At 41.2% G+C, this 144,179-nt stretch overlaps 5 protein-coding genes across 9 annotated transcripts; 2 read left to right on the plus strand and 3 right to left on the minus strand.

Moving 5' to 3' along the window:
* Positions 1 to 4,673: 4,673 nt before the first annotated feature.
* Positions 4,674 to 90,865, minus strand: LOC141005757 (mediator of RNA polymerase II transcription subunit 13-like). Of its 4 annotated transcripts, none has more exons than XM_073477763.1 (31): positions 90,442 to 90,865; positions 70,712 to 70,949; positions 37,814 to 37,898; positions 34,242 to 34,325; positions 23,335 to 23,480; positions 21,797 to 22,003; positions 20,708 to 20,872; positions 20,431 to 20,587; positions 20,225 to 20,329; positions 18,971 to 19,627; positions 18,375 to 18,588; positions 17,341 to 17,419; positions 17,101 to 17,222; positions 16,792 to 16,888; positions 16,437 to 16,654; positions 14,312 to 14,490; positions 13,070 to 13,998; positions 12,599 to 12,778; positions 12,279 to 12,508; positions 11,974 to 12,172; positions 11,465 to 11,753; positions 11,117 to 11,369; positions 10,845 to 11,033; positions 10,538 to 10,761; positions 10,286 to 10,428; positions 9,523 to 9,681; positions 8,726 to 8,890; positions 8,286 to 8,449; positions 7,165 to 7,329; positions 6,845 to 6,954; positions 4,674 to 6,506 (listed from the first exon to the last, which is right to left on the minus strand). In XM_073477763.1, the coding sequence occupies exons 1-31, from the start codon at positions 90,511 to 90,513 to the stop codon at positions 6,374 to 6,376; spliced, it is 6,357 nt and encodes a 2,118-aa protein (XP_073333864.1). In that variant the 5' UTR covers positions 90,514 to 90,865; the 3' UTR covers positions 4,674 to 6,373. The 4 variants fall into 4 exon arrangements, with proteins under 4 accessions (XP_073333864.1, XP_073333866.1, XP_073333865.1 ...); XM_073477765.1 differs by having other exon boundaries at positions 16,792 to 16,870; positions 17,341 to 17,422; XM_073477764.1 differs by having other exon boundaries at positions 16,437 to 16,651; positions 17,341 to 17,422.
* A 17,137-nt stretch (positions 90,866 to 108,002) lies between these two features.
* mtfp1 (mitochondrial fission process 1) lies at positions 108,003 to 117,425 on the minus strand. Its single transcript, XM_073478212.1, has 4 exons — positions 117,292 to 117,425; positions 112,978 to 113,105; positions 112,324 to 112,556; positions 108,003 to 111,117 (listed from the first exon to the last, which is right to left on the minus strand). Exons 1-4 carry the CDS (start codon positions 117,359 to 117,361, stop codon positions 111,051 to 111,053), a joined length of 498 nt encoding a protein of 165 aa, XP_073334313.1. The 5' UTR covers positions 117,362 to 117,425; the 3' UTR covers positions 108,003 to 111,050.
* Positions 116,915 to 126,036, plus strand: lman2la (lectin, mannose-binding 2-like a). 2 transcript variants are annotated; one of them, XM_073478211.1, is made up of 10 exons: positions 116,915 to 116,998; positions 119,295 to 119,377; positions 119,751 to 119,869; positions 120,850 to 120,967; positions 121,055 to 121,137; positions 121,285 to 121,317; positions 121,766 to 121,927; positions 122,524 to 122,638; positions 124,254 to 124,376; positions 124,499 to 126,036. In XM_073478211.1, the coding sequence occupies exons 2-10, from the start codon at positions 119,329 to 119,331 to the stop codon at positions 124,642 to 124,644; spliced, it is 948 nt and encodes a 315-aa protein (XP_073334312.1). In that variant the 5' UTR covers positions 116,915 to 116,998; positions 119,295 to 119,328; the 3' UTR covers positions 124,645 to 126,036. The 2 variants fall into 2 exon arrangements, with proteins under 2 accessions (XP_073334312.1, XP_073334311.1); XM_073478210.1 differs by lacking the exon at positions 116,915 to 116,998 and having other exon boundaries at positions 119,177 to 119,377.
* A 947-nt stretch (positions 126,037 to 126,983) lies between these two features.
* On the minus strand, positions 126,984 to 136,936 carry wbp1 (WW domain binding protein 1). The gene is made up of 4 exons (XM_073477736.1): positions 136,726 to 136,936; positions 135,817 to 135,919; positions 134,474 to 134,641; positions 126,984 to 132,821 (listed from the first exon to the last, which is right to left on the minus strand). Exons 1-4 carry the CDS (start codon positions 136,786 to 136,788, stop codon positions 132,274 to 132,276), a joined length of 882 nt encoding a protein of 293 aa, XP_073333837.1. The 5' UTR covers positions 136,789 to 136,936; the 3' UTR covers positions 126,984 to 132,273.
* A 1,622-nt stretch (positions 136,937 to 138,558) lies between these two features.
* Positions 138,559 to 140,991, plus strand: LOC141006269 (ADP-ribosylation factor-like protein 3). Its single transcript, XM_073478421.1, has 7 exons — positions 138,559 to 138,601; positions 138,697 to 138,761; positions 138,855 to 138,998; positions 139,088 to 139,204; positions 139,281 to 139,331; positions 139,552 to 139,737; positions 140,814 to 140,991. Exons 1-7 carry the CDS (start codon positions 138,559 to 138,561, stop codon positions 140,859 to 140,861), a joined length of 654 nt encoding a protein of 217 aa, XP_073334522.1. The 3' UTR covers positions 140,862 to 140,991.
* Positions 140,992 to 144,179: the final 3,188 nt, after the last annotated feature.

Below are 144,179 nucleotides of genomic sequence, written 5' to 3' on the forward strand. Positions count from 1 at the left end.
TTTGCTCCCAACTCACTCCTTCCCCCACACAACACTGTAAACATCTTTTGTTTTCTTTTGATAGAGAGACCCCTTGTGGTAGATACTGTGCGTTCTAAGCAGGAGCTATCAATGCTTTAACCTCCCAAACTCATGGCTCTCACAGTGGCTGGTGATGACCCTGACCTGTACCACCCACAGCTCTCACAGAGCCCTGAACCCTTGCTGACCTGGCTGGCATATCAGGGGTCAGACAGACATAGGACCCACCACGTTGTCCACACCCCCTCGTATGACCACTCGCTAGAGGCTGACATGACAGACAACAGACAGACAGCAAGGTTTCCAAAGACTGTGTGTGTGCTGTGTGTCTGCCTCTCTCTTTAAAGTTCAGAAAATCAGCAGTGTTAGCACCATCTACAAAGCAGTGTGAAGCTACAGCCCCCAGCTGCCTCCACTTCAGAGGGAGAGGGCATGTCAAAACAGCACATGGCTCTGCCCTGCCACAGTCACGTCTGTGAGTGGAGCACTCTCACAGGTCATCTGGAGTGACAGAATGGCTGCGGCCCTGATCCTCCAAACACCTCTGCTCTGTTTGTGCTGCTTTCTGTGTCCCAGGACACGGGATGGTCAGTTCTGTGAGGATCTGCATTCACAGTAATGTTCCAGTTACAGTCCAGCATTGTTTCCATGTAGTGCGACTGTTTTGAATTAATGTTGTGTATTTTAGTGTATCTGTTACTAATACTGTTATAGAAGATTTTAAACTTTAAGGGTCCTATTTGTAAGAAAAGTTGATTTTTGAGTCTCATCCCCAACTTGTCAAATACTGGCGTCCGACCCTGAGCATGCACTGAAGTTAGCATGCTAACCAGCTATCTTCGGCCCATCCTGGTCCAAAACTCCTGAGCTAGCAGTGTAAACACCAACACTTAACTGGTTCTCCAGACTCCCAGTCCAAAAGTGGCAGTAGTTGCATGGCTAACTGAGCTAAATAGCTAAGTGACAGCAGTTAGCAGTTACTTTAGTGATATACTGCCCCCCATTTGTATTCAGCAAAAAGTCGACAGTTGGTCAGTTCTTACATATTGTACCTTAAATTCATTGTCCTAGAGGGGCAATTGTCCCTGCAGCCTAAACATAGAACACACAGAGACTTAAGCACACAAACAAAGGTACATAAAACATGTAGTATTGAGTATTATATTATAGTATTATATAAATAATTATTCACCCTATCTACTATAGTGATATAATGTACCTTTATTACTCTAAATGAATGCTGTTGGCTTGGCATCATGTTTAAAATATAAATATAATAATAATACATTTCCATGTCAATATTCAGTTAAAAGATGGCATTTTTACATTCTGTTTCATGACAACAATAAGGCAGATTTTTAGTGTCAAGTTGACCTTTTCTCTCTCATAAGAGGGCTTTTATGAACAACCTTGCCGTCGCATGTGCTGCACTGTCGGCAGAGAAGCGAAATAAGATGTCATTGACTTCTAATTGTGTTTCCGCTAATGCTATGTCAAGCCAGGGCCTGGCCTTCTTTGTCCAGTCTGTAGGCCATTTGGCTGCAGCAATGCACTTGGAAAGCAAGATAACAGGTGAATGGCCATGGTCTAATAGGCCATCTGTGGAAAACACATCGCAGTCAATTAAGAGTCCACTCCCTCCAGTTGTGACGGCCATTAGACAGCCCCACCACGACAAGTGACTCTTCAGTGGCTTTTTACTCTTCAGCTACTCGCTCCTTTTCATTCATCGTGTCCTCGAGCTGCCCAGTCCCTCAAAGACTGACTTTGTGTCTAGTTTTGTTGTCCACTCAGCTTTTCTAGGTTTCTATTAAAATGCAGTTTTCCACTCAAGGATTTTATGTGACCCTGATGGTCAAAAGGAACCTCATTCACTACCTCTTTTTTCTCCCGTCCTCAAATATTCTCTCCCTACTACATCACACAAAAGCAGCAGAGCTCTTACCTCCCTTCAAGAGGACGGCCTTTAGAATCATTACATACACACAATGAGCTAACTTAAAAGTCCATAACATTTGTTTGACAAATGCATTTACTATTTTCCATATCTAGTCCTTCACAGTGACACACACACACACACAGATACAAACCTACATTGCCAACAGTGGACTCTCGCTCTGCACCAACCAAGTGTGGACCTCTGTTTCAAGTCATTGTGACAAAAACAAAAATAGAACATTTACTTTTAAGATCTTTTCCCATAATATTACTGCAAATGTTTTAACTTTTTTTTTTTGAACAAATTGCCGAGAGAGGACTTGCATCTTTGAGTGATTTCTACCTATCAAAGAAGGGACTTGCATATACTACATCTTTCACCTAATGAGAGTTTATTTACTGCTATACAAACACACACACGCAAACACATGTTTGTGCAACTATCTTTCTTTTTTTTTTTACTTCCATTCATTTGTACAGCCTAACCCACAGTTCATAACCATAACCATAACCAATTTAGCTTAACCCTAACCTTCACCTAACCTCAATTCATACCTTATCCATGAACTTAACCAGGACCTCAGAAATCAAGTTTTGCCACATTACAACCGGTCTTTGGTCCCTATGAGGACTATTGGTCCCGACATGGTCATTGTTATGCCAGAAACGGTCCCCAATATGTAACAAAAACACATACACACTAACAGGCAGTTGACCCTACTATGTTTGGTACTGCCCCTCATTTTGGACTAATATCATTATTATGCAACAGCTGAGACAGAAAGCACACTAGAGTTTAACAAAACATCAGACATGCCGCTGTGACCTGGAGCATTCAGCAGCCTTCACTGTTGGTGTTGATCAGTACTTGACTGATGTGGCACTCCTTGTTTGGTGGATTATTGCAATTTCCTTACCCAGTTCATGTTTTTGTGTCTGTTTACAAAGGTAAGTGCAGAGGAAGCGCTTGTCTAATGCGATACAAGTTTATTTACTTTGTGCCTTTTTGCCTCTAAGAGAATTTAATCAGCTCTTACTGTATGTTCGCACGAGTGAGCAGAACAGAGGTTATAAAACTAGACTGTCTTGTTGAACAGGAAGGACAACAGCTGGGTGATAGTCACTCGACAGTATCATTCATTATTTTCATTCGCTTCAGTGAACTCATCAGTAAATATTGCTCCTCTTCAAAGGTCAGGATATCGTCTCATCTCCACATGCAGCCGTGTTCACAATGGCAGAAGTAATGCTTATTGTTAGATGTAATCTGTTTTTAATGCTGTAATGTGGAGGGCAGATGTTGGAAAACAATGATTCACACCTCTTGACAGCTAGCCGTCATAAAGTCCTCCTCTTCACACACCTTGTTGTATGGTACTGTTCCAATTATGATTGCTCCTACTGCATACTGTCTTCACACCATTTAATGTTTGAACTGTCCTGCTCCGGCATTTACTGTTACGACAAATAATAATTTGTTTTGAATGACATTTTAACCTGAACATTAACTAGTAGCTATCAAATGCATGTAGTGCAGTAAAAAATATATTTGCATCTGGTAAGTAGACATGTAAGTAATAAGACAAAAACATAATTTTACATTCCACTGATTCACCAAAAGAGATAAGGTGCCAGTAGCATAAACTTAGTTTAAGACTAGTCTTTACACTGGTCTTAAATTGTGAGTTTAGACTAATGAAGCCTTACTGTTGCATAAATACTAAGACTAACTTAATTTGAGGTACAACAGTTGGCCACCTCTGCCCCCGGCTGAGCTTTGTTGCTATGGCAACCATCTGTAAGAATGTTAGTTAGAAGACATCAAGACTCAGGTATATTTATTCTGAGGCTTATGTTACAGTGTTTGTTGACGTATACATTGCCAGGAGCTTCCTCTAAGGCTGTGTCATTTAATCATTAGCTAGCTAGCTACTGACTCAACATTAGAATAACTTAACAAAACCACTGTCACAAAGTAAAACTCATATTTATTCTATTGCAAATTTCTGTCTTTGCATTTTGTACCATGTTTTTTTATACCTGTATAACACATAAAAACTTTGAGTATTTTTATTGCTATCATATTACATTGAATTGACCTTTTACAATATTTAAAAAAAATGTTTTTACTAGATGCATTTTAGTATTTTTACTATATTCTATTTCTATTCAGTTATACTTCTATTTAATTATAGTGACTTATTTTTTATTTAATGCAGATGTTGTGACTAGATGTATTTTTTATTATCTTTTTTTAGATTTGTCACATCTTTTTTTAGATTTCTTATATGTATTGTATATAACATATTTTATTATATCATAGAGTACTGACTTTACACAGTAAACACACTTTACAGTATTTACTGTGAATATTATAATAATAAAGTTTGGTTTTTAATAAGCTGATGAGTATATTAACATACCTATCTACCCTCAGGAATGTTTTTATGAAAAAATATCAACTTTAGTTGCACAAAGGAAAAGATTGTATTGATGCTTAATACTTGTTTGAGTGAACTTGAGTTTATGCCTAGAATTACCATAACGAGGCAAGATAACCAGCTGGTTGACTGACAACAACAACAACAACAACAACAAAATACTGAGCTGCTAAATGTGGATTGAGAAACACAATTTTAGCGATTAACATTTATTTGCAAATGTAATACTTAGTGTGACTGTGACTGGGTTAAAAGAGAACACTGAACACAACATCATTTTCAAGAGTTTTAATAATTTACTAAAAAAGAGTGTAAAAGTAACAGATCTCTCCCACTAAAGTGGATCTGTTCGATATTCAAAGTGATGATAGATGTAACAAATCGTTGCAAACTTGCCCTTGTCTGTACATTTGTGTACACTTAACTTGGCAATTTAACCTCTTGGCTGTAATTAAATGAGTTTTGCACTGTATACTGTATATCAAAAAAGCTCACAGCAAAAAAATACTTTGATATGAATCACTTGAAAGTAAACCAACCAGCATGAAATGTACAGCTTTAAGAAATTCCAAAAAACACGGCTGAAAAGTGTATATACAAACATGCTAGGAATCTAACAAAGAGCAGACTGATGAAGCTGAAGAGACAGGCCTTTCTGATGGTTTGCTTGACATCATTTAGGAGAGCCAATGAAATAAAGCATTATTCTTAAATATTTAATAACCTTGCAATGTTCAAATACCATCGTCTTCTATTGCCTATTTCAAGTTTTTTTAGCAGAAGAGGAACACTTTATAAATATAGAGTATACTGTATCTCCTGCATCAATTAGTTTAATTTAAACTCATTAAATAAAAAGGTAAAATGTTCAGTATCTGTAGAAAATAAAAGACAAACAAAATCCATTTTCTTTGATAAATGTTCATACTGTGTCCACTTGTAAAGAGATGGCTGCGTCCATCACCCTTATCATTAAGTGCCTGCTTGGAAGAGGTAATATATATTTATGTATATACATATATATATCAAATTCTATGACATGATATAATTTGTATAAATATGGCATCTTAACAATTGCATTAAAATGACAATTTTTATATCAGATCCCAAGACGATTAACAGTCGATTGGGTAAAAAGGCCTTGTTTAAGTTTTTCATTTTCCTTTTTAAATATTAAAAATAAGTCTCAATTCTTTGCAAATGTATGTCTTACATTATAAACAACAATTCTGTCTTAACTGGTCAAATATTTTCCATTGTGTTCATATCTACAACACTTTGGAAGGTGAGGAAAAAGTGCCTTTATCAAATGCTCCCCCTTTCGAGTATATGAGAATGTTCGCCCCTTTCAGAGTAAAGTTAAAAGTTTCAGCAACCCGCCTGCAAGTCCCAAGAAGCTCAACAGTGCAGTTCTGTACAAAAATGTAAAAGCATCATCGATGTAACAAAGCCATGTGTTTGTGTTGTCATGCCATTTTGCTGGTTGTACAATATGGAGTTATGAGGCCCTGCACAGAAGTCCCTTTTCACAGGTGAAGATTCATACAGAGCTCCTCTGTAAATGTCATCCAAGGATGCTTCAAATGCCAGTAGTCCAGGTGGGACATAATGCTATTTAGATCAGGAGAAAGTGTGATATGTCAGTAAAATGGGCAGATCCATCTGTTTCCCCCCTCAGACAGCACCACAACTGGCACGGAGCAAGTTCTAAAGGTACAAACTGTACTGGATTTGCAGGGTGTCTCACTTAACAAGTGAAATTGTTCAGAGCGATTCACTCTTCTTATTCATTACATTCCAGGCATGGGAGAGTCTGACTTGCTGCGTCCTTTATTTGGCCATTAAATCCATGTCTACCAGATTCAACAGAAGAGCTCTGGTGCTCTCTGGTGCCCAGAAGGAGGAAGCGTAGGCACGGAGGAAATGAAGGTAACCATCAGTCCCTTTAGAGTTGTCCTTTTAGTCTCACACAGCTAAAGCATGTTCAGGATGGCATTGTACATTTGGATCAGTATGGCCAAGTGGACAGGCAGGCAGGACTGGCGGTCTTGGGTGGCAGGGGTGCACGTCAGCCAGGAGAGGGCGTTGTACTGCTCCAATACAAACCTGCATTTGAAAAATATACAATTTTAGTTATCACAATTTGTTGGGAATTCTGACTTAATTGCTTATAACACATAGACTTGTCCTCTGAAAACAGTGCAAACACGAGAAAAATAGTATTTGGCAACAATGAGATAATGAATTTAACTTAATGAAAATGTATCACTTACTTACAAAGACTATATATTTTAAAGACATAGATCTGTATCAGCTACTTGGTGACAGACTTTGAAGGCTTCAGCCTGTTTTTGTACTCACCCCCCAGTATCTGCTTTCACTAGCAGCTCTATAGAGCAGATGATAAAGAAATCTAAAGGGGACAACATGTGTTTTGTATTTACCTGAGCACATCAGAGGTGGTCTTTGAGTCTAAGGGGTGAGGGGTCCTCTTAGTCTTGTCTGACACCAGCTCATCTGACTGGGCTATAGAGATATGGTGGTGGAGGGAGGCCTGGAGGAAAGACAGAAAAATAGCACGAGTCAAATGTTGAAGCGTGCTCACTTTAATGTTCAATCACATCATTAAAAGTGTTTCAGCACACATCAGCTGATCAGTATCACTTTTCATCATAGTCAAATAAAATTTGCTTTTCTGGCATTCTCTTTATCTCTCCCACCCACACATACACACAATACACACATGCATCATTTTTTTTAATACCTTGAGGAAGAGTGGACACTGGCTCTCAGCCTGCGGGCAGGAGGCCCAGAACCAGTGAGGAAGTCCATTTGCCTGTGCCGTGGAGACGTAGTAGCCCAGAGCCAGCGGCTGCTGCTTCAGCTCTTCTGGTGGACTGTCCCTGGACAGCAAGCGCTCTCCCTGGCTCTGTACACACAGGACACGGCCAGCAATTAAATACGATGCTTTCTTCTGATACCACTTATTCATCCATCCAGATCTTACAATTCAGAACCTTTGCACTGGCATGTGATGGTTGTCGTCCATTAAAAAGAGTATGTAAATATGTCATTTTAACAGTAAGGCATGAATGAATGAAAACAGTTCTGACAAAATGGTTCAAAAGTAAATATTTTATATAATATGTGTATGTAATACTGCAAGTATTCTCCTGCCAAAAACGATATTATTATTTGGTTTCTCATGTTCTGAGCTGTGTTTGAACCAAGAAGTACTTTATGTCAAGTCAACTATGTTTAGGTGATCCATCAAAAGGTACGTAGTATACTGTAGTATAGCACAGTATAGCTCCAGGAACCTCACTTGATGAGGAAAAATACTGTTACAACCACCAATTTCTCTGTCTTTTATTGGGCAATTTTTTCTTTTCCTGCTCCAACGTTTTGCAAAAGAACAACATCAACGTTTATATTTTCCCTACAGGCCAACAAAGTAATAACATATACAACCTATGGAGTTAATATGGGTATACACAACAGTTGCTTTAATCTCTAGCTTGCTGTGTTCAGCCACACCTTGTCTTGGTTGTTCCCACACTTTACTGAATGTCAGCACTGAATGACATTACTATGCTATAGGTTGTCAACATGTCTCTTCTTCTGTGCCTCCGAGACAAATTCCTATGCATCTATCATTCTTGGCAAAAAATTCTGATTGTTGTTTGATTATATGAAGTGTTTAGCGTCAGCAAAGAGTTCAGAAAAGGAGCTTGCATGCCTCAAAGGGCAAAATCATATCTGAACCTGTCGAGATATGCACTTTAGTTCCAGCAAAACATGTCTGTAATGTCCATTGCAATAAAAAAATCTAATATAAAATAGTGTTTGTGTCATTGTTTTTCTTTCCACTAATCTCTGACACACCTTGGTGTGCTGGAAATGTGATCCCATTCCCATCCCGGACGGAGAGCCAGGCGAGGGCACAGGAGAGGTGTTAGGGGAAGGGTGGAGGTTCCCTGTGATCAGCATCATGTCGTGGCCAATGTCGTTCTCCAATTCATCAGGAAAGGGCAGATCAAACATGTCATCTGAGGGAAGAGAGAGATGAGAACAATGTCAGCACAGCCCCCCAAAATTTAAACTTTGCTGATTAAGATTCCTACAAAAGCATCCACATCTGGAAATTCATATGTTTTTGTACAAGCCAATTGTGACTGTGACATGGAGAGAGATGCTTAAGCACAAAGACGCCACCTGTTGGTACAAAATAATACATCCACACAAATGTTTTGTTCTGTCTGTGTCTCAACACATAGTAAGTAATATTGTAACTATAGAATTAATGTTATGGTGCAGATCCTCACCATTATTGTCCTCAGTGGGGTAGGAGCTGGGTGCCAGCTGGGTGGTGGCAGAAGTTGGGAAGACTAGGATGTGTGTGCAGGAGGCATCCTGAGGTGTGTTCAGCTGGGAGGTCTGCAAGTTCAGAGCAGTGCTGCGGCCGAACACCGAGCCCATGGTCACTGCATCTGGAAACACACATAGAGAAGCATAGCAAATGCTAATTTATACCAAGTCTTGCAAAAATAAGTCTTTAAATTAGCTAATGGTTATAAATATATAATTATATATAATTATAAATGGTCCACATATGTGTAACACCGTAATGTCACATTACTGTACTTTTTTTAAAGGTGCTTGTTCTTTCTTATCTGCACAATTACGCAGCATGTTTTCTGCCACAATCTGTGTTTTCATTTGAACACTGTGTCACTCATAGTCATTTTTGTCAAGGAGAAACTACTGAACAATACAATGCTCCAGTGTACTATACTATATGATCTTACTGTATTATCACCAGTGTTGTGAAAAGTACCTAAAAGGCATACTTGAGTAAAAGTAAACTGACTCTGATGCAGCATGCAATCTTCAAGTAACTAGAAACTAAACTAATCAAATAAATGTAGTGGAGTGAAAAGTACAATATTGTGGAAGTGTAAAGAAACAGAAAATGGAAATACTCAAGTAAAGTACACAAACCTCAAAATTGTACTGTACAGCACGTGAGTACATGTACTTGTACACGTTACCTTTCATCACTGATTATCACCAGAACTATGAATTGTGTCACAGCCATATACAAAGTGAAATGGCTACTAACCAGGCATGACCACCAGGGAGCCCTGTGGCTCCATGGCCACCAGGCAGGCGCTGAGGATAGAGGGGGAGTCAGCAGCTGAGATCCCACAGATGCGACAAGCCTCCTTCAGCTGGCGTCCTATTGAATGGAGGGAATGCTCCCCGAGGAGTGAGCTCCAGTCTAGTCGAGAGAGGCAGCAGCAGCAGGGAGAGAGAGAGAAAGATAAAAGCAGAAAGGGAGAGAAATATGAAAAATCTTCAACTGATTCATTCTTCAATTCATTCACATATCTCAGTCCTTCAGGGACAGTAAACAAGATCTATACAAATAAAATGAGGAATCTAAAATAAGGATAGAACATGAGTGATATAACATAACTGTTCAATGCCAAGGCAGTCAAAGAAGAAATGAAATAATCAAAGAGCTATTTCATACTGAATGAATGGCCCTTCTCTCTGCTTTGTATTTTTTTTAAAGCTACAAATAGTGTCTGAGTAAATAAAGATACAAAAGAGTACCAAGTCTCTAGCAACTTTATTTTATACGGAAATCACAACATCCTTGAAAGGTTAGATGTATAGGAAGTAAAGGACAAGAAGAACACATACTACAATGTACAGACGTCTCCTGATGAACATTCACTTATCTATATTTTTCAGTGTTTGCACCAGAGGAAACGTAATGTTTTATCCACATTAGAGTGAAACAAACAAATTGATATACTGTACTGTAGATTTCCTCAGTGAGTTTTATTTTTTCGAGATAAGCCAGGTTTGTCACTCACCTTTTAGCTCCCCGTGCCCAAGTCTCCCCAATCGACCAATCACAATCCTCCATGGCATTGAGGTCATCTGGATGAGGCCAATACACCATTCCCACAGCTTCTGCAGTCCCATTTTCCTGGCTGAAACTTTGGGCCTCCGTGCTCTGAAGCGAAAAGGAAATCAATGAAACACATAGAGATCATCACCTCATGCAACATACATTTTTTCCAAGTGTAACGATTAGAAGGGACAAAAAAGCAACGTTTCCACACCTGCTGGGTACATCAATGTTGATGATGCAGGTCTCCAGGAGCTCCCCCTGCTGGTCGGTGCAGGACACCAGGATCCAGCGCTGGTCATGTGATAGACAGTATCCAACATAGAGCACGTTGTATTTGGGAGGGATCTCAGCCCATATCTCCCCTTGTTCTGGCTGCTTGGGACGGGTCGGACCGAGGATGAAGGGGGGAGAGTACAGCTGCAGGGGGCTTGGATGCTGGAGGAGGAGAGAAACGTGAATGAATACAGGCATGAGCGAGTATATTACAGTCACTTCAGCCTTTTAATTTTCATGCTTACCTCTGGACTCTTCAGTACAGAATTGACAGTGGACACTGGTCCAAAGCCCGTCAGGGACTTGATGTGTGTTTGCTGGGGCAGCAGACGCCTGCACTGGGAGTAACAGGAAAAGGCCAGGGAGCGCAGGTGTTGCAGGTACAGATGACTCTCTCCACTGGCTGGCTGGAGAAGCGACTGGCATGGCACCACCTGAGTGAGACAGAAAGAAATGATGATCACAAGAGGGAATTCTGTTTAATTCTGTCTGATGTAAATATGAGTTATCTTCCTACCTGTAGCACCAGCGCAGGTCTCATCGTCTCAGGCAAAGTCTGCAGCATCTCTGTGTAGCAACGCAGAAGCCCTAGTAGCCAAATGCTACCCGCCTCCACCTCATCGGTCTCGTCTTCCTCTCCCCCATCATTTCTAACTCCACTTGAGCTCAGAAAAGCATCCACGATGTAAATAACAATAGCCGGTGGGTTGGTGTGGCTGTCTGTTGAGTCCGCCACAGTGGGGATACCGATTCTAGACTGCTCAGCCGTGCTGAAAGAGAGCAAGAGAGTTAAGAAGTTGTACTTTAATTCTACTTATGTGTGGAACAAAATTTAAGATGACTTCCCGAATAATTTGGGTCTTACAGTTCAGGGTTTTCTGCTGGTGTGTTGGCTAATGGTGTGGCACCGGAGGGCCCTTTAGAATCGCTGGCTGCTCCTTGGGTTGTCTCGCCCGTCTGGTTTGAGGTTGCTCCACTCGGGTCGGGAGCATTGCCTGAACCAGCGGCCCCTGGAGCTTGTTCACCGTCAGGGCCCCAAGCTTGAGGCTGCCCAGAGGAGGCAGGTTGGGCTGAGGATGTGGGGTTTATGGGAGGCTGGACTTTGGGAGGCAACAGAAGACTGCTGTCCAAAGGCAGGGCTGACAGCTGGGGACCTGCATTTTAAAAGAATTTACATATAGAATTAGGGCTGCAAGGATTAGTGAATTAATTGATGAGTCAATCGAAATAAAATTAAACTGGCAATAGACAATTCTTTTTAGGCAGGTTTATCGATAATTAAAATAATCATTAGTTGCAGCAATACACTGCAATAGAAGTGCCTGGACGATATTTTAGTCATTAGATTCGATACGATTGTTCAAATGCTCTCACCGACTTGCTGTTTGCAGGTATAAGCGTAAAGTTTAAGTTTGCTGAGGTTGTCAGTGTGTTGCTGACCAGCCCAGGGTCCAGTCAACCACTGGTCAACGTCCAGCTCCTCCAGCTTTTCCGGCTCCACGTCTTCCCCCACTCGTACGAGCCCATCTCTGGACACCTTCGCCAGCGGACGGTGCTTCCCAAGGCGGCACGTCTGGAAGCATAGTCAGGGCTACTGTTCATTCTCTCATGAGAAACACCTACGTTGCAACATGTGCTGAAATTATACCACGCATCGGATAAGAAATTCAATCTCCTACCTCGTAAACGGCGCTGAGCTCCTGGAAGAAGGCCCGGGCTGCAGCCAGCAGAGAGGGGCTATTAGGACACAGCACCAAATACGCCACATCCCGCTGTCCACCATAAGGCTCCAGTAGCAACTTCTCCCAGAAAGGTAACGCCAACGGGGACAATGCCAAAAAGTCCCTCTCACGGTCATAACCCAGTAACACTGTAGGGATGGGTAACGGCTCTGGTGACTCCTCCGAACCTTTGACAGAAAGAAACAGAAACATTTTTTAAGACTATGAATTTCTCTGTGCATTCTACACTTTCACCTCAGTGATTAGTAGTGACTCACCGTAGGAGCCTCTTCCAGCCATCTTATGGAACTGCTGCCAGGTGAGCGGACCCTGAACATGCTGGATGTTCTCCCACGTCCGTCCTGTTCTCTTCTTCTGGATGGCATCCTGCAGGAAAGGCTGCAGAGACAGCAGCATGCGAACCATGTCCTGGGACGACAACATGCTCATGTCCACCACTGACACACACACACACACACAAAACACACACAAAAAGGATACATGAACAGTTGCACACATGTTAACGTGATTCTATACACGAAAGAAACAAATAAACACACATGAGAGACATCAATGTATAGTTAAGATAACACAAAATAATCATCCATAATAATCCTCAACAAAAATCTTTCTGAACTGTAAATAAGAATTTTATAGAAGGGAGTTGTTTTCCACTATTACTGAGAAAATGACAATACTAAAAAACTTAATATCTAGTGCATTAAACATAGTCAAATCATTCTTCTTACCATTTGTGTGAGGCCAGGAGTGAAGAGCGGTACTTCTGACAACAGCTGGATCTACTTTCCCTCCTGTGGGGTTATCCACATACTGCAGCCCCTGCTCCAAGGCATTGTAACACTCCACACAGGCATCGCTCCCATCCGCCCACTGCTTTTCAGACATCCAGCTTTGGAGCAGCGCCCCCTTGCGGCCGTGACAGGAACAGCTGAGAGGGAGATGAAGCGACGCCAGGGAAGAAATGGGCTGGGAACACTGCTCCTGCAGGAGGATCATGGCCGAGGGAGTGGCAGGGGCTGCGTCCTGCGGTCGTTTGGCCCTGGGGTCCCCCATAGCTGGGTCCCGCCGGCAAAGAGCCAGCCTCCTCTCGGCCGCCCGGCCTACCTCAGAGGTCCGACCAAAAATATCCAGCTCATCCTCCAAGAAGAGGCCTGTGCCATGGGCCAGCAGCCTGTTCACAATGGCGCTGAAGCCACACATACAGCGGTACTGATCTTCACAAGTGGAATCAGGGATATACACCCCGACATCAGCTCCTTTGACATTCATATTACAGGCACAGATACAGCAGCTGTCAAAGTTGCGATCCTTGAAGACGTTGAGGACGGAGTCTGAGAGCAGGAGGATAGCATACAGGCTGTGGGCCTCAGGCAGGGAGGGGCCCGGCCGAGCTAGGGGCTCTACAGAGCTTAGAGGCAGGCTGGTGGAGGGCGTGGAGACAGGCGAGCTGAACTCGGTACCATCCTGCTTCACAGAACCCTGCCCTGAGCCCGCAGCGTTGATACCCCGTGGTGTTCGAGGGGTTCGTGGAGTGGGCACAGAGAAGCGGGGAGTGGCAGGAGAGGGGAGGATGCCAACAGTGGTGCTCACGGAGGCAGTGGTGGCGCTCATCTGGCCGTACTCCTGGTCCGTGAGTGTGTTGACACTGGGGACGTTTCTGGAAAACAAAAACTTACAGTCAAACATGGATAGATAAATAGGATTGCTCTCACTGTTTGGGTAGAAGCTCTTAAAGGCCACGCTGCTCCTCAAACCGAAACAGAACAAAATCCTTTCCAACCAGCAGACATCAGCATCCTGCCATACTGCACTATTTCTAACGAGGCTAAGAAGTCATCCTCAAATATTCATCTTTCAGCAACCACATACTCCAAACTCAACATTTTTAAAGCTCGAATAAAAGCTTTAAAAATAACAGCATGATAAAGTTTTATGGATGTCACAGAAGCTGGTCGTAGCTGCCTACTCACGTGTATCCGTCTCTGATGAAAGCGTTATTCTGGGCGTGCATGACCACTGGGAAATGCTCCATTTTGGGCAGGAGGGCCCAGGATGGACGATAGTAGCACTGCTCAGGAATCTTGAGTGGTGGAAGACTCTGGCTGGGCAGGCAGGACAGCGGAGCAAACATGGAGGAGCCTAACTGTGGCTGGATAGAGAAGACATCATGGAAAAAGATTATCATTTAGTATCACTGACACATATTTTATTGCTCTGAGTGGTAAAAGTGTATTAGGCCAGTCAATTATATGGTGATCATTTTCGAAGTGACTGACAAGAATTAAGTTGCTCAAGTTAGCAGGGTACATATTAAGCTTAAGCAAACAAGGAATTTGGGGATAGTAGTAGCCATAATATTAGGTGCGCCTCAAAGTACCAGCTAACAGCCCTCCTGCTTCTAAAATTGTAAGCACTCTGTTGGGTTCATTATAAGGTTGACAATATTCTATATTTTTACCTCCGCCAAGGAGGTTATGTTTTCACCCGTGTCCTTTTGTTGGTTGGTTTGTGAGCAGGACTTCACAAAAACTACTGAACAGATTTCCCTGAAACTTAGATGGAGGATGGATCTCAGCCTAGAATAGCATAAAGGGACAGATCCAGGAATTTAGCAAGATCGGGCGTTTTTCTACATTTTCATTCATTTCTCAGGGAGTAAAGCATGGACTTGATGAAAAAAATCAGGTGTATTTAGGTGGCTGGCATTTATTTGTGAGTACAATTTGATGTGGATCAGCCATTATAGTTTTAAGTAAATATTTCTCAAACAGAGGCTAACAACAGCAGGGCGGTATGTGTGGGATTGACTCAAAATAAACAAGAGAGCCCATGTTCTTTGTAATGAATACTTCACCCATTGCAACAATGTGGCTGATTGACGTATTTTTAGTCGTTTTTGGACAACAATGGAGGTCTATGGCACAAAGAAGTAAGCAAATCAGGCTTTGGCTACACAGCCCAGTACTTGGCAGCAGTAAAAAGTCCCTGTGTTCTCTGCTCAAATTTTGTTCCAAAGAGACATTCAATACACATGATCATTAACATGTTTTTTAACCATCAAAATATCACAAGAGACAGTAAGATCTACAGTACAACAACATTTTTAGTTTCCATTTGTGGTGATGGTGTATCAACTCCAGCCTCTCCACTTCCTATTGACAGGTCATCATGAGGGCTGTTACTAACAGTTATTTTCATTGTTGAATAATTGGTCAATTATTCTAATATTTCTTTATTATTCTTTTATTATGGATTAGTTGTTTGGTCTTTGAAATGTCAGAAAATGGTGAAAAATGTCAATTGGTGAACAACCCACAGATATTCAAGAAAATGTTCACATTTAAGAATCTGAAAGAATTTTGAATTCAGACTGATTAATTGATTATCAGAATAGTTGCCAGTTGATTTAGTAGTTGACAACAAATCGATTGATCGATTAATTGCTGCAGCTCTTGTAATCTCAATGAAATCTCTCCGGAATACCTCCTCTGCATACTCGTTTAAAAAACACATTGGCTACCACTGAATACACGTTGATTATACACCACGTCACACACAGTAAATGATAGAGCCTGTAGTACAATACAATGAAAAACTATTCCATTTGCAGCTAACACTCAGTTGTCATTAATTTGTTTAGATCCAATCAATTCTGAAGCCAAATCGAACTTTTTAATCCTGTATGCGTGTTTAACATATCGAGCTGCACTAACCATACTTGTTTTTTGGCGGAGCTTGTTGCTCGTGTCAACAAGCAGATGTATCTAACGGTGGCCACTAAGTACATTCTACTTTAATTAGCACTTCCCAGCACACAGAGCCTGCAGTCAGTACAGATGTCTGACTTAAAGCACAGAGATAGCTAATTAGCGAGCTACAGGTAAGAGTGAAACAATTCCAACATAATATGCGAGCCGGACCAGCTGCTCAGGCGCCAGTCAACAAGTATTGACTTCCCCTTCATGAGAGTTTTAAAGGGATTGACGTCATTTATTAAAGTAATTAACCAGTCCTGATTCCCGTATTTAAGTGTAATTTTCTCAAAGCACAAAGCTAAATCTGCTGCGACATGTGCTGTAGACCACCTCTGCTCACCTTGATATCGTCCTGCCGGGGGCTGACCATGCCCTCCTCGATCTCCATCCTGTACTCAGTGTGGTGAATGGAGGCTAAAGGTGGCAGGTGGTCGATCGCTCCGCTGGGCGCAGGGGGCTCTTGGCTCGGAGTGTCACGATACGTCATGATGGGAGAGAAGGCCGGGTGCTGCTCTAAAGAAGGCGGTGTGGGAAACATGCGTTGGAGGTCTGCTACTGCTGAAAGGAGACAGAGATGGAGGAGGAGATGGAGAGAGGGAAAAATGTAGTTTACACAGGTGTAAGGGGATAACACAAATCAGTGCAACAACTAAAAAATGATGCTACATAGAAAGATTAAAGAACTAAATACTCACTTGATGGATAAGGTACTGCAACTCTCCCTTCTTTCCCCGGAGGGCGATCTTCTGTCGATACTGCAAGCTTGGTGGAGTGCTGGTTGGGGTAAACAGTCTACAAATTATTACACATAAGATTAGCGGATCAGTTTTGTTTAATGCAACAATTTCTGAAACATAAAGGATAATTAAAGACACTAATACCTAAAATATCAGTGTCTGTGTTTCCACTAAATCTTTAAAATTAAAAATTGTTAATTTTCTCTCCTGCCGATTACAAAATACTCTATACTATAATACTATAGTACGTAAACCACGATGCCTCACCCCCAACTCTTCCTCATCTTCATCAAATATGTTGTCCAGATCAGAGATGTTGACCACTAGATCTTTTTCTCGGGTCAGAGAAGGATTGGCTTTGGCAGCTCCGTCATCCTGACCTGATTCATCTAAAACATCAAACACACAAACAACTTCAGAACCGTGGCTCCAAATGACCCATGAATGCTTGCACTCAGTACACTGTAAGACATGCATTTGATGTCGATGGCAGCGATTATGTCCCACCTGATTTTGGAGCCGAGTTAAAAATGGACATGGCATCCTTCCCATCAGGCAGTGCTCCATTGCTGGTGATTTCTTCTCCCTGCTGGATGAATTAGAAGAAAATAAGAATATTCTCAGTTGTAATTCCAGTCTAACGTTGACAAGATAAAACATAAGGACCCCCCTATTGGAACAAAGATTAAATGAAAAGATGTCTACATTTATTTCCCTGCTGAAAGGTCAGTCTTTATAAAAGATGTCCTTGTAAATGGTCACATTCATGTTTTTTGGATTTATTTATTAGAATGGCCAGGATAACTTACAATTTAACTTATAAATAGTTATCAACAACAATTTTCAATAACTTGATAATGTTTTGCACTACAGCAGATGGCAAACTTGAACACCATCATACTACAGGTCAAAGCAGCCACATCAACTACAGTCACCAACAGCAAGGAGATGAAGAGGGAGAGAATTTCTCCAGGCTCCCTTATAAAATCACTTTTGTAAGATTGTTATTGAGTTTGGAGAAACTTTATAAACTTGAAACGCTGTCTAAGACAAATTCCAAATTTGGCACATTTAGTTGTTTCTTTCTTTGTGTAAAAAAAACGCTGTGCCCGTTTGTCCCAGTGATGTTCATGTTTATTTGCGTATACAGCGGGAAGTGAGATGCGATCACAAGTGGTTACTTGAGATGAAAGTCGAGACTAATTTGCAAGATGACGAGCTGTCCCCGTGTTATCAGATTACCAAATACGTATGTTAATGCCAGGGCCTCGTAGTTTACATTGACGCAGCACAGCGAGGATACAGACGTTCGGATATAACTCAGATCTCCCTGTTTGTCAATGTTAACAGAGACTCCAGTCTGAAGTATAGTTCAAAGTACACTTGATTGATAAACCGCAGAATTGTTGAGCACCTTCAGGCTTATCATTACTATTTTTTGGGCCACTTGGAGGCAGCATAAAGAAGCTGTGAGCACAATGTGCCATGTTTTCACCATTTTAGTTGATATGAGTGTTGTCATACTGTGTTTGTTGTCCTACCTTGACCTTCTTGGTGGGTTCTCGCCCTTGACCCTTTAACCTCTTGGAGGTGGAGAAAGTGTACTCGATGTCTCCTTCCTTAAAGTCGTAGGGATCGTCCCCGGGCTCCCGCAGTGCCTCCACCCCTGGCTGCTGGAACAGGCCCAAGGTGTGGATGTGGTCCCTCACCCTCTCCTCGGAGATTTTAAATCTCTTGAGAGTCTGTGTGTAGAGTCTGGAGGAGAAAAAGAGACGAAGGCAATAAAAAAAATAAGCAGTAGTAGTTTGCTGTTTCTGTCTTGCTCGCTTTCTTGTTTGACCTCGTATCTAATCTCATATCTCAAACTAACTCAGATGCTTTCAGCTCCAGTGGTACCCCAGTTTTTATTGTTGATTTTTCATATCTAGTATATTCTTTGCTACTCGAGATTCAAGATTCACTTTATTGTCCCACATTGTAGGATATTTGGACTGGCCTTCCAACTTGCAGCACCTATAAAAAACATTTCTGATACTTAAACGTACATAAAAGACAGGGAAGGACAGCTACAGTACAGGGAACAAGACCCATATCTCAGAACATAGTAGTAAAAACATATAGTAAAAGTAAAAGAGACCTCTTTAGTGGAGCTCCCTCAGCGGCTGTCTCTGTCTTCACTTCCTCTAATTTATCAGAGGGGAGTTCAGGGGGTCTGCAGTCAGTCTTATCAGTCCTGGGAGTCCTGAAGCCTCTCCACCAGCCAGCTCCATTCTCCCTCTGCCTCAGGAGAGCTGTATACACAGCCGTCTCGCTGGCAATCATCCCCATCCCCGAAGCCCCATCCGGACAGACAGGCATGTCCATGGGCCCATCCAGGGCCTCTGGGTCCTGCACTCGGGGGTGTGGGCTGAGTGTGGGCGGGAGTGGAGACATTGGCGAGTGGAGAAGGGACTCGGGGGCTTTCCTGCCGTTGGAGAGCGGTTTGGGATACTTGCAGCTTGGCATAGCAGCCAGAGGCTCCAAGGGTGGCTCCAGCGCCACAAGACCCCCGAGCTGAGGCCCTCCCGGTGAGTCCTGTTCCAGAGGGGTTTCCTGTGTGACAGACAGGCGGTGGTGGAAGGGGATGGTGGCTGGCCTCTTGGACTGTTTGTCAGCCTTTTCTGTCTTGTCACTGGTCTTGTGTTTGGGCAGGGAGGGAGGGTATAATGACGGGCCAGAGGACTGAGTGGGGTTGGCACTAGCCTGAGGGTTGGCAGTGGACGCGGCGGTCAGATTCAGCTTCTGCTGCTTCAACCTGCAATACAGTCAAGTATGTTTAGAAAGCAAACACAACCTAACAATACAGAGAGGTTTATTTCATGAAACAATAATGAGAATCTCCCCACTTATATTTTTATTTTATTTCCTTTCTTTTTGAGAATTTCAGAAACTCAGGTCCTGTTCTTTGTTCTCATCACAACAAAAGCCCTTTTATAAAGCTGTAATGTATTATTCTGAAGACGAAAACTCCCCGAACAAAGTCTCCATTGGAGTGGGAAAAAGGCTTTTAAAGGTAAACAATACAGGTGAAAATTGTAAATTATTATTATTATTTGAAATTCATTTATTATTTTGTATTTCTTTTATTATTTTAAATTATTCTATTATTATTTAACTAATTAAACTTCCCCAGGTGATTACTTACATTAAGATTATTTTTTGCATCACAACTGTTCTGAAACTGTATGTTTACATATGCAAATGATTATCATATTTTATACATAAAGCAGATCTAAGGATGATGTTTGAACAAACACCTCTGTAAAAACCTTGGGAATATAGATAGGAATAAAAAAAAAAACAACAACTATTATTGCTGATATTGAACAGCTTGCAAGCAGCCCGGTGGTACCTGGAGCAGCTGCAGGACACTCTCGCTCCCAGATCGTTGAAGTCCCATGTGGTTCCTCCATTTGGCACTTCCTTCTTAGGCGTCACGTCAGTTGGCTGATTTGATCTGCGGGGAGCAAACAGATCCATGAGGGCACCAGCTCAACTGCATCACTGCTCTTCAATACTAATCACGCCAAGTGAACTCAAAGCGACGGTTCAACTTACGCGTACTGAGGCTGGTTGAGATAGCACTCCCTCCAGGCCTGATGGACCACCTGACAGGTTAGCTTCTTCCCAGAATGCTTCGGGCTGATGCTGGCGACGCCCATGCTGCTGTCCGGTGTGGGGACACTGGAGGCGGAGGTCACAAAGCCGCTGTCCGCTGAAAGATGAGGAAATTATAATTAGAGATTATCAATATGTTACCAGAGTTTAAATTAAATGTAAACATTAGTTCTTTGCCTTCTGTGTACATCAGATGGAATAAGCGAGTATTTGTTACCTGAGCAGGGCTGCTGTGGCGACGTGGGCGGTGTGAGCGGCACGCTGCAGTGGTTCGTCTCCCTGCTGAGGCCCTGAGCGGCAGGAACAGGTGGAGGCTGCTCCACTGGTAGGTCCCCCTGGGCAATCAGCACCAAAGCAGCTGGATAGGTCATCCTTACCCCACCTAAGAAGACAAAAAAAAGGGCATTAATAAATGTTTTGAAACAGCAGGAGGGACAGCTGCTCTTTCTTAACTGCACGGTTCATTGGAAACGGTCAAAACAAGCACCACTTGGAGAATATATGTTGCAGACATTTATGACATTTGGCAACAACCACAGTAGGCACTGTATGTATTATGTGCAATCCTCCCTATCCATGTGATCCAATGGTTTTGCTCACTGCTCATACAAAACATATCTCAGATCCCTTCCCACTCGCTTTTTTCACTATCATTTCAGGCAGCAAAGACGAGACAGACGTTCCTTTCTAGATGTAGAAGCCACTGGTATCCATGTGAGTTTTGATTATAATCAGGTCAAACCAACGCTGTGGGATCTGATTAGACAAAGCTATTAGAATAACTCCCCGGGGTTATTTTTTTACCTCCACTTCCCTATCATTTCTTTCTCTCTTTTGACTGCTCTCCAGCCATTTCCCCTTTTCCAATGTGAGATGTGCTACGAGGAGACAAAGTACCATTCAATAGCACTAGAAGCGCTGATGTGGCCACATACAGTATGTTTCATCAGTTGTCACTTATTTAAAAATTGTTTATTTACTTCCACATGTTTTGCAGTAGTGCTATCAAGGACTGTTACACTGTAGTATGATCAATGTTCTTATCTATCCTATGGTTCTAACTCTTTTCTGTTTTAGATTTTCTTTTTTTTCCCTTCAAACCGTTGTTATGTTGTGTGTTGTGTTTGTTTGCTTGTTTGTTTTCGGAGTGTTTGTACTGAAACCCCGTGTAATTGCTGTTCTCATCCTGAAAAGACACAAAAGTCTTAATACTGGATAGGCTACATTTAATTCCATGAAGCTGTAAATAATGCAACTGGGGACGCAGTTCGCTTAAATCCAACAGACATGTTGACTCTTTCCGTACCTACGATGACCTCCACCGCCACGTGACCGTTGCGATCGTAGCCCTGGCTCGCTTCTTCTTTTTCCTTCTCCCCGCCTCCCTCTTTCTGCTGGAGTACCATGGGGTAGAAGTAGCTCCACTCCTCCATCAGCTTCCGTGCAGCCGGGTCGCTCATCTTGTAGGCCTGACCTGTTAGAGTGCCGCTCAGACCGTACGGACTCAGGACCACTGCAGACGGACAAAAACAGACATTGCATTATATTGCAGAGTGAAGATACACACTGAGGAGGTGAGTTTGCAGAAGGTTCCCCATAATTCTGCCCATGATAACCACATCTCATTTAATCATATGATGTATATATGTATTATTTCTGTAACACTAAATGTAACTAAATTATCTAAATTATTATTTAACTTATTTATGCAACTGTATATATGTCTACTCTACTATATCTAAGAGGCAAATAATTCACTTGTCACTTCACTACATTTGTCTGACAGCTTTAGCTACTACTTACTTTTCAGCTTACGATTTTTCATACACTCCCTGTCCAGTGAAAGCCATGTGTCTCATGAGAGCAATAAACCATAAATGTTGGAAATTTGAATTTAAGAAATTGTGGGGGCTGGCCAAAGATACAGCTATTTGGGGGGGAGCTGTTTGAAGGATCATGCAGCATATCCTTGGACAGCAGATCCCAATGACATGCATATCCCTTTATTTGGGTGATTTACCAGAAGGTACAGCAGGAAATGATAGATACCTCCTGAAAATATTGACTGTAGCAACAAAGCAATCACTTGTAGATGGTGACAGGGCGTCCTGCCTAGAGTGGATAATTGGCTTGAAATCATCAAAAAGACTGATTTTTCTATTAAGTAAGAAAAATGACCTCTGCATTGCAAGATGGAAAAAATGGATACATTATTTGTTGAAATGAAACACATGGCTGGTGGCTTATCCCTTGTCAGCCTCACTGCTTAAAATATAATTTACATCCTTCCTACTGCACGCTCCACTGATCATGGAAACATTATGAAGACCTGTATAAAGACACCCCGTCCACAGAATATAATACAAAATGTTTGCCGCCTGGAAGTTGTGGCTGTCACAGTGGCTGGCAATGATGTTGTGTGCTGCTTTTTATTGTTTGTTTTTTTCTTTCCGCGCCAAAAGGATCCAATAAAATGGGAGTGTAAAAAAAAGGAAAGCCGCAAAGCTTGAGAGATATGATGCATTGATGTAGATCAAACTACCCAACAGTATATTAAAATGAGCTCAACCTTAAATATCTACTGCAGTAAAATACAACATACACATTGATGCAGCAGTGATATTAATCCAAAAACATGTTTTATAGTAGTAAAACACAGACAGATCATTTTACTGCACTGTGAGTACTTTTACTTTTGACACTTTAAGTACATTTTTCTAATAATACTTTTGAATCCAGGACTTTTACCCACTACTTCCTCAGTACATGCTTCCTGAACATCATTTTTGTTTTTCTTCTGTGTACATGAGCCATAAACAACCAACACTGGCTTTGTGGTCTTACCTTGCACTGGTGTGATGGAGGTCTGCGCGAGGCGGATGTGGTGTTCTGTGATGTGGTATGCAGGCTGGTGCTGGGCGATCTCCACACTCGTGCACACGTTGCTCTCCCCGTGGAGGAAGAAGGAGAAGGAGCATGATAGGTGTTCACTGGGGGACAGAGGACAGAAAGAAGCAGTGAGAAGCAGTACAGCACAGGAACATGCTGTTGTTATTTCTTTTGTGTGTGTGTCTCAGCTACAGGAACAGCTCTCTTTGTCCGATTTAATTACACGTACCTTCACAACTGTTAACGCAATTAAACTGAGATTAGAATGAAATAAAATCAGATTTAATAATGTTAAACCTGAGATCAAATAAACCCATAAATCACAGCTGCTGAAAAACAAATGTACAGTATGAATATGCCGCTCATGACGGATGACGACAGCTTTTCTCCAAACTGCAATTTAGCGTACACGCTGTCTTTGTGAAAGCCTCGCTCAGCCCTTCCTTCATTGATCATCTTCATTGTCTCCCACATCGGCTCCTTATTGCAGGTATAAATCCTCATTTGCTTATGACTGATTGTGGTGACTACATGTTTACATATGCAGCGCTCGCTTTATTACACAGCCCAGGCATAGTTCATCACACATTGCTCTTTTTTTAATCACAGAGGAGTAATTGTTGGGGCCTTATTGCAATCTATATACCAGTGGGCGGGCTGGACATCATTAACTACCACTACGGCTTCACTGATGTATATTTTTAATCTATAAAGCTCCTTACTACCTTGGTTTGTATATATCAGACTGACAATAAAGTCAGCAGGTACTGTAATCTCCTTGTGATTACCCTGCTGCCTATGCAATATCTCCTTTGCCCTGAGGGAGCCGGATCTCCATTTGAGCTGTAATGGATCATCAAATTCAATAAAATGGCCAGTTCCACAGTCACTCATGGGCAGAGCTAAGCACAGTCTTGAGGGAGGCAAATATGTCGTGGCGTTGACCGTGACAGCCTCCAGATGGCGCTGAGTGCACCCAAAGAGAGAAGAGGCCAAATTCTCTGCTTCATAAAAAAATGCACATTCTCTCAAAACAGGTGGTTCGGACACAGGTCTGCACCACACAGGAGGAAGAGAAGAGCTAAAGCAGCGCGTTCACACGCATGCTTTCAATGTCACTGCCCTCCAACCTTGTCCTCAGTGCATCATTACACCATATGAAGAGCTATATATAGCTGCATGGGGAAGCTCGGTGGAACAGCTGCAAGTCAAGAGGAGCAAACGCAGCTAACTGCCACGCACATACGCACCAACCGTCATAATTTACATTCAGGATGTTTAGTCAGTCTATTGAAAAGCATAAAAGATCCAATTATCCTCTATGCCAGCACTGAGTCGACATAACTTAAAGGGTAACTCCACCAGTTTTACACATTAAATATGTTTACAGGTCTTAGGGAGTACTACTGCATATGTGACAAAGTAGGATAAAGCATTTTGTGGCTCCAGAGGAAGCTGAGTGTAATCTGATTACTTGCCTCTAGTGACGTCACACTGAAAAAACTGATTCTGACCACTTGTTTAAGAGATCTTAATGTGAATAATTAAAATCTGCTTTTTTTTTGTATCTGAAAAAGGAGCTGCTCTTTTTTTAAAACAAGTTATTTCACTCAATTAAAAGAAATTAGAAAAAAATACATACAAATAATAGTCTCTGTCATTGGCTGTTTATTAAATACAACAGACTTCCCAGCATGCATTGTTCGACAGTTAAACTGTCATTAAACTCTTCTTTGGAAGACAGCTAGCTTTATTTGTAGTGTTGAATTAAACCATTACATTGATGTTAATATACACAATAATACACAATAATTTTAGTACAATGAACATTAAAAAGTAAGTAGAAAGTAGAGTACTTTCTACTCAAAAAATAATTACCCTGCGATTATTAGTGCACTCAACTTAAAAAATAAAACATCGGTCAACTTAATAAATATGTCTAGTGTTAGATAAATGTATTTTGTGCAACCACTTTACATTAAAAAAGAAAGTCAACACAGCATTTTTTCAGTGCACACAAAGGAGTTGCCTTGTGGGTAATGTAGGCACCAGGTATTAAAAAGGAAAAATAAGGCATGGAATAAAAAGGTGGCATCTCTGGTTCTGCTGTATCAGTTATGGTCATTTGTTTTTAAACTGTGCATAATGAGTCCAACAGTGTTACAGATGTGCAATGCAAAACTCGGCACCTACATTACCCACAATGCAACTTAGCCACTGAGTGACATCACTGGAGGCAATTTCTCAGATTACATCCAGCTTCCTCTGCAGCCATAAAAGGCTTTATACTACTTTTTTCACTTTTGCAGTAGTACTCTCCAAGACCTTTGAACACACTTTAATTTACGTTAAGTTACCCTTTAATTTACTTTTACATATAGACACGACTAAGAGGTTTTAAGGCAAAGACAGACTGGCTAATTGTTTGACTGACTGATTAGCTGTATGTATTTCACCATGTTACATTTTCACATCACAGCCCTGCACGGATTAAATAAGGCTGTGAAATGAAGCAGTCATCAGAATTTATTTCCCTCTTGTGTTAATAATTCTGTTTATATTGTTATTGTATAGTTTTATGAGATGTGTGTATACTGATTGGAGCTGATGTGTGTACAAAAAACATGGCTCCCTTTAGACCCCTCGTAAAAACGGCAGCTATGGCCAAACGGCTGCTGGGAATCATCACTTTTTTTTTTCTCGTATCATTGTCTCTCTTTTTCTATCCAACAGAATTAGTGGTTGGATACTTTTGAGATTTCAGCTGAAATTATTGTGTGCTGATAAAAAAAAATGGCTCACCTTTGTGCTCTCAATTAATCCTTTACTGTGATTACAAAGCAAAACCCCAAAAAACGCTAGTGAGCGATCTAAGCCGTTTAATAATGTGTAGAGAGGGAGAATTCAGCTGGGTAAACAAGAATAAATGATAAACATACAAGCAATCAGTCTAACCAGTAAGTAATTTGCGACAATTATGACCTAAGAGCTATTATAACTGCAATAAAGTGCAATTAAATGCAAGCTAGGGAAAAGCAGAACTACAAAAAGAGCATCAAACTGGAGGCTGACGCAGCTGGGAGATTGATGCTCCCTGTCCTTTTACAAAGGGCATTTTTCTGCACAGTAAGCGGGTGTGAGTGTGTGGACACACTGGGCTCATCGCATCCTCGGGGACAGTTGTGCAGTCGGCAAGCGCGTGCATACATGCGTGCGTGTGTGTGTGTGCGTGTGTGTGTGTATGAGAGAGAGAGAGAGAGAGAGAGCAGTGGACAGAGATGTGAGGCAGCTGTGTGTGCTGGGCTGTATGAGTACAGGTATTAATAAATGAAGAGGAGTGATGGCTGAGACTCGCCTCAGGGCTGACAGTACTGGAGAGAGAGAGAGAGAGAGAGAAGACGGAGGGGGGGTGGGGGGGAGTTGAGAGAAAGAAGAGTGAGAGGAGGAAGGAAGGAGGAAGAGCAGAGGAGAAGGAGATGGAGACAGAGTGAGCACTGGAGGTGGAAAAATGAAGGAGATGCATGAGACGAAAAGGGAGAATAGGGGGATAGAGAGGAGATCAGGAGGACGAGGAAAGAAAGGATACAGTGTAAAATGAGGAGTGAGAGCAAGACGAGTGAGAGAGGAAGAGGAGGAGGTGAATAATTCAGTGCCACGCACTGCAATTGCTGCACACATATCGATGAGATCAGAGTTTTAATGGGTGGCTACTGAGCACAATTTTATGGTGAAATCAATCAGGGAGGGTAGAGCCGAAGAACACACAGAAACGTCACTGTACGTGTGTGTGTGTGTGTGTGTGTCCATTTCATTTGGCTTTATATGCAGCTGAAGCTTACACGACAGCATTAACAGCGCAAATTCACGCTATCACATGTGTAAAAACGCATATATACGGTAGGCTGTACGCGCATGTTTGAGTGCCACTGAGTAAAAGAGATTCCTGTGACAACATGTGTCTTTTCACCCCATCACGACGCCACCAGCCAGCCAGGCAGCCAGCAGGGGAGCTGGTTAATGTCCGACATGCATCATGGACTTGACACACAAGCATCTGTGTGTACGATCACATGCACATAAAATAACAACGGTTATCTTGATTGTCGGCACGCTCTCATGTCTAACCCAGTGGGGAAAAAAATAAAACAAGATTAGATGAGAGGAGAAAGAAAGCGAAACACAAAGCGTCTGTTTCCTCTGTTATAAGCATCAAAGGGATGCCTGTGTTTTGATATCATTAGCTACAATCATATACACCAAGCAGGCGTGATAACATTTTCTTAGATTCTCTCAAATCTGAGGGATTAATCTTGTTAATCTGTACCTTAAATTCTCTCTCTGCCACCACGGCAGCACTATTATGAGTTATCTCCATCCTTCTGGCTGCCTAACCCTTCCTACACGATCTCAACACATCCCTTGGAAACAGTACACACTGCTCTGCTGCTCTGGGTGCATGTGGACCGACGTCAAGGAGGATGTTTACCCTCTTGTAAGCTCTTATGAGCAGCATGTACACACACGCTCTATAAGTCCTTCCACTGCACTGGCACAGCAAGTTTATGCCACACAAACAAATCCAGCCAAACCACCGAACATGCATAATACTCTCAGGCTTATGCAGGTGTGTGCATATGTTCCTGCATGCACACACAAGTATTAACACGGGCATAAGGGGGGGATGTAGTCAGCTTGATGTATTATTCAGTGGCCCCAAGTGGGAGGCTTTAGCCAGTGTTGCTATCACAATGTTTGTGCTCAAACACTGCTCCAACAATTAATATGGACTCACGATGAAAAAGGTGTCATGCTGAAGGACATCAGTCGCTACACTTTCTATGAGCACGAGAAGCTTGGAAAATATTTCAGTCTATTGCAACTTGAAGTTCAGAGAGTGACTGTGAACACACTCTGGAAATAAGTTCAATGTAAAGGGTCATATTTAATGCAAAGCTTTTTTTTCATGTTGAGTCAATATCAGGAGACAGAATAATCAAGTTGAAATGATAACTTTTATGCATAATACATCAATAATTAACACTTGAAACACACAAGTTTATGTCGAAGTTCCCCTTAACTTAAGATGTATTGGCTGAATTAATTTAATTCAATTCAATCAGACTTTATTTAAATAACTCACATTTACTCAACATGATAGAAAAACTTTGCTTTAAATGTGACACTTCTCATTGAACTTATTTAATGTCATTAGATGAAAAAATCACATATAATTAAAGTACTTAAAGGTAATGTAAGGAGTTTTTGACCAATAGTAGCACTATAGAGTAATGTTTTTCTGATCAAGTCCCTTTTTTGTGCATGTTGGTGAATACGTGGTTGATGAAAGACGCGTTCTTGCCACATGTTTTTAAGTCTAGAGGACCACAAAATGTGTTTTTGCAAGTAACGCTGAATGTGATCATGACTTTTCACAAAAAAAACTACAAGGGCACCTTTAAAGTCAGCTTTATAGGTATAATTATCTTTTTTCTAGTGTACTCTGTCAGCAGGGTATTCCCACACAAATGTTGCCAAGTGGAAAAGCTTGAGTCACTAACTTCGCTAAGAAAATCAGTGTGAGCTTCTACAGGCTTTTAAACTCGTATCTGTGGTCCTAATTAAAAAAAGAGGAAAAGGATCTGTTGGTAGGCTGTAGCTGTAATGTATCACCATCCTTGCTATTGATCTATGTGGGGTTGTTTTCTTCTTTCTCTTAGTGATTTTACCTGGTAATATTAGAAATCAAGGCGAATAGTGCATCATGTTTTTGTCTCTAGGGAGGCCCAAGACACACGAAGAACAACATGTTTCAAAGGACTAAATGCAAGTACTTCAGCAATACAAATAATTGCCAAGGATGCTTATGGATGAAAGAGAGGCACTTATTATCTTAAAACGGAAATAAATGGCTTTAATAACTCCGTCAATAGTGGAAAAAAACATGACAACACATCAGATACTGTTTCATGTAGCACATAATATTTTTACGTCTCTCAGTATATGTAGTCAATCATTAAGCCATTACATGGACAGAGGCTGCTGTATTTAAATACTGTGGATACAGTGGCTTCACACTAAAAGTCCTGTTATGACTGATAGAGTTACGTACATACAATTTACGGTAATAGTAACATTCATCAATGATTTCAAAAGTGGTGCTTTTATTGTTATTTTTTCCTACTCACATATTTTCAGTGTCATTTACGTAATTGTAATTTTGAGCTGGATCCTTTGAAAAAAAAATAAATAATTCAAGTTCTATTTTCAATACATTTACTATTTATTACTGAGTTTTTACAAGCCAATTACCAATTTCTGGCATGCCTGAATCTTAATGTAGGTCCAATTGAGCTTTATTCAAGTCTGCAGAAGAAGTTGATTGCAATGAATGGGTCGTCTTCTCCAGTAACAAATATTTACTGGATGAAGTACTGGAAAACACAGTGAAAACACTACGTACACTCATAAATAACTTCATTCATCGTCATCGAAAAAACCCTGTTTCTAAAACCTTGAGTTCCAAATCTCAAACTTTTAACTTTTATTCAAGCCTTTTTCGCAACTGGTCTTTGTAAACCAGTTGGTATTTAAGTCAGTCCACCATTCATTCAGCCAGTAACTCATTTAATCTTATCTATCTGTCTGCCAGTCAGTCAATATTTTCCTTGTCAGTCACTTACTAGTGAAATCATCAGCTGGCCTCAAAGTTAACCAGAGGATTATCAAATCCCTGATTTATTTAAAGGTTAAAGGTCATAATTTTTTGTTATCATTTTAAATCTATCCAACTATTAATGCATTAGCATTTGAATAAAGATGAAGAACAAAGGCTACATGAAGTAAAAGCATGTGACTTTCTTTCTCTTGCTAATTGCAACTGGGAGTTCAACATTTTTTTTTAAGCCCCTTAAAGCAAATTTAACCAAACATACCAATATGAGCAAAATTAGGTCAGAAGATTTCTTTCATATTAGGGAGCACTCCTTCCTCCCCTGCATATATCCATTTGTTACGTTATTTTAATTATGAAAACAAATAAAAATAAACATCAGTAGATTTATCGCACAATGCAGTAAAATGTGGAGGTTAGAGGAAATGCTTGTCGTATTTGTTTGTTTGCTGTTTTTTTTTTAATTTCTGGAGATTCTGTGACCTTGTGATGTGGCCTAACACCAAATGTTTGTTGCCTAGGAGATGGCTAATATCTCAATGTCATTGGTCCCCGAGGAGAGGAGAGGAGAGGAGAGGAGAAGTCAGGTGAGGATTTCTGCCATTTTTAAATAGCAGCTTAAACAGACAGTGCAACTTGTGTTGTGTTTCATGGGGAAGTACCAGAGGACAGCTCTGTTACACTGTAAAATAAGAACATTAGCTATGCATGAGTATATGGTCATTAATGCGAGTGAAAGCACCTAGATTAGCAAATATACTGTGTGCTGCTGTACTTGGCATGCACCAAATTGACTGATCTAATGAGGGAGACAGACTCTAATACATCCATTGAGCCGTCTATAGTGATGATTAATTTACGACCCCCCACCTTCTCTGATCCCCACCTCCCCACCACACACACCGAGCCTCCTCCCTGCTCTTCCTTCTCCCTCACACACACTCTCTCTCGCACGCTCCCCTCAGCGTCTGATGCAATCCGTTACCAACCGAGAGTGCTTTCCTCCCATTCAGACACAAAGAGAGCATGAGTGTTGTGCTGAGAGAGGAGTTGGGGGGTGGCGGGCGGAGGGTGGTGTGGCAGAGGAGGGTGTCCTGGATGTGCCAATCCTCGCCGTGCCCCCGGGGACACATACGGGATAAACACCAGATAAGCCTGACAAAGGCGGCAGCGCCAAGGCACAGGAGTTGGCACGGGTATGGGGGCATGGCATGGATATTAGCTCCGAAGCGCCCCCTGTTGGGGATAAATGGCACAGTGTGGGAGTGAAGAAGAGACAAAGGAGCCTGGTTACAGCTGAGGCAGGAGGTCAGCGTATGCCTAACTGAGCAATGTTCCCTCATGGCATGAAAACACTGACGGAAAGGGATCTGCAGGGGTTCTTACAGCTCGCACTGTCAAGTGTGGGGCAACACTGCTATTCTGGGAACAAGGGAAAGTGTGTGTGTGTGGGCATTTAGGACAGTGTGTGTGCTGGGAGCAAGCAGTGGAGACATGTGGAACGAGAGAAAAAACGTCATGGCTCATTAACACCATGTGATACATGCAACAGCCGCATGAAATCCAGTGCAGACATCTACATGAGATTTGTATTTGTTTTGCGTCTGCGTGTTTAAGAATGTCTCTTCTTCCTTCTCTCTGTCTCTCCTTCCAGGATGTTCAATAATTCACAGACAGTGTGAGTCGGGATTGGCTCAGCAGGGGGCGTACCAGCTGACAATATATTCATACAGAGCTGTCAAAATGAAGAGGAATGTAGATCCTGTAAATCTCTGCACTCACTCAAACTCCGAGTGTCATGTCAGAGAAACTCAACGTATATCTGTGTACACACTGTACAGTACGTACACACACCCAAACACACACTCAGGACCCAGTGTCTTCACACCTTCCTACCTCCCACACAATTGTTATTAACCGATCGTTCAGTGACTCGCACCATTTTGTTACTTGTTCAATGTTTTCTTCTTTTTTTTTTCTCTTTAAAGCGAAGTCTTAGCCTTTTTTAATTGGATAATTAATGAACAATAGTCACTTGTCAAACAGGAGAATGCGCCAAAGAAATGCAACCTCAGAAAAGTAAAAGACATCCATGGTAATTATAAGTGGGGTCATGGAAGATGGGGGCTAAAAATGGGAGGATAAAGTGCTCGTATGTTGACAAGACAATTAAACACACCAGAAACACTAGACTTTAAAACTTGCTAAATTGCATATTCCAATGATTAGCACTGAAATGTCATGTCATGTCAATCTATCACCTGTGGGTGATATGTCAGAAGTGTTGTCTTTTCCTGGTTTTAAAGGCTGCATTATAGTAAAGTGATGTCTTTTTTTATTTGTATTTTAACTTACCAGACTGTTCTACTTGTTCTAATACTTGTCTTTACCCAGTTCATCATTATATTCACATTACAAATGATTATTTATGATAAATCTCATTGTGTCAATATTAGTCAAAGTACCAACAGTCATCCCTACAATATTGTGGCAACATCGATATCGAGGTATTTGGTAATTTTATTGCCCGGTCTGAGCATTTATGGAGCGCTTTTGAGGAAATTGTATAATATCCGGATATATACAGTACATTGTGTAGCGCTATATAACCTAAAAACATCGCAATATTATTTTAAAGGCCACATCGGCCTCCCTTACTTCCTTGTCGAATGTTGCTTTAAAAAACAAGCGTCCATTACTGATGTTAACAACGACGGTTAACTGTTGTGTCTAAGATGTTACACAGCCACCCGCTACTGTAATATCCAGCGGCATTAAGTAACATTGAACAAATTGTCCACAGGCAACCAACGAGACTGGGGAGGTCTGATTTTTAAATAATTAATACATGCTAATTGCTACAAATTGTTATATAGAGCTCCTTTAAACTTGTGTTGAAACAACAGGGAAATTAGGAACAACCCTAGTTCACAGGACATGTATACACTCCAGTTTGACTAAGCTAATTTGCAAGCTACTAAAGAAAACGTGTTTACTATTGGAGGGATTGAACAACTCTAACCTACTTTAACCTAATTACAAAAATCTCCCAAAAGTGTTCATCTGGGTTGAGATCTGAAGGCCATAACACATGATTCACATCCTTCCCTCTCACATCAAACCATTCAGTGACCAGCTTGTGTCTCTGTATGGAAGCATCTGAATTCATTATGTTTCTACACTCCTTTTTTTCAGGTGTATTTACTTTAATCTATCACCTGTGGGTGGTAAGCTTTACCTTGAGGGTGCTTCTAGGTACAAAAAGTTCCTCAAAACACTATATATGCAGCACCAGTGACAAACGCTCTTTAAATGTCACACTGTGCGCCTCACGGAAGGACTTCCACCTGCTGCTCTAAAGTGCCTGAGTTTGCTACAGCACACTGCACTTGTGTCAGCAACTTTCCAGTGCAAAGAGTTTCCTGTGCGTCTGTTTAATTTGCACCACCGTTTGAATGACAATGCAATTTACGGCTTTCCAGTTCAAGAACTACAGAGTAAATATGAATAGAAGGAAGATTTCTGTGCTTGCTGCCTCAAAGCAAGATTTCTAAAAATGAGCCATTTGACAGCTAAGTGGTTTCCAAGGAGCCGTTTACTTGGATACTTAGCATTTGAGCACGGCTATGTTTGAGATGTAAGGAATGTTGCATCGTCACCAGCAGGAGAAGCTGGAGTGGGCAGACCGAGAGCTTGCGAGAGGGAACTACAATGGCTGAAGCAACAAGTTGAGCTACTGTCATCACACCCACCCCTCTTTTTACTCTGTTTCAGTCTGTCTCCCACATTGCCTGCACACTCACACAGCGTGACACTGACACACACACACACATACACACAAAATACCAGCCTCCCCTTGCCCAGAGAGAGCTGCGAGAGCTCGACTCAGCTCGGCTCTCACCTCTCACCGCCATTCACAGCCCCGGTTTTTTTAATAGTCTCACACCACGAGCCAGCCGCTGGAACATCAAGGAGAGGGGGCTCGACAAATACTGAATCACATAAAAGCCATTCACACTGGCCGGCTGTGTCACACTCGCAGGCACATGATCACACACATGGACTTCTGTGGTGTGTATTTCTCACTGCCTAACATATGTGAAACCTGCTGAGAAAGCCCGATGACAGTAGCTCAATGAAGCATGTGTGTGTGTGTGTGTGTGTGTGTGTGTGTGATGAAAGTTCTGCTTACCTGTTGGCCAAAGACTTTTCTTCCAGTTCATGTGGCTTGAAGAACCACTTCCCAATCCTCACAAACCCTTTATCCATCAAACATCTGCAGCAGCAAGGAGAAGAAGAAGGAGAAGGAGAAAGAAAGTCAGTCATTACACGTCTTTGTCAACATCTTCTCTCTCATTATATACAAGACAATGATTGAACGTGTTTGAAAGACGTGTTTTCTTTTTTGAAAAACAAAAAAATTGCACCATTTATCATAGCCAGAAACCAAAAAAGTAGAAAATGTTGTCGAATTTTTGTATTTCGGAGAGTCCTTTAACCAAATCCTGTAAAAAACCATAAAATTCTACGCACATCGGCGCATCAGGGAAGCTTTGAATCACCATAGCCGCTATATAATCAGACACGATGTAATTCAAAGTGCTTTACAAAGACATAGAAATGCAATAAAAATAAGACATTAAACAAGAAACTGTTAAAATTGCATTTAAGAGACGATACAAACAAAAAGCAGAAATAAATGGTTACAGATAAAAATGCTTTCAAAGAGAGGAGAGTGTAGAAAACGAAAATAAAAGCATATGATACGTGACATGGCGATTTTTGAGGCCGTAGCTTTTGGTGGTGATGTGTAGGATTATATCACACAGCTGTCTATTTCTCAATTTAAGACCTAAGTTACGAAATGTTTTGCTTATATGGGCAGAAGCTGTTCTATGTGTTTGTGTAATATGCAGCGTAAGTTGTGTAAGTTCAATCACTGGAGCAGAATTAACACACAGGAGCTGCAAACATTTTACGTATCACAGCTGCAGTAGGGGCCGTCCCTCTGCTCCTGCAGACATGTGGAGTTTATGACAGGTGCACAGGAAAAGGAAAGGTAATCTTCTTGCTAATCTGCTTTCCCCTAAGTGGTGTGCCCTCTTACACATAGCTTTCCAAAAACCTTTCCTTTCATCACATCAAAATCTGATCACATCAAACAGTTCGGTCGTCATGCTCCATATTTGGCTGTCCCACCATCTGTGCACGTCTTCGCCTCGTTTCGGCCTCCTTTCACAGACAAAACTCAGCGCTCTCGCAACTTTGACTCGTCTCTGTGAGCAGGTGCCAGTGAATTCCCTGCTGGACCCTCTGACCCAGGTCAAGGAATTACAAAATTATTTTATGGCCCTCTCTCAACGCAGCCAGGCTGAGCTACTCAAAGCTTTTCAGCCTCCAGCTCTACCATCTTTGGTGCATTCTTTATTATCATGTTTGGTTATCTGACCGAGGCTGCTTATTGAACATAAGAGCTCACTATTTCTTGGAAACAAGAACTTTTACAAAAACATCAACGAACAAATTGTATTTAATGTGGATGAGCCGTATTGTAGCCAATACGCAAACTGCTTAAAAAGGTCAGTAATGGCCCCAATACGAGTTCAGTGAATTAGATCAGTGCACGGTCACTACATGGGAGCCCTATCAAAGAATACATTGTGAGGGAGTCACTACATTACAGGCACGGAGCAACAAGCTGTGAGTGGATGCTGAAAAAAACCTGCAGGTCCTTCAACAGTTGAATTGTTGATTGACTGATACAACCGACTTTTCTATTGTTATAATGTAATATTCTTCTACCACCACAACTTTGGCTCTTAAAGGCCAATTTTGCTTCTTCTACCAGATGTGTTATGTTGCTTTTTAGCCACATAGGGTATCAAAACAAGCTGCAAACACAACATTTACATATTACCACTGTACAAAGTTTGTTTGGACACACATGTTAGCATGTTACATATCCAGAAGACACACGGCATTATTTGCATCCAGCTAGAGTTTCCTCTCCTTTTAGATTTGCTTTGGTTTCCACTGACTAAGGCTTTGAGGATAAATGTATGCCTATAGAAAACACTGCTGCAGTGGGCTCCTGTTAGTCAAACCTTAGCCCGAGTGTCAGACGGCCCACCTGCACAGTCTGGTAACTCTGAGACTTCAACCAACCACAAAACTCCTCATCTGCTTATTCCAGTTTTATTCTGAGAAATGTTAAAATTAATTACCTATACGACAGAGCTCTCCTAGCTTACAAGCCTTAATTGGTATCATGAGGAAATCTTGACTCTAGACCTTGGACTTCTTAACATTTGTGTTTTTTTTTCTTTGTGCTTCATTTATTTAAATATTTATAACTGCTCTATTTTCAATTGTTTGATGGAGACTTGATTAATTCAAATTGAATCGTAAATAATGACAACAATAATAACAGTCAGTGACAGAGGTCAATTTCATCTGTTCGATATGAAAGCGAGAGTGGAAGTGATCCCCCCCGTGTTGAAATAGTGAGCTATAAAAGGAGTTAGCTTCAAGGTAATAGGAAGGTTAATTCAGCCTGCCCCCTATGATGATCACTGATGCTTAACTTAATAGAGAGCAAATATGTGCTGCTTCATTTAACAGATGGCTCTGACTCAGAAAGGAGAGCTTTGGGTACTTGAGCAAGTGATTCAGCGCTCAGATTATAATTTCATTAAGGTGAAGCTGCTGCAAGAAATCTAACGATGTCTATTGAGGCGATATGAAGTTTGTTGTTTGTTTGGTGGATTTGGGGATTTTTAAGAAAATGCCATTCTTGGTCAATTAAGTGCCTGAATATACATTCAGAGTGCTTATTCTAAGTACTGATGACTTTCTACACACAATATTCAGGCTCTCTAAATCAAACACGCATCAGAAGTACACAATATACTTCCAGTTATTGTGATTTGATTTCTATTTCGCATGTATAATTACTTTATAAACACTACAGTACTATATAAAAATGTACTAAATAGTTTATACCACTCTATTATGCAGACAAAAGGGTATTCTTTAAGATTAAGTTGAATATTTGTCAATAACTTCTGCTATTAACACAACTTTATTATTACAACTGTACTTTACTATATTGTTTTTCATTATCTGTTTACAGACACAAGAGGAGTCAGTTACATTAATACACCTCTATGTGCTTACAACTACATTATAGTGTGTTATAAAGCCTTTACTATAGTGTATGTTTACATGCTGCTTTTAAATAAATGGGTTAAACTAAAGTGTAGAGTGAAAACAGTGTGTGAAGTTAAATTAATATAATATATTATAATGATTAAAACAATAAAAAATAGAACCCGATTCGATTTTTGGGGCCGATGCTGATACAGATATTGGCAGCAAAAAATTCCAATGTGGATATATCAGCCGGTATTGATATATTTTATATAGGCAGGGTATTTTACAGTTTAACTATAAACTATATCGTCTAAAATGACATCAGAGCAAACAGTAAACGTCACTGGAGATTTAAACTACCCCCCGAGCATCTTTTTTCTGAAATATAATCCATTAAAATAATTACAGGCGCAGATCGGACAACATATGCGCCAATACCAATATATCTGTAGTATGCCAATATTTATGTTTATTTGAAAATGACTTTTAAGTAGCGCAAATCATGCAAAAACCATAAAAGTTGTTCACGTCACTAAATGTGCAAACGAAGTAACTTTGTGTGTATGCCTCTACTGGAGGAACAGTTAGTAGTTAGTGCTTCTGATGATTTACCTTTCCAGCAGGTTGTGTATGGCCTTAAACAGGAGGGTCCTGCACTCGTAGGACAGCCCGCACTCCCACAGCCCCTCCTCAGCCACTGAAAGAGAGGGAAAATAATCATCAAATGATACGTCTCAACATTTTTATTATCTCTCGGTAATAAAAAAAGAAATAGCGATGATATTTTCCGTGACAGCGAAACATCTGCACACACCAGCTTGAGGACAATAAACAACACATTTAACTACATGTGTTCGTGGCTCGCTCTGTCAAAACATGCTGCATGTGCTGATGAGAAAACCTGTACATCATATCAGAAATTACACAGAAGATCTGTTTACATGCGTGTGTGTGTGTGTGTGTGTGTGTGTGTGTGTGTGTGTGTGTGTGCAGAGGGTGCTTGGCTGTACAGCTGTCAGGTTGGCTGCAGCGACAGCCCAGTCAAACCCCATGCAGTTGTCAACCTCAGTTAGGCGGAGAGTGAGAGTGTGGCTGTATCTGCGCAGGCGGACGCACACATGCTTGCGTGCTCAGGTTCGTACATGCACACCGAGGATAAAAACTCAACCCGTTTTTCTGCCTGTGAAATTCAAGCAGCCGAGGACAAACGTGGTCAAATCGGCTGCACTCTGCCTCTGACATGTCAGCAGCAGCTTCACATGTGTCAAATGTGATTTCTTTAACCCCCCGCGACCCTTCACCAGCACCAACCCCCATCGATGTCCTCCCAAAATAAGAACACACACACACACACACACACACACACACACACACACACAGGGGCCAGTTAACAGTGTTTCTCTTTGTTCTTTGCCATATACCTGCAGGGCTCCTGGAAGAACTGGAGGCTTGTGGGTGGGTGTTGTGTTTGCTTATAGGGTGGTGGCAAACAAACCAAGCATCACAGAAATACACAAGAAAAAAGGAATGAGAGACAGAGGCAGATCGCCTGGGGGATGGGTGGCACAAACCCCAGTGGAGGTTTTCTCTTTCCTCCTCTTACTCCTCGTCCTTTCTCCTCCCTGGTTTCCTCCTTTCTCTGTCTCTGTTTTGCTTTGTTGATATTTCCCTCCTCATTTTTTTCCCTCCTCTTCTTCTTCTTCTTCTTCTTCTTCATACCACAGTGAATGAAATTTCCTTACTCGCCAGAATTACCCTGTAACCATGGAAACGCTGGCGGTGAGAACATGGCGCCCTGGCATTCAATTTCAACACAGGTCCCTCCCGCCCCTCACCCTCCTCCTTCTCCTCCTTCCTCTGTTCTATTGCTTCCAACACCCCTCCACCACCACCACCACCACCTCCACCTCCTCCTCCTCCTCCCCCCCTTCCCTCATTTACTCCTGCTTCAGGGCTCAGACAGGAAGCTCGCTCTAGCCAGCTCCTCTACAGAGGAGGGAGATAGAGCGAGCACCACGAGCAGAATGCCAAGTCTCCAGCAAATCCAGCTCATTAGCTCTCACTGTCTCTACATCTCCCCCTCTCTCTCTCACTTCTTACTGCTTTCCCCACCCAGTCCGCCACGACCCATCTTCATTTACTCCAGTCATGACCAGCTCAACCGCAGGCTCTTGACCCCTATTAGTCCAAAACTGTGAATCCCCCATCCTCCCGACATTCCCGCCCAAAAAGCGGACAGCACACGCCCCAGAGACAGGGACTTAAAGGAAACTTTTCTACATGTGTTCTCCTAATTCATGCATCGGCATTTGTAGCCGCTAAAAGAGAACAACTACAGCTGCAGCAATCGATCATTTGAAGGTCATATTGATAATATTTGTATGCAAACAAGTCATTCTTCAAAAAATACTACATCTAGATTATTAGATTTGTGAATGAATCATTTTAAAATGTTTGTAAGGTTTGTAAAATGTAGGAATAGCTGAGTTCTACAGTAGACAAAGCGCCCTGCATGCTGTACTGCCCTTGTGTGAGCTTGCTAGCGTCAGTAACAACAATGTTGGCTAGCATTAGCAACCTTAACGTTTGCCGGCTAGGATCAGCAATATTAGCTAGCTAGCATTAGCAGCGTTAGCTCACTGGTAGGCTAACAGCTATGCGGCCAGCACACTTTACAGCCCTAATGTGAGCTAGCTAGCATCTTGGTACCTAGCATGAACAGCGTTAATGTTTGCTAGCTAGCATTCGCAACGTTAGCTCGCACTAGCAACAGGAGCTTGTGCAGAAACTGGCAACCACTTAAAGGGGCAGATGATTCGAACAACAGGGATGTTGTGATGTGAATGTAAAGGAAGGGGGGAGATGGAATGACACATTTAGTGGCTTGAGTCATTTTTTAAGGAAAAAAGTCAAAAATCTCTGATTCCAGCTTCTTAAATGTGAATTTTTCTAGTTTCTTCACTGCTCTCTGACAGTATATTAAATATCTTTGGTCTGTGGACACATTTCAGGTTGTCATCTTGGGCTTTGGGAAACAATGATCGACATTTTTCACCATTTTCAGATTTTTTTTACAGACAAAACAACTAATGGATGAGTAGAGACAATAATTAAAAGATTAATAGACAATGACAATAATCATTAGACGCCTGGGAAACATGCGATCCACATTAGACGCTCCTGTTTATATTGTAGCTGTCGGCGAGCCAGCTCACTGCACCATATCAACACATGGTGTAACAAATCACTCGTACAAGCATGCAAGGTCAGGCATCCACACAGGCATGCACGCACAACCACACACAAGCATTATAAATATAGAAAATGGAGTGTGAAATAAACAATGATCTGATACATTAAAGCAGCGGTGTCCCGTAGGGGTGTGTGTGACGTGCACACTCTGGGAAAATGACACGAAACTCTCATTTCCCCAACAGTCAGTCAGTGAGCAGCATGTTTTGAGTTTTTACTGCCTGTTAATCAGAGGAGGAACACAAATGGCCCAAGGGAGAAGTGCACTGTAGACACTAAATGCACAGCTAAGTGCAATAGGGCTTTAAAGCATCACGATCCGTCATCTATCACAGCCTGAGATACAGGGAAGTGCATCGTGCCTGAAAGATCTTAAAGGAGCTGGATGTAATCAGCCTCGATTGGATTAAACTGAAAGCTCATCTTTTTTTCACTGATTTCTTTCCGATAACTGGCCAGATTTCTTTTTTTTTTTTTCTTTTTTTTTTAAAAGAAGCAGATCCTTTTTTAAAAAAAGGATTTCAAGTCCCCCACAGAGCAAAGAGTCATGTTTGTTTCCAAGAATAGAAATGAAGGAAAAAATGGGAGAAGGCACAAATGGGCTGAGTGATTACGCACCAGACTCGTGTTAACAGTCAGGCTCGGGCTGCAACTAACGATTATTTTCATTGTTGATTAACCTGTCAACTGTTTTTCATCTATAAAATGACAGAAAATGGTGAAAAATCAGTGATCGGTGTTTCCTGAAGTCCCAGATGACGTCCACGTGTGTCTTATCTTGTTCACAACCCAAAGATATTCAGTTTACTGTCACCGAGGAATAAAAAAACCCAGAAAATATTCACATGTAAGAAGCTGGAATTTTGACTTCTTGTCTTTACTGGTGCAATATGTAGGAACAAACAGGGGGCTGCATATCAGCAAGGTAGCTCCTAATTGGTGCTAACTAGAGCTAGTTAGCTCTGTTAATCATTAATCTAGTGGTCTGGACTGGGAGCTCGGAGCACCAGGGGAGTGTTGGGCTTGGGCTAGCTGTTAGCATGCTAACAACAGCAGATATCTCTGCACCACGATACCTAGAAGTCTTTGAACTGATGTCAAAACTGTTATTTCTTCACTCGTTGTTGATCATTTTAGTTAATTTTTGCTATGTTTTGAACTCAAACTCTCACACATTGCCCCTTTAAAAAATGACTCCAACCAATTATATGATATGATAAACAATAATATTTGGCCATTAATGTCATAGTTGACAACTAAACGATGAATTGTTGCAGCGCTGAGTTAAGCAACGGTTTGCTTGTATTACTGCGTATTGTCACCAGCGCAAACACTGATGTATGTACCGACTGTTTAATGAGCTAATTAAACAGTAAAATGTCCAATATTTTCACGATTTGACGTTTTTATTGTGAACACTGAATGGGGGAACGATCCTGAAATAAAATGCCACATAAAAATGTCTGAGAAGGATTTGGCAAAAAATATACATATCGTAGTTTTTTCCAAACACTCAGGAAACAGTGTGTGTGCGTGCCTCAGCACACATGCGAGCTCTGGGCCCGACTCTGCGTACGGTGAGGTAACGTCCTCACGGATGCATGTTTAAATCACACAACCTTCCTCCCCCCGCCCCCGCCCCGTGCCACGATGCTCTTAACTGCCGCGCCACTCCAAACACAAACAAGCAGTGATGGAACTGGGTCGCCACAACCACTCTCTATATCTCCACCTCCTCTTCTCTATCTAACCCCATCTCTCTCCTTTTCCCCCCAGTGTGTTCAACCCTCTCTCATCTTTACATCGACTCCTCTCCCCTCGCTTTCCACCTGGCTGTGTTGGTGTCACGCCACTAGAGGGAGTGACCCCTCACCACTAACAACACTGCGCTAACACACCACAAAGATGGTATTGATCTGAGGGGGGGGGAGACGGCGGGAGTCGGGGTGTGACAACACTCTGTCTCGCACACGATGACCCCTCTCCACACGTTTCCTTCCTCCCCTCTCTCTCTCATTCACTCATTTGTCCCGGATCAATAGCAGCAGCAGCCTTGGCGTCCACTGGTGTCTCTGCAGTGTGCAGGCTATGTGCTCTCACGGGTGTGTGTGTGTGTGTGGGGGAGACATTGTGTGTAAACCCACTGCCACTTTACTAATTAGCTGCCCTGCTGCATGTCTGAGCAGAGGTTGGTCTCTGATTGCTGTGTGTGTGTGTGTGTGTGTGTGTGTGTGTGTGTGTGTGTGTGTGTGTGTGTGTGGGTATGTGGTGCCTGTGGTGCTTGTGCATGGCAATATGCCGTAGTGTGCTTGTGTGTTTTAACTAATAAGAGAGAGAGTGAAAGATTATAAGGCTGCGCAGATGGACCGAAAGGGAAACAGAGACACACAGGGACAGAGGGATGATGATAATGATGATGATTTTAATAAGCCGTGCTAACCAATGAGTCAACTAAGTCTTAATAACAGATTACACGGGACTGGTGGAGCACACGTGTACATCGAGGATTGAGCGATTGTTGCCGATATTCAGCATTTTTCCGATCATCGTGTCAGTTTCAGATTGCTGACAAAGTCAATCAGTTTAAAAAATGTGCCACTTTGGCTCTGATTCAGCATCCTCTCTCACTCAGTGTCCCGCCCACAACACTATCTGTTTGGTTACATGTCGCAACTGATAGCCTAGCAACGCTGAATAACCTGAACCTGGAAAGTAACAAGTAACTCAAGTTATCAAGTACATGTTCCCCAATGCTGAGGCCCGCTTGGGAGCCATCTTAATGTCTCCCACTGCACTGTCAAAAACCGTGAACCCTATCTTCAGCATTTAACTCCATTAAAAAGCCTCGACACGTAACACTTGAACCTGAACCCCCCCAACACATCACACACGACCAGGTTGATAGTGTTACGTAAGGGCCGTGAGAGAAACTTGTTACACGTCTGCAAAATGGGTTAGTGTCCTGTGGTGACACTTCCTTACAGGCAAACTGACACAAGTGTAAGTGGTTTCTCAACACACTGAGGGGCCGGCTGAAGTTTAAAGATGTCACCAGAGAAAATTAAAAAGGCCATAAAAGCTGACTGTTTAACAAAAAAACAGAGAGCAGGACACATCAGCTCAGAGTAAAGTCATTGTTAAGTCATCAAAATGGATTCATTTTGCTATCAGACTCTGCAGGACTTATTGATTGGTGCATGCAGACAGTCTTTTGTCCCATTTGAAAGCAGCGGTTTACTCTTTCCGCTGTTATTAATAAGCTATTCAGATTTTTTTTTGCATCTCTTCACTCAGTTGAATTCTCTGCATGTACTGTGACGACAGGTATTTGTGGGATATGAGCAAAGCGGCCAGTTTCCCATTTAATACTCACATGGACATCAGAAGAACGATAAGACCGGTGTGCAGGGACATGTAAGAAGCCCAGAGGGGATTACTTATAGCCTTTACCCATACCGTAATAGCGGTTCACTGTCTTTGTGCTGGCTGTTAATATGGCAGTAACATGCTGTATTACCCTGGCACTGAGCCACAGTTAATGCAGCTCGGTCAGCTGCGCTACACGACCCTCAATATAACACAGAAAGTGGATATAACAAAAAAAAATCAACACCAGCATCTACAGACCAGTCAGTCTCCTAAATCCAGGGGTCTGTATTTAATGAAAAGGCTTCATGTCGATGGAGTCTCATCATCAGTCTTTCTCTGTTGCTATCTTAGTTGATATTGTTCATATCTCTCCTTATCTGTTCCTACAATTACATTAGATTACCATCAAGTATTAACGAGGCTTAAGACACATATTTCCATTGTGCTCCGCTAAGCTGTGTTGTGAACAGATGACATTCAGGGGCTGTTACTAGGATTGTTCTGATACCAATACCAGTATCAGTTATGCCTCAGATACCACCTAAAATGCTGGAATCTAGGAATCGATCCGATACCAAATCATTTATTTATTAGAAACAGGACCCTGCTACTTCCCAGCAGCGTTCTGTACACCTGTATGCACCTTAACAGATTTTTTGCCGAACAGGTCGGCAAGCAGCTTGTGTAACTTCAAGCACATCTATAACACAACGTCCACCAACCACCTAAAGAGTTTTTTCTCGCAATGTTAAAGAAAGTGAGAAAAAATCATCACTTTAGTTGGACCTGCACCAAAAGTTAATGGGGTCTATTTTGGGCCGAGAACCATCCTCCATCCAAGTTTCATGGAAATCCGTTCAGTAGTTTTTGTGTAATCCGGCTCACAAACCAACCCACCAAGCAACCGACACATGGACACAGGTGAAAACATGATGTCCTTGGCGGTGGTAATAACAATAATAATATTTATTTTTTACACACTGGGATCAGATTTCAAAGTTCAGTTATCAGAATTAGCATTGGTACGGAGATCATGGTTTAGTACATCTCTTCCTATCATTGTCTACAAACGGACCATTTGGCTAATAGCCTGACACACTGACAGACACCTGCAGAAGCTGCTACAACAACAGCCAATCCTGGTCTGAGTGTGCGCCCTGACCGGCGCTCTACACAGCTGATTAGCTCCATCATCTCATGGTTAAACTTCCAATATTGTTTGTAGTGTAACAACTCTGGGGGTGAAGCAAGGCCACATTGCTCAATAATTGCTACCATAACTCAGTACCATCTGTGTTGAAAAACAAGCTCGTTCGTCATCAGACATACATTTCATCAATTAGCCGCATTAAATCTTCAAAGATTATAAAATCAAAGTGGCTTTTACGTACAGCTGTCCCATTCGTTTAACTCTGACAATTTCTCTTTCGCATCAATTTGAAACAGTGTGACTGTCTTATGTAACAGCAGTGAGTTTCTCAGCTTGGTAACAGTAACTAGCTCTTTTCTTGAGCCCACTCTTTCTGGGTGTAGCTTGAGAAATCAGCCAAATCAGCTGCTGTAGAAATACTGCATGTACACCAGTTTGTTTCGATGCAAATGGTTGAAAGCCAAAGCTCTGCGGACCTCAGTGGTGTGTTTTTACTCTTGTTTTCGTTCTGTTTTCAGTCACATGAGCATCGAGCTGGCTGATGGGAAGGATCAGGCGAGGTCAATTAAACATCAAGTGGCATCTGACACTGGTAGCATAAGGACACGGCATCTGACTGTGCCTTTTATCCAGTGGTATTTAAATAATGAGCATTTGTACACAGTGTTTAAATCATGCATACTGATGTGCATGCTTATAATACTCAGGTCAACCATGTCTGCATTCAGTCTCCACTGCCACACTGCTTTACACATACAAATGTAAATAGAGTCTCTCTGCTTTCAGCCCAGTGCCAGACTGAAATGTTGCCGATTAATCTTACTGCAAACCACTAATACATTCACAAGTGCCATACGTACCATAGTGACGTTTCTATGTGTCACACCACGTTCACATGTTTATGACCTGACTTTCATATCAGGAGGTGGAGTTACAGATACGCAAGAGGCCGGGACAACATCCAGCCCTGTTTGTAACAGAAACCAGATATTTTTGATGAGACGTAGTGACATCTCCAGTTGTGTTTGTGTCGACCAAACAGGTATTTTAAACCAGAACATGATGTTTTCCACACCTAAACCTAACTAGACCATAAGAGCAGTGTTATTACAACATAAAAGCGATTGAATTAACCCTAAAGAAAGCTAAAGAAAAAGTTGCACCATAAAGAAAAAGAAAGGAATCTAAAAGACAACAACCGCCCCAGCCACAGTTCATTCATCACGCTGCCGTCTGGCAAAAGATACAGAAGTATCCACTGCCGTACCACCAGAGTACAGAGCAGCTTCTTTCTTTCAGGCTGTGACACTGTGACACACTTAATTCATCCTCCAAAGTCCATTGTAAAAAACAGTTTATTTTCAGTTTTTTTGTCATGTAGTAGCATTAAGGGACTTAACTCAATTTCATTTTACAACCCTGGTGGTATAAAATGACAATAAATGAACATTTAGCTTTACCTTCACCTAAACATATCTGTGGTTCTCAGAAACTTACTTCGCCAACATTTATTCTGCCGATTGGTTCGCATTGTCCATGCATTGTGATTCTCTCTTAAAAGATTATGTTTAAATGCAGAAAAGTCAATAACCTGAAATTTAAAACCCAATGTCCGACATTTTGATCACCTGTAACAATTTCAGCTCATCCTCATCAGAAGAAAACGACCATACAGGTCGTCTGTGCAAGCCGCTCAGCGCAATCCATAATTTATGTTTCTTGTTAGGTGGCAACCTAACAGCGTTACAACTACAACTACTGTTTACTGGCAGTAGTCAGCATGTACACCGTGCTGTACGCACCTGATTTGAAACAACACATTTTGGTGAGAATGGCAGAGCGTGAGCATGCTTCAAAAGCAGTTTTATAATCACATCGTAGCATGAGGAGCTCAGAGATTCCTGCCCCTACTCGTTTCTACCTGCTCGTCAGATCATTTAACAGCAAACACACTGCATCATCCACCCCTGCCCATGTAGCAGCCACCATCTCCAGACTCATGCTCTATTGACAGCATTTCCTAAACTTTTCAGCAACACCTCAACACAACATACACTCCGCCGTGCCTCCGAACACACCATCACCACCGACAGGAAACTCTGTGGGCTTTTGAATTGAGCAGAGAAAGTTTTTTACGACCTTTAAACTAGAAGCTCAATGACCCACATTTCAGCCCAGACACAAGTTACATTTACAACTTCCGCTTAAAGTCTTGAATGTTGGCAGTCTGCTTATCAAAATCCAGTTAGTTCGCCTTCAGGTGCAAAAAGTGCAGGCGTCCAAATGTAAACTTTTCCTGGCGTGTTCATTATACATTCATGGTTATGTATATGTGTTAACAAACAAGTTAAATGCACACATGGCAGGCACTGAGACCCAGAAAGCCCAGAAAGATGGACAGAACGAGGGGCAGCAGTGACAGCGAGGAAGAGGAGAAGGAGGTGGAGGAGGAGGAGGCTCGGAGAGAGTGAAGGGATGAGGGGAAAGTCTGGAATCAATTAGGTGACTGAGCTGGAGTTGCTTGCATAGTTGTGGGAGTGAGTCAGGCAGGGAGGCAAGAGAAGGGACCAGGGTGTGAGTGTTGTGCCATGGGTGTACGCATTCATATAAACACGAGCGCACAATAGCAACTCCAGTCGAAGCCTGTACTTCGAGTATTTGGTAACATATCTAATTGTCCGTGCGAGTATTCTGTAAATGTTTCTCGGTCGTCTCTTTCCCCCTTCTGATTGCACCACTTGGAGCGGAGGAGTCAAGTTGCAGCCAGAAAAAAGCCCCACCTCTCCTGAGCTGAGGTCAAAGTGGAGGGTAAGAACGGGCGGCTGGCACCGACCCAGGCCGTGTCAACACAGCAGCTCTCAGTACTCCCTCACACAACTTCCTCTCGTTACTTCTCTGCACACCAAATTCACTTTGTTTTCTACCGCTGGCTCTGACGCTAGGGGGACTTGACTTGAAGAATCGAGCACAAACAGGAACTTTGTGAGCACATGTTGTAGCTTACAACTCGCTGGGCGTGCAGCTGAGGTTTGCAGAAACAAATCTCAATGTGCAGACATAACAACATACGCAAAGAACATCATGAGTCGCGCAGACTGCGGTTTATTCACATGCTATTGTTGCTACACAGCATGTCACACTGTTGCTAGCGATGACCTGGTGTGAATACTATAGGAGCCTGAAGCACCTCTGCTGCTGGCATGCATAAGGTATACTGATGTAAAGAGGGGAGAGGACGCAGAGGAGTAAATAAGAGGTGTGGGTGTTGCTGTATGTGTGTCTGCTTGCGTTAAATAGCGAGATTAACAGGATAAAGAAGCAGAGAGATGGAGGTTTACAGTAACTAGGTGTAATTCTCAGAGGAGTCAGTCTCCATGTGCAAACAGGGATCTATTTCACAGACAAAGCTGCACATTTTAAACACTCAAAAAGCAGGGGGGGGGGAGGTCTTCATGGGCATGCAGGAGATAAATAATTGAAAACAACAAAGAAGAATCACTAAACGGACAATGCTGCAGCACCATGTTAATGCCAGAAAACACCAGCTGCTTACAGCTCCCATTTTTTTATCATGGAGCCAACAAGACAGGCCGCACAGATCACTGTGTTCACATTCAATTTGTGGTGTTGCATTTTTTAAAGATGGGAAACTTTCTTCTGTACATTTCTACATTCGTCAGCTTGATGGGAGTTTTTCCATTTATTTTTAATTTGCAGAACAGAAATAACACATAAGCTCCTTTAATTTATTTAGCATCTCACCAGTCAGCCCCGCTGCTGATTTGGAGTGATACTGCGTGTAATTCCAGGGCCTGTCATTACTGTAACAGCATGTTGACAGAGCAATTTATAATTTACAGGATATTTACTGTATTAATATAGAGTCAATGGTGTAATTAGAGTGACTGGAGAGGATCTAGCGGGGGCTATTATACCAACATTACGAACAAAATTAGATCAGTCTCTAATATAACCTGCTGTAAAACGTTGCGTTTGTGTGTGTGAGGTTTGGGGTGAATGGCGGTGTGTAGAGGGAAGCGTAAAGAGAGGGATGGGGGTGTAAAAGAGAGGGTAATAAAGACTCATATTACTGAAAAGACCTGACAGTCAAGGTATGGAAAAAAAATCGAGCTCTGCGTGAGGCTGAAAGTGAAAAAGGAGTGTGTTTGTTGGTGTGTGCGCGCCAACCCCCGACAATCAAAAACGTGACAGAGGAAAGCCAACAGAATTATCCCACACCCTTACATAAGTTGACAGTCACTCATTCAACCCAGTGCACACACACACACACACACACACACACAAAGCAACGCCACACACAGGACTTTTGATGTTCGGGCTGCTGTGGATGGAGGATGGAGGGATGCTAAGTGCTAAGTGCCAAGTGTTTTCCCATAAGTCACTGGGAGATGAATAAATGTGACGTGGTGTGTGAACTGTTTTGCACACATTGTCATGAAAACACATTTCATGTCTCTGCGGCGTGCCCTCTTAGCACAGAATTAACAGTCAAAATAAATTATATAAAGGGAGAGGGAAACTCTGATTGCATTAATATTGATCGAGCTTATTTCCCCAAAATGTTAGCGTATTCCTTTATATTCTAAATTTGGCTTCAGCCCTGTGACCTCACATCTGAGTGGTTAACATTAAATTGGGTCTCACTGTAACGTGTTTGTTTTAGGATTTTTTTAGATTATCTCCTCTGCACAAACAGCAGGTTTGCCAAGTGCCTGAACCTCAATTATTACAGGTCTATTTGCTGAAGATAATTATCAGTCAACGGTTTTATTATAATGCTGTGTGATCCCTTCACATTCTGAGTGTTACGGCTCTCAAGCTGCAGCATGAAACTATCATCTTCTCTCGTGTTTCCTCTCTGAATTGATCCCGCTTGTCTGAATTCACAGGAAGTAACAGCAACTGTTTGTTTCTGCTCACATAGCCTGAATGTGTTGAGGATGACTTGCGTTCACAGTTTGTCACTAATGTAAGCAGATGTTTTCTGAACAGCTGCACTGGTGGTCTGTGTGACGGACGCTGTTATCCAATGTCTTGGGTCCATTTACACCTGGATTTAAATGCTTTGGTGCTTCAGTTGGATTGAATCATACCACCCTGAATGGATGTTATTGTCAGTTATGGTTTAAATGGGCCCTGAAGGGGTTGCATAAACGGGTTGAAAGAGAGAAGAGGATCACTGGGAACTCGTCGTGCTCACCGTCCTCTTTACATTTGCAATAAGTGTGTTTCAATTATGAATAATTTCAGGGCTGCACGACAGCAGAAAAAACTGAAATGGCATTATTGTTGGTTATGTATATTATTGTATGTATGTATATATATTTTCACCAGATAACTTGAATAGCTGTACTTGGAAATAAAATCTAAAACTATAATGATTGGGCTAATTTTGTGGAGGAGTCTATTTTATCAGACAACCAGAACAGAGCCTGCCTTGTTTGACAAAGTGATCAAGAATGACTGTTATCTGAACTCCAGTGTGTCCAAGAGCCCTTATTCGGACAAATTATGTGAGATCAGACTTCTCTTGTAGATTAGTCATGAAAAAAAACAACTGTGCCAGTTTCTTAAGCAGCAAAAAAGTTGGATTAATTTATTACTTGACAGTGAACGTCAAAAGATTCACTGTACAGCCCTAATTTAGGCAATAAAAAGTGGGAAAAGGTCAAAATGCGACAAAAATATTTCACGTAGGGGTCAGGCAATCTGGCCAAAAGAAATATCACAATCTATTTAATCACGGTCACAATAAATAATTTAAATTTCTGTATTTCTTCTCACTTTCTAAACACCCTGTAGACAATAGCAGACTTGAAATAGTCAGTGAATTTCTACATTTGCGCCATAAAACACAATTTTGCATTAAAGCAACGCAGTTTCTGAGTGCAACACCACTGTCATGTGTCGGAAGTAATGTAGGTGCTGACTACAAACAAAACTCATCGACTCATAACAATGTTATGTGTTGAAAACATGTATGTTGAAGTAAATGTGTATGTAACGCTGTGATCCTACCCTCTCACTGAAGTTACACAGTGCAGAAACAAGTGATGGTGGGGAGTGGCTGTAAGATGAGAATAAGTAACGGGATCTCTACGATTTGCCTAAAAACTGGATTGTGGACGCCTTCAAGGTCGATCACGATCTAAAATCAACACCTGGCTGACGTGGAAAAGTCGGCGTATTGATAAAAACGCAAGAAAACGTTATGGAAATGACTGACTTGATCAAACAACAATGACGTAAATGAAGCGCCGTCACCGAAGAGAAGGAAAACATCTGTGAGGACCACATCCTTCATATAATGACCATACTTTCATCACATTTTCCATTGTTTGCTGTTCACTCTCCTGTCGTTTTATTTTGCTTTGTTTCTGGAAATTCACTTTTAAATTGTTTTAAGTTTGAATGGAAACTTGGCTTATGAGAGAAGAACAACCAGACAACCTATTAACCGAAAGACTGAGTCATACAGCAACTCTCAGGCAACAACATCCTTCTTCCTTTAGATGTTGACTGAAGATAAGAGTCGAGGAGAAAAAGTACTCCAGCTAGTGACTCTAATTAAAACCTAAGAAAATATTAAACACAATCAAGAGGAAACAGACCTGAAACCTCTCAAAAATCCGACACCTCCTCCCCTTTTCCACTCGTTTTCACCTCTAATAAAGTCCTCCTTCTCACCAACCATGACATCAACTAGACACTGAACTCCGCCGCGTTCAGTCCATATTATTAAAGAACGGTCGACTCACTTTGGGCTCACAGTACTGCACTCAAGTCACAGCACAGCAGCACATCGGGGGACGTTTACCGACTGACAAACGATCAAAATCAATCTGCCTCGTGCTTCCAGAGGTTTGTGAAGTGTGTGACTGGAGAGAGGCCGCGACTAAAGTGGCTTCGGTTTGTTGTCTGTAACGGCATTTGAAGTGCAAGAAGTCTGTCCAGGACCTTGATATTTCGAGTGTTGTTCAGGTAGAGTGGAGTGATGCCTCCTTTGACGCCCATTCATCCAGCGTGTAACTGCTGCTGTCAAAATAACGTGTCAAGTGTCAAGCAGGTAGCAGCGCACGAGCCGAGTGTGTGAGGGGGAAAAGAAAAGAGTTTTAACCTGAGGATTTGAAATATGTAAATATTTTTGAATAACGTAAAGTTAAAATCATGTAAGTAAACTACACAGAGAGAGCATTAATATTAATGAGGGTTTGAACTGACGCACATTAAAATGAAACAGATTCAAATATAAGCGCATGATATCATTAATCACTTTAGCGGTTGCCAGAGTGGTGGAGCTGGCGGTGTAAAAGGGCCCGTTTCTGTGGTGTTGACCCTCATGTTAAGCCGCAGACACTTGAGCACCTCATTAGAAGTGAATGGGCCTCGAGGTGGGAGGCCGGGCGGCTATTGAGAGTCTTAGCGGGACTCCACAGGGCTTCCTAACTGCCACTAGAGGGGAGAGGAGAAGCGAGAGAGAGAGAGAGACTGACAGCAAAGCTCTCTCTCTCACATGCTCAAGGTTGAGCGGGAGATGGAGAGCTCTCCTCTCTCCAGGCAGGCCAAGCCGCAGTTCATTCATGACAGCGTCTGTGTCGGTCTCCGGTCTGGTCCTCAGAGCACTTGCAGTGTTTAATAGTGAGAAGTATCTCAAAAACTACCAGTGTATGTTATGGCTGCAAAATTAATCTAAATATGACTTAATCACAGTACGACCAAGTGCAATCCCTTGGAAATCACAGAAGCTGAGCAGTTTTTTGATTAAAAAAATAAAATGTGTGTGCAATAAAATTGAAGTACTGTCCTGCTACAGAGCCAACAAATCTTGACCTCCAGATGTAAGAAAGCATGTCTGTTTGGGACAGACCCCAACAAATGTCACATCATCGTGACTTTAATAGTTTTATCAGTGGAAAAACTGAAAAACACATTAGATTATGCTCCCAAGAACATTTATTACCGCTGTGTGACATTTTAGTTACAGGCCCTTCTTCAGAGAGCTTTGTACAGCCAGTGTGTATAGTGTTGTACCCAAAAAGTCACACTTGAGTAAAAGTAAAAATATCGTGTAGTATAGTTGCAAATGATGTTGATAATACTTTGTAAATGGTTACTAAATACTGTGTAGTCCATCTATAAACATGGATATCATCAAGTTGCAACTGTTGTTTATTAACCTTTATAATTGCTTCATAAATGCTTTATAACACATTTTGTTGTTTGGTAACAGTGAAATAGCTATTAACTTAAGGTTAATTACCTGTAAATTGACCATGCATTAATGATGGTTATTATAGTGTGTTACCATACATACATACAGCCCAAAATTCAAACCAGACACATTTTACCAGAGTGGAGACAACTGTGTTCTGCTTCCTTAAAAAACAAATGGCAACACACAGTCTAATGGAATTAACGCATCAGAGCACATCAGATAAGGTGGAATTGATTGTTGATTCGGTTTCATCCGTACTTTCTCGCTCCCTTAACCGCACTCGAGTTTGTATATATCATTTTGTACAGATTATGATTTTGTTTGTAGCATTGTTGCTGAAAATGTCCAGAATGGAAAACAAACAAACCAAAAGTACAGTTTCCACTGTGTTGGGTGGGAATCTCAGAAACGATCCTTTCTACTTTTGGCTCCAAAAGGTCTCATTATACGAGGTTTTATGACAAAATTCTCAGGCCTGTTATTTGAGCGAGAAATGTGGTTATAGAAGATTAAGGATGGACGGATGCTGGTGATGAAAGAACAGACCATCGTTAAAAAAGGATGTGGGAATTCATTTCAGCGCTCAGCGAGCAGTGATTTCAACTCCAACTGGCTACAACAGCTGACTGCTGGAAAGCAAACAAACAGTAACTAAATCTTTTAAAAGTAAAGTATCATGTCCTGTGTTTACGTGCAGTCTTTTGGTACATACTGACGAGTAAGACTCGTGCAGAATTAAGAATTAAATTTTCATGATTGCTAATTGTTTAAACAAACAGCTGCCCCCACAGGAGAGTAGCTGTCTTTTGTGCACACATTGATTGTGCGGCTACTGCAACAAAAATCAGCATTTCTATGCTGGTGATAAAAAAAAAAAACGCCAGGGGAAAAAATCAATTTGGCCGTTGTAGTCACTTGATGCAGGCTGAGAGGCCTCACACAAGCAGCGGAAATCAAAGGAGGCTGGCTCGTCTTCAGAAGGGAGGACGGAGGGAAACAACAACAGTATTCATTCCATTTAATCCTCCATTTATTTATTTATTTAAAAAATATATGTGTATATAGCTTCATTTTTGAGTCATTTTTGCTGTTAAATAAATTTGGCTTTAGTCTGCACATCATAATACTGATGTCCTGAAGCAAACCAAACCCAATCTTCAAGTCAGACTGGAATAAAATATGGAGGAGTGCTATTCTTATTTATTTATGCAAAAAAAAACATGTTTTTTTTTCTTTGTTCTCTGCGCTTTTGCTGAAAGTAATCTTTTGTTTTCCATGCTTTTTTGCAATCCACTCTAAATGCTGAGAGCTATACTCAAAACCTACTGCGGACTTACCTAATGCTGCTTAGTATCGCTCTGATATATTTACAGGTTTATTTATGTTGACCAGAATAAAAGAAATGCCTCAAAAGGATTTAAAATCTGCACAACATACAGTATGACACCAGCCGGACAAACACCAGGAAAAATAAAAATAAATATTTACCCATACGTGCACAGTCGAGTACAATGTTTGCATTTTCTGTTTTGCATGTGTCATATCATTTCTACAATGCGTGTCATTACATGACATAACATAAACGTTGACTTAACATGAGCTGACGTTTACCTCAGAAGGTGGATGAGATGGCATTGCCGTGACAGCTAAGCGAGACAGCTGCCAAGCCAGAGACCACTGTTTGAAACGCCGTTTGAAGATTTGTCAACATGAAACCACTGAATATATTCAACGACACGTCAGAACATTTCAACAAAACCGGATATTTTGACAAGGTGTTGAGACCATTTCTAGCCATGTGTGTGGCAACAGAAACAGGTAAGGCCGGGCTCACGCAAGTCGGGTTGCATCACGCGCATGAGGAGAATCCTCACAGATGTTCTTCTCACTAATCTCAAACCTGCACACACTGCAATAATGGTGCATCACATACTGCACCAGATTATCCTCAACCTATCCAAGTGTTTTTTGTGAATAAACCTAAGCAAACCTTAAAGGTGCAATAAGTCAGAACTGGCCACATGTTGAATTCATACTTCAAACACATAGGGGCAAATAGAGGACAGCATATCACAAGAGTAACCCCTAATTGCTGCTAACTTTAGCTGCTGTTGGCTAGTTAGCTCAGTTAGCTGTGCAGCTAGTGTTCCCAGTATATAACCTGCCTTGACTGGAGGCTTTGAGCACAGAAGCTTAAGACATCTTTGACATGACGTCGAAAATGTTATTTCTACAAATCCTGTTGTTAATTTTATTTAATTTCTGAATGTTTTAGAATAAAATTCGTACATATTGCACCTTTAAGCTCGGCGTTGTCTCAACATAAAACTGAACCTAAAGGAACGTAAAGTTGAGAGGAAGGTAAAGTTTTTAACATGTCAAAGGTAAAGTTTCAACATATCCATGGTCTGTAGAAATTCATACTGGCGTTTGGGTTGTGTAAGCTGCAAGCTTTGCCCGGACTACTCTCAGGTGCTTTGGTCTAAGCCACTCTGAACTTACTATCAGCTTTTTCATTGCACATCGGATACCGTGGGCTGAAACGAAAGTGTGTAACCTGAGGCAGCATTAATGTAAGCCCACGATCTTTATGGCATCGCAGACATATCAAAGACAGAATGACGCTGCAGAGGCAAACTACAGAAGAAAAAGAGTCCATTTGTTTTTAGGTTCCACCATAAATCCGTATTCTTTATTAGCACTGGACTGTTGATCTTGAACACAAAATAGAAATGTCACACTCCCTCTCATTTCCCCTCCCTCCGCCCTTCCAACTCACAGTTTGCCCCACCCATCAACTCTGTTTCCCCACTTCTTCACAATCACACCGAGTCCCTTTACTCCCTAATTCCCTCGTCTTTCTACTCCTCCTACACTCCTTCTCCTCTCTCTCTATCTCCATCCCTTTTTGAGTCTCTCCATCTCTTTCTTTCTTGCTCCCTCTCTATCACACACAAACACACACAAAGCTCTCATTCTTTCAGTTTGTGGCTTTTCTTTCAAAACTGAAAGCTCGCGAAGGGAAAAACGTACACCCCCACCCCTTCCTTGTGCAGCTGGGAAACTTCACCCCTACCATCTCATCTCTCTCTCTCTCACACACACACACACACACACCACACACACACCCACACACACACACAAACCAGTGCAGGGTCAGGAGGTCACAGGCCACGCCCTGACAACCCAGAAGGGGTGGAGAGATGAAGAGGAGGCGGGAAGGAAATCAGAGATCCTCCATCCTTCCACACAAATTTACAGACAAGTAAACATGACTGAGGCAATTTTTTCCTCCTTCATTCCTCGTTTCCTCGCTCACTTTCCCTCCCCCCTCTCCGTACATCTACCCCCCGTCTGTCAAGGAAAAGTCAGAGGGAAAAAGTTTTTCCTTCTTTGCGGCATGAATTCGCGAGTAAATGTGTGACAGCACCCTCGTGCATCTGTCCATCCTGTCAGAGGCAGTCACGGCGAAGGGAACAGACTGATCCTCTCGCAGATTTGAGATGAGAAAGATGTGAACAGGAGGTGTGAAGTGACCAATTTTTCAAAATAAGTGTATGTTGTTTCTCGCTGGCAGGATGGCAAATAAGGAACGGAACGGGAAAAAAAGCTGAAAAAGAAACATGTGCAGAACGACAAACCAACTGCTTATCTAAACTGCCCAAAGAGGAATCGCAGATGTTCTCCTCTCCCTCCAAACAAACCACTTCTTTTCTTCTTCTTGAAGCATGAATTCCCGTCACACACACACACACACACACACACACACACACACACACACACTCCCCTCCCTTTCTCCCTCTCTCACACTACATGTATCTCTCCCTTGTCCTACCCCTCCTTCTTCTTCTTCTTCCCACTCTTCCCGCCCCTCCTCCTCCCCTCTTTTTTCTTGCTCATGTTTTCTTTTTTTTCTGCTATCATGGAATCGCCGCTTTCCACATGTGACTCACTTTTTCACCAGCCAAAGCCAGACAGGAAAAAAAAAAAAGAAGAAGAAAAAAAAAAGAAAAGTCAAAAGCTTGTGTCTTCTCTCTGCCTCTCTCTGACTCCGTGTCCCTCTCAGTAGGTGAAGCAGCATTCCTTCAGGGGGCTCTCATAACCTCCGTAGGTCTCCCTCTTTCAGCGAGTTTGTTCCCTATTGAGACAGCCGGCGACCTAGTTCCCGATTCAAGGAAAAATTGGGAGGCTAATTATTCATTCCCTCTGTTTGAGTTTTGCTTCTGAGAGCTGTTCCTAAGACAAACCCTGGAGGAATAAAGAGAAGGAGTAGGCCATGATTGGCAACCGTACACCCCCACCTTTTATTTGCCAAGAAAACCGAGCGTGCTCGCAGACATGCGCCACCCTAACATCACAGAGAGCAACCCCAAAAACAAGGGAGGAGAGGAAAAATAAAGCACAACAAAGCCTGAAAAGAGGAGGAGTGGCAGGAGGAGGGGGGAGGATGGAGAGAGGGCTGGAAGAGGCGAGCGTCAGAGGAAAGAATGATTGCCAAGAAAAACTTGTTGACACAGAAATGGGGTTTAGGAGTCATTTTAGATCAGTGCTGGACTTTAAATTTTTTTTTTTTTTTTTAAATAAGGTTATTTTAATGTGTCTCTATTAGAGTATTGTTAAGCTTCATGTGATTGAATAAAGGTTCAAAAAAACGTGAGCTGCGTTCTCAGATGTTTCTCTTTCAGTTGTCTCACATTTCAGTGCAACAATCATATCATCGCATCGATGGGAAAGGCCAGAGGTGACGAATATGTGCGAGCACAAGATTGCTGTTTTTAATAATGAATATTTCTCTTTGAAAAAATACCTTTCCACAGAGGTGTTTCTCACTTTCATTGACTCTCTTTTATTCACTTCCTGCCTGTTTTATTTTAGCGGATTTGACTGGCGTGGCCCTCGTCTTGTTAATCTTGTTAATCTTTAACGCCTTTCATCCGATTCCTATTCACCGATTTATGACTACAAGTCATAAAAGGGCCTCCTAACCAAAACCTTTGCTGAAAGAAAACTACCACTTTCACCCACGTTATCAGGTCAGAAACACACTTTCCTGTCGACTCGCCGGCACCTGTTCTGGGAGGACTGGCTGGCACGACACTTTGCAGAGAGAGAAACTCTGCAGAGCTCTTGAAACATGGACAATCTCCCTTGATTCTCTTCTTCACCTGTTAATTTACCATTGTATGGTAGCATTATGATGATATCAGTAACAATGGCTGGGTAGGCGAAGCGGAGACAGAAGAAGGGGAGGGGGGAAGGAGAGGGGGGAAAAATAACAAAGAGAAGTAAAGGGAAGACACGAGAGGAAGGGATCATAAAACGCATCGTAACAGCAAACTACCTCCCAGATCTTAAAATTTTATATATTATGATGGACCTGAGAATGTGTCAGCCCCAACATAACCTTAAAGGTTAGATCTCACAGTATATTCAGCCGCTCACTGTCATCACAAGTACACGAAGAGTATATGAAGAGCCGGCACTTTAGGATCACCGGTTGGAATCCTGGTAGCGACAATCAGTGAGGTGAAATGGACAACGGCCTCCACTCACTTAACAACTGCTGCTGCCGAGATGCACTTGAGAAAAACACTTAATCGGTCACCGTTTCTAAGAGGGCCATAAGTAGAAGATTGTGACGGTACTGCACATGATGTTATAGTGCTGCGAGGTGGATGGGTGTGAATATCATATGTAGTGTGGAGGTCGCTATAAATTGCACACATGCTCCAAAAATCTGCACTAGGAAAAACATTACTTTTTGCTTTTTTGATGACATTTACAAGAGAAAATCATCACTCTCACACCACAAATGTATCGGTTTCATATTCTGTTTCATATTCTAATCTCAGGCGATGTTGGGACGTTGCTTCTCGCGCTACAAACACATTATTTGCAGTGCATTACTTTTTTTGAGGAATGAGGCCAACACTGCTGTCAGCATACACAGCCATACCAATATATGTGCATTAAGCTCGTATCAGTGCATCTCTAATTACATCTTCATCGTTTAATCTGCACCAAAACCTAAGTGAAAATAAAAACGTTTCACGGTGGGTTATGTGCCAGACAACTTCTTGGCAGGGGTGCAGCGACTTCCTGGAGTATTGTCATCACCATGAGGTTGCCAGGAAACCAGCGAAGACATGAAATAGTTCATCATGTAACCCTCTGCTAAACCACAACTTGTCCTGTTTACACTTCACTAAGTGTATTTCCCGAAATGTCAAACTATTCCTTTAATGATACAGACTTTATAATGCTCTGAGTGAGGAGGATGTATCTGTTTAAAATACCTCTCCTGAATAAAAATCATTTATCTCATCTGGTGCAGCTTCAACTGAAGGTGAACTGGTTCACTGTCAGAGTAAAAAAATGTCTTTTGAAGCTCATGTTTGCTGCATCTTTATTCTTTTGTAACGAGCACTAACATTTTTCGGCTGATGCCTTCCGCTTTTAAACAGGTGAGCGGTGTCAGGAGCACATAATTAGAACAAATCGAGCACTTTCTCAACAAAACGCTCCCGGTGTCAGGAATTCATTCTGCTCCATGAAACTTAAAGCTACATTACAAGGCTCTGAGTGTAAACGTGCAAATGTACAACAGCGTTGGTTTTGATCCCTGAAATGAACAAGAAATTATGCACTAACTGAGCATCCTCCTCGCCAGTGGATCCATAACAGTAATAACCTCAATCTAACCTGTATTTCTGAAGCAGGTGGCAAGTGGTGAAGAGGGTTTGTCTCCACAGGCCAGATTATGAGTTCACAGCCAGACGTGGACAGATGGAGGCAGAGGTTAGCCCTCCCTCCTGTGCTCTGCTACACACACACACATTTGGCAACCAGTTTTTCACAGGACAATTACCTTGCGACCTCTGCCAGCCCTCACAGACACACACACACACACACACGTACTCTTGGCCAATTACGGACACACACAAGGAATGATAACAGTCACAGTCTACCCACACACACATAGAAACCTGTCATGGTGTGTGTGCGTACACACTCCACAACCCCTCCAGCGTCACAAAATATGGCAACCAGCTCTGTTTATGAAGGGCACGGCACCCAGCTGCAGCTGAAGACAGACAGACACACTCTCTCCTACATATTTGGCAGGGATTTTTTTTTCTTGTTGTTTGCCTGAAGTTATGTCCAATTCACAGCCCCCCTCTCTCTCTCTCCCTCGGTTCTGCTAATTCCATTATCTCTGATTATTTTCTCATAAGCATTGCAGCTCTAATCCACTTGTTGGTCACATATCTTTGTTGCACCAGCCAACCATTAAGCTGATAATGGACATGCACGACCCAGGTTTTTAATGCAGTGCTATCTCACTTGCTCTCATTTTGACAGGCAGCGGAAATACATGAATGGACGACGCTGAAAGTCATTTTTAAGTAAGATAATGACAAAAAAGGGCTTCGCAGGTGAGTGATTTGTCAGTTCTGCAAATGTAAAATGATACATTCAAAGACACGGTGTTTAATTATCTCTCTTCTGGCTTGTATCCCCGTGCTGTTTAGTTAGCCGTTTTTGAATTAAGTATGTACATAATTTCCCTGAGACAGTGTGGTTAAGACTCCCCTCTCTGGAACAACATTCACCCCCAGCTAGGATTGATTCCAGTCAGAATCTTTTTCTGCTGGATTTCCCCTACTTTGTATTCCTCTCAGCTTTACTACAGTTTCAAGACAGAAAAGAGGAAAACTCAGGGTGGTGGAGGGCTGACTCTTGGTGAAAAAAACATATAGATATTTCATGTATGGGTGTGATATACAGGTGTATATTAAATTTACATGAATCTGATTAGGATGAACTGATTCTGATTATACAGCACAGATTAATATGCTAACACCTGCAACACAGTGTTAAGTGAATGGCCCTCTCACTCTTCCTCCTGCTCCTGCGTTCACCTTGACCACATGCTGCTTTGGTGGCACACAGGAGCACCGCCTATGGTGTTATCAAAGTCATCAGCCCTCAGTTTTCCACTGTAGAAACTCCTAACTAGATAGCGCTACACCCACACACTCCTCAGCCGAGTCCATAATCAATCCTATTACGCTTCTCTTGTCTCATCGTCAATCGAGCATATTTGTGGGCTGACAAACCAAACTGACATTTCCATTTTAGTGATGCAGCTGATGCTTTTATTCACAGTAATTTGTGATGAGAGCAACAGAGGAATCATTTGAAATTCATAAGTCACCAGCCCACTGGAAGAGACTGTAGGGTTCAGTGCCTGTAACACATATTAATGAGTCCTTATTTATGATAATGGGCATCCACAAATTTAATGAAAGCTTTGTTTGAGAGTTTTTAACACATTTTAACCGAAAACGATAAAAAATGGATATTAAAGTCGAATGAAAAATGCAGTTTTATCCATATTAGATCACATACACGGTCACCTTGTGCACCTATTAAACAACATATGCCAAAAAAATCCATATCTTATCTTCATATCTTCTTGTAACTAAATGTCACATGAGCTTACGTAGGCAAAAATCAATTTCAACCATTAATATTATGCCATCCACCATCAATTAATTGGTGAGTGAGTGGCGCAGAAATCAGATTTCATGTCAGAAAAACACTGTTTCTTTATTCTTTAACTTTATAACATTATTCACACATTCAGAGCTAACGCTATTGGCTGCATTGTCAAGTCCCTCCCTACCTTAATGTTTTACAGGATACACAAAAATTTGTGGAAGCGAACAACACTGCCTTTCATTTCATGTGGACTTTATAGGTGCAATATGTAAAGATTGACCACCTGTCGAATTCATACTGCAAACCAATAGGGGGCAGTATATCACCTGAGTAACTGCTAACGCTGCTCCTAGCTCCAAGCTCCTAGCTATTTAGCTCAGCTAGCTTTGCAGCAAGCGGCCCTATTAGCTTATTCTGCCTGGACTTTTCTCATCAGGATCCATGCATTATTTCCTGAGAAATTAACAAAAAAGTCGAAAAGCTTACAACGTTAAAGTAAGTGAAAAAAATTCCTGGATCTGCATCAAAAGTTAATGGACTCTATTCTGGGCCGAAACCCATCCTCAATCCAAGTTTCATCGAAATCCATTGAGTAATTTTTGTGTAATCCTGCAGACAAACCAACAAACGGACATGGGTGAAAACCTCCTTGAGCATCTAACTATTAGAATGGCATATTTCAGTCTCTTGGTCACAAAGTAGTCCTTCATTTTCAATATGACTCTGACAAGACAAAGTAAATAACAGGTTTATTACACCAAGACCAAGAGTCGGAGATGTGACTTTTTGAAGAGGTAATGACTCACGCTCATCTAACTCAGGTGGGAAAGTCATTCCACCACGGGGGAGAAAGGAGACAGGAAGGCCACTGCAGGGACAGGGATAAATAATTGCACAATTGTACCAGAACAGGGCATGGACAGAAGTCTAGGTCATGACCTGAAGTATGAGTTTTGTTTTCAGTATGTACAGCCATGCGCACGATGTAGGAGCAATGCGACAGGGGAAATCAAGGGACACTGAGGACAGTTCATGCTGCAGCTTCACGGTTGAGATACAAGAACTGAAGAAAAGCCTCAGTAATGTGGTTTGTGGATAGGTTCAGATCATGACTGTGATGTGGGGCTCACACAGCACTTTGATTTCTATGTCACTGCAGTGTTGTCAGTATTGATGGGGAGGTCTTGCACGGGTTTTGAAAAAAGGGAAAACAGCAGCACAGTGTTGAGAACAGGTGAACACCACTCGGCTGAGACGAGACTTTATCAGTCCCCACGTGTCATATTCCCAGCTGTCAGAGGATTGAATGTAAAGACTACGGTGTAGAAACAGAAAGAGAAAGGGGCCCAGAAGTGAACCCTGGGGAACTCCAGCGGTTGTGATGAGCACTTAAAACAGTTCCTACTGAAAACGTTTTCCACTGAAAAGACTGTTTACTGAGCACACTGCTCTTTTTAGCCTGACCTTATGTGATCTAGCAGTAACAAGACACTGACACTGAGTACAAATCAGTAAAACTACAGACTGTGTACACAACCGAACTAACAAATGTCTTATTCAGAAACCCTAATTGCAATATGCACATATTTATCCAGTTTCCATTAGTTACTTATGTAGACATTTTTTATTATTATTCCTAATATGCTTCCTTCATTGTGGGTGTATAATGGAATAGTTTTAAATGCCTGAATGTTCAAAAAACACATTATTTTTCTCATACTGTCCACTGCTGCAGCACATCTATCCTCTGTCTGAACACTCTGTTTCACTGACTGTCCCTTTAAGACCCCCCCTCCCCTGAAAAGCCCAGTCTGCTCTCACTGGTCAGCTCTCACAGGCCTGAGCAGGCACCACCCACTGAGTTACTGCATCAGCTCTGTCTGAGTTTTTGTAACCACGGCTGTGGAGGGTGCTAGCTGACTATATAGCTGTGACATCACAATGTTACAGAAGTCCTGATGGCACAGTTTCATTTCTCAGTGGCTCGAGCGTTTAGATGCCTTCAGTATTTATCATATCATCAGTGTTTATACAGCATCTTGACCAGCTTTATTATCAAAAGACATTTAAATCTCACTTTCAACAATATGGGACATTTAATAAAAACTTAAATTGTGGGATAGCCAACTAAACTTTCTCAGTATTATCATATAACACTGAGGCTGATGGAGTTGAAGCTGAAATCCATTCCTTTTCTCACAACTATGTATACCGTGCTTTATGTGAATTGCCAGTAAAAATGTTACCACTGTGTCATCATATTTCCATTTGGTGCAAAATATTAACTACAAATCATGATCAAACCTAAATGTTGGCCATATGAGTACACCCCACTGTTTTGTTTCAAAAGCGATAATTTACGTATGTAAATTACGTATAAAGGCTAAGTGGGCTGTCATTTGTTCTTATTGTGCCTTTGGTCTGTGTGATGTGGCTGCTGACTGTGTGTCTGTACGCAACCAGCTGTGACTAAGACTTGTTTATAGAGGACACGACTCAGACACATTTTTTAGTCATTCGTTTCTCAGATCAGAAACATCTTAATTTTGAGTAACGCTGCTGTCTCCAGCAGCTCTTCACAGGTTCATGCTCAGCCGCCCTCACACACACGTCACAGTGACCTAAAGCACCTGTTTAATCTTCAGATATCATGTTCAAATGTGTCATTTAAAACCAACTGACTGGCCTTCGAGACCGTTTTAATTGGTCTTTTGTTCATGGCAGGTATTTTGACATGTCGTAGCAGGAAAAGTCCACGTGTAACTAGTGTTTTAGTGGCTGATAATGTCAATAATTACATAAAAGGACAGTCCATATTTACAAAACGCTAATTTTTTTAAAGGGGCACTACTGTATGTATTTTTGGAGAAGAAATATAATAGAAATATTAATGAGGTAATAGTACAAACTCAGAAATATTTATTTTATACATAACTGAATAAACAGGCTGTTCTCAGAGGGAAATAAGTACATAGTGCACCTTTAAAACAAATAAACAAAAGAGTTCAGTTTGTTTATTCAGTCATGAAAACAAAGAGTTTCGTTTATTTAGTTTGTTACGGCATAAAAAAAAAAATCAGTCAATGAGGATCTTTCTTTCTGGTTAAAATGTCTTCGCCAAAACTACATAGTGCACCTTTAACTTTACTTGCGAATACTGCAGTTTTGACCCTTTAATGAGTCATTTGTACTATAATTTGGGTGTTACAACATATGCAAATAACTGATGTTATCTTTCAACGTATGCAAAAATGTCAGATTTAAGGATGTGATAACGTATTCACCCTCGTGATGAATCATCAAAAACAGAGAATGAGGTGTGTGTGTGTGTACAAGTTGTGATGACACTTTCTTTTTTGTTTTCCAGTAAGTGTGTGTGTTAATCTGCTCCATGGTATATGACACTTCTTGTGTATGAATGTGTGTCTGCACAATGACATTCTGTATACGTGCTTGTGTGTGCGTGTATTCATATTTATGACTCATGTGTCCAAAATGTGTCATTTTCTCTCTGACCGCGCTGGCAACATCCTTGTTTCAACACATTAATCCTGTTTCCTCGCAAACTGTACTTAACCCACACACAAACACACGCACAGGCCGATGCCATTTGATTTTAAGAAAGCCAGTCACCATGTGTTGAATGTGATGTTTAAAGACAATATCACAGAGAATGCAAGAGTACAGTGAGAGAGGAGAGCTGCTCATACTGCTGGCACTCTCTCAAAGGCATGATTTATTTAGACTCAACCTCTGGTGAAAAGATTCAACACCTTCATACAATATCAAGTCATTCACCGTTTGCTTTTGAACAGCTCTACACTCCAGTCATGAAAGCCACCATAGTCAGAAGGGTTTTTTTTTTGTTTGTTTTTTGGGGATTTGGCTTTATCTACTTCCTCTACTTGCAGCTGCATTTGAGATCCTTACAAACAAACAAACAAACAACAAATTAAGCGAAGGGGGGTGAGCCAGATCTGCCCTGTCAGCTTGGATCAGATGGGCCACTTGATGCCTCTGAAAGTGTACAGTTAGCAGGACAGCCAGAGCGGGAGAGGTCTTTGGCCAGCAGCAGCAAATAGGTAAAACACTTATCTTCCTTTAATGTCTGACTGTGTACACATATGACTCAGTTTGCATGATTAAATGCATGATGTTAGTGCAGCATCTACCAAACGGTTCAGCCTTAATGTGTAAGCTATTTGCAGCTAATTCAAATAACATCTGACAATTTGAATGACACTTTTCACTCACAGCACTCTGATGGGGAAGATGTTAATGGTGGTTGCTCAGCTCTTCGTTGACAGGCTCAATAAAAGCCCTATAACAGGGACGCAGGAAGTCTTATTAAGTTACCTTTTCAAATGTTTTCTAAATAATGACCCGTTACATATATTCAGGCCAGGGCTGACTCTGTGTGTCCCTGCTACCTGCTGATTACTGTCAGCGGGCTCATTTGTCTTCTCAACTCCCTGCACATCTCTGCAGCCTCCTCAGCCAGCTGTACTGAATTCACCCCTAATCCCACCTGTTGGAGCGCAGAAGGGACTCTTCTAAGTTTCACATATCGCAACACAGATAATAATGTTTATATCTTTCTAATAGCTGCTGGCGGGCATACTAAAAAATAATGAATGTAGTGTCAATATAATGAGGTTGAATTTTTGCACATTAATTCAGTGGAAATGCGTCAGCAACAGTTTAATGAGGTGACTTTTCTGAGCCGGTGTATTTGTTTACTCACAGACATTGAAATCAAAGCAGATCTTTGTTAAACTTTGTAGTCTGCCTTTTTTTTTTGTTATGTAAGGTATGCTAGGCAACAGCTCTTTTCTTAACCCTAACATAGCAAACATACCTTCTGAAAATTCACCCATTCACTGCTCTGCTGGCACACTACACCGTGAGCTGTCTAGCCAGCTAATTTATAAACATGCCAATCCACACTGCTTTAATACTTGATATAATACTGGAAACATAATTATCCTGATTATTCACACTCGGTGTGCCTGACAAGCCGACAGCTTTAGTTGTTCAGTCAAACGTGTGGAAATCAGCATTTGTGAATGGATAAGTGTCTCCGATGTCAGAATAAAAATACACTTCTTTCTTGTATCTTTTCATGTATTAGCAACGACAGCAACTTGTTACAACTAGCTTCTCAAAGCGCCACACCTGATTTGATCAACAGACAACAATGAGAAGCAACTGATGCAGATTATTAAAGTCTATATGTTGAGAATTTGTTTCTCTCTGAAATGGAAATATCAGGACTGAGCCGGATCCTGATTCTCCAGTGAATCTGAACACTGTAATACCATCTGAAGGGAACATCTTGTCCCAAAAGCAGAAAAAATATTGCACAAATATTTTGTGATGTATAAACAAACAAAATTATACAAACGCTGCATTCAAACTGTAGCTTTGTAGCTCCAATATTACATGTCTGCTCAATAAATCTAGATTAGAATAGATTTTTTTTTTCCATGTGAGGCCCGGGTCAGCCAGAGAACAGAGAGGAAGAACTCACAAAAGGAACAGACTGACACCTCTGAGAGAGAAGAGAGGGAGAAGAAGTCAAGGCGACATGACAAAGAGAGAAATCTAACACATAAAACATTCCCGCAGTGAGCAGAAATTCAGGTGTGGAGCTCTCTTAAGACTTGGCAAAAAACAATGATATTCCCTTTGTTACGACCACTTCTAGTTTGGAGGAGAGCCAGCGTCACTTTAATTAACAATTATCAACTCCTTCTCACACCCCATGTGCTACTTCCAAGGCTTAAAAAGAATTATACAGGGAGACCTGCAAGATTTTACAGGAGAGGTAAAGAAGTCTTATTAACATAATTGTATGCAGCATGTGTGCGTGTGTGTGGGGGAGAGTGTGTATGAGTGTTTGTATATGTGTTGTAGAGGGATCCTCCTCAGGAGGCCCTCCACACTAACACAGACTCTCCATTAATGACCAATATGTTAACACAAGACAGATAACAAGAAACAGCCTTGAAATTCAAAGACTGGACAGTTCTTCGATCGCATTTTGAGAAGTTATTTATTGATCAAGTCATTTTTATAGCTTCTTATTATGAGAATTTGCTGCTTTTCGATGTCTTAACATTACAGGAAATGGACTGTTTGGGGTTTTGTACTGTTGGTCTGACAAAAGGAGACATTTGATGGCATCGCCTTCCACTCAAGGAGACTGTCCGAGGCATTTTTTAAAGACTTTGGTAAAGCTTTACATCTCGGTCCTTGTAAAATTCTTTATTTAATAGATATAAAATCCCTTATAGGATGCTGATAAACAAGAATAGGACTATTTCAGTGTTAGTAATAGTTTAATAAACACATTTATGATACATTTAAAAGCACTTAAAGGAACAGTCCATAAACTGCTTAAAAATGTTAATAAAGGCCTGATGAGTTAGTAATTAAAATAGCATTACAAACACAGTTATTGGGTTTAACTAAATTACCATTTATGTTGCTGTTGAGCCTTCAGCTTTTTTGTTGATTTATTAAGATTAATACATACTTTATAATGTATTTATTAGCCATTAACTACGCTTTTTGGAAGGGTTAGGGTTAGTTTTAGGAACTTTCCAATCTAAAACAAGAACAATGCCTAAGTAAGGTTAATAAATGTTTTATTAGGAACTTATTAACTTAGATTTCAAGACATGGAGCAATAATCAAACCCAGGCTGTGACAGTAATCCAGACTTCTGGTATTTTAAAACCTAAGTGTTTGCTGCCTGTGAAGGAATCTTGTCATTAATTATGTAGCCTGTCAAAACTGTCAAACTCAATGTGGCACTGAATAACATCGCAACAACCATATGCACTTACAAGCTTGAGTGAAACTACGGTTTAAGTACATTAAGATGGAGAGGTCACATCACAATTAGTGCGTTTACAGGAGGGATGTAATACCAAAGAACATCTCTCTCTGTGTTAGAGAGAGCGTAGTCCACTAGTTAATCGATCGGGATGGCTCAGACGGACAAAGAAAGTAAAGAATGCCGAAATGGTTAATCAAATATATATTGGCTGGCCTGCCCAAGTATAGTCTATGTGTGGGAAACACTTATTTCATCAATTAATCAACAAATACAACAATTACAATATTAATTATTAGTTGCAGCCCTAAATGAGACACTATGAGGAATCCCAACAGCAGAAGTGAAAAAGACAAAATGTCAAAAATGTGCTTGTGCCAGAGCAGTCGCATTGAATTTCTTCCTTTTTGTGCTGACTTGACTCCAAATTAGCTGATTATTTTTCTGCGTAAATGTAATAAATTGAGACTTGGAGACGAATATGTAATTAACATTCATTATCTGAGCACATCTCCATAGTCTGCGCGGATATATTAATAGTTGGCGACAAAATCTTCAGACTAGTGACACAAATTCAATACAGATTAATCAATGGCTGTAATCAAATAGGCCGAGATTATTAACTTTATTAGAGCCCGGTGTGCAAGTCATAATTGAGGGTTTAGGCTTCCATTAAAGGGGCTCTGTGTAACAATTTGTAGCAATTTACATGTATTAAATCGCTTTTTTATTGGCCATATGTGAGCGGATTGTTACGTGACATGAAAAATGAGACCTTCCCCATCTCTCTCGGTCGCCTTTACAGGTCTGTAGACGATCTGTTTAAGTTGTTTAATGCTGCTGGATTTCTTTGTGATGGACTCGGGTCGCGACAGTCCAAAGGATGTGACTTTATTTCACACTGCCTCATACTTGTTATACAGCTTCAGGTAATGAATTTCTGCTCTGAATTCATGCGTCTACAAAATCACCACAATAACCACAGGACAATTACCATCACCACATGTACATTAGAGTGGAATTTAGGAATTTAGAAGCTAAAAAAAACAGTTTTTTGATGTTTTTAAGGCAAAGAAATAAGTTATATTCGCCTCAATTGAAATCCACAGCGCATCTTCCTCTATTACACATGCTTGTACAGTCGGAGTGAAGGGCTCTCCCCAACTGCAGTGAGAACATCTGTCAAATATCTGCTGCAGTGCCTGAAAGGTCTTTTCACATCAAGTGAGCTTTAATAGGTAAGTGAAGACTGAGATTCTCGCTATCGCTTCCACCTCTCCATCCAATATTCCTGCTTTCTTTCCTCCTGACTGTTGTTCAGCCTAACCAAACCCAATATAATCCCTCTCCTGTTTCCTCCTCTCCCTGTCTTCCCGAGGCTTAGTCGATATGTTGGACTTCTACACACGTGCGCGGCGAGATAATGAAAATGTTTCTATAAATAGGGACAATAGTGCTGACAGTAGCACTCTCTCAAGTGAGATATCTCAGTGTAATTTTCACGAACGCTCGCGAGCGCACGCACTCACGGTCACACACACATACACTGTAAACACTGGCGAGAAAAAGCTGCTCCGTCGCCGTGTGCTTCATCATAGTGATAGTCCTGAAGCGGCGTGTAAACACTTGCGCTGCAAAGCAAACACATTTCAGATATGCGCTATATGAGGCTCAAATATAGGACGACTCCACACAAAGCAGATCAATGCCCCCTCCACATCTTTAAACAAACAGCACACAGCTTGCCTCTGCAGCAAAATAAACAGCTTGAATTTACATAATACTGAAGCCCACTCTATGTTAAGACAATACAGCTCATGTGCAACATACAAGCCTTATGTCGCACCATAAAGCTCGGATTCATGTCGTACATCTAGCTGTAAAACACAACATATATTTCACTACTCTTCAGTCACTCTGACATAAAAAATCTGCTAAAACCGCAACGATATTCCACGTAATCATTCTTCAGGCCGTATAATCCAATGAAACATAATAAAAAGCAACCATAAAATGTTACAGTCTGTACAAGCCTCTAACCTAAACTTTCAGAGCATCAACGGAAGCTGAGGCGAAGCCCGACGGGATGGAAAAATAATTGAGATGGATCGAACAGAGCGGCCTCATCCTTCATCTCTCTCTCACTCTCTCTCTCACCTTCCAGCTCGTGATGGATGACGTCGGAGAGGTTGGGCTCCTCGCCCCACCAGAAGATCCACAGCTCCTTGGCGTCGGGCTTGATCTTGCGTCGCCATACGCACAGCAGGTTGGCCTGCACGCAGCGCATGAAGCTGCGCAGGACCGGGTCGTCCTGGGCCGGGGCCGAGATCACTGGCCCGTACTCCCCGCCGCTGCGGAAGCCGTAGCAACGCCATTTAATGCCCGTCAACTCCGCCTGGGAGGGAAGAGGGAGAAAGTTGATTATAGCAACAGTCCATTAAGCAGCCTTAAGATCATTAATACAGCATTGTTGTTATGTGCAGCAACTAATAAATTAATATCAACTGGGTTAAATGTAATTTAAATGCTGAAACAATTAGCTGATTCATTGATAAATGAATCCACAGAAAATGAATCCACAATCACATCTGATAATCATTCAGTGTTTTTGTCATTTTTAAGCAAAAACACCAAATATTCATTTATTCAAGCTTCCCCAATACAAACATTTTGAGTATTTTTGAGTTTTGTTCTGTTGTTCTGGGCTCTGGCAAATAGTTGTAAACATTTTTCTCTATTTTCCATATTTTTGTCTATTTTGTGACATCTAAAGCAACAACTTGTTTGTTGCTGACCCAAAGCATCAGTATCTGACGACCTGGAGAAGAGACTAAACAATCAACCATCTTTTCCAGAAAGTTACATTTAGTTGCTTTAACAGAGCAAGCAATTAATTGATTAATTGGAAAAATAATCAGCCGATCCATCAATAATGATTCGCCCTGACCCGCCCCTAACATGCTCCAACACCTGGAAGCACATATCTCATGGCCATTCACATACACTGGGCATGCGTGCGCCGTAAACAGGAAGCAGATTGTATGCTCCAGTCAGTTGCTTAGCTACAGATCATACTATGGACGAGGCAGGAAAAGGTAACTGCTCTTATTAGAAACCTCCACAATATTGCCAATTAAGCCAGGTTAACATTGAATCAGTCTGAATGCAGATGGTGACATTATTCTATAGCCTTTACATTTTGCAATCAACATTAACTTTATAATGGTAAGGTAAGCAAAAAACTTGTCTATGACCAGTATTAGGATTTTTTTAACATTTATCTCACGTGCAGTAGATGAAATAAAACAACCATTATGCATAAATCAATGATGTGATAGCAGCCCGATCACTGAAGCACTGTACTTCAGTGTATGGATTTCTTTAATATGACAGAGAGCATCTGACAATGCTGACTCAATCAGTAACTGCACAGACGCCGCCCAATCATGTTATAGTTTTCACTAACTTCCTGTTTACACAGCTATGACTATTTAACGTCTGTCTGCCGTGTTGTTATAATCTTATCTAACCGATACTTTCACTCGCTGCTGTTGACGCTGTAAAGACACAATAAAAGTGTTTGTGACTATCGCAGAGGAAGTGGAGAGTGACAGCGAGACATAAAGGACGGCCTTGAGTGAAATACAGGGAATGAACTACTACAGGAGAGACAGCGCTGAAATATAGAGGCAGCTACAAAGAGCAGGAGACGGACATGAGAGGAGGAAATAGTGTTGGGGTCAATGGTTGGAGCCTGGCCCAGCATCTGACATCTTCTCCATTTAATCTAATGGGATGATAGGTGTTTATGTTGCCTGTTGCAGACTTGGAGGCTCTTGGCCGTGATGCATTTACTGATGAGCCAGTAAAAAGAGGCTTCTACTTCCAGCAGAGCCAAAGAGGCAGTAAACACGCACGTTATTTTTAATGTTTTAAACAAGCAAAAAGCATAAGCGACCCCGTGATGCTCATGTGTGCTTTGGACACTTGTTTTATGTCTGTTTGTGTCCTCCTGTTTGTATTTGTGCATGAATGAGTCGAGCGCACAAGAGGCATTGTCGAACAGGGCAGAGATTTGGCAGGCGTGTGGGGGGGGTGGAGGGGGTCGCCCTCCCCTTCTCTCCTGTGTTCACCCAGCTGTGAGGATCATGTTTGGCACACTGGCTCAGGCACCAAGACATCCAAGACCAGCTGAGAGAGGGTGAAAAAAAAAAAGAATACTGACCCATTTTAACACAGGAGACAGGTGGAAAGGAGCAGCTCAAAGAAAATTAAAGCCTGCAGTGTCTTTGAGTGGATGAAGAAAAGAAAGGCTCCACGGCTTTGATGACTGTAGAGAGAGGGGCCGAGAGGAAGCGAGCGTGCGTTTTCAGTGTGTGTGGGGTAGCAGGGACGTGTCCAAATCAAACTAACTAACATGCTTTTGAGGAAGTCTGTGCATCTTCTAAAAAGCATGTGTTACGGCATACAGTGTTGTAAAAAGTACCCAAAAGTCATACTAGGAAAAGTGAAAGTCACAAGTGCAAACAGTACTTGAGTAAAAGTGTTAAAGTATCTGATATGAAATGTATTTTTCAGGCAATAAATGTGCATAAGCATCAAAATATTTACATGTATGTATAAACTGTATACTTGGTTTTGACTCGGCTTAGGAGTTATCAGCGTTGGCGTTATCGGCTTGCTCAGTTATCAGATCTGATATTCAGCATTTTTCTGATTATCAGAATCAGTGTTTTTTTTGGTTTGTTTTTTGTCTGATTGCAGATAAAACAAATTCATTTTAAAATGTGTTGCTTTAGCTCTGATGAAACATGCAATCTGTAAAGTTATCAAATAAATGCACTGCGGTTAAAAAGTGCAATTCCCTCCAAAATGCAGTTGAGTGGACTTATAAAGCAGCAGAAAATTTAAATACTCAAGTAAAGTACAAGTACCTCAACGCTGTACTTCGTTCACATCTTATACGTGAGTGCACACTGAGGTATGCTCATGACCCCCAGGAACATCCTGACTGCAGAACGCACCCATAATTACAAGCATGTCCCTCCTGTAATGACAGTGTGTGTAATGGGAGATATAAACATTGGCGCTGTGATAAGCCAAGCCCTAAAATTAGCCATGACAGGGTCAAGGATGCTGTTTCTCCCAAAGCAAAGAGGAAGACATCTGCTTGCACTGCCTCGTCACTCCCAGTCAATGTCAAAAGTTTCTCCACTGTCTGACACAGCTGTCTGCTGCTACTGAATCAAGAGCGGAGTGTAGGAGAAGTGAAATGTCAGAAAATGTATTCACAATAGAGACGGACCAGTTGTTGTTTTTGAATAAGGCAGCAGATGCTCTCTAGGAATTGATTGTCAGAGATCCCCTCCAGACATGTTTTAGACATAAAAATACTCCGCTTGGAACGTTAAAGCTGCTGTGATATATTTTAATTAAAATAAGTGTTATATAGCTCAATACTCCAACAGTAATCACAGTAAGAGTGTTTGGTCAGACGTCTCTCATTGCCCTGGTTATGCAGTACAAGAAAAAAAGCATTTTCTAGTATTGTGGTATCCGTGCCAGCTATATACTTTGATCCTCCTGTTTGCTGCTATGTCTGGTGATCACTGCTCTGTGTTCATGTGGTGACACAGACAGGAGGGAGGTGATTGCTAACTGCAAAACGGGCGGAAAGTGAGCTTAACTGGCTACAACGATGACTCGGTCTAAAATGTTTTATCCAGAAATAAAGCGAACAGTTCTAGAGCCACGCAAGCATCTTTGTGAGGCTGTACTGTGTGATTTAAACTAAATGCTAACATGGGTATGCTAACATGCTCACAATGACAACGCTAGCATTCTGCTGTAGAGCAGGTATGGTCTTTACCATGCTACCACCTTGGTTTAACCTGTAAGCATTTGCTAATTAGCACTGAGGCTGATGGGAATGTCATCCAGCTTAAATTATGTTTAAGCAGTTATGGGTGGTATCGAGTTTGATATTGGATTAGCCTTGATTGAAATAAAGGGGACTGTTGGGCCTTGGCGGAGGCATGCGCTCTACTGAGAGCCATTCTAGTTTTGCAGGTATTTAGCTATAAACCAAGGTTTTGAACACATTGATATGGCACTAGATGAAATGTTAAAGGTCCAGTGTGTGAGATTTAGTAACATCTGGCTGTGTGTCTTCAGAATGCAACCAACTGAACATCCCTCGTCTTACAGCTACTGTAGAAACGTGGTGCTGCAACACGTTGGACTCCGTAGAAGAGTACTTGCTCCTTATAAATGAAGAGCATTCAGTTGGTTAGTAGATGCCACTAAATCCTACACACTAGACCTTTAAAACTATCAAACTACTGGACTATAATAATTCACTGATACAGCTATTCTCAGTTTGTGTGTGCGCACTGGAGGCTTTCAGTTTCTCAGCTTCCAAACTAGGTTTGATGTCAAAAAGATCATGCCCATGGGTACACACCATTAACTGAGACTCGAGGTGAGCACAGAGAAACGTTCTGCCTTCAGCAGATGAATGTAAAAACAGCCTTGTAGTGTCAACACTGCACATATAGTACATCATTCTACATAGTGAAGGTCAAGCATTCAATTGCAGTAACAATAACACATTTTTGTGCTTTAGGGCGAAATATATTTACTTTTTTAGTGCGGATATATGGCTTAGGGTATAATATTTCCAGAGCCATGTTGTATTTTCCAGTGAAATGTTGTACCATAGGCTATGATTATCAGGAGTCTTCTCCGAGCCCAAAACACAGGTGATGTGTATTTGTTGCCCATGTGTAAAGCACTACCCAAACACCCTGCTGAACTCCTGTGGAGGATTAGCTGTGGCACAGTTGCAGGAAGAGGAACAGGGCTACAGTCACATGCTCCCAGGCTGATCCAAACACATGCCTGCACACACACAAACACACACACATCACACACACGGCAGCTGTGATGATGTGCAGACCAGAAGTGCTCCAAAACACTGACATGCATCAGGAGGCAGACATATTTTCCGACTGATGTCCAGTTATTTCTCGGTGATGACAGCTAAGATCTGTGTGTGTTAAAGTGGGTGTTTCTGTCATGTATGTGCACATGCACCCAAGTGTGTGTGTGCGTGCTGAGCGAGGCTTCGATTTCTACATCACCCTCACAAAATCAGCCCTCCGAAGTCCCAGTTACACCAGTGCTAACAATAAGAAAATTCTTATATTTGTATGAATAAATTATCACTTGTAACACAGAGAAAGCCTGCCAAGCTTGTCGAGCTATTATCTCTGCAACTTTGGTGACAAATCAGTGTTGTGAGTAAAATCCTGTCACGCAAATAAAAACAACCTTTAATCATTTTTGCTGTAGTTCTTTCATAAAAGAGCTGGGGGGGGGAAGTACTGAAGTGCAGGCTTAGATTATGTAGATAGAAAAGATTTTGTGTGCACGTCTGCAACCAGTCAGTGAATAACGTATACCATGCATTTGTATTTTAGGTTAGGTTAGGATTTTACTCGCATTCATCCTTTTGTGCTATCAGCGGTGAATCTATATGTATGTTCGTCAAGAAAGCAGGCAAAGATCAGAGCGAATATGCATCAAATGAATTCCTCACCTTCCTTCAGAGAACGAAAGAGCAAACCAACGATTATTCTAGGCAGCCGTCTCTGTCTCTTTTAAAAAACTACCAGCGGGGTAAAAAGGCGAAGGGGTCGAGTAAAAAAGTCAATGGATGGAGTTTCACTGTCAATAGAGCCAACACTCCTCCAAGCCCCTTGTTCTGCAGGTTAGCCGGTTCAATTTCTGATTGAGCACGGGACCAAAAACAAGAGCTTTTTCCTTCCATTGCTAAGACGGACTAAAGCTTTGACCTTACTCTCACCTCTATTATCTTTCTCGTCTCCGCTCTCCCTCTCATCTCTCGGCGCTCTCTCGGTGTCAGGGATGCCTATTGAATAAACCCAGGAGGATCTCTCGCTCTCCCTCTCGTCTTTTTTGTTATTCCACTCTTTACGTCTTTTTGTCTGGTAAATAGAGAAAAGATAACAGCTAACAGTGTGTTTCCAGAATATTTTTGTGTTCGCACACAGGAGGTGGAAGACTGCGCTCCACTCGTCTATTAAAATTCCTCTTCTTGCAGTGGGATGGATTCTTTATTATTTGACATCTTTCTGTATTCTTTGAAAATTGATTTTAAATAGGAACCTTGACCTAAAACCAGACAGTTCGAAATAATTTCCTGAAAATAAGGTGAACTGAGCCGAGTTATCCCAACCGGGGGGTCGACCTCAGTGCACCAGACATGTGCTTGTGATCAAAAGATAATATGGAAGTCGGAACTTTAATCTTTGGCATACATTGCTTGAACCGAAAATACTGGATATAAAACCACCTGCCTTTAACAGAAAAGAGGATCTCATTTCCAGATATTCAATTTCCTCACCACAGGTCTAACAGACTGATACATACAGTACATAAACTGCACATTGTTTAAGCCCAGGAGCGTCACAATACAGAGGAAACCCCAGTTACTTAGATAGCAGAGCTGAGAGGAAAACACACTTGACATGCACTTTGCAGGAATGCTTCTGCAGACTGAAAATATTTTGCTCCTCCTGTTCTTTCTCAAAAACTTGACGGACTTTTGAATGGACCTCTTGAACTTCCCAACATGCAGCTGAATGTATGTTTGTGTTACAAGAATGCCCATACACACTTTTACACACTTTTTCACACAGACGAGGCTTTGCAGCTGCCTGGGGCTGAGAAAGGAATGCAGTGACAGCATATTTAAACATGTTTCTGTTCTTGTGAAGCGCTTACTTTCACTTTCATGACAAATGCCTTTAAAGGTTATGCTCACTTTTAAGTTTAGTATTTTGGGTGTAATATGTAAGAATCTGCCATCTGTTGAATTCATACTCGGCATATCAAAGTAACCGCTAACTGCTGCTAACTGTAACTGCTAGTTAGCTCAGTGAGCTGTGCAGCTAGTAGTCACGACTGGGAGTTCAGAGGCTTGGGAGAAGTGTTGGTGTTTACACTGCCTGCATAGAATATCTGAACTGGGGCTAGCTGGTTAGCATGCTAAACATGCTTTGCAGCACAATACATAAATGTCATAATGTCAAAACTTCTGTTGATAATTTTAGTGAAGTGATGATTTATTTCTTACATATTGCACCTTTAATCTTAAAAAAACAATTTTTTTTTCATACTCTCCAGTGCTGCAGTGCCTCTTCACCCTCAGTCTGAATGCTCCGTTTTAGCTCCTGTCTCTTTAAGAACCCCCTCCCCAAAAGCCCAGTCTGCTCTGATTGGTCAGCTCTCACAGGCCTGAGCAGATTCAACCCACAATGTTTCCGCATCAGCTCTGCCTGTGTTTTTGCAACCACGGCCATCCTGAGGGCGGTGACTGTGTGTGAGGCACAGTTTCTGAATACAGGATATTTTTCTCTGTGCCTCTCTGAGCATTTTGATGCTGACAGTATTTATACAGCACCTATACCTGCATTAATACTAATTTGATGTACAGATGAAGCAAACTGAAAGATAAATCATTAAGAATGTGTTTGTTTACAGAAGGTGTTAAGAAAAACACAATGTTCAGTCTTGTTATACGCAGATGCTTGAGCTTTATTAAGCACACTTCTCCATCAGAATGGCAGCTGATGTGAACATTTGCATCGAGGTGTAGAGGCGCTCCGTCAAAGCTGACAGAAAGCGCACGAGAACGTCGTCTAAGAGAGATGCCACTTCTTTATGAATCTCACAACAGTGTAAGAGCCTCACAGTCTGATAGTCTGACAAAGGAGGCACTTTAGGCAATTGAGAGACGGCTTGTATCAGCAGTTTTACCTACTCTGGCACAAGTGAAACACTTATTCTGTCAGAGTGGCATAGCTTTCTCATCAACGTCAAATCTGTTTAGACACTTGACAGGCTGCCAATATTTGGGGTGTGTTCAGATGGCTTGTGATGCCTGCGAGTCTTTAGATAAGACTCGATGTTTTATCAGACACATGCAACACTATCTGTCTCTCTTTCATTCAATGTCAAAGAACAGGGGTTAATTTAATCTTTTAGAGAGAATTGGCCCAATGCAACTTATTTGAAGTTTCAGCAGAAACACTGTTAATCCTTCAGATTTTAATTAAACCAAACTCGGTTTTGGTTTTATTTACGACAGGGGCTCTCAAACCTATTACTCAAAGGTCCGCATTGCATTTTAGTTTAATGGTCCGGAACGACTGACAGTAACGAAATAATATCTAATCAATTAATTCACGTCACATCTCTCATATCTCACGTTCATTTTAACAAAGCTGCAGTAAAAACAACTTGAAAATGATCAGAGATAGGCAACTTTTGGAGCTGTTGTACAAAAATTACGGTCGAGTTTGCTGAAAACAATTTGATAAAATGTTTTGAAATAGAATTTTAAAAATCTTCCTATTTAGAAATGAATGAGATGTCAATATTTTAGCAGTGCTGCAGTGAAAGAACAATAAAGTGATAACAGATGCAACTATGTGTTTAAACATAGTTGCAGTATATAGAGTATAGATTCCTGAGTTTTTGATGTGCGCCTGAATGCACCATGAGTGTCAAATTCTCCCAGACAGACAGACAGCACAGGAGATAAGCACAGATACATCTGTAGAGATAAATGACAACACGCGACACAGACTTTCTACATTGTTTTTTTCACGTGGCAATTTGGATACAAATATTTAATTTCCAGTACGGTGGAGAGCCTTACAAGATTTACTCGCCAAACCGAAATTATACTCAAATTTGAAGGACTCAGACATATTCTTACAACTACATATATTTAGTTGTAGAAACTTTTTAGTGGAGAAAACAAGTCACATTATGTACCTGCAATTTAGGAGCTGATAGCAAATTCTCCAGTGTAACGTTAATGCATTAACTCAGCAGCAGCAACACACAAGACTCTTTCATTGTCTCCAGCAGTTTACATCTGATGTCAACAACAGGGAAATAAGTTGCATCAAAACACATTTATCTGTGGAGAGGATCGCTGTCATGGATCTCCAGCTACACTTTATTCAACATAACGTATAGTATACTTCATAGCACGAGGTACCACGCTCGCCTCAAATTGTCTACCTATGCGCAAGTAAAAATATATGTATCCAATCCAAAAGCACTTCATAAATATAGGACTGAGGAACAAAATCAAACATATCTCTTAAATGCCTCGATATTGATATTGCAACAATATTGTAGGGATGATTATTGGTGCTCTCAGAAAATATTAACACAGATGTTTGATAAAAAATCATCAGTAACATGGATGTATTAACTAACTAACTAACTACAGGATTAAAACTTTAATGACACAATTTTTGTTGAACGCATCAGAGCTGGCATACTGCAGCCGAACCTGAATAAGCAATAAGCACAAATTTGGACAAAGACAATGAAGGTTGAGTGGCTGTGTGCTAAGTCAGCGGTGAGAAGTCACCAGTTAGAAAAGCAAGTGGCAGAAATCGGAACAGGCAACGACTCCCCCTTCATCAATTAACCCACTGAAATCAAATTAACCCACAAGGAGTCGCGCTCCCCTCTGGCATTTTGCACCACAAATGAAGAGCGATGCACATTACTGCACTTGTGAGCGAGCGAGAGCGACACAAAAGCGCCAAACAGGTGTAGGAAGAAGGCCTCTGGGGCCGCAGACATTAAACAGATGCTTTTCCTCTGCCTTCTGCCGCCACCTTTACAAGCCTCTACAAAACAAGGGACCGTCATTTGATCTGTGTTCTGCTGTAGCATCCAGCCCTGGGAGGTGAGCAAGCCAAGCGACCTAATTAGAGCAGTGAGAGTCCCCAGGGCTGAGTGACGGATAGACCTGCCAATCACGCGGCAGAAAGCCTCCATCAAGCCGTGACTTCTCACCTGACACAAAGAGAGGCAGGAGGCGCCGGCAGTGGAAGACCAATAAGGACAGCGAGACATTGTGTACAGAGGCGCTGCCGCATCTAAAAGGGCTGACAAGATCCCCAGCCATTTGGCAAATAAAACAACACAAAGCTGCGTCGTCAGGCTGCTTTGAAAGCATTAAGGGACAGGCTAAAGCAGCGGCCCTGCTTAGTCTAAATTATTAACGTGCAGATAAATAAACCAGTCTCTGCTTTACTAGTGTCTCTGGTGTAACTTAATTAACCGTGACAAGCCACAGGGAGGGAGAAACCAGCGCAAGACACAGACAAAGACAGAAAAACTGAGAATCACAAAGAAGAAAAAACAGAGGACAGAGGGAGAAAAGTAAAAACAGTTGCTAGGCAACATACAACATATATAGGAATTCGGCAAGGTATTCAATTTTTGAGATTTCTGTCTCCTGGGTTACAGTGAAAATATAACATTTCTGTGGACTTGTACTGTACGTCAGAACTACACCTCCATCTGCTCCCCTACAGCTGGAATTCATAAACTCAAATTTGGCCGCAGATATTATCGAGCACGTCATACATGCGTCAGGAAAGTCCTGGGATTACCAGAAGCAAGACACTGACATCGCAGTCTAAGATTACTCACTGAGTTCCTTTAGCGAGAGAATGAGAGAATTCAGCGCCAGTAATTGTACAATTAGCACTGCATGGAGGCTTGTGAAATGCCTACAAGTAGTTAATAGTGTGATTGTTCCTGAAATTGGGCAAATGGAGCATAAGCGGTATGAAAAATATCTCATTTGGCTTGTAATTTCCTGCATTGATTCTTTCCGCAGGGATGCCGTTTCAGATAAAATGACAGCGCTGCATAAGTCAGCATGACTTTTCCTTGTTTCATTACACACCAGATAAACAAAATATACAAAGGAGAAAAACTGGAAAGCACTGTGTGTGTGTGTGTGTGTGTGTGTGTGTGTGTGTGTGTGTGTGTGTGTGTGTGTGTGTGTGTGTGTGTGTGTGTGTGTGTGTGTGCGTGTGCGTGTGCAGGTCGTAGGCAAGGCCGGGCCATTAACTTCACCGTAGGTCACAGCCGAACAGGTTTCAACCCGTAAACTCACCTGGCTGCTGGCTGTAATCTTTAGTTTGCTTACTAAGTGGGAGTGGCAGCCAATCAGAGCTTTAACACTAGAAATCCAGAAACACGCTCAACACACACAAACACACACACAGTCTTATGTAATCCCAATCAAGCGCTCCTCTCCTGTCCATTCACTCTTTGCAGCAGACACAATGCCACCATGGCACGTTCATATCTTCGCTAACGCCACCCTGCCTAAACACCCCATGCTCCCTCAGTCACGCCTGGTAAACACTCCAACAAGCCTTTTGTGTCTTCTACTGGAAAGTCCGTTTATTCTATGAGGCAAGCCAGGACTGAAATTGAGCTGTACAAATTTTCATTAGCATCTGAAAAATCATGGGTGTCTGCCTAATTCAAGATGAGAGGGAGCGCCGCTTGGCAGCGCAGGGAGAATCAATGCACCACAAATGGCTGTGAATCAACAGTCTGCACATAATGTGTTTGTTCTCATCAAGTACCCGTCTGATTGGTTGCAGATAATCTCTCAATGGAACATGAACACATGATAATTAGAATTTGCAACAGCACAGCAGACATTAATGTTTTCTCTCTCCCCTTGTTTTGCGCACCCCTTAACCTAAAGTGTGCTCTAACTGCAATTGAATCCCAGCCAACCATGATATTGGCAAAGCTGTCTGGCTTGCAGAAAATATTTGCCCAGTTACAAGCAGGGCCAGTATCTCCCTTTAAAAAAATCTCTTTGTCAAGGTGTCTGCAGTCAGGCAGAGAGACCGCAGACAGATTCCCACAAGACAGACCCATGGACTCCCGTGTGATGGCACACGGAGCGGCGGCATCATTAAACACGCGTTGTAGACAGACATCAGACAGCAGGCGTCAGAATTTGGGTTCAGACCAGAGGCAAGGCACACCTGAGATGTAATAGATTGGAGGAAAGTGGTGTTTAATCCATGAGGGAAAACAGAAGCGTGTGGAGGAAAAGTGTTATCAGCATGTATGAGACAGAACAAGTACATTCAGCAGCTAAGTACATTTACTCAGGTACTGTGTTTAAGTACAATTCTGAGGCACTTGTGCTGTACTTGAGTATTTCGATGTTGTGCTGTTTAATGCTGTTTCATTACAGGAAAATCCGCAAATCAACAACTAGAGTTCATGGTTACTTTTCAGTAACTTCTTTACTGCTTCTTTCTCACTTTGCCTAAGACAGTATTTCACTATTTAATATTCACCGCAACTCTGGTCGTGGGTTGGTTTATGTACACTGCTCTCATTTTAATTTTATAGTTTCAATTCTTATTCTATACTTCTTATTATTTTTTTTACTTGTCACTCTTTGTACTTGTGCAGCTGCAACGCCTGAATTTCCCCTCTGGGGATCAATAAAGGCTTATCTTATCTTATCTTATATTATCAAGTCTTTACCAACTGCACTGAGTCACTGAGGTCTAAACTTCTTATGTTCTTAAAATAAGTAAAAATGTTGACAAAGGAAGTAAAGATTTACACAGTACGATAACCATCTCAAAAAATATCATGGTATTGCAGTATTACACAGTTATTATAATTATTATTATCAGTTACAGTTACAGTGACCCTTAAGGGGAAACAAGTTTTTTTGTTAAAATATTGATAAAATATATTATATTAAAACATTTTTTTAAAAATGACATGAATTTAAAATCTTATTTTATTTAATAACACTAATACAGTAGAATTCAGTACAATAGATTAACAGATGTACGCGGTATGATAATCGTTAAGTTTCATACCACAGGATGTAAACCCACAGATATCCTATGTTGTTATTGTACTTTTACTTGTATAAGAGGACTTTTACTTATAATGGAGTATTTGCACAGTGAGCTACTGAATTCTTCTTCCACCACAAACATTCAGCATAAAAAACAGCAGCAGCCGCCAGCAACACTGTGACAATGATGTGGTTAATGTTAATCTAGTGGTCTATCAGTGTGCCAGCTAACTGGCTAACTTTCCAGCTATCACAAGCACCCGATGGCACCAGCTACTGCTCATTCCTACCAATCCTCCTTTCCCACTCAGCCTTCTGTCGCCCAGCACACATGCAGGAACAACCAGTGGGCGCCGAGAATAGCACACAGCTGGCACTGCAGGGCTTACATATTTCACACTCAAGCCACCATGCTCCAAAATACTCCTGCCCATCCCGTCCCACTTCCAGCTCCGGGACCAGCGGTGGTTTCTCCCTCCCTCCCTCCCTCCCTGTACGTCTTTGAACCGTTCTTCACCTCTGTGGCAGCGCCCTGACAAGCCGACTGCTCAGATAAGATCCATGACTACACTCAGGAGAATTTAATAGAAAAGAGATGTGTAGTAAAAACACAAGCGAGGAGGAACCCTGTCTTCCTGTTCCCAGTCCGGACCCTGCCCTTTCTCTGTCAGTGGATAACAAAGCTGGTTCACAAAACGTTTTGTTATGGCGGCAAACTGCGTGAGGAAGCTGTATGTCTGTGTCAATGCCATGTTCACACAGGTGGGCCACTGCCGGGTTGAGTCCTATTGCGATGACAAGAGATTCCCACAGCAGTGACAGGGCCAGATTAGTGGGTGGCGCCACACACAGACTCAAGGTGAAGCCAGTTCTAGCTGTCAAAATTGCAAGCAAGCAGAGCCAAAAGCACAGGTTGGGCATAGGGGGTGGACTGTTGAGTGAGAAGCAACCAGATGGAGCTGCGCCGTAGGGCACGCAGCAGAAGACTGGGTGGTGGGGTGATGCCTTGGAAACCTGGACTGATCCCCTGCTTGTGTAAGAGGACGCCGCCACGGCTTCAATGTCATCCTCAGATATCTCAATATAAACAACACTTTAATAATGTCACTGTCAAGAACCAGCGGCTCACATCGTGCGCCTGGTCGGGTTTAATTCAATTCAATTTATTTATATAGCACTCAATCATGACAGACGTTATATTGATGCACTTCTCATATAGAGCAGCTCTAGATATACACTTAATAATATTATTTACAATTATTATTTATTCATAGTACATTTACAATAACCGTTTTATCACATATTCCTGCTTTAAAGGACAAGTCTGGTGATAATCTATGTTCTTCTTATGGTCAACAAATAATAAGACCATGAACAACAATGAATTGATCCTGCTAACATCAAGTACATGTGTAACTTATTCCTCCGTGGCTCAGACCTCCACTGTGGTTCAATAACACATCAATGAGCCACAACACTGACTTGAGCCAATCTTCCATACAATGTACATACGTATATAAATCCATAGCTGAAAATAGTCCCCAAGATAATTCACTTTTTCTACCTGTTTGTGATAAATTCTTGGATATAAGAAACTCATAAGGCCTTTATTAACTATAATTTTTAACTGTTAAGTTTCTCAATCACACAATAATCTAACATACATGTGTTTAAAATGCTATTATTAACACTTCAGTCTTATTAATGTTAATAAGCATCTTATAAGGACCTTATTACCTATTAAATAACTCTTATTAGAAGGACCTAAAGCGTTACCTGGTTATTAAAGTATCGTGCTCGAAACATTTAAGAGTTGACAAATGTACCTGTCAATTAATAATACTGAGAAAGAAAAATAAGTCCTCGCAGCACAACACCAACAAATGGGCAATATATCAGACAGAATTAGCAGTGATTAATTGTTCAGTTTAGACTTAAGATATGAGAACTTTAGCGTCTTTTGTTAAATAATTAAAGGTTTTAATAAGGAAAAAGTTTAGATTTATCAAAGTAAGATAGTGAAGATAATATTGTTGTGGCTCCTACACTGAGGTATCGTAGCAGCGCTGGCGTCCAAGCGATACCCGGCCTTGTACAAACTCCAGCTTGACCGATTCTTTGGCTCAGCAGATCACGACACGCACTTCATCGCACCCCTGCCTCTTCCTCATCCCTAAGCATCCTCGCCGCGCACCGCCATTAATAACGAGGAAATGCAAACAGTCTATATTAAAAAGGCACCATCCCTGATTACCTGCTTCTTCTTACAAGGCACGGCCACTCACCTGCCATAAATCAAGACACTGCTGTTAATGGTATTCCCTCTGCCTCATCTCTTAGCACTTTATTTCCATGCCAGACAGCGGCATCATTATTATTATACATGCAAGAGATCTCTATTGGAATACAGTTTGGCTAATGAGCACCTCTTAGTTGATCACATTAGACCTGCACTTGAGGACACTTAATTACCAGTGTTGCATTCGCTGTCGAGGGGACACAGGAAGTCCTTTAATTAAGGTCTCTGCATCCTACCTATGTTTGTACAAGCGTGCGTCCTTGGGATATGGGATGCATTCTCATATAAAGGCGATAAAACATGCAGGGGGTGTGTGTGTGTGTGTGCATGTGAGTGTGGGTGGAGGATTTAGTGTGTGCATGTGTGTTGCATTTGTGATACATATGTTTGTGTGAGCATGTGGGTGTTTATTTTTTTCCCCTCTCTCTGTGTTGTTGGTGTTTGTGAATGTGTGTGTGTATAATATGATGGCTGTTTGAAGTTTGTCTCCCGAGTCTGGGATGGTTTTCAGTGTTTACAATGCACACACAAACGCACGCACGCACACACACACACACAAACACGCACAGGCGCACACACTGAGGCTTCCTGTGTCGTGAGGCTCTTTACTGTCTCTCTCCTTGCATTTCATATTCAGGCTCAGGGACACTGGCTCGAGTCAGTGTCAGAAGAAACCTGCCCAGTCCACAGAAAGATGACTGTTTTCTCTCTCCCTCTCTCTCTCTCTCTCTCTCTCTCTCATTACATTCCTCCCCCCCTTTAATTTTCTCCCTCGCTCTCTGTCTCACTCCTTCACTCTCAGCTTCTCTCTCTCTCTCTCAAATAGGCTGAGGCTAGCAGTCAGGAAATGCACATCAGTCATAATACTTTCCTAAAATGAAAACAGATTCCGCTGCAGACCTTCAGTCGCTCTCTCTCGCTGAAAACATTCCTCTGTTTCTCCTCTCGTCCTCCACCCTTCCCTCCTCTTAGCTCACCAGCTCGGATCCTTCTCTCCCGCTGTACAAGGGTCTCGTTTGCTCTCTGTCACAGGCGGATGATCAGCCGGCAGACGAGACAGTTGTTTTGTGGGTTGTGTGTGTGTGATCGCGGCGATCGCGAGTGTGTGACATTGATCCGCTGCGCCCCCATAAAGTCCCACAGTACAGGGCACTCACGCTTTCTAAGGTACTTTTTTATTGATGCCGGTTGCTATAACAGGCAGTAAATCAGTGTGAGGGACGAGGTTAGTGCATGTTGGAATGCTGTTTAACAGGCTGTCAGACCAGAGCGCTCACTGGTTAGCCACAAGACCTTTATGTAAGCTAATATGACCTGGAGGAAAAGGTTAAGAAATATCCCACCTTAGCGGTTACATTCATGTCTTTTTGGCTTGGAACTAATAATATTATCATTGTGTATGTTATGGATTGATTGATCCATTTTGTAGTCTATAAAATGGGAGAAAATAGGGCAGGGGAATGTACTGATAACACATCGTTATCATGATATGAGATTGTATAACTTTTCAAAGCAGTTGCACTAGTGCGCCTAACTTTTTCATTCAGGTGCACCTGGTCATAATTTGGGTGCACCTGATTATACACTGAATATTCATTTGTAAATTATTGTAAAGATGAATAAAGGTGCAAACGCATGCTTTTCTTCATTAAATCAAAGAAATTGAGCTAACATCACGTTTAGATATAAACTAAATGACTATAACGAGTTTTCGGGCACACTGGTGCAAACCCAAAAAAATATTTAGTCACACTTTTTTGGGAGCATGTGCAACCAAAATAGTCACACCCTGGAGCCCTGATATCTTAGATTTTGGATATACCTGGTTTTAAACGCTGTATTACAGTAAAATTATGTAATTTTCTGAACTTAACAGACAGATCTACTTGTTCTTATACTTGCTTTGTCCCACCTAGTCATTATATCCACATTACAGATGATTATTTATCAAAAATCTAGTTATCCCTAGGTATTTGGTCAAAAATAGTGTGATACTTAATTTTGTTTGTGCTGCACATGGGACGCATGCTCTACCAATGGAGCTACGGGGGCACCCCCACAATGTTTTTTTAAGGCCATATCGCCCAGCCCGAGCAGAAAATTGTGAAAAATACCCATCTCAGCTTCCTGGAGACAAAGCTGACATCTGAGACTTGCTGGAATAACTAGAAAAACCTCCAAAAGGTATTTCATTAAAATAACAACACAGACAAAAGCAGGAAATCCTCATATTTGATGAGCTGGAAATCTCCAATTATTTACGCATTATCAAAATTGCTGTCTAGTAATTCTCTGTGATTAACTAAACAATTTATCAGCAGATAGTTGCAGCACTGAACAATAGGTCAAATGCATAACGGAGCAGGATTTCCCAGCGTCTTCTTTGGCTGGATCAATACTCACACCTGATGAGACTCACTCACTTTCACTTCTTCTCGAGCTTATCACGCAGCCATGTCTCAGTTTCAACAGCAGGATACAATCTGCATGCCTCTGTCTGTCTCTTTGTCTCAGTCCCACCCTCTAACCAGGATACTCGGTATGTCATTACTGTTTTGTTCTGTCTTGGACTTCCCTGTAGGAGCCCTGCCAGTGAGCAACCGCTGTGGCACCAGCCAGTCATAAATATTCTCAACAAGCCAGCTGATGGATGGTCTCTTTACCCGCTTCAGTTTGAAAGGGATGTTCACACGGGGCCCGCACGATGGCCAACAACGCCACGGCAGAGTGAATGAAAGCTTTTTCCACGAGGGAATAACCTCGACCGAGAAGCTGACGGGGACGTAATCACTGTTTTCGACTGCTGCTTGTCAGACTGAGTGAATTTAAGACGTGTGATACTGGAGCGCTGGTGCATTTGTTTTCAGCGTCAGTGAATTCAAACAAGATGTTTTTGAACGGCTTAAGATATTACTTTGAATCCCTTCTTCTCCCTGCTTGCTCCCTTTACAGTCACATGAGAAGGAAGAGCTACCAGAGCTTTGTTTGAAATTTCAGAGATTTATACAACAACTACGAAGTTTGTTTCTCCTCTCTGGCAAACAAAAAAACAATTGAAACTCAAAGCATGTGGCATGTGTAGCGAAACAGTGGCCATCCAGCATGATCACCTAAAAAGCCCTTAGGACCCCTATGCTGTTGTGGTTCTCAGCAGCCCTATGCCTGAGCTCAGGCTACTGCATGCCTTTCCACTTGGCTGCCTGTTGTAGTAGGACAGTTAACTCGCTGATTGCAGGATGAAAACTGTGAAAACACACACGGCTCACATCTCCTCCACCCTCAAAAACCAGTGCAGAGATGACACCGCCTGTGGAGTCAAAAACCCCTTTTTTTCACACGAACAAGTGTGAAAGTGTTGCTTCCGCTGCCTGTGTGCTTGATTCACGCTGTCTGTCAAAATCTTAACAACCTTCCCTAATCTTCAGATTTACAACCTTGCGAGCCACTTTTGTGAATCAACAACAACACGTGAGGGGATCGTTCGCTGAGGATATCTGGCTTTAGAAATATCATGAGTGAGCTATGTAGTTTTGGGGAAGAGATCTTAACCAGAAGAGAAAGATCTTCACTGACTAAGCAAAAAAAAAAAAAAACTCTCTTTGTTTTCATGACTGAATAAACTGAATAAACAAACTGACCTTAAAGAACAACACAGTTTCAAACTGTTTTACTTTGTTTATATGTGGCGGACCCTGCCACCCTTCTAGCTTCAAACATGATTTTCCTCTGAGAACAGCCTGTTTATTCAGTTAAGGAACAAATACATATTTCTGAGTTTGTATTATTACCTCATTAATATTGTGAATATTACCTTTCTGGGTTTGAATTTCTTCTCCAAAACTACACAGTGTTCCTTTAAAGGACAACACAGTTTCATACTGTTTTACTTTGTTTATATTTGGCGGACCCTGACACCTTTCTAGCTTCAAACAGTGTTCTAGGACCTTATTTTCCTCTGAGAACAGCTTGTTTATTCAGTTATGGAAAAGATTCATACTTCTGAGTTTGTATCATAACCTCATTAATATTGTTAATATAAAAAATTCTGTTGAATTTCTTTTTCAAAACTACACAGTGTTCCTTTAAAGGACAACACAGTTTCACACTGTTTCACTTTGTTTATATTTGGCGGACCCTGCCACCTTTCTAGCTTCGAACATGATTTTTCTCTGACAACAGCTTGTTTATTCAGTTGTGGGACAAAAACAAATGATAATCTGAGTTTGCATCGGTACCTCATTAATATTGTAAACATTCAAATTCTGAGTTTCTAAAAAACGACACAGTGGCCCTTTAACAGAGGGGTTACAGCAGTACGCCTTCTTTCCAAGTTAGTTGCTTGGCAATGCAACAGAGTTCCAGCTACATTTCCAGAGAAATGATTATTTAAAAGGGGAGGAGGATCATGACCAGAAAGCAGACTGTGTTTATCTATTGTTTATCTGCTGAACCCGAGCAGGCAAAACTGCAAACACACGCCAAAATAAGCGGTCAGATTGTTTTAGTAGCATTTGCAAATTGCGTTTTAAGCGTTTTTAAGTGGAGTTATTCTTCTTGGATCGTGTTGGTTTAAGCCTCTGGGCTGAGATGTCTTATTATAACAGGCTCAGAGGTGGAACACGGTGCCTTTTACCCTCGGTAATGATTACCTAATAACAACATCAGCAATTGGTTCACCTTTGCACGGCAGACACACAGTTACGCGTGCCTCCCACTTGTCTTATGACTTGTCGATCGCCACTGGCTCGTGTGTGTGTGTGTGTGTGTGTGTGTGTGTGTGTGTGTGTGTGTGTGTGTGAACAGATGCATGATTTATTGATACTCTACCAGAGAGAAGATGTTGGAGTGGCAGTCCTCAAGGCTTGCCCCGTTAGCCACCCAATTCGCTGTTGTAGTCATAATCGTCCGCCGTTGGGGTCGTCAGCGCTGGGCATGTCGAAATCCTACATCGGTATCAAAACACCGAGCAGGGCTGACAAATCGAGCACGGCTTTAGGTCCAGATAATAGAGGAATGGGCGTATTCAGAAAGAAGTGCAGAATGCATCCATATAAAAGCCCTCCCCGGCACACAGCGGGATATAGTGTTGTAATGTAAATCCGAGCGTGTGCGTGGATCAAAACATGGTTACAATCCAGGTCAGGCAGATCCCAAATGTGATCATTGTCAAAGGCGGAGAGCAGAGAAGCGTATCCATTTCAATCCACAGCGCGCGCACACACAGGAAGATCAGCCTGTTTCCATATCAGTCTTTTCCGCTGATAGTTTCATCATTAAATGAGCATAATCCATCTGGAGACCCCCCCACCGCCACCCCTCCCTCCCTCCCTCCAGAAATAAATAAATAAATAAATGTACTGAAGAGTCCAAACTTCCTCCAGATATATCACACGCTTCTGCAAAAACAATTAAAGCCGAGGCATTTTTAACATGCAGGGGATCCGATTCCGTCTGCTCCACAAGCTGATGCACCACTTGTGATAGTTTTCGAGAATTGCATGAGCTATTTATAGCCGTCTTTCTTACCACAACCGTTCCTCTCTCACAATGTAACCCTGCTCTGCCTCGCACAAACAGGAATGTTTAATCCCTCTGTTGCTCTTGAATTAAAAAAAAAAAAAAAAAAAAACGCACCGCGGACGAGGCGAGACGGAGACGAGACGCGACGAGACGAGGGGTCGCTGAGAGGGGAAAAAGAAAAAGAAAAAAGCCCCCCCCCCGCACCCTGGTTGATCCTCCGTGGCAGGGTGGACAACAACAACAAAAAAAAGAAAGACAGAAAGAAAGAAAGAGAGAAAGAAAGTGGAGCGGGTTCCCAGTAGAAAAGCCCCGAATCAGGAGTCAAAAGCGTTCAGACAAGAAGAACTATTCTTACGACTCCGCCACCAGGAAAACGACAAGCAGGCTTCTGTAGAGAGGAGGCTAGAAAAAATCCTTCCTTCCTTTCAGTTTGATATCATTACGAAACGTCCTCTCGCCGACCACAACAGCCTCACACACACACACACAGACACACACACACACACAGAGAGAGAGAGAAATATATATCAGATTTCTTCAAACGCACAAAGTGACAGTCCTCGTCTGGTGATGTTGCACGCTGCAGATTTTTTTTTCTCTTCTGCTCCTCCTTCTCCTTCTTCTTCCTCGACAAAATGATGGTTTGATTATTGAATTAAATCCTCCGACATGTGCACCGCGGCTTCCTCGGCAGCGACCTCCTTCCTCATTGTGCGTGTTATTATATTGGTAAATAAGTGTGCGCGTAGGCTGCCTGTGTCATTCTCACCCTCTGTGTCTGTTTGCTTTACGCGAAGCGCTGCTGAAGCATTCTCTCTCTCTCTCTCTCTCTCTCTCTCTCTCTCTCTCCCTCTCGCTCTCCCCCTCGCGCACGATCGTCCAGCCCACCACGCATTGTAATGTAATGGCGGTCGGAAGCGTACTACCGAGACTCGCCTTCCCATTTGGCCAAGTTTGCGCTCACGTGATCAAAGTCTGGGATTACAGTACTGTTTAGTATCTTTGGATATGAGAGTGGATGCGGCGCTGGAGACGCCGTGCCTGTCGTGCGCTGCTGACAGCCTTCATCGTTGCACACTTCTGTTGTTTTTTTTTAAAGAAAAAAAAAAACGCTGTTTCTGGTCCTCCGTCAGTCAAAGTGCTCTCATATGATTTTACACGGTGTCCTTTTTTTTCCATGGCTGTGTGGTGTCTTTCTGTTACATAATGTAACAGTGTTCTCACAACAGAGGATGTGACAGAATAGAGGTCAGAGTGACTTACTGAGCTCATACTGTGTTTCATAAGAGCCATCTATGTAGGTTAGTCTTACACTCACCAAATTCATTACATCATTCAGAGCTCTCGGAGCACTTGGTGGTCTTTATTATTTTGGAAATTATTTCACAGATGAAGAAAAATGAGTCAAATCACGCTTTGTTTGCAGTCATCCAAATTTGGATATATACAGGGCCGTAGACAACATTTTAGAGGTACTGAGGGCTTGACGACGTGAAGTCCCCCCGAGACACCAAAAATATTTTCTCATATTATATTTATTGGGCTACCTGTTCAGTTTTAGGGATCTATTTGCAAAAATAGAAGTTAATATTCAATATTATGTGTTCATTTGTGTATGTACAAACTAAGAATTGAGTTTTTCTTACCTTAGAATGAATCCTAGAGGGCGTCTAAAGGACGTTACATTAAAATCTGGACACAGCCTTGGAGGTGGAGCCCCATTCATTCCTATTAAAGCTGCTCAGTGGCACACGAAGCAAAAATGGATTGACTTTCTGGCTATAAAAAATTACCTGGATCTTCCTTATTGTGCAGCCCACTGATTTCTTTAAGTTTGTAGGCCAAAAGTAAGAAGATTTCAAATCAAAAAGTCTGAAAAAAACATTTGAATCAGCTTCATAAAATGTATGTGTGAGGTCTTCACTGTAGAACATAAGCCCCATCCAAAGGTTGCTAAATCCCCTGATGGAAAGGCTCCGCGGCAGGTGATTAAAACTGCCCAGAAGATCTACAAAGTATCAGTGATATCGGTGAAGTGAGGTGTCTGCAAAGATACTAAAAGACAGCAGCCACCCTAGCCACAGCCTGTTCACCCTGCTACGATCTGGCAAAAGATACAGATGTATCCGCTGACGTACCACCAGAGTGCAGCTTCCTTCCTCAGACCGTGAGACAACTGACTTCATCTTTAAGACGGTTAATTCATGAGTTTGTGTGGGTTTTTTTGTTGTTGTTGTTTTTTTGTATGGTTAGGGAACTACAAATGGAGTTTTGTTCTGCAGTACAAACATATTATCTAACCCTTCCTACTATCCACTCATGCGTGGTGTGTTGTTGTTTTTACGTAGACATATTGTTGGAGGTTTTGTTGACTCTGTCCATAACAGAGAGCTTCAGTTGTTCTCTAGGTCTGCAGGTGGTGCCCTTTGAGGCTGAAGAACAAAAGATTATTAATATAGCCACAGTTTCCTGAGGTGAACGGAAGAGGCCATCCAGGAGTCAGTGCATCAAATATTTGTGTTACTATCAATAATGTATTGGATGTTATATGCTATATGCTATATGCACTATACGTTTGGATTTCTTCATCTTTGGATTTCAGAGGTCACTGGATTTGAAAACTTACACATTTTCTTACATTTGTTTGCTTGATTCTCTTTTTATCAATATTAATGCTCATCTTGTAAACCAAACTATTCTACTACAGTGCAGACTTGTTTATCTGGTGTATAATTTTTAGTCATGAATAAACAGGAGAATGAATAGTCAATAGATACAGACCTTTGCCCATGGATCCCCCTCGAGGTCTTTAAAAAGGCCGTCAGTTTATTCAGTCAATAAGCTTTTTTATCCCTCAATCACATTGTCCCTCACTGAAAAATAAAATCGTTTAACAATGAACTGAATGGCTTTTTCATTTTGTAGCTGTAAATGTGCAATGATTTTTTTAAATGCCCACACTGGGTAAAAATTACCTCCCCCTTTATCCTATTATCAGGCTCTCTTTCCAGGGATTTATTTTGCATGTCAGTGTGACTGCGTGACGATCCAGCTGAGAAGACTGAATTAGTTACACACAGTGACAAGAGGAGTTTCTCCTCCCTGACAGACTTTTTACCATTGAGTCTGTACAAACAATAACAGTGCTTTCTTAAAGTGAGATGTGGTCTGAAGAGCAGCGGAGGTAAGAAGTGTCATCAGAGTGTCAGAGCTCCTGTATCGTCTAAAGATCAGCAGGGAGAGGAAATTAAAATGAAAAAACTGTTCTTTGAACTATTTGTAATGTACAAGTTGTTGTTTAGCTAATTACTGACAACAAAGACAATGAGCTATTTGACTGTGTTTAATGATCTGATAAGATCTGAGTGAAAAACTTCAATCCATCATAGTCAAGTAAACACATGTCACATTCATTTTAAAGGAGACATCTTCAGGTTCATGATTTAATTTTTGGGTTACTACCTGTATAGGTTTACATGCTTTCGTGCTCAAAAAACACATGAGTTTTGTCATACTGTCCAGTGCAGCAGTCTCTTCTGATTGGTCAGCTCACACACGTCTGAGCCAGCATCACTCACAACAACAGAGCAGCTGTGCTAAATCAATTTTTACATGCTAAACTAGCCGCTAGCCATAAATTAGGCAAATGTGTAACATGGTGGCAAGGAATTAAAGGCGGGACTACTGACTGACTTTATCTTATTTATTGCCATATATTTATACGTGTGTGTGTATGTATTAGTGCACAATGGGAAATGTCTTGATAAAAAACGTAAACATCTTTATTCAGCACTCGTGTTTTAACATCAACCTCCAAAAAACATTTTTCTGTGCATGCATCAGGTGTTCAACATATTCAATATAGTGATATCCCTGTAGTTGTGATATTGACTGATCTTGAAATAAATCCAGAGTCCTCTTTGTCTGAGATCGAGACAAGACCGAGTAAAAATGTGGTAGATCCCAAGACAAGACAGAGACTTTCAAAAAGCCCGGTTTCGAGTACTACAATACTCCTTGCATTATCATTCTCTTACGTTAACATTAGACGAGAGGCATAAAATGGTCATAAAATGGCAATAATGTTTATCACAACAATTTCTGGGACAATGTAAAGTAGTCATGGTGACAGGCCTTTGTTGCAGCTCTGGGAGTTTTACATGTTCTTGAACATCAAACCCAGCATCATTTGAAGTGTACACACGGATCCACAGTGGCAGTAGTTTGATTTCTGTTTCATAATTCATAGGAATTTCCAGGCTGAATGTCTACATGTAAGAGATGTAACCTCAAGTGTAAATCTAACAGAGCTATTTATAGACAACTGTATATCCCGTTTGCTGCCATACATCTCTAGAAAAGATCATCATTAAGTGACACATCCAATCCATTATGATATAAGTACACTTCTGACATTAATCACTGTGCACAGCTTTATGTATTTGAGAAAACAGCTTGCAGCTGGTACATACTGCCACAGAGAGGGAGCCTTTAGTCCAGTGATTCCTCTTCTATCTGAAAAGCAGTGAGGGAAAGATATGAATCAGATGGATGAGCGAGGGCTTAGCCTGGCAGTTATTGATCCCTTTGCTCCCGGACTGATCCAGGACTCATTTGGAGACTTTTTTCCCCCTCTTTGTTCGATACATCCTTAAAGGCTTTCAAAAGACTCTCGCACACAGTTTGGCACACTTGGTGAAAAGCTGATGGGATGAGATGCTATCAGTTTGAATAAATCTATTTCAATATGCCACGTATTTCCCCTCATCAGGCCCCCACTGACTTTATCTGTGTGTGAGGAGAAAAGAGGCATCACTGCTCTGATTAAAGATAATGTGTTTGTCTAGACAACGTGTTTCGTTGGGGATAGTGTGTGTGTTTAATGTGTGGCTCTGTTAAAGTATACAGGGATTTTTCATTTAGTCTGCTTTCATATAAACTAACAAGGTGCAGTAACCTACAAACATATAGTCGCATGAATGTATGCAGACATGTAGGGTTGCACAAGTCTTTCAGCTACACATCAAATATATTATTTAGAGCTATTCTTTTAATAGCTCTCCTGTACATTTGTTCACTGTGTTCAAACTTTAGTTTGTCATTTTGTTACTTAAAACACATTTGTCAGTTTTGCAGTCGGAATTGAAATTGAAAACGAACAGTAGAACCCCTAAAACTTGGCTACGAGTCTTAATATTTTCACTAAACATTAATGACTAAAGCAACAATAGAAAGTTTGGGGAGAAAAACAACACAGGTAATATTTGCTAAAGGTGCAATATGTTATTTAATAACTAAAATCATAAACAGAGAGTGAAGAATTGATAGTTTAGATGTCATGTCAAAGTGTACTGTGTTACAGAGATATCTTCTGAATTTAGCATGCTAACCAGTTAGCCCCGGCCCGTCCTTTCTCGTAATGCATCATCTTTTTCCAACAAGAACACAAAATAAACAAAAGTGTTCCAAATTTGCAGAGAATTGTGTGTTCTTGTAGGGTCCCATTGCTCATAGTGAAGCCGGTTGATTAAAAAAAAAAAATCAATAAATAAAAAGGTTTTCGGGGCCTTTAAAACATTACAAATAGGTCATGATGACAAACAATGCTCATGTACTTGTTTTTCTAAATGTTTTGCATACAGCTAACTGTTGGAGGGCTCATTATTAATTTAGGATGAGCATATTGCTAGGGACTGCGCTCGCATGGACATCAGAGGCTGTTTATCATTCGCACCCAGAGAGGAATGTGTGTTTCTCTGAAGAACAAGCAGTAACCTCGCAGTATCTTCATTAGTGATTGATGGATCACCGTGCGCTAAGTTAACACACACCTAGCAGCAAATTCTCTCCATAAAATCAGATGCGAGTTTCTTCCTCTCTTTCGCGGCTCCAATACCTCTCTGGCATTTCCTGGAGCGCGGAGAGTCTGGCTGAGAAGAATAGATGGTGTGCATTATAATGAACATGGGCTGACACCGCCTCATCCATCATTCCACCCAGGAAAATTATAGCAGCGCCAGAGAGAGAGAGGGGGAGAGAGGGAGAGAGAGAGAGACTTTAAATCACAGAACGTCTACAGGTCTAACTCCTCGAAGACTGTCATCAGCTCATTGCTGTTGTTTTCTAACTGCCCAGTCCACTTTTGATTCTGCTCTCAGAAGAAAGCTGTTTGTCTCCCTGTCAGTTTACTGTATACCGACTGTAACTCTCGTAATGCATTTTACCTTGAATATACTTCTGAGGCTTCCACTCACATGCTTTGTTGTGTCTATCTGTGAGACTGCACTCTGAATTCTGAATGCATTTTCTGCCACTGATAATAATCTAGTCTGTTCTAGTCTTATTTTTTTGCCATTGATGTTATTCTATAAAATGACCTTGACGAGTACTCAGACCCCCGAGAGGACGTCTTCTATTGTCAAGTCCAAAACTCAAAGGTAATCAATTTACAAAAACATAAAATAGAACAAAACAGTTGATCCTGACATTTAAGAAACTGGAGACATGTATATGTGTGTGTGGCATTTCTAGCCATGCAAGTGGCATGGTAATGTAAATGACAATGCCAGTCCACCACTTTGGTTCAGACCGAAAGGTATAGACAACTATCAATGGATTTTCATGAGACTTTGTACCGGCATTCATTTTCCCCTGAGGATGAATCTTAATGACTTTAGGGATCTGCAGACTCGTCCTCTCTTCTTCCCATTTATCATTTTGTTTTTATTGAAATGCCTCAACATTCACTTGATAGATTGGTACAAAGTTTTCTTCACAATTCATTGTCCCCAGAGGATGAATCCTACAAAAGTTTTCTCATCCCCTTACTTTTTTTCTTGCACCAGAAAACGTGGTTGATATTTCTTGGTTCTCAATTAAATATCTTGACGATGGATTGCCACAAATGTAGTGCAGTCATGGTCTCCAGAGGATGAATTATAAAAACTTTGGTCATCATCAGGTCAACTTTCCTTCCGTCCTATACTTAGGTTTAAAAACTAATGACATTCCCATCAGCCTTAGGTAATAAGGAAACGTTGGCATGCTAACATCCATCCATTATCTGAAACCACTTTATCCTTTTCAGGGTCACAGGGAGGGGGGCTGGCGCCGATCCCAGCTGACATTCGACGACAGCAGGGTACACCCTGGATAAGATGCCAGTTCATCACAGGGCTGACATATAGGGACAAACAACCATTCACACTCACGCATAGAAAAGCCCTGTCCTAGCCAGGTCTCGAACCCAGGTACTACTTGCTGTGGGGTCTAACGTTGCCGCTGTGCTGCCTAACAGCTAAAAAAGGATTAACATTACACCTCCTTAGCAGGTTTGCATTATCACTGTGACTGTGACTAGGCTAATTTTCTGTTAATTTACAAATCAAATTGTTTCAATGCTAAATTCAGGCCCGCTCACCTACTCTACAATGTAATAACATCAATTTTAATATCTTTCCGTTTTCTTTTTCCTGTCCTGTGATACTTGTTCCCTCCCTTTGTACTCTGATACTAATGACTGTAGTGTCTGTCTGTCTGCTGGCGAAGGATGCACTCCACTGACCATGATCCTCTCTCCCCTGTGAGCCCACTAAGCCCAGTATAATTCATTCTGATACTGTTTCTGCTCTTTACTCATTATATGCACATTTCTCAACTTACCAAAGATTTGTTTTTGGGCATTGACACGCAATTAAATTACATTGAGCACTCATGAGCTTTTCAGGCTTTTTAATTAATTAGTCTTTTTATATCAAAGGACACAGTGGAGGTGACAGCGTGTTTGTTTACCTGCTCCTGTATGTGTGTGTGTGTGTGTGTGTGTGTGTGTGTGTGTGTGTGTGTGTGTGTGCTCATCTGTGATCTCAAGTGATTCACTCGAGCACAGCGAAGACCGCTGTCTGACTGACTGTTTCCGCAGCATATTGATTTCACGATGAGCAGACGATGTCTTCGTGAGATTACTGGGGAGATGGGGATATTAGATGTTATCTCATAACAACACAAGATGAGGAATCATATGGTACGTTATCTGATTTTCAAATTACTTCAAGCCGTCAATCCCGCTGAAATGCAGATGACACGTGTGCTGAAAGGCCGCTCTTAAGAATGATTTCCACAGATACACTGTAAGTAAATCAACAGCAAGATGGGAAACAAAATATAGATTTTAATTTAAATTGCAAATAGTAGCTTAAAGTTATGCAGAGATAGCCTGAAGGTTAGAGCCAGGCCTTTAATCCCATGTTGCCCCAGTAAACCTCCTCTGTGGCCACTATAGAAACCTGGTTGTGTTGCATATTTCAACCTGCAAGTAGAAGAATATAGCCCAAGCCGTGTGCTGCGCTTTCATGTAGAAATATTACCACAGATAGTGTGCTTTAAGTGACCAGCCAGCATTTCCACTTGGCTGCACCCTCTGATGCCACCTGAACAGAATTCAGTAGGAGCCTTCAAGCTCCTCATACATAATGTATTGCTGAAGGTCTGCTCAGTTTTCATGTTCTCCTAATTCATTTCACAAAGAGAGGGAGAGCTCTGCCAGCATACAGAGCACACAGGCTCTATCACGCTGTACACTGTCAAATTAGGAATCACCACTTCACCACCGACGTGCAGTCGTGTTGCTTTTTGTTTGACTTCAATCTTTATCGAGCCAATACATATTGATCCATGTGAATCGGACTAATTCCTGGTATCACTCTGCCAATGTAAAGGTCATGATTTTTCTGATGTATACTGTATTTTGCGGTTGTTTCTCTCCTGTCCTTCAGCGTGTTATAATGGTACTTGTGCATGTAAAAGGTCTTGAAAGTTAAAGGTGCAGTATGTAACAATTGGCTGCCAGTTGAATTCTCAATACTCAAAACAAATGGGAGCAACATATCACTAGAGTAACCACTAACTGCAGTTACTCAGTTTGTTGTGCAGCTTGCAGTCTGGACTGGGAACATCGCAGGAGCTTTTGGCCAGGATGGGCTCGGGCTAGCTGGTTAGCATGCTAACTTCTGGAGCACAATACACAGATGTCATAACATCAAAATGTAGCTACTTTTAAAACTTTTTTCAACCAAAATTCTTACACACTGCATCTTTAAAAAGCCCAGTGTCTGCACCAACGGGAGCTCCTCTCTCTCACAGAAAACACTGCTCCTGAAACACCTCGTCAGTAGTCCCGCCTTTAATTCCGTGACTTGTTGACATCACACTGATGTCACACATTTGCATAATTTAAATACCTATATATTCACAATAGATGTGAAGCTAACTGCAAGCTGAAAAAACATCAGCACCACCTGGAGACAAGGTGAGTGGTGCTGGCTCAGGTGTGTGCAAACTGACCAATCAGAGCAGACTGGGTATTTGGGAGGGGGGGCCTTAAAGAGACAGGAGCTAAAACAGAGCGTTTCAGACAGAGGGGGAATACAGAGCTGCTGTTTGAGAAACCTGATGTGTTTTTATAGCATTAAAGCATGTAAACCTATCTAAGCAGTAACCTTAAACAAAATTAAGAACATGGAAATGAGCATAATATGTCTCCTTTAATTTCTTTTGTGGTGATTGTTATATTTTTTTTAGCTTGAATTATTTATTTATCGTCTTTTGACATGTTTCAATTGATTGACTACGATGTTTGCCTTCATTCTCTAAAAGATACTTTGTGAAAATAAATCACTAACCACAATACCAATAATATGCTAATTCTACCCCTTCAAGAGTAAACAACTTGATCAAATCAGCATAACAGCAGAAATCTCCATGCTCTTTGTCTTCACGTTTCAGAGGCAGAAACTGATATTTATTAGCTTAACGCTCAGTGACACGGCACTGGCCTTGCCCTTCATTTTTTATGTTGCTTCCCCTTATTTCTTTTGTGGGGTGATTTGATGTGCCGTGATTGTCTTTTGTTTCTCTTCTGCTCACAGCATAAAATCATTCATGAAAATCAATCCAAACCTAACCCGCTCCTCTGCTTCTCAAAACGTAGCCTTCCGCTGACCTCAATAAATCGACCAGTGAGCGTCAAACATTTCAGTTAGTGCCCTTAGAGTGGCCTTTTCTGCAAACATAGTACTCCACTAAAGGGGGGCACTGGGAGCTGTGTGTGTGTGTGTCTGTGTGTGTGTGTGTGTGTGAGAGAGAGAGAGAGAGAGAGAGAGAGAGAGGAGCAAGAGCATTGTAGTGACTACCGTTGTAGCATAATAAAATTATGGCCCATTGCCCATTATCGTTTTAGTTGATGTTGTTTAAAGGGGAGGTATCCTGTTCAGTTTGCCCTCTATCTGGGTGTCAAGTGAAAGAACAAAATCAGGAAGTCAAATGATATCTAGTTACTGATGCGTCTACGTTTGTGAGTAGTTATTTCTAGCTGTGCAAGCAACAGAGCTCTAGGGATGTCAACGTCTGATGGTTCAAACTGCAATATCTAAAATAAATATTGGATAGATTGCCCTGAAATTTCACGCAGCTGTCCAAGGGGCCCAGAAGATAACTTCAGTGACCCTCAGACTATTCCTGTGGCTCCACGAGAAGGGCACAGATGTCACTGATCCTGCAGGATGGACTGACACCAAATTTTGAATGGGTTTGAACGGGTTAGATTCATGGATTAAGAGATTTTCATGTTTTTTTTCTACAACAAAAAATATGTCAGTACATACCCTACTTGTGAATTTTGAAGCTTTTACGTGCCAAAACAAGGTGGCTGAATACAGAGGTTGTCGGGGACATCATCGGAAACTCTCTACTCACTAGTGTGTCTTGACAGGCAGACTTTACTTGAAACTCGATGTTTTCAGCCTGTAAATTGATCATTTTAAAGTTAAGTGTGTAAAGTATAGTGTCGTGGGAAGTTAAGTGGTGGTGACGCTGAAGCTATGTGACGATGGTTTGTTCAACCTAACATTAGCTTTTTACTTCCGGTTATTGGACGGGAACGTCTGAGGAGCACATGAATGCAGCATATGTCATTACTGACGTTTGCATTTAGTTTAAAGCGCCCCTTTGCCCGAGTACAACCTCGTACAGCAGTTAACATGCCGATAAACTCTTGAGAGGGATCATTTTATGTCTTCTTTTCAACCATGCATGCATTTCTAATACCTAGTTATCCTGTCCGGTTCAGGGTTAGTTCAGTTCAGCCCCCTGCGACCATGATGGGACCAGTCCTGAAGGCTGGAACCTGTCCCAGTAATGCACTGGGCAAGAGGCCTCTCCATTCCCCAGGATCTCATTGTAACATCTGCTGCTGCCAGTTATTCTCTTGTCCATGGACCTCTGTACCCAGTGCAGAAGCTGGCGTATTAATTCACGCCAGCTTCTGCCTTACCTCCTATTCACCTGCTGCAGTTTTTGCATAGTCCTCTCCATTACCCTCTGCTCACAGGCTGCAGATATTATCTGATCTCAATTTGTAATCCACACATGGCACAAAAGCGGTGAAGAAATCAGAGCTCTGTATCTCTATTGAATCACCTTTTCGCACCTGTTCCTGTGGAAGGTCAGGTGCCTCTGAAGGGGCAGCTGCTGGAGAGAAACAATGGAGACTAAAAAGACTGCGAGCTAAGAAGGTCCCTCCGCCCCCCCACATTGTTATAGAGAGCGGCGGCCTACACTGCCGACACTGGATGACATTTTGTTTGTTATACCATAAAAGGCTTCACATATTAATCTATCACAGAAGTCACAGGGTTAAGTGAGATCAAAACATTCATTTAAAAAAAAAGAAGTCTGGAAACCCAAACAAGGCAGCTCAAGTGAGAGTTCCAGCTAAACACCAAGCGCCTCCACGTTGTACTTATATGGACTGTACAGTTAAAGCAAGAAAAGAGGATTACAGTCAATATTATGGAAAGAAATTATGGCAGGACGAGACTTTCTCTGCGTTCAAGACTTATTTTAATGGAACAGAACAATGTGTGTACGCCCAGACAAGAACTCCCAAGGACAATCGTTTCAGTATAACCTTCAAGCAAAACAAAAAAAAGGGAGAAAACAGAAAAAAATGTGCAACTTTCTCTATTTTAGTGTAGTATGCAGACTAATTTATTTTTATTTTTACTCTTAATGTTCAGTTTGTTTGACAGTAATAGACATAATCTAGATTGGTGTTAGCCTAAAAGAAAAAGAAAAAAATTATATTATATCATGCTGTGCCATGTAATGACACACCTTTTGCAAATTGTGTGTGTGCACAGTAGTTTAGCAATTCTGTATCTGTATTCTCACTACGATATGACCCCACAAACTGTATGTAAAATAAGACAAGAGCGACAGATATTTATGTTTGCTTGTCCTGACTGAAGGCTTGTTTTCTGCATCTGGCTGTATGGACATCAGTGTGTGTGGTGGGGGGTGGAGGCAGCTGAAAGCCTGGGAATGCCTAAAAAAAAAAAAAAAAAGCAGTGAGACGAGTGAGAAGGAGAGAGGGAGGTCTTTTGGCCACTTGTGGCCTTCACAACCCAGGCACAAATCATAGAGGGACATGGCAATCTGAGTGACAGATGAACAATGCTCCCATTTTGCAGCCCCCTGTGAACAGGCCCATCCATCACGGGAGGGGAGATTAATTCAATTCATCAGCTTTTTGTCTCCTTGGGCCCCCTAATGCCACCTGATATTGCTCAAAGGGGGCTTATAAATGTTTGTGGACTTGAACTGAGCCCGCTTGCTTGACACTGAATTAAAACATTACTCTTTACTCTTAGCGGTACACTAGTTTTGCCAACAGCCTGCCTGCCAAATCTGCCATAATTCTGATCAAGATGAATTCTTATGAGGAGGGAAATGCTTGCCAAGGGGGGCGATTACATAAACTGGAGTTTACAAAGTGAGAAGTGCTTTGGTGATGAGGGGGGCTGCTGGGTACAGAGGAAAATACTGTAAAAGTTTCAGAGAAAAAGCTCAATCTTCAACTTTTATTCAAATCTTCTGAAGGCACAGAAGAAACAGACACCATTAGGCCTATTTGCTTTATAGTGTCAGAGGCTATTCACACAATGAGCAATCTGTATAACTTCATTCAACAAGTTTGGCCTGTTATATCTCTGTTGGCTAACTAAACAATAAGCTTTTTTTAAAAATATCTTACACAAACATGGCAGAAATATTACTGAAGTGGCAAGTAGCCAAAGCATACTGATTATTCAAGATCAGGCTGCTCAAGGGCCAACGTACCAAAGTTGGCCCACTGTAAGGTTCAATTCGGATGTTTCTTCTGAAAAAATGATTTATATTGATTTGTAAAAATCATCTAAATAAAACATCTAAATAATACAATACAGTAGGTGCTTGATTTTGGCCCATTGCCCACTATTAAGTTTCAGTTTTGGCCCTCCCAGGGAAAAAGGTCCACGAACCCTGTCTTAGATAATTAATCCAAAATTACATTTCAACATCTTTATAATTTTCAAAGTTACGTTCTCAAAAACATAAATAAATACATAAAGGAGTTTAACTGAGGATGGACTCAGGAAATCTATGATGATAATCCAAGATTAGTGAGACGACACAGGGCCAATCTGCTCCTGTCACATGAAATCATTACAAAAAAGTATGCATTTGATGTATAGGGAGATACAGGACTTACAAATGTTCATTCTTTAAGTGGTTGTGTGGAGCGTGACACAAACACAATGATAGCGGTGACCTCTAGTGGCCATCACCTTAACTGAATAAAGGATTTACAAGAAATAACAGAAGCTGTTTCAAGAAAATGAAACCAAAGCAGTTGAAAGGGTCACAGGCTTTTAAAGAGACTTTATATGTGAAAATAAGAAACCTCTGCCATTGCAAGATGATAAACACTTGGAGAGTACCTTGAGCCAAAGATAATGAGAGTTGAATCTATAGAGTCTTGAATGTATTTACTTATCCAAGTATTGCATGATTGAGCCCTGCGTACACTTGAATTCTTTAGGGTGTCCACACAGTGAAATCTGCCTCATTAACATTCACTTCTCATATTCCTTGGGTCATGCCCCCCCACTTTCTGATGTACTTTCTTGCAGAGTCCATTTGTAGCAAAGAAAACAAGCTGTAATGTGAAAAAGGAACCAAAGTCCCAACACAACACTTAAAGTCCCATTTCCCTTTGACTCAGGCAGAAATACAACATGAGACTTCTTGAGAATAGTTTTAGCACAGAGCTCAGTTTATTTTAAGGATAAAGCTCCTTCTGAGGCTTATAGTGAATCCTGCCTCCCCTCCAGACACACATGTAATAGGTCATGCTCAGAGATCCCACTATAGACACCAGCAGGATGACTGCGACCAGGATGATTTTCCACACGGCTGATTCTTCTCCTTCATCTGAATCTTAACAGGGAATAAAACACTCAGTGAATGAACAGGAGGCCATTGACAATCATGACATGATGCTCTGGGTCTATAATGCACCATTGTTTCCAGCTCACCTTGTTCTTTCATAACATACGGCTCTGCAGTGGTCAGTAAGCTGTGGCCCTCCGTCACCACTTCAACAACTTCTGGTGGGCTCACGGGCCACATGCTGTCCTCTAGTGACAGTCCATCAACGTCTTCATACGGTGGGTTGTCATCACTGATCATCCACTGGCCATGGATGTATCGAGGAATGTCTGTAAATGTTAATGTGTCAGAGGAGAACAGGTGCAGCGTTTTTAAGTGGGAGCAAAATTTTACCAAACCTTCTGCCAACAGAGGATTTAAATGACAGTTTTCTTCTTACCTGGCTGAGCAGTTGATGCGGCCAAAAGAGCCAAGAACACAAGATTTAGAAGAAACATGACTGCACCTACCAGCGCTGGGGTTTCTTTAGCCCTTTATGTGGCCACTTCATCTGGAGAATTGGCAGCAGCTGTGGCCTCGTGACTCAATCAAGACAAATTACTGCGACTGGGCTCCTAAATCGGCTGCTCTGATGTGCTTTTGAGTGTTTTCATTGGTTAGAGCGTCCCTTGAATTACACCTCTTTCATCTGAAAGTGACGGTAGGTTACTCAGGAAGTGGAAAGTGTGCCTGCACAAAGAGCAAGCTGCTCTGCTGCCACTTGAAACCAGACTGTAGAGAGGAGTTCTTATAGGAGGACCCTGATGCAGACTGCGTTTAGATAATGTTGTTCACAAAACTGAGGCTGTGATCATCATTTCCTAAAGCTACCAGATGACTTTGATGTTGTCACTGAATACAAATTACATGTTGATTTTTTTTTTTTTTTAATTAATCACACATTGCAGTCTAATCTGAATACTACACAGCCACAACATTTTGAGTTACACACCCATTCTTTTCTCTTTAAAGGGACACTTCACCCCAAAATCAAATATACATATGGTTCCTCTTACCTGTAGTGCTGTTTATCCATCCAGATTGTTTTGGTGAGAGTCGCCAAGTTTTGGAGTTATCGCCTGTAGAGATGTCAGCCTTCTCCTGAATATAATGGAACGCTCAACAGCGATGTCTCTTTCCAGAAATCATGACCCAGTTACTCAAGTTTCTACTCAACCACACCTGACAACAGTACCAACCGCGCAGAAGGAAACATGCATCTACTCGTAGAAGAGAGGTTTGTGCACACGACAGCAAGGGATGTCAACGTTGATGGCTCAATTGGGTTAGTTTGGTCGCCTCTTGTCCATGAGTAGATGCAGGCTTCCTTCTGTGCAGTGATACAGAAAGAAAATAGTTCCATCAAGAAACTACTCACAACAACATCATTGGACTATCTTGTGTAACCAGTTCATGATTTCTGGTTTTTCAAATGTAGTTTTTGGCGCATTGCGTGCCACAAGCCAAATGCCATCTAGACCGTCAGTCGTAGATCTCTACGACTGACATCTAAAGAAATCGGCAACTCACATCAAAACAATCTAGTCGGATGAATAGCACAACAGGTAGAAGAAATTATATATGTGTTGATGTTGGTGTGAACTGTCTCTTTAAACATCTCAAAATGTTTTCAAGGAAAATAAAATGTGTTCTGTGTTACCCTTACAAAAACAGCACTGGTAAAAAAAAAAAAAAAAAAGCTACAGCTGTATTATATTCTACAACATGTGGATTGCGTTTTCTTTTGTTGCAGCTGTATTTCAATCAAAGGTCAAATCGAGAACTTTGCTCTGGTAATGCAGGAGGAGCACCTACTCAAAATGTTTCCATCTTTCATTTTTAATGTAAATAAAAACTCAGATTTTCATACTTGAAAAGAAGAACTGTCCTTTGCTTGTTTCCTTCTTTGGTACAGTCATCAGGAAAAAGTGTGCAAAAATACACAGAATGCAAAAGTGTGCACTTTTTTATCACCGTCTACAGCCCTGTAAAATATGAAAGACATTTAAAATCCAGACTGTATTTTTTGTTCTCTGTGTGCAAGTCCTACCATGCTGTATACCAATATTTTAGAATTACTATTTTTTAAAGATGTAATTAAAAAGTGTAATCTGGTAATCACTAACAATGTAACTCTAATCTAATAACACGTTCTTATTATAGTTTCTTATTTTTTGAGATTATGTAATCCTGGTTACATGTAATCGGTTACTGCAGTTTTTCAATCCTGTTGCTGGTGGCCCCCTGCCCTGCATGTTTTAGATGTTTCCCTGCCCCGATACACCTGATTCAAATAAAAGGGTCGTTATCAGGCTTCAGCAGCGCTTCATGATGAGCTGATAATTTGAATCAGGTGTGTTGGAGCAGGGACAAATCTAAAAGTTACTGCCTAACCCTGGGAGCTATAGCTGTTATATAATTTATACCATATTATATGTGATTCTACCTTATAATCAATAACTGTACTGTAAAGATAACTGCAGGAATAATGAAAAACTGACTTTACACTGACTTGACATGTAACTGTATTCCCATTCATTAATGACCAATGCACACACATGCTCGTCATTACATCATTTATTTCACAAGTTTTTATTTCTCCAGTGTTCCACAAGTTGTTAGAGAATAGGAGGACTGCTGAATGTCACGTGTCCGTTGTAATGAGTGGAGCTTCAGCTTTCGGCAGTTGCTTTCACATTTGAAAAAATAATCTCCACCTTGTGAACTACAGCACACAGAACAAAGTTTGAGGTTTGACAATTTGTTTTTGTTTTTTTCAGTTAAGGCTGAAGATGTGACTCATGTTACCCACTTCCTGAACGGCCACATAAGAAAAACGTCAATGGTTAAAAAAAGATTAAACAGTTCCTTTTCATTTGCAGCATGCAACAATGAAAATACAATGAAGTTCTGTGTACAATCTGAAATGTTAAAATCGACTATGAATATATATAATTTAACAAGGGATGCACCAATATGCTGACAATTTGAAATGTCACTGCAGGAAGAGCACAGGTATGTTAGTATGCACTGTTAATTACTGCCTTGAGATACTTAAATGTGCAATATGTGAGAATTTCTGTTTAAAATATTATCCAGAAAATATCAACAGAATGGGAAGAAATAACAGTTTTGATGTTGTTACTGAAGTTAGCATGTTAGCCAGTTAGCCCAGGCCTGTCTGGTCTTGTAATACCACTTCGAGCTCCCAGTCCAGACTGCTAGCTGCACGGCTAACTGTGCTAACAAGCCTACCAACTACAATTAGCGGCAGTTAGCAGTTACGCTGGTCATATGCCGCCTCTTATCTGTTTACCGTATGACTTCAAAAGGTGGCCAATTCTTTGATATTGCACTTTTAAAAAGGAACTGTGTTGATGTGTGACTTTCACACCTTTGTTACTTATACCTGTTTTTCCTGCTAACGACAAGTCAAATTATCAGTGTGAAAATAATATGCTCTGTGCTTTTAGTATGTGTTTCAACCATTAGAAAAAAAACAATAAAAAAGTAGTTTAAGTGGTCTTTCTTGTGACCTGATCTGTTTATTAAATGCTATTGAAAAGGTTCCATCACTTCTCAGTACCAGCAAGTAAAAACATGACAGTTGGTGCACCCCAAGTTTTCACAATCTTTTCTTTCAGCATGAAAAAGTGAACCACATCCTTCATAGCAGAGAGAATATGGTGTGACACAAACACATTAAACAAAGGTTATTGCTTAAAAGGTACACTGGTGTGTATACTGCACAATAATTGGCAATGATTACCATTCCCAATAGTGTATGTTCCTCTTTGTCTTAGTGACAAAAATTTCCATCTACATTTATTATCAGATTTCCTTTCTTATTTCACAACATTTCAACATTATGTAACCGCATACTTTACTTTTTCAGTGGAAGAGAAGCTTATGTATCTACACAACCATTTGTTTCCCTTGCATAGTTCAGTGTAAGATACAGTATTTTACATTGCTCCTCAAAGAAAAGCATCAAAAATAATATATAGATATACAGTATATTTATGAAATAATCCCTTAAACCATTTTGTGCATAGGTATGACACAGACTTCCACAAGTATATGAGAAGTTCAACACTAAATCTAAAAGGTCCCATATTGTGAAAGTGAGATTTGCACTTCTTATTTGATGATAAGCAACCCGTATTCAGAAACTGTGCCTTCAAGCGAGCTGTCCGGACTTCCATAAGGTTGTGATGTAACAACTGTAGTCTCTACCTTCAGTCACACCCCTGGCCTACTACGGTAGCAAAAAACACTGGCGGAGGTGACATTGAAACATGGGTGGTGGTGCATGCTCAGGCCTGTGAGAGCTGACCAATCAGAGCAGACTGGCGTGGGTGGAGGGTGTTAAAGAGACAGGAGCTTAAAGGGAGTGAGGTGCTGCAGCACTGGACAGTACGAGAAAAATCATGTTTTTTTTTTTAACACAAACCGTGTAACCATTTTCTAGTAAAATGATATAAATAAACTTGAAATTGAACATAATATGGGACCTTTAATATAATTCAAAGATTGATTAGATCTAATCTTCTGCATTGACGAGGAAAAAGCTGTTACAATTGCCTAAAGCTTGTTTGGAGGATCATAACACAGCGTCTCAGATTAATCTGGTACCGGGTGGAGTCAAACAGCTTGACTCCAGATGCTGGATAGGGCGTTTTAAACTAGTTACAGATGTTTGAAGCTGGCATATTGAATATTTTCAGACTGAAGAAGATCACGGTTGTTTGACTACAAACTTATTGACCAACACTGAAGATATTTGTGAAAAATAATTCAAATACTTGTGAGGAGCACTGTAAAGGTACAACTTGTTGCTGCTACAAGTATTCATAGTTCAAGAGGACCATATATCATACCCTAAAGATTAGTATAGGTTGTAATTATGGTGTAAAAAAAAAAGCTCCCAGTGCAAACTTTGGCTCATAAAGTAGAGTTAAACAACTTGAAACCTCGATTCCAAGTAACAGACACAAGAAACGAAAAACAGACTAATTCTGAGAAAGTGATGAATGAGAGGGACATCGTGGCAAACTGGCCTTTTGGCGTTTCATCACAGTACCACTGTATATGGCTAATAAACACGGCAAGTGTGCATTTGTATTTAATCTCCTTGACATCTGGATACGAGGTGAGCCACAGCCCACAACCCTAAGCCACGAGGGCAACCGTAGAGGCTTTCTCTGTAAGGACGATCACAGGAATTTAACAGCACACTGTATACCTGCCGAAGAATACTTACAGAAGCAGGATTCACTGTAACAACTGGATATTTAAATATTTCTCATACTGTTAGATTCCTTTTTAAACATTTTTTGGTGTCACTACCCAGATTGCCCTGAGGTTAAAGTTTACAATCCCGATGAAGAAGGATTTCCCTTTTAACAACGTTAACTTAGTTAAATAAATTCTATAATTCTAAAATAAAAGTTTATTATATGTATTCTGACTAACTGTAGAGCCTCCCTCTATGAAATCCTTCTTCACACTTCTTTAGTGCTTCACAGTGGTGGATAATCCGCACAGGTCTACGAAGACTGGACTGGTCTCTGTCCAGGAGGGGACCATCAGTTGTGCATCGTCCCTCCTTATTTGTGCTTCTCTCCCTCACTGTAGATCTTCCGAATGCTTGAGTCCAGCAGGAGATCCACTGACCTACAAGGTACAGAGAGTGAATATATTGTGACACTGGGCACATAATGCAGCATTTCTAAATTCATTTCAGAAAAGCAGAAATTATCTATGAAAACTACTTTAACTACTGCAATAAAGGCAAACCAGCTCTCAAATCCAAACATGTGACGAAGTTGCATTATTGTAAATATTCTGGGACCATCCAATTTTAAAAGACATATGTGAAGTAAAAAAAACAGACCTCGTTGCCTTCCTCTTAATGGAGGGATGTATGAATGGAGGTTAAGTATTGTGATGCACATGTATCTTTAAGTTTCTTATCAAGTGGCACGTGTTTCAAATCATGTTAGTTGCACCCTGAATGAACTCAGCCAAACACTTTAAGGTCCAATTTGTAAGATAGTTGATTGTTGAGTCTCATTCCCAACTTCAGCCAGTATTTTGACTTTAAACTCTTAAATTCTCTCTTAAAAACTTTAACTATTTGGCCTCATTTTGACAAAGACACATTAATGTTTGATTTAAATAAGTATCAGGAAGTATGTCAAAACAAAAATCTGTTTAGTTCAACACTCAGGTCTTAAAGATTTCTGACTTCCCTAAATAGTCTATGGCCATTTTTTCCTAATTCAAATGTAAAAAGAGCTCACCAGTATATACTTTTATTTTGAAAGAAGGCTCAGTCATTTCCTTAAAACAGCTGTTTTAGCAAACGTTACTCAAACAGGAGCACTCGTTTCACCAGGGGATTAAATACACATTTGGTGTTCTGGTGAGTAATTCCAGCTGCATGGGGACATATGTGGGATTAACAACAGGGTGTGTGTTCATGGTGATGAAAGAACAGGTCACCCAGTGCCACAATGTGGCTTATTTATGCGTTTTCAATCATTTTTAGACAACAAGGCAGGATTATGGCAAAGAGGAATAAGCTATACCAGGCTTTGGATATACAGACACTTATTAGTAGGATTAATATGCTGTGGGTTTTAGTCTTTTAATGTGATTTGCTGATAATCAGAAAAAAATAGAATCACACCAGATCTACCCTTTTCATAATATATAAAGGAGTAGATAAAGCCTACAACAACATATCAGGGTTGGACTGAGCTGTCAGCATCGACTTTGTGCCCAACGCAGCAGCAATCGTGTGAGCAGCTTCAAATCTTACATAATGGACAACTTACGTAATCGACATGGAAAGAAAGAAACAAGTACACTGCCAACCTGTCAATAGGAGTAATGATGAAGGGGATTGTAGAGAGGCCGATAGCTGTGGTGGTCCACTTGCGGACGGGCAGGGGCAACTTGGTGGTCCTGCCCAGCAGGTAAAGTGACCCAGCACACACCCGATTAATGGTGAAGCCCGGGATGATCACAGAGGCGAGGGCCTGCCACACAAACGTGTCCACCACTGCCGCCGCTACCCGTGTTGTCCTGCCTGGGTTGTCCCCGTGAGCCTGAGTAACAGATGGAGGAAAATCAGGAAATGACGGTAGTCACAGCAGAAAATACAAATTAATGTAATAATTTATTCATAAATTTCTAGTTTCTGTGTTCTAGCTTCTTTATTCAGGGACCCGGTTTCTATTTGATCATCTAAGACAGTGGTTCCCAGTTTTTCTGGCTTGTCTCGCCTTAAAAAAAAAACATGTCTACCTGCGACTTTTTAACCAGTTACATGTGCCGACTAGATCTAGGGACATTTTTTCCTCCTTTCTCGTGTCCCCTGATGATTATCTTAGCACTGGGAGCCGATGATCTAACATGACGTTAACCTAATATTTATTAATATTTATTCATGTCTCTCTGTCATTACATAATAAATTAACCTTGACCAATTATTAATGAAGGGAACACGTAGAAAGGTTAATATCTTACCTCCGCTGCCTTCTTCCCTTTGTCCACAGCATCAGCAGTAACGTACGCCGTGGCCACAGCATAGCTGCCCCATACCGCACTCACTGGCACCAGAGCACGAAAAGCCTCCCCGACCTCATTAGCATAGCCTGTGGGCACACATACATAAATGCAGATAAGACTTTAACCTTCTTACTCTCCTCTAAATGCACCATCAAAGCTAACATGAATACATTTAATGAAAAATTAACTGAAGTTTGGTGCCATTCAGAGCAGGGGGCAGTGCATTAAACATTCAAAAGCTCACTTTTTAAGTGATGTCATATCTCTGAGCACTCCCAGATGTGACATTGTACGTTCTCCAAATTCCAGTACATACATCCTGAAACCTACCAGAGGCTAATAAACCTCAACTTTATGTCTGACATTGTGAAAATGGAGAGCAACATTTGGAAAACTATGCAATGACCATTCCACAAGGCTCGGATGACTCGAACGCCCTTGATCACCTGTGCCATACGCCACAGCACATGTAAATCACTGGTAAAATTAACTTGTCACACGGGAAGAGTTATCTTCGGTTCAAGGGCGAGAGAACTATCAGAGTGTGGTGAAGTCAAATTGTGCGGTTTGTCTTCATCTATGGAAAACTGAGGCTGGTGTGCAAAGACTACACTTTACTGTGCTACCAGTGATGAAGCCACCATGTCACAATGAAACACTGCCTGGTGACAGTTTGTTTTCTGCCCAAAATGATTTGTGAAAGATATATATCTTCTTACACTTCCGTCTTAAAATGAATATCTTGCTGACTTATATTTGTTGTCATGATTATTCGTACCAGCTGGTGATTAATCCTTGCCTTGTCCCTAGCTTCTGTTTAATAAGGATCACACCCACAAATGACATTGTACCCCTGAAGACAGCCTAGAGCTAGAGCCTAGTTTCTGTCTGCTGCTGTGCATTATTAAAAAGTATTATCTTCTTTTGCACAACTATTTGCGAGTGACTTCACTTCTTTTTGTTTGAGCACCCAGGAGAGTAGCACTGATGAGCTCGGGGTATTTTTGATACCAATGAGTTCGATATAATGTGGTATACAGATATAGAATTTAGGGAAGAGAGTATTTACAGGGAGAGAAAAAGATGCATACCATTCTTTAATATGTTTACAATTATTAAAATATCAAATACTGTCCAAAAAAGTTCCATGCATTACTTTGAGGCTGCTACGGACTCCTAACAGACTGAATTGCGGAGGAGCTTCAGAGGAAACCGGAAACAACAGCTTTTCCTTGCTTGCTTTAAGAGTTTTCATTGGAATTCAGCCTTCAGAAAGACATGCAGAAGTGAATCATGCTTCCGCAACTTCCTTAAGAGAGCAACTCACATGACAGCTTTGTTTTTTTGTTTCGATTGTCTCCAAGCAGCTGCCAAAGATCACATCAAACCCTTAAAACTCAAAAACTAATCATCGTCACCCATTTTTAGGACTGAGCAAGAACCAAACAATAATTGAAAACTCCAAACTCAGCACTGCCTCCAACCACACGGACGCTCTTTGTCTCAGGAAAAGAGAAGGCAAATGCTGCTGCACATTAAAACAAAAACCACAGCTGCAACATGTGCTCATAAATCCAAATTTGAGTTTGCGCAACATTTAGTTGCATCATCACGATTCAAGGAAACGTGTGTCTCTTAACTCTTACGGAGAAACTACAGCTAAAGCTCACACTGTGCAATGTCCTAAAAAAAACTGTGACAGCGAAGTGGAGCAGTAAAAATATCCATTTATATATGATCCACTCGTTATGTTTTCATATAACAATGAAAACCTTCCTACTATGACAAATCAAAATGTCTGCTGGGAAGGCTGGCAAAGAGAACAAGACAACTTTATGGAGCTTGGTCTTCGCTCGAAGCTACTTGGTTTAGTACTGTAGCCGTGAAAATGATAGCAAAGTTAACTACTGGATCTGGAGCTCCAGAAGCCCTCTTGAGCACAAGGTGATAAGGAGCCGTACTGGTGTAATAAAACATGATAACAAGGAGAGCCAAGATAAGATTATCTTCCAGCAAGGTACAAGTTAATAATAAAATATGCCATGCCCTGGCATAATGGGCTGGAGTCCAATTCTGACCCGTGAGCAAAAGCTTCAGATTACACTTTGTGATTCAGTGTTTGCCCTGAGCCCAGCAGGGTGTGAAGGTGAGTGCGTGTGTTCACAAGATGCTGAAGGCAGGAGAAACAGAAGAGATAAGGAATGAAATAGAGAGCAGGGAGAGGGCAGGGTGTGAACACTGTGATGGTGAGTGATAAAAGGAAGTGAGATTCAGAGACGTCCAATAACAAAGACTGGCAGCCAGAAATCGAGAGAAATAAAGATGAACTGTCTGCTCGACAATCATATCCAGGCTCTGATCTACAGCTCACCTCTGCTGCTGTTTTATTTACTACTACTGGGTTTTAAAAATGAGCTGGGGAGCTACATCACCTCGAAAGAAACACTCATCTGCAAGGACATCAGGCAATCATATCTCTGCTCCAACGTTATCCACTTTCAATTAGCCTGCTGTACATTTCCACAGAAGATATTTGGTCTAAAAAGGGCTTTAGATCCATTAGGCTGGTGGAACCACTAATACATTATGTTTGGTTGGTCAAAGTGTCTGTATTAGTGAATATGTGATCTGTTCCCACACGAGAGATGGTGAACTTCATGTCTGATGGCTGCAGTGACATAAAAAATGTACATAAAGGTCTTCAAAAGATTTTCTTGCTCATTCTGTTGGATAAAAATGGCACATTCCAGGTTAAACCCCGTCTTTGTTACATAACCACTATCACAGTGTTTCCACAGTAGTAAAAATAATCTTTTCCAGACATGGCAGAGAGTTATGGGGAATCCAATACTGCGAAGAAATTAACACGGCACGGAGGCATGGCATGAGAGCAAGTGAGAAAATAATACAATATGCAATGTATGATTTAAGCTTATTTTGAAATACCCACTTTCATCTAAAAGTTGCACTATTCTTTTCAAATGTCAGTGTTTAACTATTTATGGAGTCCCACTAGTTTATAAAAAAACATGGCTCATATTTAATCACGTAAATATCAAAAACTGATGTAGGAACTAGGGATCAACCGATAACTGGAGCATATAGCAAGCAGTTGTCCGATTATCAAAAATCAGTGTTTTTTGTGCTACTTTGGCTGTGATGTCAAACAATAACAATGTATTACATCTAAAGTGGCAAAATAACTATTAACTAATGTTATCAAATAAATGCGATGGAGTAGAAAGTACAATAATTGCCTCAAAATGTAGTGGAAGACTGCTAAGTAATGTACAAATGCCTCAAAATTGTACTTAAACCATCAATAGACAGGTTTTCTACTTCAGCGTATCATTACTAAGTAAATGTTGATTGCACAGTGTAATGGATATAGAATAATAAAACCATCTGCATTTAAGTTGGTTCCCTAGAAATCTCAAAAAACCCATCAGTATTTAGAAGGAGCACTTTGCACTTCTCTGTTTCATGCTCATCCATGTAGAGATAGAGATATTTATCTGCACAGGCGGGATTAAAGATGTGAGCAAAAAGATTATGATTTTATAAAAGGGATAAACTGATTCACATGACATTACATGGTCACTGCTGGCCAGTGTAAGCTGTAGAAGAGCAGGAGATTAAGGCTTGTTCATCAGAGAAACAGCCTGCACAGTGAGAAGTGCTGCAGTATGAATGCCCTTCAGCTTTATTCTCCTGAACATGCCCTTCTCAGCTGACTGCTCATTGGGTGGCAGTGAGACCGGTGTTTCGATTCAAAGAGCACAGCCAGGAAACAATCACCGTTAATACACCTATCTATGACTGATACTGGGTTGTCTCTACAACTGTTGTAGAGACATGCCTGCGGGCGTTTCTGTGTGGCTGTGTGACTCATTGCCTCAACTTGCTGAACTACCTTTATCGAGTCAGGGCTGAGCTACAGAGACAACTCTAACTTAGCAGTGACGCTAAATACGCTGTGGTAAGACAGAAAAAACACGAACAACCATATTGATATCCACTCTTGGACTACGTCCATGTTGTCTTGTCGTAACAAAATGTCCTTCAACAGCCAAGTTTGCTATAAATAGAATTTTAACAGAGAAGTTAGCCGGATATGCTAACCTTTAGCTAGCTAGCACACAGGCAGCTCAGGGTCAGGACGACTCCGGTGTAACGTTACCTCTCTCTTCTGTAACGTTAGAGTGACTGTCAGTGCGCGACGGTCAGCTCAAGACTGAGCCACCACAGGAGGGGAAATAAAACAGTACATACCCAGGAAGCGGACCCATGTATCGCGATAAATGTCGACCGTTTTGCTTGTTTTTTCTTCAGTGGGATCCATTCCTTCCTGCCTTTACTCCATCCCCCTGTACAGGACTATGCAAACGCGGCGTGATGAGTGTGAGAAACCCGACAGGGAGCAGGGGCAGTGAAGGGGGCGTGATCTTAACTACAGCATCCAACATGCAACACCACGACTCGACACGGGGGGGCAGCAAAACGCCTGCTTCACTGCTGCTGTCTTTTTCCATTTCAACATTCAAAAATATTACAAAAACTCATTTTTCATAAGACTCTGTCCACAAATGCTATCATCAAATAACTGAAGATGTGAATTTCACTAACTACACTTACATTTTTTGTAGACTATCTACTTTTCACATATTAACTATTAAAATAATCATTGGAATAGAAATCATTATTGCCCACTCACGTGGAAATTCGTTTCTGGCTTCAAAAGCAAAACTATGTAAGCCCATATCCGCCAGTTTATGGAATAAAAACATGATGACAATTATAACAATAGTAAAAAGTCATAATAATGAGATAAAAAGTCAGAAAATTAGACCAAAATTCCAAATTATGAAATAAAAAGTCATAATTATAGGATAGAGTCATAATTATGAAATAAAGAGTCAAAATATTAGTTTAAAATCGTTATCATGACATAAAAGTTGAGATTATGAGATAAAAAGTTAAAATGATGGGATAGTCCTAATTATGAGATTAAAAAGTCTAGTTTTGATATTGTGTTTTCATTGTGCATGTTCCCTAGATAATGATGAATCAAACTACAACAGACAAATTGATGGTGGAGCAGTAGCCTGTTTCTTTAATTACCATAGAGCTGCTATCTGTAGTCTGTGTGCTTGTACTTGATGGGTATTTAACAATACAATACATGCACAATGTAAAGTGTGTGGGTGGAACCAGAGGTCAATATGGGTCCAGAGTTCAATTTTGCCCTTGGGCTCAGCATATGGTGTTATTGTGCCATGGTGTAGTAGGTGTAGTGCAAGCTTAGTAGTTGACAAAGCCCTCAACAGAAAGACAGTTCACATAAAGAGCCTACATGAAAGGGGTTGGGAGAGGCAGAGGCACAGTATTGTTCAGGTTCAGTATAACTGAACTGAACAAAATTACTGAAAAAGGTCAATTTCTCAGCTAGTTGTTCATAAAGTGTAAAAACTGGGGCTGTGTATGTACACAAAGCTGTGTTTGTTCTTGGTTGTCAACACACTTTTATTATTCTTGCACATCTGCAGCTTCCCCTAACCTCTGTGCCACATACATATGTATTAATCAGCTGTCGGGGCACGCAGAAAAATTTATAACAGATCTGTTGCTTAAGTTTGAATACTTCACATCACGTCACATTGAAAAAGAAAGTGGCACTTCAAACGTTAACATTATGTAGTGGAAATAAAGAAATGTTGATAATGTATGCAGCTTCAGCTTTAGTTTTAGAATAACAACATTAGACGTATGGATTATCAATAGATGAGAAAAGAGATGTAATAAGAGACAGAGGACACATGTTTCAAGTTTTCAGCCTTTCAGTCATATAATGTGAAAGTACTTGAACGTAGATTCAGTTTATACCCTGAATTTAAGTAGATAAGCTGCAGAAGAATATCTGGATTACTATCAGGGTAAGGATTATTAAACTATCATAATATAGTTCATTACAGCTCGGTTACAGTCACACATTTTCAATTTAATAAGTTAATTGATTCATTTTCACTGTAGACAGTCGTACAGCAGCACATCCAATTAAAACCGCGTATTCTGATTGACAATCGATGGGACCAATAGCGATGAGCCATGCAACACAGTAAACCAATGGGAAGGAGACTGACGCTGTAGTGGGAGGGATTTTGGCCAACGATGGCGGCCGTAAGCAGGAATCATCATTACAGGGAGTCCAAAATACCATTCAGACGGAAAATAATGCCGTTTTTAACACAGTGGACGTTTATTTTATTTATTTTTAGTGCAAGCCGGTGTTTTGCCGACGACGACCACGAGATGGAAGAGTTTCTGAAGCGGGAGCACTCGCTTTCCAAGCCGTACCAAGGTAACGCTACCCGTTAGCTCGACCGTTATTCCCCATAGTACTAGGGGCACGCGACAGATGTTTCCAGAATAAATCATGTAGCGATTAAAATACATCCATGTTTGAGTTGTTTTCCTCCTAAAATGTCGTGATTTGTCTTCAGCGTTTTCACTGAAAGGTCCCGGCAGTTACATTCAGCCATACGAACCTTTATTCTGAAATATATAACACATTTAATACCTTTTGGCTGTGTTTTGTTAAAGACCTTTGCTTGAGTGCTTTGTCCACATTTCAGATGCAGATGCTTTGTTTGGTGGTTGTGTCCTTTGGCTCAGTGAGCTCCATTGTGCTGTGTCAGGCTTACTCATGATGATGGTACTGTCTGTGCACCCAGGTGTGGGATCTTTAGGCTCCTCCCACTGGGAGCTGATGGGGGATGCCATGGTAACCACCGAGCAGGTGCGCCTCACACCTGACATGCAGAGCAGGCAGGGGGCAGTATGGAGCCGCATCGTGAGTATACACACTGTACTGTCCTGTGATCATACACCTGGGTTGTATTTAAAATAAGCAGGCGTTGTAGCTGATGCAGTCACAGTGACAGCCAGGAGGCACCAAGGTAAAACTGATACAGTCTGATACAAACAACCCTACAATCAATTTCACCTTCATCAAGGCTATAATGTTCAGTTTGTGTTAAAGCTGTAACAAAGGTGTTGGTTCAACTACATGGTCAACTTGTAACGTTTACACCAAGACGGCTGTTAAGTGTTAGATCTATCAATATGATTTGTACGGTAGCCTAGCGGTAATGGTGGTTGCATTGACTTTTAATGATCGTAAGGTGGTATTTACTGTATAATTAGTCAGTAAAATAAAGATTAAGTATGGATTTGGTGTGGCTAAGGTCAGTGGGAGGATGTTTTGGCAACAGAGCTCGGCTGCCATTCAGCAGTTCGTCTGTCTGTCTGTCATCTGCTTTGCTGTAAGCCTGTTGGACCTTATCTCACACCAAACAAAAAAAGACTAACCCTCATCGTCTGCTGCCCATGGTTGTGTGATTGAGTGAAAACCTGCTGACCCGAAATGGCACCAAACTCCTCTGAACATTTGAGTGTTAATACTTAAAGTGGATCATTTGTGGCCCTGATATTTGTAGTCGCGTTTAAGTCTGTTTCCCCTTCAATTTGTGTTTTTTCTTTTGCCTTGACCTCAACCCAACCAGTCATATATGCAACACCTAAACAAAAAGTAAACTAAACCCTAATTCCAGCAAGGCCAGGCAGGACTACAGAAAACACTACCGAAAGCAAAACCAGACTTAGCAGCTGATTACATTTCTGTCAGGTGTGACTTCTACATCCCCAAATCCAAAATCTGGGAGTCTCTCTTATTTCTCTGTCATATGTTTATTGCCTATTTGTTGGATGAATGTAAGTAATGGCTTTATTGGCTGGTTTTATTTAACTCGTGTGTGTGTCTGTGTTTTCTAGCCCTGCCATCTGAACGACTGGGAGATGCAGGTGCACTTTAAGATTCACGGACAAGGAAAGAAGAACCTGAACGGTGACGGTTTGGCCATTTGGTACACTAAGGAACGTATGCAGAAAGGTGAATGCTTAATAAACATATTATTTATCTCATAAGAAACACAAATGTTTATATTATTTAACCCTCTGTCTTTTCATTCTTTTACAGGTCCAGTATTTGGAAACATGGACAACTTCACTGGTTTGGGTGTGTTTGTGGACACGTATCCAAATGAGGAGAAACACCTAGAGGTATGCCGGAGCAGCGCTGCTCAGATCTCACACGTTGAGGCAAAGTAAATTAGGGTTGAGTGCTACTGCAAGGCATGGACTAATGCTCTTGCAAGTTTGTTTAAAAGGGCTGTGTTTGTGTTCTTTTGTGCAACCATTTGGAGACAGGCGCAGAAGAAAAGATATACTCCTCGCACACAGGTAACTGGCTTTTGGAACATTTGAACCCAAACCTAAGTCTAACTTCATTAAACAGCCTCCATAAGCATGCTTCTCTGTTCGAAAAAACACACTTATCTTTGAAACGGTTCTGTGAAGTGTTTGTTTTATTTTGCCTCTGCATGGTTGCTGTGTTGTCTGAAAGATACTTTTTAAAAAGGGTTATTAAACTAAAAAGATAATGATTATGATATAGACCAGTGGTTGTCAAAGTTTCTCACATCAGTTAAAAACTAAACTGTCACAAATTAGACCATGGACCCCCATTTCATTTTATTTTTGCTTTAGGTGTTTTATTAAAAACATAATAAATATAGGCTTATTGTCCAATAAATAGAATATAACAAAAATGTATCATCAAATCTCAAATAAGGTGCTTATATAAATCAAGACCGTTACCTCATCTTTCCCTTTCTCCTGCGACCACAAGAGGATCTTCCCCTTCGTTCTGGCCATGGTTGGGAACGGCACCATTAGCTACGACCACGAGCGGGACGGTCGGACCACAGAGCTGGGCGGCTGCAACGCCATGGTGCGCAACCTCAAACATGACACCTTCCTCTTCATCCGATACATCCGCCGCAGGCTCACGGTGAGAGACACACACTGGGATCCACATCTTCAATTATCCACAATAACAACAGTGCTTAGCACACGCAGACACGTCCTCATGTCCTCTGTCTAACCTGTTATTAGCATACACTGGGTGAACTGAGTTGAACTCGCTAATTTTAATTTAAACTATATTTAAGTGTAGGTTGGCTGAGCATGCATGCTATTTTTACAGCTAGGCCCTGTTTATATTGACACTAAACAATAAAATAATGTGACAAGTACAGACAAACAGTTGAGGCTGTTCTCAGAGGAAAACAAGGTCCTCAGAACACTGTTTGAAGCTAGAAAGATGGCAGGGTCCGCCAAATATAAACACAGTAAAACAATATGAAATTGTGTTGTCCTTTAATGTCAGTTTGTTTAATCAGTCAATGAAGATCTTTTTCTTATGATTAAAAATTATTTCCCAAAACTACATAGTGCACCTTTAAAGGGATTGTAGGTTTAACTCACAAATTAATTCAGATAACTCTGTAAACCTGCTTAACAGAAGTGAGAGCCAGATGCCAACGTATTTACATTCTGCGATTCTCTAAACGTCACTGAATTTCCCTGATTGCCTTTGTTCTCCAGGTGATGATAGACATCGACGGGCAGCATGAGTGGAGGGACTGCCTGGACATACCCGGGGTGAGGCTTCCACAAGGCTATTATTTTGGAGCGACAGCCATCACTGGAGACCTCTCAGGTAAACAGCTTTCATGGTTCCAAACAACCCTGTTTAAGTCTTTTTAGCTTTGTCACTCTAAATGTAAATACATGTACATCTTTATATGTTTGTCATCATAAATACTGAATACAGAATAATATGTTTATACACATCAGGTTCATCAAATTCATACATTTGGTGCTATATATAATCAGAATCAGAATCAGAATCAGCTTTATTGGCCAAGTATGTGAAACACAAACAAGGAATTTGACTTGGTTTTTTCTTCGCACACAATGTACATAGACATAGACATGAACATAAACAAACATAACAACATTCAACTAGAAGGAACAAGAACAACAAAGAACAGTGAGTTAAAAGGTGTTCAGAAGTCCGGACTATTATAAATATATAAATATATATTTAAGTATATTTATATTATATTATTTACAGTGTGGATATATGTTGTTCAATTATGTACAGGTAGAAATATATATATATATATATATATATATATATATATATACATATCAAGTGCAATTTGGTCTGTGAATGTAAAGACTATGAGTGGATGGTTTTTGGAGTCAGGGGGGTCACTGACACTGGGTGACTGATCAAGTGTTCATCAGTGCGACGGCCTGGGGGAAGAAACTGTTCTTATGTCTGGTTGTTTTGGCGAACAGTGTTCTGTAGCGCCTGCCGGAGGGGAGAAGTTCGAACAGATTGTGTCCAGGGTGTGATGGGTCTGCAGAGATGTTTCCTGCCCGTTTCCTGACTCTGGATGAGTATAGGGCCTGGATGGTGGGCAGTTTAGCACCAATGATTTTTTCTGCAGACCTTATTGTCCGTGTCAGTCTTTTCCTGTCCTGTTTGGTGGCTGATCCAAACCAGACGGTGATGGAGGTGCAGAGAACAGACTGAACTATTGCTGTGTAGAACTGGATCAGCAGCTCCTGGGGCAGGTTGAACTTCCTGAGCTGACGCAGGAAGTACATCCTCTGCTGGGCCTTTTTGATTATGGAGTCTATGTGGAGAGACCACTTTAGGTCCTGGGAGATGGAAGATCCCAGAAACCTGAAGGTATCCACAGCAGACACGGAGTTATTTAAAATGGTGATGGGGGACAGTATAGGGGGGCTACTCCTGAAGTCCACTGTCATCTCCACAGTTTTGAGCATGTTCAGCTCAAAGAGAGAAGGCCTTCTACTTATTGTTGTATGTATTTTTATTCATATCAACCAGCCAGGACTCTTTACCTCCAATTAATTTCATACATGATGAAAGCTATTTTTTTCACAGTAATCATCATTACGAGGTATTTGAAGTTCAAATACCTCATTAAAGATTATTGTCTGCCACTGCTTGGCTGTGTTCACATTATTGATTTAGGACAAACAAAGCCTTGTAGAAGAAACAAACATTACTGACAAGTGTATTGATGGATACAGAATATGGCAGCTTATCACACTACCAATTCATTTACAGGGGGGGGACATGAACATTCACTGCCAGTATCACTGCTTTTATTTTTGCTCTATAAACATTTGCAATGTTGGTGTGAGGCCCTTTAATCAAATATATTCACCTCTAATTGATGTGTCAGGTGCCTTTTCTCTAAATGTAATCTAATTTTCTGATTCTCAATTCACAGATAACCATGACATCATTTCCCTGAAACTCTACCAGCTGACGGTGTTGCGCAGTCAAAAGGAGGAAGAAGAAGAGGAAGAGGAGATAACCATACCCAGTGTAGATAACTTTGAACTACTCAGATGTAAGACACACACACGCACTTGCGCTGTCTTTCCTCCATGTTTTACCACCTTCACCGTCATCCCTCCATCCAACTACCTTCTACCCATTCCTAAACTCTCAAACTGTCGTCCTCTCTTCCAGTGGGAGAAAAGCCCGAAGAAGGGATGAGCGGAATAGCTATTTTCTTCACCGTGCTCTTCTCCATGCTGGGTTGCATCTTCCTCATCGTCATCGGCCTGGTCGTCTACAGCCACTGGAACGAGAGCCGACGCAAGCGCTTCTACTGAGAGAAAGAAGGCGAAAAATAGATCGTGTAAACTACTGTGGTCTGTGTACCCAGCCACACCGAGACGAGAGTGAGACGCTGCTGTCGGCCAGTAGGGCGCAGCAGATTGTTTCAACCTGAGGACAACACTAGTTTGACGGGAGATGGAGTATCAGCTGCTACAGAAAGGCATTCTCTATCGTTGTCATGAAGCAGTAGGAGGACTTTAGTCAACCCCAGCACCCTGCCTGACACCAACTCAGCCTTACCATTTATCCACCTCTGCAGACGTGCAGTATGTCATATGATTTTTTTATAAGCAGCTACATATTTATTTATTTTTTGCTGCGTTTGACAAATATGAAATTCTTACCAAAAAAGAATACTATCTAATATTACTATCTTTCAGTTCACTGATGTTTATTTTATGGCTTTGAGAAATATAAATATATAAGTATACAGTGTGTTTCTTCTTGTGATTTGAAGCGATAAACAAACAGCACTACAACCGGTTATGACATCTTTACTGTAGCTCCTCGCTAACTAAAGATGCATCTCTACTCTTCTCTGCATTTGAAAAATACAGCTGTCATCATTTTGCTTGTGTGTGTGCTATAGTGAGCTGTATCTTCTCATCCTGTAGTTGTAGTATGCATGACCTTGATTTTTGTATGAATTGTCTACCAACTTGTAGATCTTTAATGTAAAGTATATGGAAAACAGACCCCTGTCTCACTGATGCATGTGGCAAAGATTTGGGTGTTTCAGGGAAATATGTAATTAAAAGCCTCATAAGATGTTTATTCATAATTATTACTGTTCCCTTCCCCAGAATTTATGCATGTATTTAAGAAAATGGATTTTATTGATACGTTTAGAGCAAAATCTTCTAAGTAAAAATGTCAGAATGCACTGAAAGGATTTTTAATGACTACTAATTTATTGTAACTACTGTCGCTGAGGTTGTTTTTTTGCACATTCAAGACAAATCTGACCTTTTGTTTGCGTTTCTTTTGTGTTATGAGTAAAAACACTACCCCTGTGTTTCTGTATTGAATGTGTCAAGCAGTGTATGAACTGAACAAACATGCTGGTTTGGCCTCAGGCTGCCTCTTCTGAATCTCTTGTTGACTTTCTGCTTTATGTTCTGCAAATGGTTCCCGTCCTCATGTCAGCATCATATATCTTTTATGTGGTGCTTTGTTTTCAATCATGCAATGTGTGAGGTCTTCCTCATTTCCTGTGGCCACTTTGACAGCCGCCCTACCTTACAGATGTTGTGTTTGTTTCGTATGAAAACCTTGTGCCTCATCTTTCCATTCAATGTCCCACTAATGACATTTTTAACCATTTTTATCTTGTGTCGTTGTCCTGAACTATTTGTCTTTTGTCATTAAAGACCAAACAACATTGATATTGTTTATGTCCTCTGGGTGTGAAATAAGGTTATATTCTCAGTGGCCAGTTTGTAAGGTACACTTATACAATTGAGTGCAACCCAAAACAGCATTAAAGATGCAATATGTAAGAATTTAACATCTCTCGATTCATACTTCAAGCAAATAGATGGCAGTATGTTACCAGACTAACCGCTATCTGCTGCTAACTGTAGCTGCTGTTAGGTGGTTAGCTCAGTTGGCCATGCAGCTAGTTTCCTATTATCTGACTCTGCCTGAGCTTTTCTGTCGGACTATTGCCTTCTTACAAAGTGGTATAACGAGACGGGATGAAGTTAGCATGCTAACCAGCTAGTCCCAGGGCTAGCTAGTTAGCATGCTAACTTGAGAAGATATCTCTGCCGTGCAATCTGACATAACATCAACACTGTTGCTTCTTTACATTCTTTGATTATTTAGTTTATAAATGTTATAGAGGTAGATTTTATGGCAGAGCTGTTCTATTGAATTTCATTAGCTTGTACAAGTGAGCCTATAGGGTGGTCATAAAGTATGTATGGCACCAACATACACATAAAACTCAATATTGACCGTAGTTCTATATTTAAAAAAGTCAAATCCTGATGTTTCAACCTGAAGCACTGATACAAAAGTTAAAGAATAAGGCAAAATTGATCAAAATCAAAGTTTAACTTTCAGTGTGTTTCTGGATTACATAATATCCCGTCACTAACTGCCTACAGTGCCTCTCACACTGCTGTTTGATAATCCTCCAGATCGATAACTCAGCTCTGTCACATGTCTGGGTGGAGCACTATTTTCACTCTCAAGTGCTCAAAGTTAATTTCCCTTTAAGCTCTCAAAGAAGCTTTTTCCCGAGGCTTTAAGAATGTGTAAGACAACGCACTAAAATCCTGCAAAAGGTTTTCTGAGGGTCAAACCAAGAAACAAGGGTCAAAGCAAATTGAGTGCCAATGTTTGTTTTATTAAAAAAATAAAATACAAATGATGACCCAACGAGTACACAGCAGACTTCTTACTAAAACCAAAGCATTTTATCTCATTCAGTGTTTAAATGTTTTTCTTCTTCTCTTTTTTATCACTTCACTCATTTTGGCTTGTTTAAAGTTATTAGGAAACAAAATGTAAAAAGAGTCTGGTCTGTTTTTGTAGATGCCTGCTTCGTTCTCAAACTAAGATGTTTCTCATTTTGGCAAAAAAAAAAAAAAAAAATCCACAGCTCAACCATGGCACCTCCATCTGTTTGGTATTATCTAAAAAAAAAGTACAGTTTGTGTAACTGAAACATGTTGTTCCTTCCAGAGTGTTGAGGGGTCAAAGTCTACTAATGTGGTCTAATGTAAGCTGACTGTGTTCCATGTTGAGGTCTTTCATGTGTATATTATATAAAAAAATTCAAATTGATGGTGTAATAACTGAGGATTAAAAGGCAACAGTTGAATATTCATTCGGAAAAAAGAAGGAAGCTGTTGCTCAAACTGTCCAAAACCAAAACACATCGAATTAGTGCAACAAAAACGAGGGATGGGAAAAGTGGCGAACAGACCAAAGTTATGAATTATGAATAATCATCCAACAAAAACAATATATTCAGAACCCTTTTCTTCGGCTCACACAACTTAATAACGTGGTTTATTATCCGCAAGTCAGGAGGTTTAGAAAGTGTTAGTGGTTGAGGAGGCAGGCAGGGGGAAAAAAATGCCAAAAAGAGGAGGAAAAAAAGAAGATATAAACTAGAATGGCTTTTTAACCCAAGCCCCTCAGCTGACACTGAAGCATACATACTCACCACATCATTACAAGTATTTTTTTTATACAAGTTTTCTTAAACAAATACATGTACACAGACCAACCAAAGTAGATTACAGTACAGCGCAGTAACACACATACTCAGTTATATTGCTTGTACTGGTGCCCACAGACAAATGACAGAGAATGTGAGAAAGGGGGGGGGTCGCAGCATATAACAGTAGGTTTATGTTTTTGCATAGCCTAGTCGAGTAAAGTACGATACACTACAGAGATGCGTGATGCAAAGAAAGAGACGACAGGGAGACAATTATCATGAAACGACTGCTTTGGCTTTATGAGACTGGTGGGTCAGAAATGTGTTAAAGATAACCCTGAGAGTGGGAAACCAAACAGACCATCGCCATGACAACCACACACACACACCGGTGAAGACAGTGATGATCCTTGTAGCGTGGAGATGGCAGCGACTTTGGTTCATTCTGAACGGGTGGGTGTGCCCTCCTGTTTCAGAAGGCAGTGCAGCTGAGCAGCTACAACTTCGGCTACAGAAAAAAAACAAAAACTCCTGTCACAACCACAAGTGCAGCTGGTTACATAAGAAAGAATGGAGGGTGGAAGGGGGGTGAAGGGATGTCGCATCACGCACCTCCGAAAACAAAAAAAAGGCAAAGTCAAAGCCTATAACACAAACATACACAGTCATGTACAATCAGCTATAGTTAAATATGAGCTCCACCACGACATTTGAAAAGGACGTCCACATCCAAACACTGACCATGCTCACGTCGCACACGTCTGTTCAGATAGTGGACCTCGGCAACTGTGGCTTTTTAAATGAACAGCACAGAGCAGACGAATCACTCGATAAAACAGATGGATGGATGGATGTTTGTCCACAATATGATGACTGGTATAGCCCTTAATCTCGGTAAACATGTGAAAACCAGGGAGGCATAGTAGTTGTTTGGCAATGGGAAAACTATGGACCTCCAGTTCAGCTACCCTACCCTCATTCCTCCCCCTCCCCTTTTTTATGTTGTCTACATATGTATACAAATGCACCTTAGCAAGAAGATTACAAAGCAATCTCTTGTTGGAGTTTCGTCCTCCAAAACACAAACAGGATTAATTACAACAAAACTATAGAAAATAATGAGATTTTTTTCTTTTTTACTCCTTTTCCTCATGAGTCAGTTCATATCAGAATTGCGACCAGATCCGCCGTGGAACAAAATCAAAAGAAACAGACTGAGCACAAACTCAAAATCTGGTCTTGACAAATTCTGTCAGTGCCACAATAAACTACACACACACAGTATTTTAAATGTAACTTCTCAGAAACAAAACCAATGCGGGTAAAACTCTACAGAACATGTGACGGTTTAAATCTTGTCTCTAATATTTTTTTCACCACATCCTCTTCTCACAAAGCAAGCGGAACAAGCTCGGGTGCCATTTTCCATTGATACAAAAGCGCTCCTCTGCACTGAAGCGATCATGCTTTGAACACAAATATTACCGTTCAAATGAAAACCCAGAACAGATCTAGTCTAATAAGGCAGTAGCACATCTGTTTCTGCGTACAGAGGCGATATTTTATTGTGCAGCTCCATAATAAAAAGACATTTTGCTCTCTAGAGATGCAGCAAGGCAGCTTGAGGTGTGTTGTTCAAAAAATGTCTTCTATTACTTGTGCTAAGGGGTGTGCGGTCATGCTCACAATGCAACAGCTCCTCTGAAAAGGTCAACGTACTGTTAAGTTGGCTTCATATTTAAGCACCTGCTCGACTACGCAACGCAAGGACTGCAAAGCTTTCACTATTGCTGAAGAGCTGGCATGATTAGGCCTATTTAATGAACATGAAACTAAATCTTCTTTCAATTGTGCATTCATTTTGTCTCACTCTATACTGATATGTTTGGTGCACTCGCACTCTTGTATCGTTTTGCTAAGCTTTAGCCACAACAGTATGCAGTGCAGCTAAAATGGTAGACAACAAACAAGAGACACAACCACAACCAGAACACAGCTCTGGGTGGCTGCTAGCTGGGAGGAAAGAGGAAACACTTTGATGGGCCACTCAGCTGCACGGGTCCCGAAGTTACACACATTTACGTGCAGAACCCAGAGTCGTGTGTTTTTTTTTTTAAAGATGGCAGGATTTCCTCAATGTGTCCTTGTTCATGAAAAGAGACACGCCGGTAATTTAAATATATCCAGCAGGCATGAAATGTTAGCATTTACTCGCCACTTTGCTAGCTAGAAAAGTGTATTCTTAAAAGCTATATTTTTTTTAAAAAACACACACAAAACACATTTGGAGTTTAAACAGCTCATTCAGCCTACATATTTAGGACATTGTTATCTTGGACGGATTCATGTAGAACAGAATATTGCACCATGGAGTGTCACATCATGATCATCAGGAGCAGTACTTTGTGAGCATGTGTGAAGCAGAGCGACTGACCTGAGTCTTTACACTGTGCCCATTTTGACGCGCGGTATCAGAGCAGACAAATAATACGTTTTTAAACATGGCTCCAAACTAAAATTCTCAATGAAACATTTACTGACTTTTCAGTTACTGCTCGTCTTGTACAGACCTTTTCAACACATAATTTTGTTTTACACCCTGTTCGACTGCTATGCTTTGAATAAAAACTGTACAAGTACATCGGGCAAGCGACAGAACATGCAGAGAAGCATGCAGTAGATCACAATAGATTCTGCAGCTGTACAAGCACTGACCGGGCTGGAGAGCTGCGCCTGCATCCACCTCAAGTTGCTAATGCACCCGCCCTCCGCTGCCAATGGAAAATACCACTGCAAATCTCTCACGATGCCAAGAGCTACGAGGGGCCGAGACAGCTCCAGCTACCAACACTGCATAACAGCATATCATTGGTCACAGTCGTAACAAAACAGTGACACCCAGGGCATCTAAACTTAAACCTCAGTCCCATTTTTTTACTGCAACATCTGGGTGTGTGGCCACTGTAGCCGACTATCACTTTGACAAACAGATGAGCAAAGCAACTTCTAGAAAATGCTAATGAACTCAAATATAATCACAGAAATTCATGCCTCATGCAAAATACCAGTGCTTTTAAAAGTTAATCCACCTCAGTGCTGAATAATTATTTCAACCAGCACTTTAAAGATATACACACACAAGACTCAACCCTTCCCTACTGCACTACAACATCCACTCACTAGTACACACTCTAGCAGCCCCCGTCAGGAGCTTTGTTGCAATTAATAGTGACACCTGTGGCATTTACCGAAGCGGAGCTGGTTATGACGTGAAAAATAAAGCGAGTACATCCTCCGTTATGAACATCCAAACTATAAAGAGCCAAATGCTGCCACTACTCACTCTGACATTACACGGTAAGTATAACACGCTAACACAGAGCCACCACAAGGCTTTTTGTCGATTGAAAAAGAACTGGTGGCAGAGCCCTCTTGGCGATTACTATGAATTTTATGCAGTCTGAAGCCGAAGAGGGGAGATCATGTGCACACAATCGATAAATCATTAAAAGCTGGTCACTCCTTACCAACAGTTATGGTGATTGGTGACCACAAAATGGATATCAAAGAAGGATAAAAAGGGCTGGTGGTTGGGGTGGGGGGTGTGTGTGACATTTAAAGCCCAAAGACAAAACAACAAACCCCTTCCCGTCTCTCTCCTCTGCTATTTGTGGGCGTATATTCTCCCCCACTCTAGATGCGAGAAGTCCCACACACTTCACACCAGACGCTGGCTGCCATGACCTCAGAGCTGACATCACCGTGCAGCTGTGCCCTAGATTTCACAGCACACACACACAAACTCTCATGCACACACGCAGCTTTCGGGGAAATGAAGTGAAATGTGCGCTCTTGTCGATTCATCCAATATCGTCCTATGTTTTTAAGAGGTTTGTTTTTGCGTCCTCGGCTTAGTCATGGCGGGGGGACGGGAGAAATGTTCTTGACCGTGTTGGTATGCTTCTAGCTGACCATCCCATCAGAGGTAAAATGTCAGACGGAGGGAAATGTTCTGACCAAAGGAGAGTGGCGAGACAGAAACGGAAACATGACAGCAGTTCTCACCAAGAGGGAACCAGTCTGATTTCATTCACAATCAATCGCTGTTTTCTCACCACCAAATGACGTTTGCTCACTTAACGCTAAGAAAAGGCATACCAAGTGGCGCATCACCATGTGTTTGCTGGTTTCCCCGCTCAGGAAAAGCAAAGCAAAAAAAAAAATAAGTCAGGAGTTTCGTCCACACAATGTGTTATTCATCTTTCCTAATCAGGAGCCATTAAGGATTAGTTATCTTCATCATCTTTGCGTCATGCCTGTGTGTTAAGTTCAAAGAATTAAAACATAGACAGTCCTTGTGGTGATGATGATGGAAACAGCTGTCTTGTGTCATCACCCTGTGTGAAGCAGAAAGCCGCACGGCTTGGCTGGTTAGTTAAGCTGCGGATCACACCATGTGGTCCCCAGTGCTGGTGCTGGCTGTCTGGCTGGGCAGCTCAGAGGTGTGCTCCTTCTGTCTGAAGGCTTGCTGCTGGTGCCCGGAGCAGCAGTCCCGACCGGTGACTTTGCACATCCGTTGCTCCTCGTCGCTTTCCTCCTCAAGTCCGGAGCCCTCGTCCACATCCAGCTGGCAAACGCACACCTCGATACCAGAGTCGCCGGTCACATGGCGGCGACGAGTGATGAGCTCCTCATCCTCTTCCTCCTCCTCCGCCACCGCTGCCATCAACGGAGCCTCTACGTTGTCCTCTGCCAGACACTGCGCTTGGATGGGCATCGACACTGTTTCCTGGTCTGATGAGCCTGAGGCCTGACTGTCCACCCTTGGTTGTGCCTCAGCTGGTGGTTGTGGCGCCATGGCGGCATCTGGCTGGCTCACTTGTGAAGGGGGTGCTGGATTGGTCTCAGGAGGGTTTTCAGAGTAAGGAGGAGGTGGTGTCGGCGGGTGACCTACCACCTCTTCATAGTCGGGAAGCTTGCAGTCGTTCCAGAACCCTGAAAGTCAGAAAATACAAACACTTTAGCTGTCAAACCATCATCCTTTAGGTCCTTTATTGATTTGTTTGGGAAGAAGGTTTACAGGACAGATCTGAGAAACCAATCTTTGTCAAGGATTTGACACCTAACAATAACGCAATGTCTATACCTGTCAATAAACACTGAAAATAGCTATAAATCAGGCCCATCTGTTTTCAAACAACAACCGCAAAAAAGACTTTATCTGTCAGGCTCTTCTGTAGTCCACATGGGATAACTAATTATTTTATTTAGCACTGAAGTGTCCCCGATTAAATGTCTTGGAGGATCAACTTTCCCAAATATCAACATCTAATCTAGCCATCCCTATCAGTCCTGACTGGGATACAACATCCGATAGCATTTTTAGAAGGGTGGCACATTATGTTAATGCTGGTTCCAGAGACGATTAAACTGTGACTTGCTGATCAATTTCTGCACACACTGTACATTCCTTTCTTGTCTATTTTACAAAACAGCACTTCACACTCGCATATCAGTCCCAACTAGAACAGAAAACAAGATAGTGTTCTCTCAGAACACAGCAGAACATGAATATTAGACACAAAGTCACAGTTAAAATGAAGATTTGGTTTGGAAGGCATACCTAGGAAAGCTAAAATGTACCCCGTGTATTTGGAAATGGCTTATCAGTACGTTTCCTATGAAATGATGCGGGAAGAGCTGAAAGAGTACGTGTCACCCGGGTCTCTGTGAGAGTACACAGACGGTGACTCACACAGAGACCCGGGTGATATGTACTCTTTTGGCTCAGAGTTGTGTTCACATTCTTGACATTAAATCAAGCATGTTCGCTGTGGGCCTCAGACTCTGACAAGTGTGCACCTTGTCCCACCTTCTGTTTGTGTTATTAGTGGACAAGATATCAAGTTACACTGACATGAGGGTGGCATCTCTGCTGTCTGCTCTCCAGCTGGCAACATCAGACCATGACCTCCAATAAACACTCAGGAAATTTCTAGCTGCGTATGACAAGATCAGGATGAGGATCAGCACCTCTGATTCTAAGGTTATGACTCTCTCGGTTAAAGGTGGCTGTTTCACACAGGAAGAGGGGAGAACGGCTGCTCCAAGGAGAGTTCAGATAACGACAAACATTGTGGGATTCGCTGCTATTATACGGACGTTTTACTATACTTTGGTAGGAAGTTTAAAATTCTGACCCTCGCCTAAGAACATGAGTTTTGAAAAGTGCCCAAAATAATAACATGCCTGTAATATGCCTCTCTAATATGCCTGAGAGGCAGAGGTGTACGGTTCTGCACTGAATCAGGGCAGACCCAGCAGAAAAGCAATCTCCCAGCAGGTCCATGAGCACATGAAGATCACAGAGGAGGTGCAGGAGGAAGTTGCTGTAGAAAATACTATCTGTGGTTCTATGCTTACACCACCACAACCATGTCTGTAACTCCTGATCTGTTTTTAAAATGCAGATATCTGAGAGTGACCTCTGCATCTAATGGAGTGGGCACTAAACAACTGTCAAAGGTTGTGCGAAACACACAGCCTAAACATAAGGCTTCAAGATGACACAGAAAATGGAATTCCAAGAAGAAAATTAAAATAAAGACTATATTCAGCAACTAATTATACAGTAAAACTGTACTCACGGAGATTGAGTGGTGGAGGGGAAATGAAGGAGCTGGAGGCTCCCTGGTAGGCCATGAGGCTGATCTCGCGTTGACGTTGCTCCTGTTGTAGACGCATCTTTACTCTCCGGTGTCGGTAGGCACAGCAGCAGCTAAGCATGATGATCAGGGTCCATACCAACCAGAACCCTATGAGGCAGGACAGACTCACTGTAATCTTAGCATTAACCACAGGTAACTGATAAAACTAACTGAGCAAGGCTTTCCCTCACATTCAACATGGCATAGGCTGTAAGTCCCTGAAGCAATTGGGCTCCAAACATCATAATTAGGGATGGAAAAATAATGGGTTTATTATGGATTTTGAGATTATCAAGGTGAATTTTCATTATCGGGATGATGAGGAATCAAGATAATCGTGAATATCCTACCATGAAAGACTTGAAAAAGATTTTTTTCATTGATTGGTTTTCAATAAAGATAGATGTGTATCCCATCTCTGACTAAATGAAAATATTTGTTTCCTATCAAAATGTAAGGTTAAAACGATTCCAGTATGTTTTAGTACAATATTAGTTTTTATTTTAAAGTTTTAAAAGGTCCAATTTGTAAGATAGTTTACCAATTATTAGAAATCAAGGAGACTGAAAACCAATATTTGGGACCGATATTCATTTGCAGTATGAAATGAAAATCTTTGTTTCAAAATTTAGAACAACCAGTGATGAAGTAAGTAAAATTTACTCAAATACTGTTCTAAAGTACAATTTTTAGGTACTTTACTTGAGTATTTCCTGCTACTTTACACTCCACTACATTTATTTGATAGATTCTTAAACTTGTGACAAGTTACCAACCAGATAGTGCTGTGAGCAGGATGCTGCGTTAGAGACTGTTGCATCAGAGCCAAAGAAGCATATTTTTAAATTAGTTTATTTTATTGGCAATCTGACAGAAAAATCACTGATACTGATAATCGGAAAAATGCTGAATATCGGCCCAAATAATCAGCTAGTACAGATGATTACATGAGTTTTAGATGTACTTTAAAGTACATCTAAAACTCATGTTGTCTCTTGCTTACTGCTATTCCTCGTATCAAGAGCTCACTTTCTGTTTGTTTATAGGCCAACCAAAAAGTTGAATAGTGCACCTTTAAACCGCAGGCTAACGTGGTTTTGCTTTCAGTTTACTTCCTGTTAAAGTGACAGTAATTTGAGGATGACACAAAAGACATTAAACATAAATCTTGAGAGAGTTCACTCTCTAAAACAGAGAGTTACATGGACAGTGGGACAGAGAGCAACACTGTGTGATTTATGTGAACAAACAACTAGAAAAAGAGAGAGAGAGAAAAAACTTACACCACAGCTCGTAGTAGTAGGTGCAGCACTCTGTCTCTCCACAGCAGTAGCCCATCTCACAGCGGTACTGTTCATTGTTCACCCCAAAACAGAACTCCTTCCCCTTAAAACACACACCAGAGGTACACAAAGTGAATGTGTGAGTCAACATTAAATCACGCAAGTTACATAGCAAGCAGTTGACAGACTGACCTATTTCTGGGATCTGTTTGGGCTTTGTCATTTATCACTTCAATGTCAATTATTGCGTTTAAACATTTGCGTGCTAATTTCCCGTCACTGACACCACTGATAAATATTGCAAACAGCACAGCACAATTATTCTTTAGTGCAATAACATTATAAGTGATTTTAAATGAGAGTAATGGAGGATAGACGACAACGTTACTGTTTCACTGCCGAACGATGTCAGTACGGCAATAAATGTGCAGATAAAACGCTAAATTGCCTGAGTATCGTTGTGAGGTTTTGTGTTGTTATGAGCTTATTTTGACGAAATTGAAGATATCGTTTCTATCAGGGAAGCAAACTGGGCGAACTGGTGCTGACTGCCCCGTCCTGCTCCTCAACATCAACAACTGTGGAATAAACACGTCAATTTGCCGGGTACCAGCTAGCTGCGGCTAACGTTAATCTTGATACCCTTGATTCAAACTGTAGTACCGATGTAATAAAACACATCCGTGTCGATTTTTGAGTTATTACTCAAATCTTCCATCAAGTAAACTGTCGAAATATAAATGAAAACTTTGACTAACTGACGTCATCCACAGTATACAGTAGCGAACCGTGCCCAGTTTCCTTTGTGGAGGAGACAAAAAGGATCGGCACGAGGCCTTCACCCACCCCAGGAGCCGCGGCCTCGGCTGGAAGCGGCAGCCGACCACAGGAGCGCTAGCGGCGGCTTACCTGCACCAGACAGGTCCCGGTACAAAGAAGACCTACAATGGATCCCAGTGCTTTCTGCGGCATCTTTCTGGGTTGTCGGCCGTAAACACGACGGGAATCATATAGCAGTCGGTCGAAACGATGACTTGTTGATGTGACTGCAGGTGGCTGTTGCTAGTTAAAGGTTGAGCCTGTCGTTCTCGGACATGTTTTTGTTGTTCCTTGACTCAGAAACGGCACTATTTGTAATCCGAAACGGAGGCGGCCGGTGAACTGTAGAGGGCGCTGTGTATCAGTGTGTGAACAAACATATGACACACACTTCCAGAGGCAAATACTGTAGTTTTTACTCACTACATTGATTCAGTAACTAGTTACCAGTTACTTTGCTGAATGAGCCAATGTAGTGTATTTTTAAATGTATTTATTTTATTGTCAAGCGCATAGAAATGACTAATTCTGGTAATCAGAGAAATGCTGAATACATGTAAATATATGTATGATTTATAATAGTTCAACACCACATCTTTACTTTCTCTATTTCTGCATTGCTTTTCCTCTGTCTTTCTTTCTCTGTGATCTTGCCTGTTTTATAACTTTTATTACTTTTACTTGTAATGACTCATATTAGCTTTTGCCTTTTTACATTTTCTGTTCTGCCTTCTTATTTTAACTCACCTGAGACTATATGCTTCCATCGTTTTGATAATATTATAACAATAAAGTTTATTACAGCACTTATTAAAATCTGAGATTATTTATAGTTTCGTGATTTTTTTTTTCACACATCCATTGAGATAATTTTGTTTTTATAAGTAGCATTAAGGGGCTACAACTATCTTTTAGTGCAATCTTGTGTTATATAATGATTAATTGAATCTTAACTTAAGTGCTTTAAACGGGCAGAAAGAATAATCAATACTAATCAAAAACTCAACAGTAAAAATATGCATCAAATTATAAATCAAAGTTTATTTTCTGTTTTTATGAAGAAGTCATACAAATTCGGTCTCGTGCTACAGACAGCCAGCTGTCGCGTTGTTTATGCTGACGTCACGGGTTCCCTGGCAACAGAACTTGACCGTTGTTCCTCCAGAAGTCATGGCTGGAGAGAAGTTAATCCACTCAGTTTGAGCAGGGCCACAACGCGCACACCTGAGGAAGACATGGTGAGTTATCATGATTCATCGAAGAATTAGAGTATGAGAGTTTTTTAATAATGTTTTATTTGAATGATAGTTGTTGTTTAATGGCGTGTGTGACACTAAAAAACTAATTAGCTACCGCTGGCTAACATTATATGCCAGTGAATGTGGCAGCTAGCTAGTTAGCACAGGTAAACATAATGCATTAGCTTAGTTTTGAGAAAGTTGTCACGGTCGAAAAATGTCAACAATAGGTTTAAACTGAGGCTGATGGTGATGATGTCACTGAAAATAATACATTTCTACATTTAATCAAAATGCGGGCTTTGGTTTGGCAAGTTGTAATAGTTTTCATTCAAGCAATGTTTCATTATCATCAAAACATTATTATCAAAACAGAAGTTAGAGTTTACTATTTATGAAAACAAGGAGACAAAGTGGACAAACCACAAATTATAAAGTTGGGAAATCAAAGAAAAGCCAAATAAAACAAGTGTGTATGAAAGATGGTCACTGAAATGTGCTTTACTTTATGTGTTAAATTTGACAAAAAGACAAATTTAACACATAAAGAAAATCAATTGTTTCTATATTTGATACAATAAACACAAACATTCGCACATACAGGTTACAGAGTGCAGTGACACCATTTTCACAGTGCAAGGTAAATAGCTTACCACTTTCTGGACACAAGCCACTCACTGTACACATGCCTAATCTTGGCCAATCAGAGCTCTTGGCCTGCTACAAGTGTAGGTCACTGCAAGCGGCTAACAGCTAAATCCTCATGCTCTAGATGATTCCTGCTGTGAGATGAGTGTTAAGCTGTGCCAGGTTCCTCTGCCAGCCCCTGACACCATGCTGGCCTCTGTCATCTGGCACTTAACCCGACACTGCTTAGGCCATGATTGTGTAACAACATAGCGAGAAAATACCTGCAGGTTTCCATATGAAATGTCATCTTTGAAGCTGCTGTCTCATCATCTCTAACTGATCCACCTACAGGGCCTGTTGTCCATCCTTCGGAGGCTGAAGCAGTCTCCAGAACAGGAGGTGCGCTTACTGTTGCTTGGCTTGGACAATTCTGGCAAGACCACTCTGCTGAAACAGCTGGCAGCTGAAGATATCAGCCACATCACCCCCACACAAGTACAAATATTTTCCAGCCAAATCATGCTTCAATTCACCCAGAACAAGTATTAAATAAAGCATGGAGCATCTGTGTTGTCTCTCAACAGGGCTTCAATATAAAGAGCGTTCAATCATCTGGCTTCAAGTTGAATGTTTGGGACATTGGAGGTCAGCGCAAGATCCGACCCTACTGGAGGAATTATTTTGAGAATACAGATGTACTGGTATGTCCTCACAATATAGTATTTTATGCATGTTATATCATATTTTTGGTAATATGTATAACTGTGTTATTTGCAGATCTATGTGATTGACAGCTCAGACAGGAAGAGGTTTGAAGAGACGAGTCTGGTGAGATGCAATTTACATTTTCCTGAAAGACATGTAATAATAATATCTGTGATTACTGGTCATATTATTTTATTAGAGAACATTTTGAGGGTTTTAAGTATTATTGTAGGAGTGCAGACTAATCACAAACAGTAGGAATTAAAAAATGTAAGGAATTCATGCCAGGAGTCTATATTATTTCACACGTGTCACTGATACCCTCGTGTGTCTGCTCCTCCAGGAACTGGCTGAGTTACTGGAGGAAGAAAAGCTCGCTGGTGTGCCGCTGTTAATCTTTGCCAACAAGCAGGACCTGATGACAGCCTCCCCGGCGTCTGAGCTGGCAGAAAATCTCAATCTGCACACTATCCGGGATCGCATGTGGCAGGTCCAGGCCTGCTCAGCGGTCACAGCTGAAGGAGTGCAGGTAAATACCCACAGTCTGCAAACACACAGCACAAATACACAGCGAGGGTTGAGACATGGTGGGCTGCCAAGTGAGTGGCATTGATTACTTTTCAATTTCTATTTATTACATTCAGTTTGTAATTTTGATTAAACTTTAAAGCTGCAGCAGCAAGTGATAAGCTAATAAACATACTGACTTCAGACAAAATTTGGTGGGACCACATCAGAACCGACAACATGTAAATATTGCTTTTGTACATGTCACATTAAAACCAACAGGTAAATCAGGAAGTATTTGCCAAGAAGAAGCCAGTACTTCTTCTTGGCAAATACTTCCTGATTTACCTGTGTTCGTGTCAACCAACTAGACAGCGGCAACCCAACTGCTAATTTCGGTTGCACTCAGCTGGCTCTGGATGTTTAATCCTTCCTGCTAAAACTATACATACTATTTATAAGATCGCCCAGATTAGAGGTCCAAAGTTAAGCACGTTATCATCTTTTTGTGTCTCCACCAGATGTATTCACCCTTTCGATTAATGCATGTGTATGTGTCCTGTTTGTGCGGTTGATAAAACTGATATTCTCTGTAAAGGGATTAATTAAGTCCATCACCAGTAACAGAAAGACAGTGTTTTTAAAACTTTATCTCCGCTGACTGTCAACATCATCAAATTGACAGATAACAGTTCACTCTAAATGGGACTTCCTAATCGTATTTGTTAGTTTAAATCAGGAGGCACTGGCAGTGTAGTGTGGGAGTGTATGCAGGTTATGATGCAGCCGCTCTGTTTCTCTCCTCATCAGTAGGCTGCCAAAGAAGGATGTCACATTGCCCTAATAACAGCTGTTAGCTTGCAAACATACTTTTAAATGAAAGCATTTATTGTCATATGCACAGTCAAAAAATACATTTCCTGTACAGTAAATTCTTCCTTTGCCTTGTATTCTGAATGCAATATTAACAAAATGTCTAAAAAATCATAAATACACGAATATAAGAAACTATAAGAACAATAGGATAAACAGATATACAGAATTTTCACAGCAAAACCACATTAGCAAACATAACCCTCACCCTGTGTTTCTTTCTAGGATGGTATGACCTGGGTGTGCAGAAATATAACATTTCGGAAGAAATGATTCAGGAAGCGAAGGATCTGTGAAGAATTGCCGTTGCACTTTAAACTTGACCCACCTGGTCACTTTATGTCCAGGACACAGAGGTGACAGAATGTTTTCTTATGTTTTTTATGAAACCTTTATTTTTGTGTCATTCTGCTCTTACTTGGCAGTTTTAAAACATTTTATAAGTAGAAGTTGCCAATACAGTGATTCTACAATGCGTATCTTGAAATGTATATACTGTATATATTAGGCTATTTTAATCAAACTGTACGCTCTGGTCACAATGTTTCTGTAAAGTGGTACTTTCTGTGTGAGGGTATGTAGAGAGTATTTTGTGTGGTGAATTCATGACTGATAGGTGTCATATGCCTGTGAGTCTCTCCAGTTAAAGCTAGAGGGCGACCTTGCGCTAGTGTTGTCTCTCACAGCCTAATGCCCAATTATTAAACCCCCTGCTTGTCATGAATGATGTGGCATCCTGTGCCATATTTGATTTGTTCATTTCATAATCACCATTTTATTTCTTCAGTCAGTATAGTATGTCAAAAAGATTCAAGGCCATAAGCTAGTCGGTTAATCAGCAGTAATTCATTTAGAGATGCTTCCACATTTTGCTCACTCCCACTGTGACAGAGCTGCTTGTGGCCACACTGTGTTCTGCTCAGGTACGGAAAAAAATCTGTATCATAAAACCTGAACATTTGCACATGCACACGGTGAGCCGACCTCAGTACATCTCTCTTGCATACACAATAAACCATACAGAAACACCTTGGCCATTCAATTACTCAGCTACTCACCTTGTTCACCATGATTTACCACAAGGCAATTGCATTTTCCGTCCATTTTTCTATTTTGTCTTTTGCAGCACATTTGCCACAAACCCCGCTAATCTGAACTGGCCGAGTGCTCCGCTGTGGTCCTATAGGGCATTTACATACAAACCTTTTCCAGGACTAATAGCTCTCCAATACAATTTGCATTTATATAGCCCCCTTCATACCAACATGATTTGGCGCCTTTGCCCATGATAAAAATAAACCTCCTCCTTTGGCCTTGAGTTACTGCTGCTGGTGTTGTGTGTGTTCGTGTGTGTCCCTCTGTGTACCTAAGGTTGGCTGATTTTAATATGTCAGAGCTGCTTGATCCTCCGATCGAGACTGAAACAAGTGCAGAGAGCCTCAAAATGGACCTCATAATGATTCGGCCCTCAGTATGAGCTTTAGTCTTATGTGGTAGCGTGTTTTCTGTGTGTTTGAATATTGTCGATGCAGCAGTGTGGGACACTTGACCAGGGCGTCACCAAGAGTCACAAGGTAAATATTAAGCCACAATAACAGATTTTCTTTGACAAAATGAAAACAGAAAACCTACCGTTATTCAGTTTTAAGCTGCTCAAAATGTATTCGCAAATGCGTGACACATTTTTACAAGGCTCTATGGAGCATACATCAAAAGAGAGAAAAGTAATGAATAAGGAAATGAAAGTCTACCATGTGAGACTGAAAATAAAATGCCCCCTCTCACCCTTCAGAGTGCTTAATCATTAACATCTAATCCATGTGATTATCACCCAACCTGTAAAAAATATACCCAATTACACATACAAGTACTCTGATAAATCTCTCCAATTGAATCTTCCAGTAGCATCACATGGCGAAGGCTGAGAAGTGCCTTTAAATCCCAAATGAATAAAATTGGATTTACCAAACAGGAGAGTGGATTGGAGCAACCAGTCCTCGTTACCTCTGGCTCTATCATCAGCGAGGTGAGAGGCAGTCAGGCCTGCAAAGGGCCATAAATCATGGGACTTTCCCAGCTACTCAGGCCAGCACACCGGCCTCCCACACAGGGGGAAACGAAGGGCAGAGAGTCTGATTGACTCGCAGGGCTGAGAGAGAGAGAGAAAAAAAAGGAGGGTGAGATCCTGTGACTTAATTAAAGTGTTGTGTATCATACACACTGTAAGTACAGCTCAGTCACTTTGTGTTACAGCGGTGGTGTAGGATGCATCAGTGCTGGAACTCAGACAGTGGTTTGACTAAGAAGAAGAAGTTACTGGGGAAAAAACTTTTAATTCAATTACAGCCACTAATCAAAACATTGGTGATTACAAAGGAGTCACATCCAAATATATCATCTTTTTAGCTAAAAAGTTGTAGAATATAACATTCATCCTGTTGCTTTGCACCTCTTATCTGTGCAGGAATGTCTTCTTTTGGTATATTTCCAGACAACGTGAGTCAGCAATGTCATTGGGACCAATTTGAGTGCAACACCATCGAGGGTACGATAGCTAAAGCGCTGTCTCTACATTTACATTGCACTCATTTTGAGCGGTGACTTTGCTTTAAAATAGTTTAAAATATTTGTTAGAAAAGTAATCAAATGCAATAAGTTACATTACTTTGATGAAGTACATTAAACAGCTACATTCGTAATTACATTTTAAACAACTAATAATCTGTGACCTATTTAATTTTGAAAGTAACATCGCAAACATCGTAAGAAAGTATTCCTACGAAGAAAAAGTCATCTACTTTCTGGAGCTTTGCAGCAAAGCTGTGTTGCAGCTCTCCTAAACAACTAAAGTAGACGTGGCCTTTAAAACAATTTTCATCTTTCGGTGAACTTTTCCTTTAAGAAAAAAAATGTAATGCATTTCAAACTGAGTGGGGAGGTCATCTCACTGCCACAAGAGCTATAAACTTTGAGACTGTTGGTGAACCTAAATATTAACATACACTTCATGTGACCTGTCCTATAGTTGACAGAGCACATTTGCCTACTTTCAGCAGTCGGGGTAAAGACCACGATTACAATGATATTGCAACACAGGTGATTCGTTAATATTAGCTATATTGCAAGACAGACATCTACAATACGTTCATATATCTTTGTAACTGAGGAGGTCGACACACCCTTATAATGAAATGGTTCAACAGCAGGAATCAACACAAGGCATTAAAGCTGCTGTAAGTCGTCGTTTCAGCTAACTTCCTGTTGGTTTTGCAGTTAGCAATTCCCTCCCTGCTCTCCACGTCACCACACTTGCATGACTCCTGTCTTTTTTTTTTCGAGGCAGCTCTGTTTGCTTCTTTCTTTTTCTTCAAGCATTTCTCTTCACTTGGCCTGTTTGGTAGTATAAGACGTCACCAGGAGCGCTGGAGAAGGATTCTGCTCTCTGCACGTTTCTTTTCTCTTTTACTGCAGGAGCAGGAGGAAGAGAGACTTGTTCTACCGACCAAACACGCTATAACCTTTATATTAAAGCTATTTAACACTTATATTAATAAAGATATATACTGTAAGTGCATCAGATCGTAACATTTT

The sequence above is a fragment of the Pagrus major genome, chromosome 12, assembly GCF_040436345.1.
Source record: "Pagrus major chromosome 12, Pma_NU_1.0".
NCBI classification, from domain to species: Eukaryota; Metazoa; Chordata; class Actinopteri; order Spariformes; family Sparidae; genus Pagrus; species Pagrus major.

Excerpts from the sequence above, each read along its gene's own strand:
- wbp1 (XM_073477736.1), bottom strand. The coding sequence starts at position 136,788 with ATGCCGCAGAAAGCACTGGGATCCATTGTAGGTCTTCTTTGTACCGGG. Across the intron at positions 134,642-135,816 it reads CTACTACTACGAGCTGTGGT|GGTTCTGGTTGGTATGGACC; the intron begins GTAAGTTTTTTC and ends CCTGCCTCATAG. Across the intron at positions 132,822-134,473 it reads CCCTCCACCACTCAATCTCC|GGTTCTGGAACGACTGCAAG; the intron begins GTGAGTACAGTT and ends TCTGACTTTCAG.
- lman2la (XM_073478210.1), top strand. The coding sequence starts at position 119,188 with ATGGCGGCCGTAAGCAGGAATCATCATTACAGGGAGTCCAAAATACCA. Across the intron at positions 121,138-121,284 it reads ATGAGGAGAAACACCTAGAG|GCGCAGAAGAAAAGATATAC; the intron begins GTATGCCGGAGC and ends ATTTGGAGACAG. Across the intron at positions 124,377-124,498 it reads TAACTTTGAACTACTCAGAT|TGGGAGAAAAGCCCGAAGAA; the intron begins GTAAGACACACA and ends CCTCTCTTCCAG.
- LOC141006269 (XM_073478421.1), top strand. The coding sequence starts at position 138,559 with ATGCCTAATCTTGGCCAATCAGAGCTCTTGGCCTGCTACAAGT. Across the intron at positions 138,602-138,696 it reads GCTCTTGGCCTGCTACAAGT|CCCCTGACACCATGCTGGCC; the intron begins GTAGGTCACTGC and ends TTCCTCTGCCAG. Across the intron at positions 139,205-139,280 it reads TTGAGAATACAGATGTACTG|ATCTATGTGATTGACAGCTC; the intron begins GTATGTCCTCAC and ends TGTTATTTGCAG.
- LOC141005757 (XM_073477762.1), bottom strand. The coding sequence starts at position 90,513 with ATGACTACAACAGCGAATTGGGTGGCTAACGGGGCAAGCCTTGAGGAC. Across the intron at positions 12,173-12,278 it reads AGCTCAGCGCCGTTTACGAG|ACGTGCCGCCTTGGGAAGCA; the intron begins GTAGGAGATTGA and ends CTATGCTTCCAG. Across the intron at positions 8,450-8,725 it reads CCCCACTGAGGACAATAATG|ATGACATGTTTGATCTGCCC; the intron begins GTGAGGATCTGC and ends CTCTTCCCTCAG.
- mtfp1 (XM_073478212.1), bottom strand. The coding sequence starts at position 117,361 with ATGGATCCCACTGAAGAAAAAACAAGCAAAACGGTCGACATTTATCGC. Across the intron at positions 113,106-117,291 it reads TACATGGGTCCGCTTCCTGG|GCTATGCTAATGAGGTCGGG; the intron begins GTATGTACTGTT and ends GTGTGCCCACAG. Across the intron at positions 112,557-112,977 it reads AAGGGAAGAAGGCAGCGGAG|GCTCACGGGGACAACCCAGG; the intron begins GTAAGATATTAA and ends TCTGTTACTCAG.